The sequence below is a fragment of the Salvelinus alpinus genome, chromosome 4 (assembly GCF_045679555.1).
Source record: "Salvelinus alpinus chromosome 4, SLU_Salpinus.1, whole genome shotgun sequence".
Lineage (NCBI taxonomy): Eukaryota > Metazoa > Chordata > Actinopteri > Salmoniformes > Salmonidae > Salvelinus > Salvelinus alpinus.
The window spans coordinates 78527100-78671278 of NC_092089.1; the positions used below are offsets into that span (position 1 = coordinate 78527100).

The 144179-nt window shown below is 44.8% G+C and overlaps 3 protein-coding genes, 3 long non-coding RNA genes and 1 pseudogene across 8 annotated transcripts in view; 4 read left to right on the forward strand and 3 right to left on the reverse strand.

The window, feature by feature from the left end:
• Nucleotides 1–40000: 40000 nt before the first annotated feature.
• Nucleotides 40001–60355, reverse strand: LOC139572653 (neurofilament medium polypeptide-like; annotated as a pseudogene).
• A 348-nt stretch (nucleotides 60356–60703) lies between these two features.
• On the reverse strand, nucleotides 60704–94661 carry LOC139574493 (inositol polyphosphate 5-phosphatase OCRL-like). Of its 3 annotated transcripts, XM_071399139.1 has the most exons (23): nucleotides 92459–94661; nucleotides 87451–87542; nucleotides 86982–87020; nucleotides 86222–86335; nucleotides 83880–84074; nucleotides 83300–83567; nucleotides 82773–82922; nucleotides 82200–82301; nucleotides 81697–81811; nucleotides 81407–81523; nucleotides 80882–81063; nucleotides 80407–80518; nucleotides 79989–80098; nucleotides 78853–78988; nucleotides 78486–78596; nucleotides 77907–78072; nucleotides 77031–77266; nucleotides 74231–74254; nucleotides 67783–67902; nucleotides 67356–67440; nucleotides 64891–65018; nucleotides 64549–64660; nucleotides 60704–64191 (listed from the first exon to the last, which is right to left on the reverse strand). In XM_071399139.1, coding segments are annotated over exons 1-23 (2841 nt in total). In that variant the 5' UTR covers nucleotides 92461–94661; the 3' UTR covers nucleotides 60704–64066. The 3 variants fall into 3 exon arrangements, with proteins under 3 accessions (XP_071255240.1, XP_071255238.1, XP_071255239.1); XM_071399137.1 differs by lacking the exon at nucleotides 92459–94661 and having other exon boundaries at nucleotides 87451–92437; XM_071399138.1 differs by lacking the exons at nucleotides 74231–74254; nucleotides 92459–94661 and having other exon boundaries at nucleotides 87451–92437.
• A 17794-nt stretch (nucleotides 94662–112455) lies between these two features.
• LOC139574495 (uncharacterized) lies at nucleotides 112456–112854 on the forward strand. The gene is made up of 2 exons (XR_011674786.1): nucleotides 112456–112580; nucleotides 112686–112854. It is a non-coding gene; the product is annotated as an uncharacterized lncRNA (long non-coding RNA).
• Nucleotides 112855–117367: 4513 nt separating this feature from the next.
• On the forward strand, nucleotides 117368–117766 carry LOC139574494 (uncharacterized). Its single transcript, XR_011674785.1, has 2 exons — nucleotides 117368–117492; nucleotides 117598–117766. It is a non-coding gene; the product is annotated as an uncharacterized lncRNA (long non-coding RNA).
• A 14340-nt stretch (nucleotides 117767–132106) lies between these two features.
• LOC139574497 (chloride intracellular channel protein 2-like) lies at nucleotides 132107–137412 on the forward strand. The gene is made up of 6 exons (XM_071399140.1): nucleotides 132107–132469; nucleotides 133784–133893; nucleotides 134445–134570; nucleotides 134657–134760; nucleotides 135028–135209; nucleotides 135715–137412. Exons 1-6 carry the CDS (start codon nucleotides 132416–132418, stop codon nucleotides 135874–135876), a joined length of 738 nt encoding a protein of 245 aa, XP_071255241.1. The 5' UTR covers nucleotides 132107–132415; the 3' UTR covers nucleotides 135877–137412.
• A 260-nt stretch (nucleotides 137413–137672) lies between these two features.
• LOC139574498 (uncharacterized) lies at nucleotides 137673–140942 on the reverse strand. Its single transcript, XR_011674787.1, has 3 exons — nucleotides 140832–140942; nucleotides 137903–137943; nucleotides 137673–137778 (listed from the first exon to the last, which is right to left on the reverse strand). It is a non-coding gene; the product is annotated as an uncharacterized lncRNA (long non-coding RNA).
• Nucleotides 140943–142900: 1958 nt separating this feature from the next.
• LOC139574499 (uncharacterized) overlaps nucleotides 142901–144179 on the forward strand; it is a 3721-nt gene continuing 2442 nt past the window's right edge. Inside the window, exons 1-5 of the mRNA XM_071399141.1 lie at nucleotides 142901–143285; nucleotides 143569–143639; nucleotides 143727–143903; nucleotides 143994–144055; nucleotides 144138–144179. The exon at nucleotides 144138–144179 is cut by the window's right edge and continues 45 nt beyond it. Coding sequence (XP_071255242.1) covers nucleotides 143128–143285; nucleotides 143569–143639; nucleotides 143727–143903; nucleotides 143994–144055; nucleotides 144138–144179 — 510 coding nt within the window. The 5' untranslated portion in view covers nucleotides 142901–143127. The remainder of the gene's footprint in view (nucleotides 143286–143568; nucleotides 143640–143726; nucleotides 143904–143993; nucleotides 144056–144137) is intronic.

The following is a 144179-nucleotide window of genomic DNA, read 5'->3' on the forward strand; positions in this document are numbered from 1 at the left end:
ACTGGTTTATATGACCACCTACATCAGCAAACCCTGCTTTGGTGCTGTCCTGTAATTGACCCTCATGAACCCATATGAATACTATTATCACAATAATAAAGGGTTTTACTTATAGGATTTTCTTTGGTCTCAATTAAAGTGACATCGCTGACTCCAGTGAAGTTGTATCAATTGACTTGTAACGTAAGAGACTACTTTAACCCTCAAAGTGAACTGTTGTACATAATGAGGAACAATATGTGAAATTCTTTTTTTTATGGCGTGCCCCTTTAAGTGTCTATCATGACCTCACCTATCATGAAAGGAGTCTTTGAGAAGACCTCTGATGGGAGTTTGTGGGTGAATAAGTGAAGGGAAACATCTAAAGTTCTGTGTGGGAGCAACTCTCCTTCCACTACGCCTAGTGGGACCACTCTGGGAAGTCTGGTTAGCATGCAGTGTTGACACGTCATGACAGACAGCAGATAGCCCCTCTGTGTTGTGACACCCCCCAAAAGCTGCCCAAGGTTATGTCATCAACCCCGGGTCAGCTGTATAATTGGACTCGGGGTCACTGGGGCGATATGGAGCATGACAATGAGGCTATAGAGTTACAGTGCAGTGCAGGGCAGAGAGCGTCGCCAGTGGAGCGTTACAGCCACCCCAGACGGCCCCTTTGAATGGGTCAAGGTTCAGTTCAAAGAGTGGCTCCAGTCTGTTCACTGTCATTGCTGGAATGTGTGTCACTGCTACTGCCTCCCAATCACAGAAGTGGTGAGGGGCTAAGAGAAGAAAGGCGCATCAGCTTCAATCGTGAGAGAAAAACGTCTGAGCCGTAGAACATGATGAGCAAGGCACCATGGGTAATGAGTGTCAGATGCTGGCTCCCTTATGGTTCTCTTAGTTATTGACAACATCCCGACAGCAAGAGAGGGAAGGCAGGGGAATCAACAGTGGAGTGCTCAGCTAGCTATGGAATAGAGAGGAGATAGGTTGCAGGAGGCGGAACATCTGAACTGCTCTTGGCAGTCCAGATGTACCAGGATCACTTCTTCTGCCACATAAAATCCCTTTACTGCAGTTGACTGGCCACCAACAAAGCCCTCAGAACCACTGACAGACCAAATCATGTATTCTATCCAGTCCAACGCTCTATTTCACTGGAACTAAGATCTCACTAATTTGTGATCAAGTGGATCTGGCCAGATTGCTCACTGATGGACAGGCTCCGGTTCAAAGCTAAAAAAATCAGGGGGAACTAAAGAGAAAACAACACCACGGGAAATGAATTACACAACGGCCTGTGAGAGGTGCCACTTGGATGTGGTGAGGGGTGGTGTGGGGGTTGTGTCTGCATCTTTTCCGAGGAGAAGAGAAAACACTGCAGATTACAAATAGAGAGCCCGGTGCCAGGTAAGAGGCAGGAACAACAGGCTGTCTAATGCACCTCAGCTGTGTTAACAGCAGCAGCCTCTGCAGCAGGCCACGGATCACTGGATTGGTCATAAAAACAAGGTCAGCTCAAACACTGGACAGCCAGGGAGGGGTAAGGGGAAGGGGGTGGGGTAGGGAGGAGGAGACTGGGAGAGGAGAGAGGGTGACTTTTGGCTCCTTCTGTTGTTAATGGTAGACTCAACGATATGACATAATATAAAGCAGGGCGACTTCCTTATTACAGACATCATCAACAAAAGAAGTCAAATCTGCCAAGACTGACACAATTTTGTCTTCATAAGGAGTCCTTCCTTTGAGAATAGCCAATAGTGGCTGTCTTGGCAGATTTGATGATTTATTTAAGCAGGAAGTCGCCTTGCAGTGCATGATGACTTTATACTGATGAGTCTACTTTTAAGGTGGAGTGTGTAGGAGATAGGAAGAGAGTTTTTGCACAATCTTTTTTGACTCATTACATATGCTGCTGCTACTGTTTATTAACTATGCTGTTGCCTAGCCACTTTATTCCTAGTTATATTTATATGTACTTATTGTCACGCCCTGGCCTTAGTTATCTTTGTTTTCTGTATTATTTTAGTTAGGTCAGGGTGTGACATGGGGGATGTTTGTGTGTATTTGTCTCGTCTTGGGTGGTTGTATTGTATTAGGGGGTTTTGGTAGAGTTTATGGGGTTGTGTTCAGTGTAGGTGTCTAGGTAGGTCTATGGTTGCCTGAGTGGTTCTCAATCAGAGACAGCTGTCTTTCATTGTCTCTGATTGGGAGCCATATTTAAGGCAGCCATTAGACAGGTTGTGGGTAATTGTCTATGTCTAAACGTTAGTAGCTTGTGTGTGCACTTTCGTTTTGTAGCTTCACGGTCGTTTTGTTAGTTTGTAAAGTGTTTCGTTTCGTGTTCATCTTCTTCGTAAATAAAAAGAGGATGTATTTATATCACGCTGCGCCTTGGTCCACTCATTCACCAGAAGACGATCGTGACACTTATCTACCTCAATTACCTCATACCCCTGCACATCGACTCAGTACTGGTGTCACGTTCTGACCTTAGTTCCTTTGTTTTGTCTTTTGTTTTAGTATGGTCAGGGCGTGAGTTGGGTGGGTTGTCTATGTTAGTTTTTCTATGATTTTCTATTTCTGTGTTTGGCCTGATATAGTTCTCAATCAGAGGCAGCTGTCAATCGTTGTCCCTGATTGGGAACCATATTTAGGTAGCCTGTTTTCTGTTGGGTTTTGTGGGTGGTTATTTTCAGTCTTTGTGTGTCTGCACCAGACAGAACTGTTTCGGTTATTTCTTTGTTGTTTTGTTATTCAGTGTTCAGTTTTGATTATTATTAAATATCATGAACACTTACCACGCTGCACCTTGGTCCTCACCTTCTTCCACCGACGACAGCCGTTACAACTGGTACCCTGTGTATATATCCAAGTTATCGTTACTCATTGTGTATTTATTATTACTTTTATTATTACGTGTTTTACTTTTCTATTATTTCTCTGCATTTTTGGGAAGGGCTCGTAAGTAAGCATTTCACTGTTAGTCTACACCTGTTGTTTACGAAGCATGTGAATACAATTTGATTTGATTTGACAAGTTCCTTTGAAGTCAGAGAGCACTTCTAAAACGGTAGGGTGAGAACGCCGTGGGGGTGTCGGGTGGTTTTGAACTCATTTCCCTCGTCACTGAGCCAGAACTGTCCTCCAGGATTAAACCGCACACTGTACAGCTCAGCAACATTAGCCCTACATCCCAGACTGGGAACAAAGCAAGTGCAGTGGCCCATAGGCTAATGTATTCAGGGTCATACCTTTCCCTTCATTATATTGTTACACATTTGTGATGCGAGGGGACAGAGAAAGTCACCTTCCCCAGGCCTTGTCTAAAAGCACATTTTGGGGGCATTCGGAGAAATGGACAATTCCTTCCCCCGACTGTTGGTGCCTGTCTCTTTCTGTTTGTCTGTCGGCTGTGGTCAGAATAGCGTGGAAGAGTGGTGTCCAGAGAGGCCCGAGGTTGTTGGGGGACGATGCACACAGTGCTGCAATCTTTACGCTTACATTTCTGGCAGTAAACACGAGTCCCCTAGGGGATCCAGTGACATTGGAAAATGGAGCAAGGCCCTTGGGCTGTGCTGTCACGTTTAAAATAACAAAATAACTTTTTATAGAGGTGTTTCCTGTTGTTGTTGTCTTGTAAGATTAAAACTTCTTGGTTTTCAAAACTTTGTTTTTAGCAGGATGACACAAACAACATTTGAGGTGAGACAAGATCAACATTTGAGGTGTCCGTTTGTCCTTGAGTTCCATGAAGCAGGCCTATTTATACACCCCAGAGGCAGCCCATGCACAAACCAACGAAGAAGATGGGAGGAAGTCAGATCGCTAGGGTGTCACTCGCAAAGCTAAGTTTATCAGTTGTGCGCAGGGTAGAGATTACCCGATAGAAAGACTGTTGATGAATAGCCTACACCAGTAAACCTATCTCCCCCACCCACCCAACTCCAAAACAACAATTAAAGAAACTACTTGCTTCTGATCAGGGGTAGCCTTGCTGTATTATCTTGTTAGGGCCAGTTAAGAGGCCACATCTGGAAGGCCCACTACGGGGATGTTAACTACCCGGACGCTACAGACAGACCGGAAACAAATAGGCAGGTAGAGAGAGAGACAGACAACACTAATCTCTCAAGTGGGAAATTCTTATCCTTTCTCCCCCTATAAAGGGTTTGAATGGGCATTTTTGTTCAAGCCCACTGGAGTTTGCAATATTTTGGGAGCTTGTTTGACCAAAATTAGGAAGCAAAGTTGTCAGGGCATGGCGAGGCAGTGAATTGTCTCTGTTCCCGCTTTTATGTTTTTTTGTCCTTTTTAACTGCCAACAGTGCAAATTCACTGCAAGGGCAGATCTAATGGAATTATATGTGCAGCTTCATGCTGAAATAGTGGAACAATGACAATCCATAAAAGAACAGGGAAAAAACAAAGCACAAGGGAGGGAGAGAGGCAAGGTAGTGGCCTAATAGATATCAGCACAGTGATCTTAAAACACAATCCCTGAATAGGCTTCTTGAGCCCAGGAGAGGAGATGTTGAGCTTTTAAATCTCAATAGTGCTCCCCCACAATGACAACATTACCTCAAGCTGCTGGAGTGCATTGGGTTACTTGGAAAGTTGTGTAGTAGTAGCTACTTGAACAATCTTGTCTCTGGAGCTTAATTCATTCGATGAGACAGAAACAGGTTGCCTTAGTGAATACTGTATGGATCATAAATGCATTAGCTTTTGGATGGAGACATTACTGAGTGAAGCAGCACGTATTTGGGCGATGTCCAGACAGCTCTAATCCGCCAGCATGGATTAGATGAACCCTATTAAAACTGTAATAGCAGATTTCCCTAAATCACTGCCAAAGCAGTCCTCTTTAACAATCTTTTGAAGATGTGCACTAAGACCCTGTTAACTGCCAGGCTGTTCCTGATGTCTTAATAATGCAGGTCAACTCTCAGGCTTCACAAACCAGCTGCAGAGAGAAGAGATAGAGGGAACAAGAACACAAGAAGGAGAGAGAGAGAGAGAGAGAGGGAGAGAGGGAGCTAAGAGCAGAGAGAGAAAGAGGGGGAGAGAAAGGGAGCTAAGAGCAGAGAGAGAGGGGAGAGAGATGGGGTGAGAGGGAGCTAAGAGCAGAGATAGAGAGGGTGAGCGAGAGGGTGAGCGTGAGGTGCAGAGAGAGGGGAAGTGAGAGGTGGAGAGAGAGGGGAAGCGAGAGGTGGAGAGAGAGGGGAAACGAGAGCGAGAGGTGGAGAGAGGGGAAGCGAGAGGTGGAGAGAGGGGGGGAGCGAGAGGTGGAGAGAGAGGGGAAACGAGAGCGAGAGGTGGAGAGAGAGGGGAAGTGAGAGGTGGAGAGAGGGGGGGAGCAAGAGGTGGAGAGAGAGGGGGAGCGAGAGGTGGAGAGAGGGGGAGCAAGAGTGAGCACGAGAGGGGGAGAGAGAGGGAGAGAGAGGGGGAGAGCTAAGAGCAAAGAGAGCGAGGGGAGGAGAGAATATCATGCCAATAAAGTAGTTTGAATTGAATTTGAATCTAACTGAGTGAGAATGAGAGAGAAGGAGCAAGTAAAAACATGGAGTGGGATTAGAAACCAGCCGGTTCCCTCCTCTTTCTATCGCTTTCTCTCTCTCTCACTCACTCACTCCCTCCCTCTCTTATCTGTTAGCACAGCCAGCTGAGCAGCACAAGGCAGACATAGAATTTTCATGCCCAGCCAAGCTTTCCTGGCAGCTTTCCCCCACTAAGGAGAAGACTGTAGACCCATCTACACCTCAGTATGAAGCCAATGCTGCAAGCATCAACATCAGTCAGGAAGCAGCAGTGGCAGGCGCATCGTTTATCGACCAGATGTCTCAGTGGTCTGGTCTGAGCCACTGATTGCCTTGGAAATGGCAAACAACCACTCTAATCAGGCCAAGCTGAACTGTACTGAGCTGGCTCTGATGTTTTCTCTTAATATTGTCCAGTTCCAGCAACTATGGTGCATGCGTAACCAGGCCAGAACAATACAATTTCGCTTGGCTCTCTAGTATGGAAACGGTATTAGACAGCCACTATGTGTGTACTGCATTACACTGTATACAAGAGTGCAAATATGAGCCATATGCAAATAAAGATAAGTGTCCTTTCCCCCACAATCCCACTGGAGAAAAATCTGCATTTTCTCATTTCTACCTTTAGGTCTTTAATTCATAAAAAAATATATATGGTATGGTAATATCAGGCAGGCTTCTAACTGTGACTGGTTTGGGAGGTGATGTATGAAGTTGGAGTCCCTGTGGTAAATCAAAGTGGTGTCTTACCTGTTAATTATTTTCTCTGAATTGTTTATCAAACCTAAACCCTGAATACCTTCCTTTCCTCCTCCACTCTAGGTGTGTGTGATGTGAGCGCAGGGTTAGTAAACACAGAAGGGAGGAATATACACAGCAGACTACACAGAAGACATGCTTGGCTTGCTAAGGGCTGGCTAGCTTAGGCAACTCGCTCGTTATCTCTCCCAGAACCATCTTCTTGACCCTAACCAGTCAGGCTTCAAGACAGGTCACTCAAACGACACTGCTCTTCTCTGTGTCACGAAGGCTCTCAGCACTGCAAAAGCTGACTCTCTCATCCTCCTAGAACTATCTGCTGCCTGCGACACAATGAACCATCAGATCCTCCTCTCCACCCTCTCAGGGCTGGGTGGCTCAGGCTCTGCACACTCTTGGATTGCATCCTACCTGGCAGGCCGCTCCTACCAAGTGATGTGGAGAGGATCTGTGTCTGCACCAAGTACTCTCACTACTGGTGTCCCCTTGGGCTCGGTTATAGGCCCTCTCCTCTTCACAAGCCAGTCAAAACTCACATCCACCACAAGACCATGGTGCTTGCTTTCAGGCTATGCTCAAACCCTACCCCCCAACCCGAGCACTCTGTTCTGCCACCTCTGGTCTCTTGGCCTTCCCACCCCTATGGGAGGGCAGCTCCTGCTCGGCCCAGTCCAAGCTCTTCCATGTCCTGGCACCCAAATGGTGGAACCAACTTCCCCCTAAAGCTAGGACAGCAGAGTCCCTGCCCATCTTCTGTAAGCACCTGAAACCCTACCTCTTCAAAGAGTATCTTAAATAATCCCCCTCCTCACCACGACCCCCCCACTCCCGAGAAAAACGTTCCTAAACCAATACTTGCACTTGACTCCCCACACACCGTGGAGGTACATCCTGGGATAATAGTCTCATTATCAGAGGCATGGTTTCAACACAACCAAGTTAGCCTGGCTGGTGAGCTGAGCCAAGCCCCTGAGTTCTCAGAGTTTGTAGGGTTCCTGGAGAATGGATCGGTCCACCGCGGGGCAGGCAGCTGCTGCCAAGGCCACAGAACAGGCGTGCTGTCGGGCAATGGACCCGCCCAAATCTAGCCAATCACAGCTCAGAATGACACAGAGGAATTATCAAAATGTACACACACAGAGATCAGGGTAGCACTGCAGAGGGGCTATTTGGCAGGTTAGCTGGACCTGTTCTCCAAAGGTCATGTGTGTGTTAACAATCACGTAAAAAGTGGAGAAAACCACAACATAATCTAGAATTGTATTGGAAATCGTTACAATGTCATTACCGTTACAATGTCATTAAATATTTTATGTATCTATCTGTTTATGTTCAGCATTGTCTACGACATTTTGGGAAGTCAATATTGACAAGCCTAATATTCTGGAGTTAACTATTCACAGCCGTAAACTTGGCTACAGTAATAGTCACACACTTACCAAGATATGAATAATGTTCATCACGCTGCAGTTGTATCCATTCAAAGCACTTCAACTCAATAGCCTCACAGTGTATGGTGAGAAAATTTCCAAGGTTTTGAAAATTAACAGCCAACTCACTTTTCTCTCTTTGCCCAGGAACGTTTATCCACATGGGGGCCATCTCCTCAACAGCTCTTCTAGTTGTGTAAACATAACGTCTGGTACATTAACAGCCTGAACTATTGTAAATGTAATCTCATTCCAAGGGGGACACACTGTAAAAACCAGGCCAGACACTTTAAAAATTCCCAAGCATGTTTGGCTCTGGCTCAAACCCTGACATAAACAAAACAGCTGATCAGAAAGCTCCAGAGACACATACAGTCCACAGCTTAGTGGATATATTCCCTTCACATTATTCCTGTATATAGTAGAAGGATTTGTTACATTTACTACCACAATGATTAAAATAGAGCTTCAAAAATGGTGTGTGTATGTTTTGTTAATGTGATTAACCTCCAGTAGCTATGTGGTCCCAGTAAGCTGTAAGCAGTAAGGACCTCACAACAGTGGCTCTAGTCTCGCTGGCTACTCTCCATGGACTTTGCCATGTGCCAACAACACAATTCAAAAGGCAACAAGGACAGAAACACAAACAAACCCAAATGCCCCGTGAATTAGTCTTGGTCAACATCTGCTGGACAACAATGCTGCTCTATGCCTGACTTGGGTATCTGACACGTTATTAACCCATTCGTTACACTTCATTTACAGTCGGGTAAACAGGCAAAAGCTTAAGGTGGCCACAACAGAAACCCTAAGATAGAGATCTGCTGCTGTTCATGACCACTATTAAGGGTCATTCCCAGACTAATTTTGTGGACCTCAGGAAGACTAAATCAAATCAAATTCATTTTTATTTGTCACCGAAAACATCAGAAGCAGACTTGACCGTGAAATGTTTACTTACGAGCCCGTTCCCAACAATGCAGTTAAAAAGTGCAAAAAAATTGGCAAAAAAAAAATATTTGGAATTAGTAATACAATAAAATAACAATAACGAGACTATATACAAGGAGTACCGGTACTGAGTCAATCTGCAGGGGTATGAGGTAGTTGAGGTAATTGAGGTAATATGTACATGTAGGTAGGGGTGAAAGTGACTAAGGAAACAGGATAGACAATAAACAGAGTAGCAGCAGCGTGTGTGAAAGAGTGTCTACATATGAGTGTGTGTGGCATCAACGTGCAGGTGTGTGTGTGTGTGTGTGTGTGTGTGTGTGTGTGTGTGTGTGTGTGTGTGTGTGTGTGTGTGTGTGTGTGTGTGTGTGTGTGTGTGTGTGTGTGTGTGTGTGTGTGTGTGTGTGTGTGTGTGTGTGTGTGTGAGCATATGTAGTGTGTGTGTGTGTGTGTGAGCATATGTAGTGTGTGTGTGTGTGTGAGCATATGTAGTGTGTGTGTCAGTGGAGGATCCTCAGAGGAGGAAGGGATGGAGCATCCTCCTCAGCAAATGTATTTGTATTTTTATGTGAAGCATCACAAAAGTTATCCTTTTTAGATAAAACTACAGTATACTAAATACATTTACGTCACCAAATAATTGATTAAAACACACTGTTTTGCACTCTGTAGGGTAGCACAATGGTGTAGCCGGGGAACAGTTAGTTTCCGTCCTTCTCTGGGTACATTGACTTCAATACAAAAGCTTGGAGACTCATGGTTCTCACACCCTTCCATAGACTTACACAGTAATTATGACAACTTCCAGAGGACGATAGCTAGCTGGCTATGGCTATCCAAAACTGGAACTCTTCCAAGTCAAGGGAAGCTTTTGGTTTTATGGAGCCTGCCAGTGTAACTGCTAAACTGCTTGATAACTATACACTTCACTGAATGATTGTTGCGGGTTTACTAACATGTTAGTTCTAGTAGCTATGTTGACTATGACATTAGCTAATATGGTGACAACAATGTAGGCTGTAGTGGTTTTAACAGTTATAATATGAAGGTTTCGCATCAAAGGGTTTTTTCGCCTGGTCACAGACAAGCGAAGGGAAAAGGTAAGAGGAGGAGAGCGCATAGATGTGAGAAGGAATTATACAATGTGCAAAGTGATTGTGCTGTTTTTATGTGGCTGCTATGAAAGTGAACTGTGTTTGTGTGTGATCAGGGGAGCATCCATTCTGCCAATTCTGTTGAAAAAACATTTCTTAAAACGGAAGCAAATGAAACAAACAGGGATAAACATACCTGAATTTGTCCAATAGAAACTCTTGTTTGCAACTGTTGGACTAATGATTACACCCTAGATCAGCTAGATGCAGGCAAAGGTGTACAAGTCGATATTGAATGTGTCACTGTCTGTCACCCTGTCTGTCACTCAAACCTTTCTCTAGACCTGCGTTGTATACTTTCATTCATAGGCTAGGTTGTCGCAAACTCATGATGGGTATAGGAAAAATTTGAGTATCATGTAGTAGCCTAAACCTATCTACAGTTGAAGTCGGAAGTTTACATGCACTTAGGTTGGAGACATTAAAACTAATTTGTCAACCACTCCACAAATGTCTTGTGAACAAATTATAGGTTTGGCAAGTCGGTTAGGACATCTACTTTGTGCATGACACAAGTAATTTTTCCATCAATTGTTTACAGACAGATTATTTCACTTATAACTCACTATATCACAATTACAGTGGATCAGATGATTGCATACGCTAAGTTGACTGTGCATTTAAAAGGCTTGCAAAATTCCAGAAAATTATGTCATGGCTTTAGAAGCTTCAGATAGGCCAATTGACATAATTTGAGTCAATTGGAGAAGAACCTGTGCATGTATTTAAAGGCCTACCTTCAAACTCAGTGCCTCTTTGCTTGACATCATGGGAAAATCAAAAGAAATCAGCCAAGACATCAGAAATTAATTGTACACCTCCACAAGTCTGGTTCATCATTGGGAGCAATTTCCAAATGCCTGAAGGTACCACGTTCATCTTTACAAACAATAGAACACAAGTATAAACACCATGGGACCATGAAGCCGTCATACCGCTCAGGAAGGAGACGGGTTCTGTCTCCTAGAGATGAACGTACTTTGGTGCGAAAAGTGCAAATCAATCCCAGAACAACAGCAAAGGACCTTGTGAAGCTGTTGGAGGAAACAGGTACAAAAGTATCTATATCCACAGTAAAACGAGTCCTATATCGACATAACCTGAAAGGCCGCTCAGCAAGGAAGAAGCCACTGCTCCAAAACTGCCATAAAAAATCCAGACTACGGATTGCAACTGCACATGGGGACAAAGATCGTACTTTTTGGAGAAATGTTCTCCGGTCTGATGAAACAAAAATAGAACTGTTCGGCCATAATGACCATCGTTATCGGGGGTGGCAGCATCGTGTTGTGGTTGTGCATTGCTGCAGGAGGGACTGGTGCAGTTCACAAATAGATGGCATCATGAGGGAGGAAAATGATGTAGATATATTGAAGCAACATCTCAAGACAGGAAGTTAAAGCTTGGTCGCAAATGGGTCTTCCAAATGGACAATGACCCCAAGCATACTTCCAAAGTTGTGGCAAAATGTCTTAAGGACAACAAAGTCAAGGTATTGGAGTGGCCATCACAAAGCCCTGACCTCAATCCCATAGAAGATTTCTGGGCAGAACTGAAAAGGCATGTGCGAGCAAGGAGGCCTATAAACCTGATTCAGTTCCACCAGCTCTGTCAGGAGGAATGGGCCAAAATTCACCCAACGTATTGTGGGAAGCTTGTAGAAGGCTACCCAAAACGTTTGACCCAAGTTAAACAATTTAAAGGCAATGCTACCAAACACTAATTGAGTGTATGTAAACTTCTGACCCACTGGGAATGTGATGAAATAAATACAAGCTCAAATAAATCATTCTCTCTTCTATTATTCTGATATTTCACATTCTTAAAATAAAGTGGTGATCCTAACTGACGTAAGACAGGGAATTTTTACTATGATTAAATGTCAGAAATTGTGAAATACTGAGTTTAAATGTATTTGGCCAAGGTGTATGTAAACTTTCGACTACAACTGTATGTTACGTTGAGCTGGTTGAATGGAATATGAATGACAGTCATCCAATATGCTGTAATAGAAATAAGGCCATGCCACTGGTGGGTGTGTGTGTATGTTTGTGATGGAGTGTCAGTGTAGTATGTGTGAGTGTGTGGCTAGAGTCTAGTAAGTGTGCATAGAGCCAGTGCAAGAGAGTAAGTGCAAAATAAGTATAAAACATTTTGAAATAAATAAAGCGGTTCAATGCAATAGTACGGGTAGCCACTTGATAAACTGTTCAGCAGTCTTTTGGCTTGAGGGTAGAAGCTGTTCAGGAGCCTTTTGGTCCCAGACTTGGCGCTCCTATACTGCTTGCCGTGCGGTAGCAGAGACAACAGTCTATGACTAGGTTGGCTGAAGTCTCTGACCATTTTTAGGGCATTCCTCTGACACCGCCTGGTGTCGTGGCCCTGGATGGCAGGGAGCTCGGCCACAGTGATATACTGGGCTGTACATTAGTGGCCAAACGTTTTGAGAATGACACAAATATTAATTTCCACAAAGTTTGCTGCTTCAGTGTCTTTAGATATTTTTGTCAGATGTTACTATGGAATACTGAAGTATAATTAAAAGCATTTCATAGGTGTCAAAGGCTTTTATTGACAATTACATGAAGTTGTTGCAAAGAGTCAATATTTGCAGTGTTGACCATTCTTTTTCAAGACCTTTGCAATCTGCCCTGGCATGCTGTCAATTAACTTATGGGCCACATCCTGACTGATGGCAGCCAATTCTTGCATAATCAATGCTTGGAGTATGTCAGAATTTGTGGGTTTTTGTTTGTCCACCCGCCTCTTGAGGATTGACCACAAGTTCTCAATGGGATTAAGGTCTAGGGAGTTTCCTGGCCATGGACCCAAAATATCGATGTTTTGTTCCCCGAGCCACTTAGTTATCACTTTTGCCTTATGGCAAGGTGCTCCATCATGCTGGAAAGGGCATTGTTCGTCACCAAACTGTTCCTGGATGGTTGGGAGAAGTTGCTCTCGGGGGATGTGTTGGTACCATTCTTTATTCATGGCTGTGTTCTTAGGCAAAATTGTGAGTGAGCCCACTCCCTTGGCTGAGAAGCAACCCCACACATGAATGGTCTCAGGATGCTTTACTGTTGGCATGACACAGAACTGATGGTAGCGCTCACCTTGTCTTCTCAGGACAAGCTTTTTTCCGGATTCACCAAACAATCGGAAAGGGGATTCATCAGAGAAAATGACTTTACCCCAGTCCTCAGCAGTCCAATCCCTGTACCTTTTGCAGAATATCAGTCTGTCCCTGATGTTTTTCCTGGAGAGAAGTGGCTTCTTTGCTGCCCTTCTTGACACCAGGCCATCCTCCAAAAGTCTTCGCCTCACTGTGCGTGCAGATGCACTCGCACCTGCCTGCTGCCATTACTGAGCAAGCTCTGTACTGGTGGTGCCCCAATCCCGCAGCTGAATCAACTATAGGAGACGGTACAGGCGCTTGCTGGACTTTCTTGGGCGCCCTGAAGCCTTCTTCACAACAATTGAACCGCTCTCCGTGAAGTTCTTGATGATCCGATAAATGGTTGATTTAGGTGCAATCTTACTGGCAGCAATATCCTTGCCTGCGAAGCCCTTTTTGTGCAAAGCAATAATGACGGCATGTGTTTCCTTGCAGGTAACCATGGATGACAGAGGAAGAACAATGATTCCAAGCACCACCCTCCTTTTGAAGCTTCCAGTCTGTTATTCAAACTCAATCAGCATGACAGAGTGATCTCCAGCCTTGTCCTCGTCAACACTCACACCTGTGTTAACAAGAGAATCACTGACATGATGTCAGCTTGTCCTTTTGTGGCAGGGCTTAAATGCAGGGAAAATGTTTTTTGGGGATTCAGTTAATTTGCATGGCAAAGAGGGAATTTGCATGGCAAAGAGGGATTCATCTGATCACTCTCCATAACATTCTGGAGTATATGCAAATTGCCATCATACAAACTGAGGCAGCAGACTTTGTGAAAATTAATATTTGTGTAATTCTCAAAACTTTTGGCCACGACTGTACACACTACTCTCTGTAGCACCTTACGGTCAGATGCAAAGCAGTTGCCATACCAAGCAGTGATGCAGCCAGTTAAGATGCTCTCAATGGTGCAGCTGTAGAACTTTTTGACGACCTGTGGGCCAATACCAAATCTTTTCAGCCTCCTGAGGGGGAAGAGGTGTTGTTGTACCTTCTTCACCACTGTGTTAGTGTGTGTGGACCATGATTGGTCCTTAGTGATGTGGACACAGGAACTTGAAGCTCTCGACACACTCCACTACAGCCCCGTCAATGTGAATGAGGGCGTGCTCGGCCATCCGTTTCCTGTAGTCTACGATCAGCTCCTTTGTCTTTCTGACGTTGAAGGAGAGGTTGTTGTTCTGGCACCAAATTGCCAGGTATATGACCTCCTCCCTGTAGGCTGTCTCAACATCGTGGGTGATCATAGTTGTGCACGGCCACGCAGTCGTGGGTGAACAGGCAGTACAGGAGTGGTCTAAGCACACACCCCTGAGGGGCCCCCGTGTTGAGGGTCAGCGTGACAAATGCGTTGTTGTCTACCCTCACCACATGGGGGTGGCCCGTCAGGAAGTCCAGGATTCAGTTGCAGAGGGAGGTGTTCAGTCCCAGGGTCCTTAGCTTAGTGACGAGCTTGGAGGGCACTATGGTGTTGGACACTGAGCTGTAGTCAATCAACAGCATTTTCACGTAGGTATTCCATTTGTCCATGTGGGAAAGGCAGTGTGGAATGCAATAGAGATTGCGCCATCTGTGGATCTGTTGGGGCGGTATGCGAATTGGAGTGGGTCTAGGGTATCAGGGAGAATGCTGTTGATGTGAGCCATGACCAGCTTTTGAAAGCACTTCATGGCTACCGACGTGAGTGCTACGGGGTGGTAATCATTTAGGCATGTTACCTTTGCTTCCTTGGGCACAGGAACTATGGTGGTCTGCTTGAAACCTGTAGGTATTACAGATTCAGTTAGGGAGAGGTTGAAAATGTCAGTGAAAACACTTGCCAGTTGGTCAGCGCTTGCTTTGAGTACACGTCCTTGTAATCCGTCTGGTCCCACAGCTTTGTGAATGTTGACCTGTTTAAAGGTCATGCTCACATCGACTACCGAGAGCGTTATCACACAGTCATCCAGAACAGCTGGTACTCTCGTGCATGTTTCAGTGTTGCTTGCCTCGAAGCGAGCATAAAAGGCGTTTTGCTCATCTGGTAGGCTTGCGTCACTGGGCAGCTCACGTCTGGGTTTCCCTTTTGTAGTCCATAGATAGCCTGCAGAGTTCTGTCTTACTATCCAGGTCTGTACCCAAACAATTCGAACCTCTACTTTTAAAAATACATCTTTCCACAAACAAGTCTCTCACTGTTGCCGCTTGCTATAGACCACCCTCTGCCCCCAGCTGTGCCCTGGAGACCATATGTGAATTGATTGCCCCCCATCTATCTTCAGAGCTCGTGCTGCTAGGTGACCTAAACTGGGACATGTTTAACACCCCGGCCATCCTACAATCTAAGATTGATGCCCTCAATCTCACAAAAATGATCAATGAACCCACAAGGTACAACCCCAAATCCGTAAACACGGGCACCCTCATAGATATCATCCTGACCAACTTGCCCTCCAAATACACCTCTACTGTTTTCAACCAAGATCTCAGCGATCACTGCCTCATTGCCTGCATTCATAATGGGTCTGCGGTCAAACGACCACCAATCCTCACTGTCAAACGCCCCCTAAAGATCTTCAGCAAGCAGGCCTTTCTAGTCGACCTGGCACGGGTATCCTGGAAGGATATTGACCTCATCCCGTCAGTAGAGGATGCCTGGTTATACTTTAAAAGTGCCTTCCTCACCATCTTAAATAAGCATGCCCCATTCAAAAAAAATTGCACCAGGAACAGATATAGCCCTTGGTTCTCTCGAGACCTGACTGCCCTTGACCAGCACAAAAACATACTGTGGCGTTCTGCATTACAATCGAACAGCCCCTGTGATATGCAACTTTTCAGGGAAGTTAGGAACAAATATACACAGGCAGTTAGGAAAGCTAAGGCTAGCTTTTTCAAGCAGAAATTTGCATCCTGTAGCACAAACTCAAAAAAGTTCTGGGACACTAAAGTCCATGGAGAACAAGAGCACCTCCTCCCAGCTGCCCACTGCACTGAGGCTAGGAAACACTGTCACCACCGATAAATTCACAATAATTGAGAATTTCAATAAGGATTTCTCTACAGCTGGCCATGCTTTCCACCTGGCTACCTCTACCCCGGTTAACAGCCCTGCGCTCCCCACAGCAACTCACCCAAACCTCCCCCACTTCTCCTTCACCCAAATCCAGATAGCTGATGTTCTGAAAGAGCTGAAAAATCTGGACCACTACAAATCAGCCGGGCTAGACAATCTGGACCCTCTCTTTCTAAAATGATCTGCCGAAATTGTTGCAACTCCTATTACTAGCCTGTTCAACCTCTCTTTCGTATCGTCTGAGATTCCCATAGATTGGAAAACTGCCGCGGTCATCCCTCTCTTCAAAGGGGTAGACACTCTAGAACCAAACTGCTACAGACCTATATCTATTCTACCCTGCCTTTCTAAGGTCTTCGAAAGCCAAGTTAACAAACAGATTACCGACCATTTCGAATCCCACCGTACCATCTCCGCTATGCAATCTGGTTTCAGAGCTGGTCATGGGTGCACCTCAGCCACGCTCAAGGTCCTAAACGATATCATAACCGCCATCGATAAAAGACATTACTGTGCAGCCGTATTCATCGACCTGGCTAAGGCTTTCGACTCTGTCAATCACAACATTCTTATTGGCAGACTCAACAGCCTTGGTTTCTCAAATGATTGCTTCGCCTGGTTCACCAACTACTTCTCTGATAGAGTTCAGTGTGTCAAATTGGAGGGCCTGTTGTCCGGACCTCTGGCAGTCTCTATGGGGGTGCCACAGGGTTCAATTCTCGGGCCGACTCTCTTCTCTGTATACATCAATGATGTCACTTTTGCTACTGGTGATTCTTTGATCCACCTCTACGCAGACAACACCATTCTGTATACCTCTGGCCCTTCTTTGGACACTGTGTTAACTAACCTCCAGATGAGCTTCAATGCCATACAACTCTCCTTCCGTGGCCTCCAACTGCTCTTAAATACAAGTAAAACTAAATGCATGCTCTTCAACCGACCGCTGCCTGCACCTGCCCACCCGTCGAGCATCACTACTCTGGACGGTTCTGACTTAGAATATGTGGACAACTACAAATACCTCGGTGTCTGGCTAGACTGTAAACTCTCCTTCCAGACTCACATTAAGCATCTCCAATCCAAAATTAAATCTAGAATTGGCTTCCTATTTCACAACAAAGCATCCTTCACTCATGCTGCCAAACATACCCTCGTAAAACTGACCATCCTACCGATCCTCTACTTCGGCGATGTCATTTACAAAATAGCCTCCAACACTCTTCTCAGCAAACTGGATGCAGTCTATCACAGGGCCATCCGTTTTTTCACCAAAGCCCCATATACTACCCACCACTGCGACCTGTACGCTCTCGTTGGCTGGCCTTCGCTTCATACTCATCGCCAAACCCACTGGCTCCAGGTCATCTACAACAAATCTCTGCTAGGTAAAGCACCGCCTTATCTCAGATCACTGGTCACCATAGCAGCACCCACCCGTAGCACGCGCTCCAGCAGGTATATCTCACTGGTCACCCCCAAAGCCAATTCTTCCTTTGGCCGCCTCTCCTTCCAGTTCTCTGCTGCCAATGACTGGAACGAACTGCAAAAATCACTAAAGCTGGAGACTCTTACCTCCGTCACTAGCTTTAAGCACCAGCTGTCAGAGCAGCTCACAGATCACTGCACCTGTACATACAGTGGGGCAAAAAAGTATTTAGTCAGCCACCAATTGTGCAAGTTCTCCCACTTAAAAAGATGAGAGAGGCCTGTAATTTTCATCATATGTACACTTCAACTATGACAGACTAAATGAGATAAAAAATCCAGAAAATCACATTGTAGGATTTTTAATGAATTTATTTGCAAATTATGGTGGAAAATAAGTATTTGGTCAATAACAAAAGTTTATCTCAATACTTTGTTATATACCCTTTGTTGGCAATTACAGAGGTCAAACGTTTTCTGTAAGTCTTCACAAGGTTTTCACACACTGTTGCTGGTACTTTGGCCCATTCCTCCATGCAGATCTCCTCTAGAGCAGAGGTGTTTTTTTATGGCTGTTGCTGGGCAACACGGACTTTCAACTCCCTCCAAAGATTTTCTATGGGGTTGAGATCTGGAGACTGGCTAGGCCACTCCAGGACCTTGAAATGCTTCTTACGAAGCCACTCCTTCGTTGCCCAGGCGGTGTGTTTGGGATCATTGTCATGCTGAAAGACCCAGCCACGTTTCATCTTCAATGCCCTTGCTGATGGAAGGAGGTTTTCACTCAAAATCTCACGATACATGGCCCCGTTCATTCTTTCCTTTACACGGATCAGTCGTCCTGGTCCCTTTGCAGAAAAACAGCCCCAAAACATGATGTTTCCACCCCCATGCTTCACAGTAGGTATGGTGTTCTTTGGATGCAACTCAGCATTCTTTGTCCTCCAAACACGACGAGTTGAGTTTTTACCAAAAAGTTATATTTTGGTTTCATCTGACCATATGACATTCTCCCAATCTTCTTCTGGGTCATCCAAATGCTCTCTAGCAAACTTCAGACGGGCCTGGACATGTACTGGCTTAAGCAGGGGGACGCGTCTGGCACTGCAGGATTTGAGTCCCTGGCGGCGTAGTGTGTTACTGATGGTAGGCTTTGTTAGTTTGGTCCCAGCTCTCTGCAGGTCAATCACTAGGTCCCCCCGTGTGGTTCTGGGATTTTTGCTCACCGTTCTTGTGATCATTTTGACCCCACGGGGTGAGATCTTGCGTGGAGCCCCAGATCGAGGGAGATTATCAGTGGTCTTGTATGTCTTCCATTTCCTAATAATTGCTCCCACAGTTGATTTCTTCAAACCAAGCTGCTTACCTATTGCAGATTCAATCTTCCCAGCCTGGTGCAGGTCTACAATTTTGTTTCTGGTGTCCTTTGACAGCTCTTTGGTCTTGGCCATAGTGGAGTTTGGAGTGTGACTGTTTGAGGTTGTGGACAGGTGTCTTTTATACTGATAACAAGTTCAAACAGGTGCCATTAATACAGGTAACGAGTGGAGGACAGAGGAGCCTCTTAAAGAAGAAGTTACAGGTCTGTGAGAGCCAGAAATCTTGCTTGTTTGTAGGTGACCAAATACTTATTTTCCACCATAATTTGCAAATAAATTCATAAAAAATCCTACAATGTGATTTTCTGGATTTTTTTTCCTCATTGTGTCTGTCATAGTTGAAGTGTACCTATGATGAAAATTACAGGCCTCTCTCATCTTTTTAAGTGGGAGAACTTGCACAATTGGTGGCTGACTAAATACTTTTTTGCTCCACTGTAACATCTAAACCAGGCCAGAACTTGTCCGTGTAGACCAATTTGGGTTTCCAATCTCTCCAAAAGAATGTGGTGATCGATGGTATCAAAGGCAGCACTAAGGTCTAGTAGCACGAGGACAGATGCAGAGCCTCGGTCTGACGCCATTAAAAGCTTTGAAAGCTCATTTACCACCTTCACAAGTGCAGTCTCAGTGCTATGATGGGCTCTAAAACCAGACTGAATTTATAGTACGACTTTTGATGCTCCTTGGTTGGGGTCTGAGCAGATTATTTGTTGTGATTGCAAACGTAATAAAATGGTGGTCCGATAGTCCAGGATTATGAGGAAAAACATTAAGATCTACCACATTTATTCCATGGGACAAAATTAGGTCCAGAGTACGACTGTGGCAGTGAGTAGGTCCAGAGACATGTTGGACAAAACCCACTCAGTCAATGATGGCTCCGAAAGCCTTTTGGAGTGGGTCTGTGGACTTTTCCATGTGAATATTAAAATATTATCTGCTATGACTACAAGGTCCGATAGGAATTCAGGGAACTCAGTGAGGAACGCTGTATATGGCCCATGAGGCCTGTAAACAGTAGTTATAAAAAGTGATTGAGTAGGCTGCATAGATTTCATGACTAGAAGCTCAAAAGACGAAAACTTCTTTTTTTTTGTTGTAAATTGACATTTGCTATCGTAAATGTTAGCAACACCTCCGCCTTTGCGGGATGCACGGGGGATACGGTCACTAGTGTAACCAGGAGGGGAGGCCTCATTTAACACAGTAAATTCATCAGGCTTAAGCCATGTTTCAGTCAGGCCAATCACATCAGGATTATGATCAGTGATTAGTTCATTGACTATAACTGCCTTTGAAGTGAGGGATCTAACATTAAGTAGCCCTATTTTGAGATGTGAGGTATCACGATCTCTTTCAATAATGGCAGGAATGGAGGAGGTCTTTATCCTAGTGAGATTGCTAAGGCGAACACCGCCATGTTTAGTTTTGCCCAACCTAGGTCGAGGCACAGACACGGTCTCAATGGGGATAGCTGAGCTGACTACACTGGGATAGCTGAGCTGACTACGCTAACACCAAACACTCCCCAAACATATGTAAGAAGGTACTCTGGTCAGATGAGACTAAAATTGAGCTTTTTGGCCATCAAGGAAAATGCTTTGTCTGGCGCAAGAAAAGAGTCACATCACCACTTCCAACTTGAAAGTCAAAGTGTCATGAGATCAAATCTGATAAAGGAATAATCTATGGTGGCAGCATCATGCTGTGGGGATGTTTTTCATCGGCAGGGACTGGGAAACTGGTCAGAATTGAAGGAATGATGGATGGCGCTAAATACAGGGAAATTCTTGAGGGAAACCTGTTTCAGTCTTCCAGAGATTTGAGACTGGGACGGAGGTTCACCTTCCAGCAGGACAATGACCCTAAGCATATTGCTAAAGCAACACTTGAGTGGTTTAAGGGGAAACATTTAAATGTCTTGGAATGGCCTAGTCAAAGCCCAGACCTCAATCCAATTGAGAATCTGTGGTATGACTTAAAGATTGCTGTACACCAACGGAACCCATCCAACTTGAAAGAGCTGGAGCAGTTTTGCCTTGAAGAATGGGCAAAAACTCCCAGTGGCTAGATGTGCCAAGCTTATAGAGACATACCCCAAGAGATTTGCAGCTGTAAAATAGGAAAATTGCCAAGGGGGGTGAATACTTTTGCAAGCCACTGTACCCCCCATATTGCCTTACATTATGTTCATGTCTTTTTGGTTGTGCAACAATGTGTAGCAACAATACATGTGTGGGTGCTCATGTGGCTACTTCAGCTCTCCATGCAGAACACTGGGTCTGCACACAGGCATGCAGGGTTTCTTCCTTCCTATCTATAATACACTGTGTTCTTGTATACTCCCTGTAGACCCAGACAGGATAGGGAGCCTGATGTTTATGCAGTTGCCATGGCAAGGGCTGTCCTTTGGAGAAGAGCAAGGGAGGTGTCGCACGATCCACATCATCCTTTCAGGGATATCAGACAAGCTTGGGTGTCAACCACAGAAATACCATCTCTCCTCTCTGTAGTTTACTGGGCGAGTGCGGTGGTGAGAGAGGAGCGAAGAGAAGTCACGCGTCACATCAATCCAGAGAGAATTCATTTTTTGCATTCATTATAGTGATAGCTGCTGAACTTACTGAAATACAAATATTCCCATTATTGTGGGACTGGTCCCACTGTAACAAATGTGATATGAAATCTGTATTTTTAGCTCCTTATTTGTTTGCATTTTGAAGGTCAAAGTCTTCCCTGCTTTCATTACAGATTGAATTCCCTGCAAGACAACATGAATATAATGTATGCCAAAGAATAAGCTTTCTCATACTGTACAGAGAGATCCTTGATGAAAACCTGCTCCAGAGCGCTCAGGACCTCACACTAGGGCGAAGGTTCACCTTCGAACAGGACAACGACCCTAAGCACACAGCCAAGACAATGCAGGAGTGGCTTCAGGACAAGTCTCTGAATGTCCTTGAGTGGCCCAGCCAGAGCCCAGACTTGAACCCGATCGAACATCTCTGGAGAGAGCTGAAAATAGCTGTGCAGCGACGCTCCCCATCCAACCTGACAGAGCTTGAGAGGATCTGCAGAGAAGAATGGGAGAAGCTCCCCAAATACAGGTGTGCCAAGTTTGTAGCGTCATATCCAAGAAGACTCAAGGCTGTAATCGCTGCCAAAGTTGCTTCAATTAAGTACTGAGTAAAGGGTCTGAATAGTTATGGAAATGTGATCGTTTTTTTATTTTTAATAAATTAGGGGGAAAAAATGTTTAAATCAATTTTAGAATAAGGCTATAACGTAACAAAATGTGGAAAAGTCAAGGGGTCTGAATACTTTCCGAAGGCACTGTCTATCCTTAGACATTCAACAGTACTTTACAAGGTCGCTTTTATTAAAGGCCATGCAATTGGACTAATTATCAATTAACAGATTTAATGCTCTCTGGCTTAAATTAATCAGTAATACATATGGCAAGTGTTTATGTACACATGGGATTTTGACTGTTGCCAATAAAGAAAGAATTGAGTCTCCCACACGCAAGTAATTTCCCTTAAAGGTCCAATGCATTAATCTTTACTGTCCTTTCAATGGTACAACAACATTTATTTTTGGATACGCACATGAAACCGATTAAAAACATTTTAAAAAGCTCTCAATAACATTCCCATTCCGCCAAAGGGGCTTGGCAAGAGTAGAATCAAATGTACACCTTGACATGTCGTGTTTGGTGTAGGCCCATAAAGTCAAGGAGTTGAAACTCTCCAAAATATGCTCCTTAATTCATGGTGCACATTTGGCACTGCCTCTCGGCTCTGTTTCTCTGCACATTTGTCTTCATCTCTGGCTGGCTGCTGAGTTGGGCCTGGCCGCCAGCTCCTCTCTTCTTGTTTGATGATTAAATACATTTTGATTTGACGAACTAGCTGTGTTGTAAACTTCCTGTGCGGTTGCAACTAGTCAGGTCTGTGTTCGTTCTCCACCTCCGCTCCCCAAAGGCCTTCTGGGAACGGCTATATTATCCCTGCAAATTAGCCAGGTTAACCCCGCCTCTGCTCTGGCTCCACTCTTTTTTAACCCCTCATTTTTCACTGTGTCTAGACTCTGAAACTGGGGATCTGGTTGTCTCGGACACCCTGCTCCCCACCCCCCTGCCCAGGGAGATTCTTCTAGCTAGCCCCAGTGAATATTAAACAGCAGTGACTGCAGGAATGCTAGCCTGCTGAATTGGCAGCAGATGTTGTTGGAGTAGGTTAAAGGGCAATTCCGCCACTTTTCAACCTCATATTCATTATGTCCAGCACAATATCAGTGTCTACACGTATGAAAACTGTGCGTTTCTATTATCTGTGGTTAAAAAGATAAGAATAAATGTCCTAAAAATGCTTCTCTGTGATATCACAGGGTAGGATTACAAAACAAACAAAAAGTGATTTTCAAAACCTCCTGCTCCTCCCATCACTGTGAAGGAATGTCATAGTGTTTGAAAACCACTGTTTTTAAAATGTTTTAACTTTTGATGATGTCATCGGGTAGAACTTTATAACGTTGGCCTCCCGAGTGGCGCAGTGGTCTAAGGCAATGCATCACATGCAGTGCTAGAGGTGTTACTACAGACACGGGTTCATTTCCTGGGCTGTGCCACAACCGGCTGTGGCCGGGAGTCTCATAGGACGGTGCACAATTGGCCCAGCGTCATTCAGGTTAGGGGAGGGTTTGGCCGATGGGGCTTTACTCAGCTCATCGTGCTCTAACAACTCCTTGTGGCGGGCCAGGTGCCTGTGGGCTGACCCCGGCTGCCAGTGACACATTGGTGCTTCCGGGTTAATGTTAAGGAGCGCAGTTAGGTGGGTCATGTTTCAGAGGATGCATGACTCCACCTTTGCCTCTCCTGAGCCCATTAGAGAGTTGCAGTGATGAGACAAGATTGAAAAAGGGGGTAAAAAAAAAGTATTTTTACGCCGTTTTCACATACGTAGACCCTGGTATTGCGCTGGAGATAATGAAAATGAGGTTGAAGTGTTTTGTCTTCAAATTGAGCAAAACATGGCATAGCAGACTACTCTTCGGGTGGAATCTCCACGAAGTTGAGGGTGCGGCGATATGGCCCCGGTGACTTTTCTTCACTGGTGGCTAAACACTCCACCAGGCTTTAATGGTCACTGATGAGGGGTCTTCAGGAAACAAGTTCTGAAGGGAGAGACTCCTTAAAAGTCTGAATACAATGGGGATTGAGTCTACGTAGAGCACTTGCGCCTTGCCCTGCCCCCGTTGTAGGTGATGGAGGAAAAACAATTCAGAGTTGAATTGGTGGATAACCTTCTTACAGGCATGGAGTAGTATCAATGTGCTCCATATGTTAACCCCCTTTATGTAAGACCAAAGCTTTCATCCAGATAATCAAAGACAGGTCGGTTTTGTCTGCACGGTTTGCATATTTTCGGCTCAGATGTCTTACGTCAGGTAACTGGCAGTTCCATTTGGGACTAGATCGGCACCAACATGTATAATGTGATCACAAAACTACATGGGATTCAAGTCGAAACAAATGGAAAATACAAGTTACCTGCTTGGTCTGTCAATGCTGAGAGGAACCAGACCTAGGTGTCTGGGGCAAGATGAATGACTGGCGCTCCATGAAAATGATTTCGTAGTTTGTTCCAAATACTAAAAACCAGCCATACCTCCAGGCTACGGCTACCTAGCTACATAAACTGTGACGTGTTATTTTTTTAGTTCAAGCCTAAATGATGATAGTCTGGACTTCTGGTGTTCTGGCTCCATGTCTTATGAGGCGGATGAAGAGGAATTGACAAATAACTGAAATAAAAGTAAATGAGTGTAAATCAGAAAGATATGTTGAAACGCATTCTTAAAAACAATGAACCTCCTTCATTCCATCGGCATACAGGTAAACCACAGCAGCCTAAGCTTGGATATCCACTGCAAAGGCATCGTACAATGACATTTAGGTCGAAAGTAAGACGTAACATGGGGTACTCATTGTTCAACTCCAGTGAAGCCATGATTAGAGCTGGGCGATATGAACAAAAATCCATATCGCAATTAATTACCTGAATTGATGCACTAACAATAAATAGATCGACAAGTTTATAACAATGTGCACCAGTTTTTTGTATTATCCTTTAAACTAATAATACTACTTTGATTGTTGTAGCCATCAAATGTCCCATTAACAATCACCCATATTAGCAAACTTATTTCATTTCAAACTTCACATTTCTCTAGTATAGGCTACTTATCGTAATGAACGATATCAGCAAAATGCCTGCGATAGGTGATCGGTATGGTCGGTGTCGATCATTTTCGGATTATCATCCCAGCTCTAGTCATGATCCTTTCAGGCCATCTGCCAAGAGTCCAATAAGGATAATGGATAGATCTGTGTAAGCCCTGGACTGACAATAAAGTCCCTATGCTGAAAACGATGCAAACACGCTGTAATGCTAATGAAAGCCACAGCAAATCCTGCCCGTTTACAAGTGTTACCTTCTGAAGTTGATTAATTGAACACTTGAGGAAAAAAAGGGAAACCTTTTACCAGCTTTGATTAAGACTCTCTTTGCAGAGATGTTGGAAAATCAAGTGAAAAATGTAACTTTTTATCAATAGATCAGAGGCAACATTATCATCACTAGGATCATTTCCATAGAAAATAAAAGATGTGATCTATAAAAGGGCCTAATATTAATGGGAAAGTAACCAGGGTCTCAAAACAGCAAAATACATAAGATTCAAACACGGAACACTAATGAGTGGTAGTGTAACATTCTCTCAGTTATACACACCAAATGGGGACTGAAGATACGAGGGGCCAAAAAACACAAGGGGTTGGGGAAGGGGGGCACATTCCCTTATCGAGACAATGCTGGAGTTATGGTATTTTCTTAGGGACTTTGGGACTATGTGCTGTTAAGATGACCCCTATAAAGAGAGAGGGATGCCCACTTTGTTCACCCCTGAGGCCTGCCAGTCGTGCCCCCCAGCGGAAAGGGGCCCCATCATTTATTATTGGTTCCCCTCTTGTTAAGGAAATACTTTTTCAATAGCCCTCTGGGCTTTGTATATTTGTACGGCCTTTATTTTCTTCCTTGATTCAACCCACCTTTTCTTCTATGTATTTGCTGTATAAACACCAGCTCAGTCCTCAGCTTCCACCCAGGGTTGAAAAACATTTTAAAAATGACTTTTCTTCCCATTGAAGACAGTGTTTATTTGCCCTGGCGATCTGGTTGGGATAAGAGTATTTTGAGGGTACCTATGAGTAGGCGAGAGCTGAATTGAAGCATACAAACTGACCTGGTTACCATTATATAACAGGCAGTACAACATAACAGCCAATACAACATCACAGGCAGTACAACAGAAAAGGCAGTACAACATGTTGTACTGCCTGTTACATTGTACTGTCCGTTATGTTTTGTTGTACTGCCTGTTCTGTTATACAGCCTGTTATGTTGTACTGCCTCGTATGTTGTGTTTTACTGCCTGTTACGTTGTACTGAATATTACGTTTTACCGCCTGTAATGTTGTACTGCCTGTTATATTATGTTGTCCTGCCTGTTATGTTATGTTGTCCTGCCTGTTATGTTATACTGCCTGTTATGTTATGTTGTACTGCCTGTTATGTTATGTTATGTTGTACTGCATTTTATGTTATGTTGTACTGCCTGTTATGTTATACTGCCTGTTATGTTATACTGCCTGTTATGTTATGTTGTACTGCCTGTTATGTTATGTTGTACTGCCTGTTATGTTGTGCTGCCTGTTATGTTGTACTGCCTGTTATGTTATGTTATGTTGTACTGCCTGTTATGTTGTACTGCCTGTTATGTTGTACTCCCTGGTCTATTTTACTGCCTGTTATGTTATACTGCCTATCCTGTTGTTCTGCCTGTTACGTTATGTTGTACTCCCTATTCTGTTTTACTGCATGCTCTGTTGTACTGGCTGTTATGTTGTACTGCCTGTTCTGTTATTTTGTTCTGCCTTTTATGCTCTGTTGTACTGCCTGTTATGTTATGTTGTACTGCCTGTTACATTGTACAGCCTGATATATATTCTGTTGTACTGCCTGTTATGTTGTGTTGTACTGCCTATAACTGAGAATATGAGCTGTGTCGTGTCTTTGGCTATGCCGGATTAAGTGATATGATATGCTATTCTATAAAATAATTTCTCTGTAATTAATATGACCTGATTATGCTAATCAGGTAAATGTAATTAACTAGAAAGTCGGGGCACGACGAAATAATGTTTATAGAGCTGTTATCTTCCGAATAAACTCTTAAAGACCTAGTAATCTTTTACATCAATAGCAGTCAATATTTAATCGTCATCTTATTTAGTCTCATCTGAAGGTTGTAAATTCTTGGTTATCTTCACAAACCCTGGCTAACAAGTTGAATCAGCAATACAAAATTTGGTTGAATTATTTATTTACTAAATACCTAAATAATCACACAGAATTACATCTACACAGAATGGATCATACATTGATTACAAATTATGTCATAAAGGAAAACATCCCTAGCGGACGGAACAGATATGACAGCTAGTTACACAAAGAAAGGGGGTTGGGTTTGAGTGAAAGAGCGGGAAGACTGATGAGCAAAAAGGTTTTGTGTCTCTATCGGGCCGTAGGCAGCTATGCTATCGTAAATACAGTATCTTATGCATTCTAAATAACCGCCCATTTGAAAAAGGAAAATGCAATAAATATTTACTCTGACCTGCGCTTCGGTAGATTGGTCGTAGATAGGAGCATGGATCTCTGGTCCTCTGAAGAATGTCTAGTGGTGAACTTGAGCATGGTAGAATGGATACTCTGTCCGTCCTCTCCTAGCCCACGTTTAGCGGGCGGAGAGGGTATCACTTCTTTACTGAATAAGAGTTCAAAGTTCATACCAAGTTGCCATACTTTTAAGCTCATGCTATATTCTGGCTGGTAGAGTTGAAATTCATCCTTTCGGCGTGTTGACCGCCATCTTCACGTTGAAATTCGATGCTAATTTTGTTAGGTTATTATCTGAGCCCTTTTAACGTAGGACCGTCGTCCTAAGGTCCTCGGAACAGGAAGTTACATTTTTGTCAACGGGTTTATATAGTGGTGAAAGAAGAGCTTGTTTCATAGTTTACAACCCATTTCTGTTCACTTGGGCGGGGCATCTGAGTGAGCAGTGGTGTTCTTCTGACAAACCGTTCTCTCATTAAGAAGCTAAAAATTACATTTAATCTTTTCACAAATAGTTTCATATTTCAACATTTAAATTGCATAACAATTCCATGTGAATCTGATAACTAGAATGTGTAGATTTTCCAAGATACAGTTTATGTCGTCCTATCATCAGTAATCATGTCTCAGACGCCAACTGAACTGACATCATATTCATTAAGTCCCAATGCATATTTTCAACTGGTTGGATTATCCTGAAATATTGTTCCGTTTCCCATCTTTTGATGTCACCAGACTCTCCATGTTAACGAAGAGAATTTCAATAGTCACATCGGTAGAGTAGAGAGAGGAAAAAGGGGAAAGGTATTTATGGGGGTCATAAACCTCCCCCATCAGGATAACTTCATGACAGCTGGGAACCCTGTGAGGTGAGATGGAAGGTGTGTATGGTGAGACTTTGGAATAGACTGTTGGATATGCCAACTGCCAGAATGGCAATGGGATCGATCCATAGGGGGAGCCTGGGCAACTGAAATGTCTGACCTTTTTCAACAGTCTGACTGTGAACATCTGTACAAAAACCAAAGTAACGGAGACATAGATATTATAAACAACTGTAAGTGCAATATGAAAAAAATGGGTGGAGGAGATTAATCATAAACCCAAATTGAGAACCTTTTGTTTGATTAAGGGTGAATTTGTGGGTGAGAGATATATTATGTATAACCTACCTAAAAGTAAGAGATCGCTATGTGCACAGGTAAGATCAGGGATATTGCCTCTGCATATTGCCTCTGCATATTGAAACATAAGATCAGGGATATGTCTCTGCATATTGAAACAGGTCGGTATTGTGGTGAAATGGAAGAGGAAAGACTATGTAACTATTATGACCTCGAAGAATGAAACTAATTTTATCCTCTATTGCCCTTTCTACCACAATATACGTTTGCTCTTATTCCAGAAAGCACACCAGTTGTACCCTGGCATTTTGTGGCTGAGCGATGAGGAGAAACTAAAATGTTTTTTTGTCCATTGTGTATTTCTGTTTGTGGAATATTTAGATAAAGCCTGGAATAAAAGAAAAAGGGCTACCTATAATTAAATTCTAAAAATATTTAGCTTCTATGTGATAAATGGTGTGTGTGTACAGTGGCTTGCGAAAGTATTCACCTCCCTTGGCATTTTTTCCTATGTTGTTGCCTTACAACCTGGAATTAAAATAGATTTTTGGTGGGTTTGTATCATTTGATTTACACATGCCAACCACTTTGAAGATGCAAAATATTTTTAATTGTGAAACAAACAAGAAATAAGACTAAGAAACTGAAAACTTGAGCATGCATAACTATTCACCCCCTCAAAGTCAATACTCAAAGTCAATACTTTGTAGAGCCACCTTTTGCAACAATTACAGCTGCAAGTCTCTTGGGGGTATGTCTCTATAAGCTTGGCACATCTAGCCACTGGGATTTTTGACCATTCTTCAAGGCAAAACTGCTCCAGCTCCTTGAAGTTGGATGGGTTCCTTGGTGTACAGCAATCTTTAAGTCATACCACAGATTCCCAATTGGATTGAGGTCTGGGCGGCTTTGACTAGGCCATTCCAAAATATTTAAATGTTTCCCCTTTAACCACTCACGTGTTGCTTTAGCAATATGCTAAAGCAGGTGAACCTCCGTCCCAATCTCAAATCTCTGGAAGACAAACAGGTTTCCCTCAAGAACTTCTCTCTATTTAGCGCCATCCATCATTCCTTCAATTCTGACCAGTTTCCCAGTCCCTGCCAATGAAAAACATCCCCACAGCATGATGCTGCCACCACCATGCTTCACTGTGGGGATGGTAATCTCGGGGTGATGAGAGGTGTTGGGTTTGCACCAGACATAGCGTTTTCCTTGATGGCCAAAAAGCTCAATTTTAGTCTCATCTGACCAGAGTCTTCCATATGTTTGGGGAGTCTCCCACATGCCTTTTGGCGAACACCAAACGTGTTTGGTGTTATTTTTTTCTTTAAGCAATGGCATTTTCTGGTCACTCTTCCATAAAGCCCAGCTCTGAGGAGTGTATGGCTTAAAGTGGTCCTATGGACAGATACTCCAATCTCCGCTGTGGAGGTTTGCGGCTCCTTCAGGGTTATCTTTGGTCTCTTTCTTCCCTCTCTGATTAATGCCCTCCTTGCCTGTTCCGTGAGTTTTGGTGGGCGGCCCTCTCCTGACAGGTTTGTTGTGGTGCCATATGCTTTCATTTTTTAAATAATGGATTTAATGGTGCTCCGTGGGATGTTCAAAGTTTCTGATATTTTTTTATAACCCAACCCTGATCTGTACTTCTCCACAACTTTGTCCCTGACCTGTTTGGAGAGCTCCTTGGTCTTCATGGTGCCACTTGCTTGTTGGTGCCCATTGCTTAGTGGTGTTGCAGACTCTGGGGCCTTTCAGAACAGGTGTATATATACTGAGATCATGTGAAAGATCATGTGACACTTAGATTGCACACAGGTGGACTTTATTTAACTAATTATGTGACTTCTGAAGGTAATTGGTTGCACCAGATCTTATTTAGGGGCTTCATAGCAAAGGGGGTGAATACATATGCACACACCACTTTTCAGATTTAAAAATTTTATTATTTTTTTAAACAAGTTATTTTTTTCATTTCACTTCACCAATTTGGACTATTTTGTGTATGTCCATTACATGAAATCAAAATTAAAATCCATTTAAATTACAGGTTGTAATGCAACAAAATAGGAAAAATGCCAAGGGGGATGAATACTTTTGCAAGGCACTGTATTGAATATAGGCTTGTCTCCCACATGAATCTTCTCATAGTGCCAGACTGGGTTCAAGTGCCTTCTGTTTCATTTATCTGTATATTTTATGTATGTACGTACTATTATGTATACATTTTTACCTTAATTTTTTTTCACTCTTTATACAATGGAACAGTGGAAGAAGAATTGTCACTGAATTACCACAGTGAATTATTGTAATGTTTGTTTATGTCAATTAATCCCATAAGGGATGGGTTGCCAATTGGCGATTTGACACAAATAAAATCATATTAATTACCATTGCAAAAAACATTTGATGTTTAGCACACAAAGTAACCAGTGACCTAAAGTTTAAAGTGGAACTGACAGCATTTTAATTACTTTTTAACTACTTTTTAATGATATAATATCAGTCAAAAATATCAAATTCCTTTATAAAATGTTTTAAAAATACATTCCATGACATACACTAAGGCATTGTTGGCAGACAGGATTGGGTAAGTTCATTTCTAATTGTAATCCGTTACAGTTACTACATAGTTACCGCTCCAAAATTGAAATCAGTAACGTAACTTTTGGATTACCCAAACTCAGTAACGTAATTTGATTACATTCCGTTACTTTTAAATTACTTTCCCCTTAAGAGGCATTAGAAGAAAACAAAAATGTATGTTACCAATTGAACGACATCTATTGCAGGTTAAATCAGTGTTAAAGTTTACATAACTGGCCATATATGAATGTTACATTTTACTTTATGGGTTGGTTATATAGGCTTCTTCTAACCCATCGCTTTCTACTACATATAATATGATTAAATTATATCTTTACATTAAAAACCAAAGTTTATCAGAATTCCAGTTATTCCAATAAATGTTATGCCCCTTGATCTTCAAGAATAGGACTTGGAAATATGGAAGTATAGATTAGCCAAATTGTTTAACCTGAGCATGACCCCAAAATTAAGGACTTATTAGCCAGCCCTACTGTTTATGATTTTGTTGTCATGGAGGACTGATTGGGCTCATTGATTTGAGTTGAAAAATAAATACTGTGCTCATGGAATGGCATGCTTTGAGCACTACTGAAATATGCTATTCAAATCAAATCAAATTACATTAGTCACATGCGCCGAATGCAACAGGTATTGAACCTTACAGTGAAATGCTTACTTACGAGCCCCAAACAAACAATACAGTTAGATTAACGGATAAGAATAAGTGTCACGATCGTCGTATGATTGAGACCAAGGCGCAGCGTGGTATGCGTACATTCTCTTTTAATGAATGAACACTTAACAAAAACAACAAAATCAATGGACGAAACGTGAAGCTATACAAATAGTGCAGACAGGTAACTAAACATAGACGAGATCCCACAAACACAAAAGGGAAATGGCTACCTAAATATGATCCCCAATCAGAGACAACGATAAACAGCTGCCTCTGATTGGGAACCATATCAGGCCAACATAGACATACAAAAAACCCTAGATGACCCACCCCAGACAATATCACGCCCCAACCAACACAGAGAAAAAACAGCTTACTATGGTCAGGGCGTGACAGTAAGAGATAAAAGTAGCAAGTAATTAAAGAGTAGCAGTAAAATAACAATAGTGAGACCATACATGGGGGTACCGATACAGAGTCAATGTGTGGGGGCACCGGTTAGTTGAGGTAGTATGTACATGTAGGTAAAGTTATTAAATTGACTATGCATAGCGGCCAGAGACCGAGCAGTTGCCATACCAGACAGTGATGCAACCAGTCAGGATGCTCTCGATGGTGCAGCTGTAGAACCTTTTGAGGATCTGAGGACCAATGCCAAATCTTTTCAGTCTCCTGAGGGGGAATAGGTTTTGTCGTGCCCTCTTCATGACTGTCTAGGTGTGCTTGGACCATGTTAGTTTGTTGGTGATGTGGACACCAAGCAACTTGAAGCTCTCAACCTGCTCCACTGCAGCCCCGTCGATGATAATTGGAGCGTGCTCTGTCCTATTTTTCCTGTAGTCCACAATCATCTCCTTCATCTTGATCACGTTGAGGGAGAGGTTGTTTTCCTGGCATCACACGGCCTGGTCTCAGAACGCCTCCCTATAGGCTGTCTTGTCATTGTCGGTGATCAGGCCTACCACTGTTGTGTCATCTGCAAATTGAATTATGGTGTTGGAGTCATGCCTGGCCGTGCAGTCATGAGTGAACAGGGAGTACAGGAGGGGACTGAGCATGCACCCCTGAGGGGCCCCTGTGTTGAGGATCAGCATGGCGGATGTGTTGTTACCTACCCTTACCACCTGGTGGCAGCCCGTCAGGAAGTCCAGGATCCAGTTGCAGAAGGTGGTGTTTAGTCCCAGGGTCCTTAGCTTATTGATGAGCTTTGAGGGCACTATGGTGTTGAACGCTGAGCTGTAGACCATGAATAGCATTCTCACATAGGTGTTCCTTTTGTCCAGGTGGGAAAGGGCAGTGTGGAGTGCAATAGAGATTGCATCATCTGTGGATCTGTTGGGGAAGTATACAAATTGGAGTGGGTCTAGGGTTTCAGGCATGATGGAGTTGATATGAGCCATGCCCAGCCTCTCAAAGCACTTCATGGCTACAGATGTGAGTGCTATGGGTCGGTAGTCATTTAGGCAGGTTACCTTAGTGACTTGGGAACAGGCACTATGGTGGTCTGATTAAAACATGTTGGTATTACAGACTCGGACAGGCAGGGGTTGAAAATGTCAGTGAAGACACTTGCCAGTTGGTCAGTGCATGCTCGCAGTACACGTCCTGGTAATCCATCTGGCCCTGCGGCCTTGTGAATGTTGACCTGTTTAAAGGTCTTACTCACATCAGCTACGGAGAGCGTGATCACACAGTCTTCCCAAACAGCTGGTGCTCTCATGCATGTTTCAGTGTTATTTGCCTCGAAGCGAGCATAGAAGTAGTTTAGCTCATCTGGTAGGCTCGTGTCACTGGGTAGCTCTCGGCTGTGCTTCCCTTTGTAGTCTGTAATGGTTTGCAAGCCCTGCCACATCTGACGAGCGTCAGAGCCGGTGTAGTATGATTCGATCTTAGTCCTGTATTGACGCTTTGCCTGTTTGATGGTTCATCGGAGAGTATAGCGGGATTCCTTATAAGCTTCCGGGTTAGAGTCCCGCTCCTTGAAAGCGGCAGCTCTAGCCTTTAGCTCAGTGTGGATGCTGCCTGTAATCCATGGCTTCTGGTTGGGGTATGTACGTACGGTCACTGTGGGGCCGACGTCATCGATGCACTTATTGATGAAGCCAATGACTGATGTGGTGTACTCCTCAATGCCATCGGAGGAATCCCGGAACATATTCCAGTCTGTGCTAGCAAAGCAGTCCTGTAGCTTAGCATCTGCTTCATCTGACCATTTTGTTATTGATATAGTCACTGGTGCTTCCTGCTTTAATTTTTGCTTGTAAGCAGGAATCAGGAGGATAGAATTATGGTCAGATTTGCAAAATGGAGGGTGAGGGAGAGCTTTGTATGCGTCATGTGAAAAATGACTGCCATATTCTGCATTTGCTATAGGCCTATTGTTTACCTTTTTGTTGGTGACACTTTGATATCTTGATAATATGCAGCTGTTTAAAGGGCAAATCCGCAGGTGAAAAAAATAACAAAATGGTGCCCTGCCTCTGTTTTGGTAAAAAGCTGAGGGATGGGCCTGGAGAAATGTAACCACTCTCAGATAAATAGACAGAGCTATGGATGCAAGGATTGACCATCCATGATATTAAAAGTATTGTTTTAACCATGTTATGAGGATATACAGTGGTTGTTTACATTTACAATGTTTACAAACATTGGAGAAAAACAAGCTTATATTTTTTGCTTCTTATGGAGTGCGACAGTTGAACTAAGCTCATGAGGCTGAAGACATCAAAACTATTAAATAACACATATGAAATTATGTAGAAATCCAAAAAGTGTTAAACAAATCAAAACATATTTTATATTTTATATTCCTCAAATAGCCACCCTTTGCCTTGATGACAGCTTTGCACACTCTTGGCATTATCTCAACAAGATTCATGATTTAGTCACCGGGGATACATTTCAATTAACACATGTGCCTTCTTAAAAGTTCATTTGGGGAATTTCTTTCCTTCTTAATGCATTTGAGCCAATCAGTTGTGTTGTGACAAGGTAGGGATGGTATACAGAAGATAGCCCTATTTGGTAAAAGGCCAAGTCCATATTATGGCAAGAACAGCTGAAATAAGCAAAGAGAAATGACAGTCCAACATTACTTTAAGGTCAGTCAATCTGGAAAATTTCAAGAACATTGAAAGTTTCTTCAAGTGCAGTCGCAAAAACCATCAAGCGCTATGATGAAACTGGCTCTCATGAGGACCGCCACAGGTAAGGAAGACCCAGTGTTACCTCTCCTGCAGAGGACAAGTTCATTAGAGTTATCAGCCTCAGAAATTGCAGCCCAAATAAATGCTTCACAGAGTTCAAGTAACAGACACATCTCAACATCAACTGTTCAGAGGAGACTGCGTGAATCAGGCCTTCATGGTCGAATTGCTGCAAAGAAACCACTACTAAAGGACACCAATAAAAATAAACTTCCTTGGGCCAAGAAACACGAGCAATAGACATTAGACCGGTGGAAATCTGTCCTTTGGTTTGATGAATCCAAATTAGAGCTGTTTGGTTCCATCTGCCGTGTCTTTCTGAGATGCAGAGTAGGTGAACGGATGATCTCCACATGTGCGGTTCCCACCGTGAAGCATGGAGGAGGAATTGTGATGGTGCTTTGCTGGTGACACTGTTGGTAATTCATTTAGAATTCAAAGCACACTTAACCGGCATGGCTACCACAGCATTCTGCAGCAATACGCCACCCCATCTAGTGGGACGATCATTTGTTTTTCAACAGGACCATGCCCAACACACCTCCAGGCTGTGTAAGGGCTATTTGACCAAGAAGGAGAGTGATGGAATGCTGCATCAGATGACCTGGCTTCCACAATCACCTGACGTCAACCAAATTGAAATGGTTTGGGATGAGTTGGACCGCAGAGTGAAGGAAAAGCCACCAACATGTGCTCAGTGTGTGGGAACTCCTTCAAGACTGTTGGAAAAGCATTCCAGGTGAAGCTGGTTGAGAGAATGCCAAGAGTGTGCAAAGCTGTTAAGGCAAAGGGTGGCTACTTTGAAGAATTTAAAATATTTTTTGATTTGTTAACACCTTTTTGGTTACTACATGATTCCATGTGTTATTTCATAGTTTTGAAATAATGTAGAAAATAGTGAAACTAAAGAGAAACTATTGAATGAGTAGGTGTGTCCAAACTTTTGACTGGTACTGTAGCTAGCTAGCAAGCTAGCCAACTTTAGCCAGTTAGGTTGGGTGCTTGGTTGAGACAAGCAGGCATTGGCAGGCAAGCTGCAGAAGGACGAGGAGGCTACAATTCCACATCGTTTATCATTGCAATTTTGACGGTCAACTAGCTGAAAAAGTTTGAGGGTTTATCTAATGTTCCTTCGTTAGATTTGAGCTCATCTTGCTCTGTCTGGCATTAGTTGTTGATCTTGTTGTTGATGTGCATAACTGAGTTAGAGAGAGCCTACCCTTTCATGGTTGTTTGATCAATAGGACTGTAAAGTTCTCAAAATGTAAGAGGACTCCAGTGGTGTTTACATATCTGCAGAAATCCATTCAGGTGTATTTTTGTGTTTTTTGGCAAATGCATTCTAATAATCTAAAGTCGCGCTGTTGCAACTGCCTGTAAACACACAGTAAAGTTCAAAGTGAATGATGGCAGGCCCGTGTGGCAAATGGCTTGTTTTGTATAAAGGCCTACTGTAGCTCTGATTGACTATAGCGCAGCGGTCTGTGTAGACTCCAGTCCTTGACAAGACAGGTGTTTTTATTTGGTTTTATTTCTGCAGTGTCTATTAATTGTCCAAATGCACAGCTGCTATATTGCTATAGAATTTTCACAAAAGCCTTAGTATACATAATTCCCAAACTTTCTAAGAATTTATGAAAATGTGAAAATGAACATATGTGGTCGCTTGTCAGAAAATGCCACTTTTAAAAGTGGCATATTCTTCCTGGGGATGTATATGAACAGATTTTAATAAGACTTCATGATGCCAAAATGCTGTCAGTTCCTCATTAAATGCAACAATGGTTCACACACAAGTTATTTTCAAAGAGATGGCTAACAACAACAAGCATGCTGCAATAAAAAACACAGTTCCACTAACCAGATTATCTTAATTTGAAATTTCTTGTTGAAAGTTATTATTGAAAAAGGCAGAAGCTAACAGGTTAGCAACAACATCCTCTTCGATAACACCTGCTGCAAACTAGCCAACAACAAAAGCTAGGTAGCTAGAATGTGGGAATACTACTGCTTGCTATTGAGCAGTGACCTGTTGGTTTTCAAGAAGGCAGAAGTTTCCATAAACAGCAGGCAGTACAACATAACAGGCAGTACATGACCAGTGAGATACAATGAACTCTGTTTACCAAAGAAAATAGCATTGCTAAAACACTAACATGCTAAGCTGCATAGCTAATGAATGCTAAAAACAACAACATAGGGTTTGCAGCTCAACATGAATGAACATTAAATTGAGTTTGTGTACAAAAATAACATTCTAAACCAACAGAATTCCAACTCAATTCAAGAATAAAAATGACAAGGATTTTTTTCAAAAAATTTGTGTGAACAGAAAAAGCTGAAAAATCCATGTCCATGCTATCTGGGATCATTGGGACATCCCTACCCCATTGAAATTAACATTTTAAGTGGTTAAGGGTTCATGTAGGGATAGGTAAGGTTAGGGTAGGGGAAGGTTAGCGTTTAGGGTAGGGACATCGCAAGGATTCGTAATAGCACTGAAATGTTAACAAGGCGACACTCCATATTAACTCCTCCTACACATTTACTGGATTGGTTGAACAATGCAGAAGAGATTCTCCCCCGACAGTTTTTCTTCTTCTTGTCAAGACCAGTATGTAGGGGAATCTAGTTTCAGACCAGTATGTAGAGGATCTAGTTTCAGACCAGTATGTAGGGGATTTAGTTTCAGACCAGTATGTGGGGAATCTAGTTTCAGACCAGTATGTAGAGGATCTAGTTTCAGACCAGTATGTAGGGGATCTAGTTTCAGACCAGTATGTAGAGGATCTAGTTTCAGACCAGTATGTAGGGGATTTAGTTTCAGACCAGTATGTAGGGGATCTAGTTTCAGACCAGTATGTAGGGGATCTAGTTTCAGACCAGTATGTAGGGGATCTAGTTTCAGACCAGTATGTAGGGGATCTAGTTTCAGACTAGTATGTAGAGGATCTAGTTTCAGACCAGTATGTAGGGGATCTAGTTTCAGACCAGTATGTAGAGGATCTAGTTTCAGACCAGTATGTAGGGGATTTAGTTTCAGACCAGTATGTAGGGGATCTAGTTTCAGACCAGTATGTAGGGGATCTAGTTTCAGACCAGTATGTAGGGGATCTAGTTTCAGACCAGTTTGTAGGGGATCTAGTTTCAGACCAGTATGTAGGGGATCTAGTTTCAGACCAGTTTGTAGGGGGATCTAGTTTCAGACCAGTATGTAGGGGATCTAGTTTCAAGAGTTTCTTTTACTCCTGCTACGTTGTGTTATATTATTTATACAAGCTCTGCTAAATTCAAAAGACAGATACCGATTTGCATTGAAGTTAGAAATAATACACCAGCATAGTGATAATTTATCATACAATTGGTACTACAGTAATTAAATCATTGAGACAGAAAATAACCCCTAAAGTGACCGGATTGACCCAGTCCACTAAAGAGAATTTCTGCTGAATCAAAATAATATTGTCCCCTGTGAAAGTCATCAGTGACTCGGTGTCATACCTCTGGTCTGGTAGAGCAAATAAAAGCTTGTTCTTAGTGTACCTTGCTGAAGCCAATTTGATTGGAATAAGAATGGAATGAATAAAAATCTTGCCAAGCTGTCTTGTAATTGGAAAATATTAAACATTTGTGTGTGCGTGTATTATATTCCTATTGTCTAAGAATACTTCCCAACATTTTCCCTCAAAATACAGAATTTGTGCGAAGAATAAAGGGAGAGAGGCCCTACAGTCCATCTCTTGTAGCACATATTCTGACATCTGAGTTTCTCTTCTCTCACTCCTTTTCAACACATATACAGAAAGAAGGTTCAGACATCGACCATCAGGCCCTAGCATTCCCATGTGGTAGAGGAGATGGGTGGTTGGCTGTCACACGGGGATGGTAGGGGGCTTGGGGGGAGGGTATAAGTCTTATAGGTCCAGTCCTTGCAGGCAGAGGACATGATTGAGCGCTGCAGTCTTGAGAAAATAAAGGCCCCTCAGACCCTGGGGCCGGCTTCCTCCCTGCTCGCCATGTTTCACGTCCACACAATTAAACACAATTAATCCTGGCCGCTGCAGCCTTCTCCTAACACCTTCTCCTACACCTTCTCCTAACACCTTCTCCTACACCTTCTCCTTGTGTGTGTGTGAGTGTCATGCAGAGAACCATCCCATTTGTTTATCCATACCAGAGGTAGAGCAGCGTTGGTGGGTCAGTAATCCGACTCTGTTGTCATATCATGTGCAATAGGTGGGCACTGAGGAGAGTGGATGTCAATTTCTGTTAGCTTCCTCCCCAACTCAATGCCTGCTTTTCCTCTCAAGTAGCAGTTCCTAAATAACCCAGCCAGCCCCAACACTACAAGTGTGTGTATTTGTGTTTTTGGTCATGAGATTAACATGAATTGCATGATAGGGCAGGAGATCAGGACTTAGTGTAATGGATAACATGGACAATGTCAACATCAACCATTGGGATTTGGAAAGGGCTCCCTATCTTATGTGTGACCATGTGTGTGTTGAAATTCAACAGAAGATCACTGGCTGTGGCTAATCTTATCCATTATTAGCTGCGTTTTTCATCTTTATGGCCGAGCTAACAAGCCTCTGATACCATTAATAGCAAAGAACGTTCACATTTGAGGTTAAGCATGAAGACAAATGGGACAAGGATCACAGGGCATAACTCTTGCTCTGTTAAATGTAGTTATGATGGTGAGGAGAGGCACTTAAGAGGGGGAAATGACACACACCGAACACACTCACATTCCACAGACACTGTTGACACTGTGTTCATGGAGAGGGAAAAAGAAAGGAAGGTGATGTCAAGCAACGTTTATTTTTATTGTTATGGTTTAAACTTGACCAAGTTCCTCCAGGTTATGGGCAGAGAATGAGCAAACAAGTCAGGGACTGCACACAAGCTCCCTGCTGTAGTCGACCAGGTACATAGGAGCTGCAGAATGTCAACTTCACCAACCATTTGCAAAGCTAATATGACTTGACTGCCAGTTCTGTGTAAAACCCACAACCGTAAAGCAAATGAAAGGTGACCTGCCATGACCAGTTAAGGCTATCTTATTGGATATTGAGAGCTGTCCAACGGCTTGTGAACAGTGGATAGGTCAGGGGTTAACAGCGTGTAATGAGCTCGTGTTGGAGTGAGGGGTGATGGCTATTGGGAGGTAAATGATTCTACAGAGCAGCCACATACTGAGGTGGTCTAGAGAGAGAGTGTGTGTGTGTGTGTGTGTCTCATATCAGTGAGTTACCTCCAGACACTGTAGCCACAACAGATAGAGACCACTTAGGGACATTTCAGAGTCTCTTCACAGACACTGAAGAGACTCCCCCAATGTTAGACAATTCCATCTTTCTAATAGGACAGGGGTCACCTGCCAGTGACCTGTTATCATTGGCTTGGCTCGCCCTCCAGAAGTTGTTAATCTGTCACGATACGTTTACATCTGCTCAAATGGTTGTGTGGCGGTTAGCTTCATGGGCTCTCTAATGGATGATTTGGGTCTGTTGTGTTTTGGCGTCATGTCAAATCCGTATGGGGGATATCCATCGCCGAAAGCCGGTTGTTTGGCATAGTCTGGATCGGTTCCTCTCACAGGTAGCACATCCTCCTCTTCCACCAAACCCCTGGGAATAGAAGAGAGGAAAGGGAAGAGGAAAAGGAAGATTGTCTGCTGAATACATACACAGTACAGTGTTCTACACTTCAGACCTGACATGGCTAGCCTCCATAGAAACCAGTGGCGGTCAGTGCTGTTTATGATGAGAGAAGATTTATTTATTTTTTCTTCATGAGCATGGCCTTATTTCTATTACAGCATATTGGATGACTGTCATTCCTATTCCATTCACCCAGTTCGAAGTAACATCGATAGGTTTAGGCTACTACATGATACTCAAATTTCCCTATATCAATCATGGGGTTGCTACAATCTAGCCTATGAATGAAAGTTTACAACATAGGTGCATATCAATCAATCAATCAAATTTATTTAGAAAGCCCTTCTTACATCAGCTGATGTAAAAAAAAAAAAACAGCAAGCAATGCAGGTGTAGAAGCATGGTGGCTAGGAAAAACGGGTAGCACATCCGGTGAACAGGTCAGGGTTCCATAGCCGCTGGCAGAACAGTTGAAACTGGAGCAGCAGCACGGCCAGGTGGACTGGGGACAGCAAGGAGTCATCAGGCCCGGTAGTCCTGAGGCATGGTCCTAGGGCTCAGGTCCTCCGAGAGAGAGAAAGAAAGAAAGACAGAAAGAAAGAAAGAAAGAAAGAAAGACAGAAAGAGAGAGAAAAAGAGAGAGCATACTTAAACTCACACAGGACACCAGATAAGACAGGAGAAATACTCCAGATATAACAGAATGACCCTAGCCCCCCGACACATAAACTACTGCAGCATAAATACTGGAGAGTGAGACAGGAGGGGTCGGGAGACACTGTGGCCCCGTCCGACGATACCCCCGGACAGGGCCAAACAGGCAGGATATAACCCCACCCACTTTGCCAAGCACAGCCCCCACACCACTAGAGGGATACCTTCAACCACCAACTTACCATGCTGAGACAAGGCCGAGTATATTCCACAAAGATCTCCGCCACGGCACAACCCAAGGGGGGGCGCCAACCAAGACAGGAAGATCCCGTCAGTGACTCAACCCACTCAAGTGACACACCCCTCCCAGGGACAGCATGGAAGAGCACCAGTAAGCCAGTGACTCAGCCCCTGTAATAGGGTTAGAGGCAGAGAATCCCAGTGGAGAAAGGGGAACCGGCCAGGCAGAGACAGCAAGGGTGGTTCATTGCTCCAGTGCCTTTTCGTTCACCTTCACACTCCTGGGCCAGACTACACTCAATCATAGGACCTACTGAAGAGATGAGTCTTCAATGAAAACTTAAAAATTGAGACCGAGTCTTTGTCACTCACATGTATAGACAGACCATTCCATAAAAATGGAGCTCTATAGGACAAAGCCCTTCCTCCAGCTGTTTACTTAGAAATTCTAAGGACAGTAAGGAGGCCTGCTTCTTGTGATCGTAGCGTACATGTAGGTATGTACAGCAGGACCAAATCGGAAAGATGGGTAGGAGCAAGCCCATGTAATGCTTTGTAGGTTAGCAGTAAAACCTTGAAATCAGCCCTAGCCTTAACAGGAAGCCAGTGTAGAGAGGCTAGCACTGGAGTAATATGATCACATCACTAGTCAAGATTCTAGCAGCCGTGTTTAGCACTAACTGAAGTTTATTTAGTGCTTTATCCAGGTAGCCGGAAAGTAGAGCATTGCAGTAGTCTAAGCTAGAAGTGACAAAAGCATGGATTAATCTTTCTGCATCATTGTTGGACAGAAAGTTTCTGATTTTTGCAATGTTACGTAGATGGAAAAAAGCTGTCCTTGAAACAGTCTTGATATGTTCATCAAAAGAGAGATCAGGGTCCAGAGTAACGCAGAGTTCCTTCATGGTTTTATTTGAGATGACTGTATAACCATCAAGATTAATTGTCAGATCCAACAGAAGATCTCTCTGTTTCTTGGGACCTAGAACAAGCATCTCTGTTTTGTCCGAGTTTAAAAGTAGAACATTTGCCGCCATCCACTTCCTTATGTCTGAAACACAGGCTTCCAAGTTAGGGCAATTTTGGGGCTTCACCATGTTTCATCGAAATGTACAGCTGTGTGTCATCCACATAGCAGTGAAAGTTAACATTATGTTTCCGAATGACATCACCAAGAGGTAAAATATATAGTGAAAACAATAGTGGTCCTGAAATGGAGCCTTGTGGAACACCGAAGTTTACAGTTGATTTGTCAGAGGACAAACCATCCACAGAGACAAACTGATATCTTTCCGACAGATAAGATCTAAACCAGGCCAGAACTTGTCCGTGTAGACCAATTTGGGTTTCCAATCTCTCCAAAAGAATGTGGTGATCGATGGTATCAAAAGCAGCACTAAGGTCTAGGAGCACGAGGACAGATGCAGAGCCTCGGTCTGACGCCATTAAAAGGTCATTTACCACCTTCACAAGTGCAGTCTCAGTGCTATGAGGGGTCTAAAACCAGACTGAAGCGTTGAGATAAAAAATTGAGGTGACACATGGACAGACAGTGACACATTCAATACTGCCTTGCACACTCTTGCCTGCATCTAGCTTATCATTAGTCCAACAGTTCCAAACGATAGCTTCTATTGGACAAATGCAGGTATTTTTATCCCTGTTTCGGTTGCTTCCATTTAAGAAAAGTTTTTCAACAGAATCTGCGGAATTAATACACTCCTGATCACACATAAACACCATGTTGTATTCCTTCTCGCCTTTATCCACTCTCCTCCTCTCAACTTTCCCCTTCGTTTGTGGACTTCAATCCACAGCACATCAGTTGTATGTGACCGGGCAAAAAAAGAAATCCAAGCCAAACCATGTCATAAACGCTACACACAGCCTACATCGTTGTCACCATATTAGCTAAAGTAACGTCCTAGTCAACATAGCTAATAGAACTAATATGTTAGTAAACCTGCTACAATCATGCAGTAACATTACAGTGTTAAGTCAGTAAGAAGTTACACCGGTGGCAATAAATTAATAAAACCAGAAGATTACCTTGACTTGGAAGAGTTCCGGTGTTGTGTTGGTCAAAAGTCATAGCCAGCTAGCTAACATAGCATCCATCTGTTTGAGCAGGGTGTTTCAGTAGGCTAAACTAGCCAGCTGCATTTGCAAGCTAAGTAAGTGAAATGGAGAAAAAAAATACGAAATCTCTCTCTCATTTTTGAAGAAATTAATTTGTTGAAAACTTTTCAACTGTCTTTCTCTTTGAGTCAATTACTCACCACATTTTATGTACTGCAGTGCTAGCTAGCTGTAGCTTATGCTTTCAGTACTAGATTAATTCTCTAATCCTTTGATTAGGTGGACAACATGTTAGTTCATGCTGCAAGAGCTCTGATAGGTTGGAGAACGTCCAACGGAAGTTGTCATAATTACTGTGTAAGTCTATGGAAGGAGGTGAGAACCAAGAGCCTCCTAGGTTTTGTGTTGAAGTCAATGTACCAAGAGGAGGACGGAAGCTAGCTGTCCTCCAGCTACACCATGGTGCTACCTGACAGAGTGCTGTTGAGGCTACTGTAGACCTTCATTGCAAAACAGTGTGTTTTAATCAATAAGGCTGAAAGTGACGGTGAGCATCTGGTCCAAATGGCTCGGTGTACATTTAACAGGTGACACTAGTGTCATTAGACTCTATACATTTTACAGGTGGCATTAGTGTCATTAGACTCTGTTCTGTAGCACGGAGAGAAGAAAACATCTCAGATGTTCATTTCTTATTCATGGTTTTAATCACGGATGACAAAACAGCGCTGTAAAAAAGTTAGGCAACTTGGCCCCCAGACTGTCTGCCTGCGCCTTGACTACATTTTTGTGCGTGTGTGTGTGTGTGTTAATAAAAATGTGTGTGTGTGTGTGTCTTGAGTCTGTGTGTGTGTATGTCTTTGGAACAGTCTGTTGGGGGACCAGTATTTAAAGAAGGCTACAAGGCTGACTGTGTTGCGGGGCTGCTGACATTAACAGGCTGGATGATAAAGTGGCTTAACAATTGTCCCAACAGTGTGAGGTCCCCCTGTCCATTCTAATGAGGCATTGTGTGAGGCTGCCTCTTCCTGAGCCACGAGGATGTGTTCAGAGCAGCAGAGGGGTGAGCGAAGGGTTGTCCAAAGGTAGGGGGTCAGGAAGGGCAAAGTGCATCCTTCTTACATACCAGGATGCCAGATGGTTGAGCACACACACACACACACACACACACACACACACACACAGAGACGGACACACAAAACAGGAGGGCGGTAAGACAGAAACATAAAAACTTCTTCATGGACATCGGACAGGAAATTGCATCATGTTTTCTGTGACTGTCGTAGGGCCTGTTTTCTGTGACCCCGGATGACCTCGGATGTCAGGCCTTTGTCCTCAGGAATGTCTTAATATGGATATTATGGATATGGGGATGCCCAGGTGACATTCTGTCACCCATACTACTCACACGTTCACAATGTAGGGCTACACAAATATTGTGAAGAAAATTTCAAATATTAGGTCAACATCACGTCATCTGAAGATGCTATTGTCATTGTAAAACTACAGAGAATATTATATTAAGGTTAGTCATGGTCTTTCTAAGTGTGCTTTTTCATGGGTTTTGGGTACTTAATTTTCTGTCCTGAACAAGCCCATAAGTAAACAATGCAGGACCTCTCCATCTTTTTCACTACTACAGAGGCCTTGATGATCACACTGTATGTTATCTGTTGTTGTGCATGTGGCCCTGTCGGTGAAACACATCAGTGAAAGGTCTCACCTGTAGGCAGGAATTTCGATGTCCCGGGCTATCTTGTGACCCAGCAGCCCCTCGTAGTCCCCACACTGCTCCCTCATCTGGACCTGCAGGCCATGCTGCTGCTTCTGCCTCTCCTCAATACGACACTGAGAAGAAACAGACAGATAAAGGGCCATGTTCTAATAACCACACTACCACTTATTATAAAGCCATGTACACTATCTATGTATTGGACGCATTCTAAGTGGTATGATAGTGTGGTTATTGGAATACAGCCATTGGGTATATGGGATGGGTGGATGGAGGTAGAAGTTTTTGGAATAGAGCCATTGGGTTTCAGGGATGGATGGATGGAAGCTGACCCTAACCACTAGTCTAGGGTCTGATATTTTGAGGATAGGGAAGGGTAAACTGTTCCTAGATCTGTGGTTAGGCTTGAGGGTAGTGTAAACTGTTCCTAGATCTGTGGTAAGGATTGAGGGTAGGGTAAACTGTTCCTAGATCTCTCTTACCTCCAGGTCAGCGATCTCCTCCACATTTGCTTCTCTCTTCATCTCAATCTCACCTCTCCAGCTCTGTAACCTCCTTATCAAGCTCTACAATCTACACACACAGGTACAAACACACAGACACACAGGTACAAACACACAGACACACAGGTACAAACACACAGACACAGGTACAAACACACAGACACACAAAACCAGGGATTCAGGTTCATGGTTGGAGGTAACATCGTAACAGCGTGCATCGGTATAAATGTAATTGATCCACATTCCACACTCATCGAGATGTGTGACTTGGCACAATCATTGTAGTTCATCTCATGAGAAAATGGATCTGCCAATTTCATTCTAAACTGCACATTAAAAGCTCAAACGGAATACTCTCTTCTCTTCCAAACAAGCCACGCACGGACACACGCACACACACAAGCACAATCCCAGCACACACCCGCCGCACGGCTGTGAGTAATTACAGCAATCAGAGAAGTTCAACAATTAGCTGTCAGAGACGGATGATGAGGGTCCAGGCCGTCTGCTTCTCTTTCAGGTAGATCACAGGAGCTCCCGGTTGCGTCCAGAATGGCACCCTATTTCCTATTATAGTGCACTACATCTGGGCTCTGGTCAATAGTAGTGCACTATATAGGGAATAGGGTGCTATTTGCGAGGAAGACCCAGTCAGTCCCAGAACTAACATAGGGCTGATGAGATCCCAACCTGGCCATCTTTCTTTTCTCTCTTTCTCTCCCTCTGCTCTCTCTCTCTTTCTGGCATGATAAGTGAGCCCTGGCCGAATGCCCTGCATGTGCGGGCAGGGGTGTGTCTGTCATCCCTATCAATGCCTGTTCTACACTATTATACACATCTCTAGGCCGAGCCTGACGGACTGAGCCTGACGGACTTCACCGCAAGCTGGTTTGTTTGGCCAAGTTGTGTCTGGGTGAGAAACCAGACCTGGGACATTCATCACAGCCGGTGAGAGAGAGATGAAGGGAGGGAGGGAGTAAAAGAGGGATGGAGGGACCTGTCCATCAGACTAGGCCCAGGCTGGGCAGAGTGTGGGCTCGCGTGCTGCACATTAGGGAAGAGGAGACGGTGTTATGAGAGTGCGACTGAGGTTACTGAGGGGGACTGTTTATTTAAAGAGCTGGGGCTAGGGCCACAACCACAGTAATGGGAACCAAACCGCCATGTTTGTCATCCCTGGCTTCCAATTGGCTCATTCATCCCCCCTACTCTCCCCTGTCACTATTCCCCAGGTTGTTGCTGTAAATGAGAATGTGTTCTCAGTCAACTTAACTGGTAAAATAAGGGTTAAATAAATCAAATCAAATAAATGGGCCGGTGTCGGTTACTGAAGACTTAAGTCATTGACTGATTATATTAAGTAGTTTGGGGAGGGTTTAATTCTTGATAGATGGACTATAATGGAAAATTCCACAATTTCCTTGAATACTGTAAACTTAGTCAATTACTGAGTGAGTCGTTGAGTTTTAGGGTGGTTCGAGACTAATTGTTGAATGACTGTACTGAGATTTTCTCAATGAAGCCTCTCTGTTGTGTGTTTCTGTATCTCTATGAGAAGGGGGTGGATGTGCTAGATGTGACAGATGAGGGTCTATTTCTATTCTTCAGTTTGGGGTTGAAGTCTCCGGAGACACAGAGGAGAAATGTGAGAAGGTTCAGAAGTTGATGAAGAAGAAAGAGACAGGGAGAAAGAGAGAGTATTGTGAAACGTATGTTAAATAATGAAAGGGGGAGAGAGAGAGAGAGAGAGAGAGAGAGAGAGAGAGAGAGAGAGAGAGAGAGGGAGAGAGAGGGAGAGAGACAGAGAGAAATCCGCCTTGAGACAGTGCATAATTCCTCTCATCTCCCAGTTGAAGTCTCGAAAAGTAAACACTTTTGTCGGCAGGGAACTCGCTCGCTTCATTCATTCGCTGTCACTCACGGAGAACTCATAAGGAGTGAACTGCCTTTTCCTCCCTAAACTTTACTGTCTGTGGGAAGAAGCCATTCACTTTCTACCATTCCTCTTGATTTAGTGGCTGATGTTTGGTTCTGAACTCACTGTGGGCTTTTCTGATTAGACGTCTAAGAAGTGTGAATTTACTGGAGAAAAAGAAGCTTGAGAGAGAGAGAGACAGACACACAGAGAGAGAGAGACACACAGAGAGAGAGAGACACACAGAGAGAGAGAGACAGACACACAGAGAGAGAGAGACAGACACACAGAGAGAGACACACAGAGAGAGAGAGACACACAGAGAGAGAGAGACACACAGAGAGAGAGAGACACACAGAGAGAGAGAGACACACAGAGAGAGAGCGAGACAAAGACAGAGAGAGAAAGAGAGACAAAGAGACAGAGACAGAGACAGAGAGAGAGAGAGAGAGAGAGAGTAAAATCAACAGGTAGTGATTGCAGGGTGAACAATCAAGGAGAAAGAAAGGAGTAAAATCTGCAGGTTATGATTGTCTAAAAAGTAGGTGAATGCCAGAGAGAGAGAGGGAGGTTACTCACCAGTTTCTTCAGTTCGTTGACGTCTGTTATTTGGGCAACGGCTTTGACCCCCGCAGCTCTAGCCACCACCAGCTCCTGTCCAGCTCCAACCACACCAGTTTCCCTGAACTCAGCAAGCTGTCCAGGTTGCAACGAACGAGGAAAGGAGGGGACAGGAGAGTGTAATTGTTACCGTAAAAGCTGCTGTCAATTTGGGCCAAAGCCTACACACACACACACATCACACCACCTAGGAAGCACCCCAGCGGTTTGATTACGGACGTGACCTCACCAGGAGGACCAACATCCCCGACCAGGGACCCTGAGGTGGGCCAGACACACCGGAGAGCCAGGTTGACCCCAGCAGAGCGCCTCTAGCTTGTAACACACACACTCTTTTTGACAGACACACACACACACACACAGACACACCGACACACACACACAGTGGGACAAAGTGGGTCTGTTCTGGTGCAGCAGCTCTGATTCTCAGGTTTGTCTCCAGTGTTACGTCAGGAGGAACATCTGAAGGTTCAGAGTTATGCCTGGACTGGCCAGGCGGTTACGTTGAAGGGTGTTGTGTGGGTGTTCTGTGTGCGTGCAGGTATGTTCACATAATGTACACCGCATGTGCACGCATGCTAAGCGCGTGTGTTCTCCAGAATCCTTACCTGAAGGGTCTCAGCCAGCTGGCTGTAGTACTCCTTGATATCCTGGATGTCAGGGTTGTAAAACTCCAGGACTTCTCTCCCTGCTGCAGCTGGACCTTCTACAGGGACCACCATGTTCTGAACCGTCTGCAGACACACACACACACACACACACACACACAACATTAAGACACAGACATTAGGCTGTGAGGTGTGTGTTGTATGCTCAGCAGGATAGACTCTCAACCCTTTGCAGACAGACACACCATTAAGACTCCGTCATGTACATCTTCAGGTAGCAATAAAACGCCATGATCAACCTCCAGGCATCCATCACAGCAGAATGAAACACCCCAGCAGCCTGAACCTTGAGTAATGATGAGGCAGTCCATTCATCAGGGGAATATGTCTGATAATAATAGCAGTTAATAAAACAAAGGGGCACTGAGTCATCCGGTGCAGGGAGTTAGCAAGCGTGTACCTGAGGGAGTGTTAGCCAGCAGCCGAGTGGCCGGTCTTCACAGAGGAAAAAACTGTGATGGAAAGATGGAACTGCCTCTTGCCTCTCCTTTTCCCTTTCTTAATGCCCTCTCTCAGCTCTCTCTTTGCTCCTTTTCAGTCTCCCTCTACCTCTCTTTCTCTCTCTCCTCGCCTCTCATGCTCGCCGTCCCGCCTCTCTCGCCCGCTCTTCCGCCTCTCTCCCACTCTCCCGCCGCATCGCCTTTCTCGCTCTCCCTCCCTCCCTCCCCTCTCTCGCTCACTCTCCCTCCCTCTCTCGTTCGATCTCCCGCCCCCTCGCTCTCCTCCCGCCTCCCACCCCCTCGCTCGCTCTCCCTCCCTCCCCCTCGCTCGCTCTCCTTGCCTATCCCTCGCTCGCTCTCCCTCCCTCCCCATCTCTCGCTCACTCGCTCTCGCCGCGGCTCGATCTCCTCCCCCGCTCTCGCTCGCTCTCCCTCCCTCCCCCTCGCTCTCCCTCCCTCCCTCGCTTTCCCGCTCGCTCTCCCTCCCTCCCTCCCCGTCCTCTCTCCCTCTGTCCTCTATCCCTTTCTCTCTCGCTCTCCCTCCCTCACCCTCCCTCCACCTCGCTCGCTCTCCCTCTGCTGCGCCTCGCTCTCGCTCGCTCTGCTCCCCCTCGCACTCCCTCCCCCTCGCTCGCTCGCCCTGTCTCTCTCACTCCCTCGCTCTCCCTCCCTCCCACCCCCCCCTCGCTCGCTGTCCCTCCACCCCCTCGCTCTCCCTCCCTCCCCCTCGCTCGCTCTCCCTCCCCCTCCTCAGCACTCCGTCACTCCCCTCGCTCTCCCTCCCTCCCTGCCCTCGCTCACTCTCCCTCCCTCCCCCACGCTCGCTCTCCCTCCCTCCCCCTTCCCAGCTCACCCACCCTCCCTCCGCCTCGCTCGCTCTCCCTCCCTCCCTCCCTCGCTCTCCCTCCCTCCCTCCGCCTCTCTCGCTCGCTCTCCCTCCCCTTCGATCGCCCTCCCTCCCCCTCCCCCTGCCTCACCCTTCCTCTGCCTCGCTCGCCCTCCTTCCCTCCCCCTCGCTCTCCCTCCCTCCCCAGCTCTCCCTCCATCCGCCTCGCTCGCTCTCCCTCCGCCTCCCCAGCTCTCCCTCCCTCCGCCTCTCGCTCACTCTCCCTCCTCCTCCCTGCTCCACCCCCTCACTCGCTCTCCCTCCACCCCCTAGCTCTCCCTCCACCCCCTCGCTCTCCCTCCCTCCGCCTCGCTCACCCTCCCGCTCGCTCTCCCATGCCCTCCCTCCGCCTCGCTCTCCCTCCCTCGCACTCCTTCCCCCTCTCTCCCTCCGCCTCTCTCACCCGCCCTCCCTCCCTCCGCCACTCTCGCTCGCTCTCCCTCCCTCCGCCTCCCTCGCTCTCCCTCCCTCCGCCACTCTCGCTCACCCGCCCTCCCTCCCTCCCTCCATCCGCCACTCTCGCTCGCTCTCCCTCCCTCCGCCTCTCTCGCTCACTCTCCCTCCCTCCGCCTCTCTCGCTCGCTCTCCCTCCCTCCGCCTCTCTCTCTCTCACTCCCTCGCTCTCCCTCCCTCCGCCTCTCGCTCGCTCTCCCTCCCTGCTCACCCCCCTCGCTCGCTCTCCCTCCACCCCCTCGCTCTCCCTCCGCCTCGCTCGCCCTCCCTCTGCCACTCTCGCTCGCTCTCCCTCCCTCCGCCTCTCGCTCGCTCTCCCTCCCGCTCTCCCTCCCTCCTCCTCCCTGCTCCACCCCCTCACTCTCCCTCCACCCCCTCGCCCTCCCTTCACCCCCTCGCTCTCCCTCCGCCTCGCTTTCCCTCCCTCGCTCGCTCACCCTCCCGCTCGCTCTCCCTTGCCCTCCCTCCGCCTCGCTCTCCCTCCCTCGCACTCACTCCCCCTCTCTCACTCCGCCACTCTCGCTCGCTCTCCCTCCCTCCGCCTCTCTCGCTCGCTCTGCCTCCCTCCGTCCTCCCTCGCGCTCCCTCCCTCCCGCTCTCCCTCCCCCTCCCTCCGTCCTCCCTCGTGCTCCCTCCCTCCCGCTCTCCCTCCCTCCTCTTGCTCTCCCTCCATCCGCCTCGCTCACTTGCCCGCCCTCCCTCCCTCCCTCCGCCACTCTCGCTCGCTCTCCCTCCCTCCCTCCGCCTCGCTCGCTCTCCCTCCCTCCCTCGCTCTCCCTTTCTCTCACTCCCTCGCTCTCCCTCCCTCCGCCTCTCGCTCGCTCTCCCTCCCGCTCTCCCTCCCTCCTCCTCCCTGCTCACCCCCCTCGCTCTCCCTCCCTCCACCCCCTCGCTCTCCCTCCCGCTCTCCCTCCCTCCTCCTCCCTGCTCCACCCCCTCGCTCGCTCTCCCTCCACCCCCTCGCTCTCCCTCCCCATCTCTCCCTCACTCCGCCTCGCTCGCCCTCCCTCTGCCTCGCTCTCCCTCCCTCGCTCGCTCACCCTCCCGCTCACTCCCCCTTGCCCTCCCTCCGCCTCGCTCTCCCTCCCTCACTCGCACTCCCTCCCCCTCTCTCCCACCGCCTCTCTCACCCGCCCTCCCACCCTCGCTCCATCCGCCTCGCTCGCCCTCCCGCACTCCCTCCCTCCACCTCTCTCGCTCTCCCTCCCTCCGCCTCTCTCGCTCTCCCTCCCTCCGTCCGTCCTCTCTCTCCCTCCCTCGCTCTCCCTCTCTCCTCCTCTCGATCGCCCTCCCTCCCCTCCCTCCTCCTCCCTCCCTCCCACCATCCACCTCGCTCGCCCTCCCTCCCTCCCTCCGCTACTCTCGCTCACTCTCCCTCCCTCCGCCTCTCTCGCTCACCCTCCCTCCGTCCTCTCTCGCTCTCCCTACCTCCGTCCTCTCTCTCTCTCCCTCGCTCTCCCTCCCTCCTCCTCCTCTCGATCGCTCTCCCTCCTCCTCCCTCCCTCCCACCATCCACCTCGCTCGCTCGCCCTCCCTCCCTCCGCCACTCTCGCTCACTCTCCCTCCCTCCGCCTCTCTCGCTCACTCTCCCTCCCTCCGCCTCTCGCTCGCTCTCCCTCCCGCTCTCCCTCCCTCCTCCTCCCTGCTCCCCCCCTCGCTCGCTCTCCCTCCACACCCTCGCTCTCCCTCCCTCCCGCTCGCCCTCCCTCTGCCTCGCCCTTCTTCTGCCTCGCTCGCCCTCCTTCCCTCCCCCTCTCTCCCGCCGCCTCTCTCACCCGCCCTCCCTCCCTCCATCCGCCTCGCTCGCTCGCCCTCCCTCCCTCCGCCTCGCTCGCCCTCCCTCCCTCCCTCCGCCACTCTCGCTCTCCCTCCCTCCCTCCACCTCTCTCTCACTCCCTCCGTCCTCTCTTTGTCTCACTCCCTCCGTCCTCTCTCTCCCTCCCTCCGCCTCTCGCTCGCTCTCCCTCCCGCTCTCCCTCCCTCCTCCTCCCTGCTCCACCCCCTCGCTTGCTCTCCCTCCACCCCCTCGCTCCCCCTCGCTCGCTCTCCCTCCCTCTGCCTCGCTCGCCCTCCCCCTCACTCGCCCTTCTTCCCTCCCCCTCGCTCGCACTCCCTCCCCCTCTTTCCCTCCACCTCTCTCACCCGCTCTCCCTCCCTCCCTCCCTCCGCCACTCTCGCTCGCTCTCCCTCCCTCCGTCCTCTCTCGCTCTCCCTCCCTCCGTCCTCTCTCGCTCCCTCCGTACTCTCTCGCTCTCCCTCCCTCCGTACTCTCTCGCTCTCCCTCCACCCCCTCGCTCTCCCTCCCTCCCCCTCGCTCGCTCGCTCTCCCTCGCTCCCCTCCTCAGCTCTCCCTCCCTCCCTCCCCCGCTCTCCCTCCCTCCCCTCCTCAGCTCTCCCTCCCTCCCCTCCTCAGCTCTCCCTCCCTCCCCTTCACTTCACTTGCACTCCCTCTGCCTCGCCCTTCCTCTCCCTCCCTCCCTCCCTCCCCCTCCGCCACTCTCGCTCGCTCTTCCTCCCTCCGCCTCTCTCGCTCTCCCTCCCTCCGTCCGTCCTCTCTCGCTCTCCCTCCCTCCGTACTCTCTCGCTCTCCCTCCCGCTCTCCCTCTCCCGCTCTCCCTTCCGCTCTCCCTCGCTCTCCCTCCCCAGCTCTCCCTCCCTCCCCCTCGCTCGCTCTCCCTCCCCTCCTCAGCTCTCCCTCCCCTCCCCCTCGCTTGCACTCCCTCCCCCTCGCTCGCACTCCCTCCCCCCTCTCCCTCTGCCTCTCACCCGCCCTCCCTCCCTTGCTCTCCCTCCCTCCCTCCATCCATCCGCCTCGCTCACCCTCCCTCCCTCTGCCTCGCTCGCCCTCCCCCTCACTCGCCCTTCTTCCCTCCCCCTCGCTCGCACTCCCTCCCCCTCTTTCCCTCCACCTCTCTCACCCGCTCTCCCTCCCTCCCTCCCTCCCTCCCTCCGCCACTCTCGCTCGCTCTCCTTCCCTCCGTCCTCTCTCGCTCTCCCTCCCTCCGTCCTCTCTCGCTCCCTCCGTACTCTCTCGCTCTCCCTCCCTCCGTACTCTCTCGCTCTCCCTCCACCCCCTCGCTCTCCCTCCCCCTCCCCCTCGCTCGCTCGCTCTCCCTCGCTCCCCTCCTCAGCTCTCCCTCCCTCCCTCCCCCGCTCTCCCTCCCTCCCCTCCTCAGCTCTCCCTCCCTCCCCTCCTCAGCTCTCCCTCCCTCCCCTTCACTTCACTTGCACTCCCTCTGCCTCGCCCTTCCTCTCCCTCCCTCCCTCCCTCCGCCACTCTCGCTCGCTCTTCCTCCCTCCGCCTCTCTCGCTCTCCCTCCCTCCGTCCGTCCTCTCTCGCTCTCCCTCCCTCCGGACTCTCTCGCTCTCCCTCCCGCTCTCCCTCTCCCGCTCTCCCTTCCGCTCTCCCTCGCTCTCCCTCCCCAGCTCTCCCTCCCTCCCCCTCGCTCGCTCTCCCTCCCCTCCTCAGCTCTCCCTCCCCTCCCCCTCGCTTGCACTCCCTCCCCCTCGCTCGCACTCCCTCCCCCCTCTCCCTCTCACCCGCCCTCCCTCCCCCTCGCTCGCTCTCCCTCCCCTCCTCAGCTCTCCCTCCCCTCCCCCTCGCTTGCACTCCCTCCCCCTCGCTCGCACTCCCTCCCCCCTCTCCCTCTCACCCGCCCTCCCTCCCTTGCTCTCCCTCCCTCCCTCCATCCATCCGCCTCGCTCACCCTCCCTCCCTCCCTCCGCCTCTCTCTCTCGCTCGCTCTCCCTCCTTCCCTCCGCCTCTCTCCCTCTGCTCCGCCTCTCTCTTCCTCTGCTCCGCCTCTCTCGCTCGCTCTCCCTCCCTCTGCTCCGCCTCTCTCGCTCGCTCTCCCTCTGCTGCGCTTCGCTCTCGCTCGCCCTCCCTCCGCTCCGCCTCTCTCGCTCGCTCTCCCTCTGCTGCGCTTCGCTCTCTTTCGCCCTCCCTCCGCCTCGCTCTTCCTCCCTCGCTCGCTCCCTCCCTCTGCTCCGCCTCTCTCGCTCGCTCTCCCTCCCTCTGCTCCGCCTCTCTCGCTCGCTCTCCCTCCCTCTGCTCCGCCTCTCTCGCTCGCTCTCCCTCCCTCTGCTGCGCTTCGCTCTCGCTCGCCCTCGCCCTCCCTCCGCCTCGCTCTTCCTCCCTCGCTCTCCCTCCCTCCCTCCGCCTCTCTCGCTTGCTCTCCCTCCCTCCGCCTCTCTCGCTCGCTCTCCCTCCCTCCCTCCCTCCGTCCGTCCGTCCTCTCTCTCTCTCTCTCTCACTCCCTCGCTCTCCCTCCCTCCCGCTCGCTCGCACTCCCTGCCCCTCCCTCCCTCCGCCTCTCTCGCTCTCCCTCCCTCCTTCCCTCCGCCTCTCTCGCTCATTCTCCCTCTGCTCCGCCTCTCTCGCTCGTTCTCCCTCTGCTCCGCCTCTCTCTCCCTCTGCTCTTCCAGGATCTGATAGCAGGATGTGTCTGTCAGCCGCTGATGAGATGGAGAACAGAGGGAGGGTTGGGTGTGTGTGTGTGTCTGTGTGTGTGTTGTTTAGCAAATGTGTGTGAATTATTTAGCAAATGTGTGTGATTTGATTTGTGGATTTGTTTTTGTGTGAGGGAATGACCGGGTTAAAGGCTTAGGTAAGGCAGTGTTGAGAAACAGGGCTCTGTTCTATGACATAGTAACTGGTTATATCATCTGTGAGATCTCTCTTTGGAAAGCCTCATCTTATTCTTACCCTGCCTTGTTGTGCTCTAATCCTGCCTCACTACCACCTTTGTTCCTGGTAAAATAACTACTGTTCATAATAAAACCTGGTCAACAAGATGGCCGAGGTCATTTAAACCCTGTTGCCCCCGGCAACACCTACTGGGCATCTCTCCAACACTTGTCCTCTGAAGTTTGAGTAGCTTGGCTTAACAGAAAGGCTTGTTGCTTATGTAAAGGAGGTGGTTCGGCAAACCAAATGCCTAGGCTTTAGCTCAGTGGGATAACAGTCTTTTGGTATGGATGAAACCCAGGTTCAAATTCAGTCCCAATTGTAAGTAATGACCCAGAGAGCCATTGAGTAGTAAACTGTTCCTACTTTGTGTAATTGATGTTGGCCATCCGGCCAGACCTTTCTCTGAGATGTCCCTTCTCTCTTCATGCTGTGCCTCCATGTGAGCCAGTTGTTCCTGGTAGATTTCCACCTGCTCCCTCAGTGCCAGACAGTCTGCAGTCTTTACATCCACTTCCTACAGGAGGCAGCAGAGAGCTAGATCAATAGAAAACCAACAGCGCTCATCAGAAAACCACAAACACTATTAGTTGTTCCAAATAAACCCGTAGTCCCTACCCGCTATGCACTTGTTTAGATCTCATGAGATCGGATAGGTGTTAACAATATGTTGAAAGCTCCAGCTTTTCTTCTGATACGCTAGATAGCATTTTCACAATATTGCTTACACTAGTATTTACCAATCCTGGTTCTGGGGACCCAAAGGGGAGCTCATGTTTGTTTTTGCCCCAGCAATAAGACACTTAATTCAACTAATCAACTCGTCATAAAGTCTTTAGTTTAATCAGGTGTATTGGTGCTAGGCAAAAACAAAAATATGTACCCCTTTGGGTCCCCTTGACCAGGAGTGGAAAACACTGGCTTACACCAATCCAATCCTTTAGTATCTACATGAGTGCCTAGGGGGTAAGAGATATGAAGAAGGGGCTAGGGTCTTTCAGCACATAAGTACCATGACACACTCTATTCCTTCAGACAGCAGGTAGCTAGCTAGACACCGCAATGCAGAGAAGAGGGGGGATGGAAAGAGCTAATTAGCTTTTAGCTCATCCAGGTCTTTTTAAGTGCCTGATTAATTGGTGATGAATTCAATTACTCCTGGTGCTAGCATTTACATCTGAATGAAAAATGGGTAAGGTCCAGGGGTGGGAACCTTTCTGCTGTGGCTGCTGGAACACATGGTGCCCTGATGGATGTCACACAAGAGCCAGGCGGTCGGTTGCTGTTATCTCTAGGCAAACATGAGCCTGTAAATTGGAGAGAGTTTTGCGCTCACAGACTGTGGACTGTAAAGACTAAAGAAATCCCCCCTACATCACCCTTCTCCTCTCCTCTCATCGCTTAAGGCTAGCTGTGCTTTATAGCACTGTCTACTGCTTTGAATTTGGATTAGAATCAGCTAGCTCCTCCAGCCTTCTTCCACTGTGGGAAGCCTTGGTGGGAGCCTTCAACACATTGTTGCTGCTGAACCAAACATTGTATCCATACACTAAAACATCCTTAGCCCCAGATACAAGCTCAAAAGAACACTCAGAGAATTGGCTGGCTGGCTGGCTGGCAGACAGACAGGCAGACAGGCAGACAGGCAGACAGACAGACCATGGAAGCTGTCCAAAATGTAGCTTAATCAATAGCCAATGGCAAGGCTGGACTTCAAATAGCCAGCCATGCCTTGTTGACCTCTTCCAATGCCTGCCTGTCGGCCTGAGCCAGCCAGCCAGCAGCATTACTGCACCGACTATATTACCGTCTGTATTACATCTGTATGGGATAAATGAAAGCCTGAATGACTCCATAAGGAGACATGAAAACAGCTTCTCCCACATCTGGGCTGACATTGGAGAGGGGTGTGATGTGGCAGGTAGGGAGGGAATGAGAGGAAATGGGATAGTAGGGTTTGTTAAGACTGGGGTTCTCGGGTTGCGTTGTGGCTGCCGGCCCAGACTGTAGGAGTGATGATCAGTTCAACAAAGTGGGTAGAGATCTATAGAGCTATAGAGGAGCTGCTGGGCTATGATGAGACACACAGCTGATATGTGTTTAATAGGATAAAACTGTGTTGGCAAGTTGTGGAAATAGTGCCATCTAGTGGTTACTATAGTTTAGTACAGTTGCATTAATGCTCCCAAAGAGATATTGGCTCTCTTTGAATATTCAGATGAATTATCTTTCTTTCCACCCTTCTTTGCCTATTTGCATTTCTAAATATTTTCTTTTTGAAGATGATTGTCCTTCATTGCAGGTGAAAATTGGGTACAAATTTGAGCTACCACAAGTTAGATCTATGTCTTTATGCATGTTCTATATCAACAGTAGCACACATTAAAAGTCTAATCATTGTTAGAGAATATATGAAGACACCAAATCAACACAATTACTAAACAATAACACCAAAATGGCCGCCAGAGGTGCAGGAGTGAGGTCATTACCAGGCCAACGTCCTCCCACTCCAGTCGGATGAGTGTCCTCTGCTGGACGGTCTGCTCATACTGCTCCTACAGACAGTCCAGCTCTCTCCTCAGCTCCTCCACGTCACACGGGCTCTGATCCTGGACACACAGTGGCTTATCAGTCTGGCACTGGTAGGTAGTGTTAACGGTCTGAGACAGCGGCTATCCATCCATTTACACCAGTGGCTATACATACAGCACACATGCACACACTGATACAACATACAGGTTTCCTAGCTCCTAGTGTGATATGAATGCCTCCATTCCACTGTATTGTTAACATGTACCCTCTCCTTAAGCAGTCTCTCCACCACGGCATCCAGGCTGCATTCAGGGACAGCTAGGACAGTGGAGGTGGTCTGTTGGCCAGCCAGCCTCTCCGGCAGCTCACAGATCTGGGCCTCCAGAGAGTCATTGTACTCCTCAAAGCAGCACACGTAAAGGGCACAAACAGCACGTACAATGATATAGCATGTTTTTTTACACAGGAAATTACATGCATGGTTAGGGTTGCAAAATTCTGATAATTGTCCAGAAAATTGCCTGGTTTTCCAAACATCCCGGTTGGAGGATTCAGATTATATGCTTATTTCCATCTGATTTCAGGTATATTCTAACCACGATATCTGCGAAAGATGGGAATTTGGGGAAAGTTACTGGAATTTTAGAACCCTGTGTATGTTACATTTAATGGGTTGCTTCCTTGGAGCATCTGACAGCAGACTGACTACAACATACAGTATAAGAAACACAAAAGAAACACTTTTGATTTTGCACTGGTTATATGGTGATATGGTGTTGGTCCATCTCAAAACAATGTTTGCACAACCTTAGGACAATGTTTCTACAACCTTAGGACAATGTTTCTAGAGTTGAACCCATCCCGGGCTCACCATGTTGATGAGGGCCACAAAACGATCAGGGCGAGAATAACGCTGTAGTCTTCAGTGAATTGGACCAGACTCTCCTTGTTGAGCGCCTTGGCAGCCACGAAGTCCAGCTTCTCACACGTACACTCCTCAGCAGCCACACCCCTGTGGGAGGGGTGCACACCACACACACACACACACACACACAAACTCTGATACACTCATACAAATACCCACACAAACATCTATAGGCTAAATATCACAAAAGTATTGGTTCGTTTTGTGCATGTACATTGAAAATACATTGAAAATCAAGGGCCACAAGATCGCAATCTCTGAAAAGTCTTGAATGAATAGCATTGCTGCCCCTCCCAAATCAGCTCTGTGTAAATTAACACCGCCCGGGGTAACATGATTTCATTGTTTGATGCAAGCACAAAAGGCATTTGTCATCACCCTTCAAACTTTTCCCTTGGGGCGAACAAGGCGTAACTAACACTGAACACTATGTCCAACTGAGTGACATTTTATACTGTATATAGAAATCGTGCAAAGCTACCGCACATTTGCTTCTGATTAAATAAGCTTACTCAGACATACTTGAGTGAAAGAAAACAAACATCTAGTCATAACTCAAACTTTGTTGAATTCTTAAATGGACAAATTATCATAAGGCATTGACCTTACAAGTACTGTATATCTCAACCCATCTCCAGTTTGCACAATACAAACAATCATATTCTTTCCCTTCGCCTCCTTCTAGTAAACCAGTGTCACTCAAACTCTGGTGACTGGACCAGCAACGGTCCCTAGGATGTTGCTGCCCGGTCCTTCAGAGGGTTGTCTGATACATTCTAGTTTAATGGAAGAAGTCCCCCAAGAGGCTTCCCAGCCTCTGTTACAAAAAAGGTTGAGACACCCTGTAGTAAGCCATCCTCGGTGCAGTGTTCTCCATACTGCCCATCTCCTGTAGTAAACCATCCTCGGTGCACAGTGTTCTCCATACAGCCCATCTCCTGTAGTAAACCATCCTCGGTGCACAGTGTTCTCCATACAGCCCATCTCCTGTAGTAAACCATCCTCGGTGCACAGTGTTCTCCATACAGCCCATCTCCTGTAGTAAACCATCCTCGGTGCACAGTGTTCTCCATACTGCCCCACAATCTCTGTTGGACCCTCCATTCTGACTCCACTGCTCCTCCTCAAACTGCCGGCGGTAGGAAGACACTCTCACCATGGCCTCACCATGGCCATGGTTGGTTTACTGGGACTGGTACTGCAGGCGGGGGGCTACAGTAACTAACACAGGCAAACGGACGATAGTGAGTCCAGGTTGAGGACTTTATACATGGAGATGAGGAGGAATGTTTCATCCAGGCGATGGATCTCTCCCAGCCCGCTGACTGGTCTAACTACAGGGGTTAGCGTCAGCAGCTGGACATTTGATATGGAGCAGACAAGTCAGCCATAGTAAGTATGTCACTTCTTTTTTTTCATGTTTTACAGGATAGAAAGGATTCCCAAAGGGCTGTTGAGTGTTTCACCTGTGAACAACTGGGTACACCAATAAAGAGGTAAGATAAAGTGTTTTTTTCATACATTATTTTATTTCAGTTAAATAAATAAAAAATACCAAAAACAGCTGTGCACATGTAGCATTATTACTAAACAGACCATTACAAAAGCCACAGTATGAAGGGGAGCAGAGCAGGAAAAGACAACACATGAAAACACAGACAGACCACAGATGAAGGGACAGCTAGGACAACATGAGTGTGGGCTGATCTCCCAATTTGAATATTAAATTCTGACAATATCTCTGCAGCTGGGGTTGACCTTGTCTCTGATGTAAAAGCTTTGTGTTGTGAATGAGATGACAATCTCAGAGATTCACTGTTCCTCCTCGGTTAGAGTCCGAGACAACAGGTAGTACCAATCCATCCAGGGCCAATCATGGTTTGGCAAAGCTAAGCGCTTAAGTCTATGACAACTCTGAAGAACGCTACAAGCGCATCTGGCCCATTTTAGAATGTACTGTACGGATGATTGCAGTCAGGAAGTTACATAAGACTTGGGCCTACTCCACTCAAAATCCTCTCTGGGTGAGAGCTGACAGAGACAACCAAACTGTTAAGTGCTTTGATTAACAGCCAGTCATTGTGTTAGCTACGAGATTATGCAATATTAAAACACTTTAAAACGTTGAATGCCTTTTCTGTAGTAGCCTGGACCTGTAGTAGCCTGGACCTGTAGTAGCCTAGACCTATAGTAGCCTGGACCTATAGTAGCCTGGACCTATAGTAGCCTGGACCTATAGTAGCCTGGACCTATAGTAGCCTGGACCTATAGTAGCCTGGACCTATAGTAGCCTGGACCTATAGTGTGTTTGGTGTTGGCAAATCTTCAATGCTGTCACACCTTACATGTGGCATGACAACCATAGAGGGGTTTGCTACAGCACATAAAGTATATGGAACCAGGCTCGTCCTTACAGTGCATGTCTGTTGACTAAGTAACAGGCTTTTTTGGCTAGATTACAGTACATGTCTGTTGACTAAGTAACAGGCTTTTCAGGCTAGATTAGTTGACTGGAGACATAAAAAAGGGAAACGTTTCCAGTGGAAACAAGTGTCATAGACCAACCGTGCCACACAACAGGCCAGCCAGGAGCTGTTTTGACACCTTATTACTAACGTTACTAGACGACAGTGTGGAAAACAAAGGGAAGAAACACTGTAGAAATGTCACAGCATTAGAGTTCCTCGTTTCACAACCATAACACGTTCCACGACAGCATTAGGGAAAAAACTGTTTTGTCTCAGCGGGGAGTAATGAACATCTAAATCCTGTTCAACCTGCACTGTAAAAAATGCTTTGCCACTGAAAAAAGTATTAGGGTGCGTCCGGAATGGCACCCTTTTCCCTATATAGCGCACTACTTTTGACCAGCGCTCTCTGGTCAAAAGTAGTGCATTATATAGGGTATAGGGTGCTACTTTAGATGAAACTCAGACAGTAAAACAGGGCATTATATTGTCTGAATCGACTGTGACAAGAAAGGCCCTTGCCTGAGCACACAGGCCCAATACAATGAGGCTCTAACCAGTATGAAGGCAGACAGCGAGGCAGACAACGAGGCTGAAGCGAGGAAAGAAAATATAAACAAGCATGAGGAAAAGTTAAACGATGGTACCTGCATGACCAACAAACAATACATACATATTGAACACACAGTTTGCACCACCATATTAAGAGGTGACAGCAGAGTAAAAAAAAACACAAGAGGTCAATGCGGACAGGAGAGGGACTGTTTGCAACAGTTAAGACATCGATGCCGTAGTGGGTTTGTCTTTGTTATGTTCTGTAGCACACTGTAGGGAGGGTTTTTCCCGGACTCAGATTAAAAGCCGACTCATTTTAGTCATGTAGCAGACACTCTTATCCAGAGCGACTTACAATTAGTGCATTCATCTTAAGATAGCTGGGTGAGACAACCACATTGAACCACTCTTGAACTAAAAAAAAGCATGCTCAATCGAGAATGTTACTCTCCAATAAGATGAATCTGGGTCTGAGAAACTGGCCCGTAGAATAGCATATACTGTACAAGCAGGAGGGATGACTGATCACTCTACTGTGAAGTTAGTGTGACTTGGGTTCAGAGTTGTAATGTACTTGAATGGAGAAATCAGCCTAACTCACGATAACACTCAAGATTAAAGTTACACACAATCCCCAACACACCTTCACTGATTTTGAACAGCACGTGTTTCAGTATGCCAGAAGCAAAAGGTAGGCTTGAACAACCATGGGCGGTCAAACAATATCCAAAATCTGGTCTCTTAAAACAAGTATGAAGTTGAAATAAACTCTAAAAGATGGTACAAAGTTATGTAAGGAAAAAATATAAATCATAAATAACATTTGTTTAAACCACAGCCCACTGACAGTTCTAACACATCTCCCAATATGTCTCCCAGATCCCAGAAAGGACTGCTCCGGATTGTCATCATTATCTTGTAGAAGAACGTCAAACTTCCTTGGTCGGTATTTCGGACAAGCAAGGATTCATTTAGTCTCTCGGTGTTCACCAGAAGTCTCTTGCGTCCAATATCACTACGTACCCATGGGTTGAATCGTTCACTCTGAGGTGTATCCACCAGGTAGAATGCGATCCAAATCTTCTGCACGACCCTCTATGTGTATCTTTAGTGTAACGTACTAACGGATCATCATTATCTTAGTATCTGTGGGTTCATACATACATATTGTACTTCCATTCAGAGTTCACATTCAAATCAGGTAAAAGGAGTCGTTTTGGCACGGAACAGTCCTCAGTGGGGGTTGAATGGGGCACGGAACAGTCCTCAGTGGGGGTTGAATGGGGCACGGAACAGTCCTCAGTGGGGGTTGAATGGGGCACGGTACAGTCCTCAGTGGGGGTTGAATGGGGCACGGAACAGTCCTCAGTGGGGGTTGAATGGGGCACGGTACAGTCCTCAGTGGGGGTTGAATGGGGCACGGAACAGTCCTCAGTGGGGGTTGAATGGGGCACGGAACAGTCCTCAGTGGGGGTTGAATGGGGCATGGGGGAGGGGTTGCCTGGAGAGTGGAGCGTCAGTTAGTTGACTGTTCACGGTCACTCCAAGCTGCCAACACCTAAACTCCTGGTCCTGCAGCCACACAATGAGCAAAGGTGAAAACTATGGGATTTGGTTAATGGTGATGGTTGTGAGTGACTGAAGTACAGCACTACAAAGGCTGGGGGCTGGGGCATTGATAAGAGTATGATAAGAGAGGGTCCCATATAATTGCACTGTTTGTTCTCCCACAACACAATCCACCATGGTCCCTTACACACATACATACACCTTGTGTCCACCAAAACCCCATTCCTCAGTCTGTCATCAAAAGGTCCAGGCTGTCTGATTCCCTGACCCCTGACCCCTCACTCCTCGTCCCCTCCCATGAGGAAGCCCAGAATGAAGTCGATGGCTCTCTGTCGGTCCTGCGCTGTCTGTCGGCCCACCATGTTGGGCGGGGGCCGGATGAGCAAGCTGGCAAAGAGGGTAGCTGGCATGGGGCACAGTGGAGGAGGTAGAGGAAGATGTGAGAAAGAGGCATTTCTAAAGCAACATGGGTTTAGAGCCGTTTCATTTCAATTCAGTCAGGATTCACTGAATTGAAACTAGACTTGAGAATTTCATTTCCTGAATTTATTGAATTGAAGTAGTATTGACTCTAAATCTGGGTCGTGTTCAGTATGGAAGATACGTTTTGAATTGGAGAGAAGCAGGGACATACTACTATATCTGAACATGTCCAATAAGAACACAGATATTTGCATTCCGTGGCATAACGCTTTGCTACAGTGTACCCTACTAAAAAAGCACATGTAGGTTATAGAAAATGTGGCCATGGGGAACTGACCTATGAGGTTGGCAGTGAGGTTGTTGTTGTGGGCATATTTCAGCAGCTCCTTGAGGAAGGCCATCAGGTAGCGGAAGACGTTGCGGTGAGCCCGGGGCAGCTGGGAGATCAACTGACAAAACAGCCCAGAGAAAAGACAGATGAGAACTACAACCAGCCCCTGTAGAGCCGAGAGGACAAACTATGTCTTGTGTTTTACAATGATTATACATATTAACTTTTTTGATTCAACAGAAGTCAATGACTCCTACTCATATCCATTTCCAGATTCATATAAATTGACTTTTATGTGGAAATATTTCATGTTAGGCCACCCTAAAATCGTAATTCAGTTCACTGCACCTGTTTGCAGAGGCGGCTGTCATGGGAGCAGTCCAGGCTGCGCTGGTAGAGCTCGTAACAGACCACTGGCTCAGGCAAAGCTTCCAGAAATATCAACAGGGCCTCGGCCACCGAGTGGTTACAACCAGCTGACACACACAGTCAGGGAACAGTCGGGCAGACAAAGTTGGGGGGACACAGATTTGTGGCCGAGGGTGGGTGTACAGTGTTTGAACTTGACTACATTGCTGTCATACTGTGCAGAATCCCTGATCTACAAATCCCCTTGAATCCTAAACAGCTACTCATTACGTGATGAAAATTAGCAATCAGTTCAAAGTGATCCCCTCAAACAAGCTGGTTGTGTGTGTGTTGGTGCATGAGCATACGTATGGACAAGAAGATTGCACACCGTACACCCCAACTAACACAGATATCATACTTCCTCCACACTGCTAATCTATGTGCCTTGGCACCAGTCTGTGTATAGCAGCCGCTTTATCGCAGTGACCCAACTAACTGTGTGGCATCTCAGTCACAGTGTCCTGTTACAGGGCTGGGCTTACTAGCGGATCAGGGCCAGGGGGGTTGGAATGACTGGGCTCATACGAGTAAGAATTACAGATGGAGTCAGGAATGACTGGGGACATATGAGTGAGGATACGGATGGAGTCAGGAATGACTGGGGACATACGAGTGAGGATACGGATGGAGTCAGGAATGACTGGGGACATATGAGTAAGAATTACGGATGGAGTCAGGAATGACTGGGGACATATGAGTAAGAATTACGGATGGAGTCAGGAATGACTGGGGACATACGAGTAAGGATACGGATGGAGTCAGGAATGACTGGGGACATATGAGTAAGAATTACAGATGGAGTCAGGAATGACTGGGGACATATGAGTAAGAATTACGGATGGAGTCAGGAATGACTGGGGACATACGAGTGAGGATACGGATGGAGTCAGGAATGACTGGGGACATATGAGTAAGAATTACGGATGGAGTCAGGAATGACTGGGGACATATGAGTAAGAATTACGGATGGAGTCAGGAATGACTGGGGACATACGAGTAAGGATACGGATGGAGTCAGGAATGACTGGGGACATATGAGTAAGAATTACAGATGGAGTCAGGAATGACTGGGGACATATGAGTGAGGATACGGATGGAGTCAGGAATGACTGGGGACATATGAGTGAGGATACGGATGGAGTCAGGAATGACTGGGGACATATGAGTGAGGATACGGATGGAGTCAGGAATGACTGGGGACATATGAGTGAGGATACGGATGGAGTCAGGAATGACTGGGGACATATGAGTGAGGATACGGATGGAGTCAGGAATGACTGGGGACATATGAGTGAGGATACGGATGGAGTCAGGAATGACTGGGGACATATGGGTGAGGATACGGATGGAGTCAGGAATGACTGGGGACATACGAGTAAGAATTACAGATGGAGTCAGGAATGACTGGGGACATACGAGTAAGAATTACAGATGGAGTCAGGAATGACTGGGGACATACGAGTGAGGATACGGATGGAGTCAGGAATGACTGGGGACATATGAGTAAGAATTACGGATGGAGTCAGGAATGACTGGGGACATATGAGTAAGAATTACGGATGGAGTCAGGAATGACTGGGGACATACGAGTAAGGATACGGATGGAGTCAGGAATGACTGGGGACATATGAGTAAGAATTACGGATGGAGTCAGGAATGACTGGGGACATACGAGTGAGGATTACAGATGGAGTCAGGAATGACTGGGGACATATGAGTAAGAATTACGGATGGAGTCAGGAATGACTGGGGACATATGAGTAAGAATTACGGATGGAGTCAGGAATGACTGGGGACATATGAGTAAGAATTACGGATGGAGTCAGGAATGACTGGGGACATACGAGTAAGGATACGGATGGAGTCAGGAATGACTGGGGACATACGAGTGAGGATACGGATGGAGTCAGGAATGACTGGGGACATATGAGTGAGGATACGGATGGAGTCAGGAATGACTGGGGACATATGAGTGAGGATACGGATGGAGTCAGGAATGACTGGGGACATATGAGTGAGGATACGGATGGAGTCAGGAATGACTGGGGACATATGAGTGAGGATACGGATGGAGTCAGGAATGACTGGGGACATATGAGTGAGGATACGGATGGAGTCAGGAATGACTGGGGACATATGAGTGAGGATACGGATGGAGTCAGGAATGACTGGGGACATATGAGTGAGGATACGGATGGAGTCAGGAATGACTGGGGACATATGAGTGAGGATACGGATGGAGTCAGGAATGACTGGGGACATATGAGTGAGGATACGGATGGAGTCAGGAATGACTGGGGACATATGAGTGAGGATACGGATGGAGTCAGGAATGACTGGGGACATATGAGTGAGGATACGGATGGAGTCAGGAATGACTGGGGACATATGAGTGAGGATACGGATGGAGTCAGGAATGCTGGTGTCCAGGCAGTCGATGACACTCTGCAGCTCCTCCTGCAGGCCCGGTGTCTGGAACAGGTCCTCCTGGAAGAACGGCAAGGAGTTTACAGGAGAATGTCGTTTTGAAATTACGTTGAAATAAGGGTAGGGTAGAATACTATTTACAGGTCTAGAATAGTGCCTAGAAGAGTTAGCCTGGAATACACTTCTTCAAACAGAAGTGACAATAGTGAAATGGAGTGGTATTCTGTTTGGATTCCTTGTTAACCACGGTTACCCCTCTAAGGAATATCTCATTCTGAAATTCATCCAAATTCATTGCAACAGCATTTCAGAATCTTCATAATTGGGATTAAAAACATACTCTGATGCCGTACGACCTAGAAATAAAAGTGCTTTGAACATTTCCTTTAACTATCCTCTCACCTGCTGGCAGGACATAGTAAAGAGGTGGTTCACCAGCAGCCACACCTCCTTGGGAATCTTTAAGGGCTTGTCCTCTGTGCCGGCACTGTCCACCATCAGGAAGCTCACCCTGGACTTCTCCTGAAGTAACACACAACATGTTAGAAACATAAGATACTATATTGAGAGAACCATCACAACATGTTAGAAACACAAGATACTATACTGAGAGAACCATCACAACATGTTAGAAACACAAGATACTATACTGAGAGAACCATCACAACATGTTAGAAACACAAGATACTATACTGAGAGAACCATCACAACATGTTAGAAACACAAGATACTATACTGAGAGAACCATCACAACATGTTAGAAACATAAGATACTATACTGAGAGAACCATCACAACATGTTAGAAACATAAGATACTATACTGAGAGAACCATCACAACATGTTAGAAACACAAGATACTATACTGAGAGAACCATCACAACATGTTAGAAACACAAGATACTATACTGAGAGAACCATCACAACATGTTAGAAACATAAGATACTGAGAGAACCATCACAACATGTTAGAAACATAAGATACTATACTGAGAGAACCATCACAACATGTTAGAAACATAAGATACTATACTGAGAGAACCATCACAACATGTTAGAAACATAAGATACTATACTGAGAGAACCATCACAACATGTTAGAAACATGAAGATACTATACTGAGAGAACCATCACAACATGTTAGAAACACAAGATACTATACTGAGAGAACCATCACAACATGTTAGAAACACAAGATACTATACTGAGAGAACCATCACAACATGTTAGAAACACAAGATACTATACTGAGAGAACCATCACAACATGTTAGAAACACAAGATACTATACTGAGAGAACCATCACAACATGTTAGAAACACAAGATACTATACTGAGAGAACCATCACAACATGTTAGAAACACAAGATACTATACTGAGAGAACCATCACAACATGTTAGAAACATAAGATACTATACTGAGAGAACCATCACAACATGTTAGAAACATAAGATACTATACTGAGAGAACCATCACAACATGTTAGAAACACAAGATACTATACTGAGAGAACCATCACAACATGTTAGAAACACAAGATACTATACTGAGAGAACCATCACAACATGTTAGAAACATAAGATACTATACTGAGAGAACCATCACAACATGTTAGAAACATAAGATACTATACTGAGAGAACCATCACAACATGTTAGAAACATAAGATACTATACTGAGAGAACCATCACAACATGTTAGAAACACAAGATACTATACTGAGAGAACCATCACAACATGTTAGAAACATAAGATACTATACTGAGAGAACCATCACAACATGTTAGAAACATAAGATACTATACTGAGAGAACCATCACAACATGTTAGAAACATAAGATACTATACTGAGAGAACCATCACAACATGTTAGAAACATAAGATACTATACTGAGAGAACCATCACAACATGTTAGAAACATAAGATACTATACTGAGAGAACCATCACAACATGTTAGAAACACAAGATACTATACTGAGAGAACCATCACAACATGTTAGAAACATAAGATACTATACTGAGAGAACCATCACAACATGTTAGAAACACAAGATACTATACTGAGAGAACCATCACAACATGTTAGAAACATAAGATACTGAGAGAACCATCACAACATGTTAGAAACATAAGATACTATACCACAGTACACTGAAGAAATGATGTGTCAGAGCACAGGCCTGATTCTGACACATAATCTCTATGGTTAGTAACATGACTGGAACCAGCTTCACCCAACTTTACCCGGTCGATTCATAAACTTACGAGCTGCTTAATTCCTAAGGAGGATTTGATTCATCCTGTGCCATCACCTTCAATACGATTTAAAGGTATCGCATTGATCAGAACGTTGATTCCATTCCTAAAATGATTACATAATATGGCACATTGCGTGTCATTTCAGGTATAGGGAACATATTAGAGCGGATTATCTCGAGGGTTGGATGTCGGGTCGTCTTGGAGGACAGTCATTTAACTGGGAGTGGATCACATCGTTTTGTATCTAGCTGAGAACAAGCGAGAGTGGGTCCAAAAATAACCTCTGGCAGTGGGGGTCACACATACGGATACACAAACTCACAGGACTGGAGTGGGACACCATGATAGCCTGCAGAGCCAATTACAATATCAAGAGCTAGGCCGAAGTTATTGTAAGTTAGAGAGCCTCTCAAAGTGCTACTGTTGTTCCTTAAGGGTATTTGAGTGCAGCTTCTAAGAAAGATGTAGCCTAGACTATGGTTAGGTAACCAGAAATAAAGGCTTTTACAGAACTCTATTACATCAGGCCCTGGATGTTGATTTGGGAGGTCTTAGTTTGTGGCCCTGCCATGAAAACTACATACAGTAAGGTGAACACTGCATGTAGCAGAGTAAAAACTTTGGAGAGCCACCCTCCTGTAGGTTAACTCCAATCCTGTTCCTGGAGAGCTACCCTCCTGTAGGTTTTAACTCCAACCCTGTTCCTGGAGAGCTACCCTCCTGTAGGTTTTAACTCCAACCCTGTTCCTGGAGAGCTACCCTCCTGTAGGTTAACTCCAATCCTGTTCCTGGAGAGCTACCCTCCTGTAGGTTAACTCCAACCCTGTTCCTGGAGAGCTACCCTCCTGTAGGTTTTAACTCCAACCCTGTTCCTGGAGAGCTACCCTCCTGTAGGTTTTAACTCCAACCCTGTTCCTGGAGAGTTACCCTCCTGTAGGTTTTAACTCCAACCCTGTTCCTGGAGAGCCACCCTCCTGTAGGTTAACTCCAACCCTGTTCCTGGAGAGCTACCCTCCTGTAGGTTTTAACTCCAACCCTGTTCCTGGAGAGCTACCCTCCTGTAGGTTTTAACTCCAACCCTGTTCCTGGAGAGCTACCCCTCCTGTAGGTTTTAACTCTAACCCTGTTCCTGGGGAGCCACCCTCCTGTAGGTTAACTCCAACCCTGTTCCTGGAGAGCTACCCTCCTGTAGGTTTTAACTCCAACCCTGTTCCTGGAGAGCTACCCTCCTGTAGGTTTTAGCTCCAACCTTGTTCCTGGAGAGCTACCCTCCTGTAGGTTTAAACTCCAACCCTGTTCCTGAAGAGCCAGGGGTCTCTTTCCAACCAAGATGCATGAAATGAGGAGAGAGGAGATTCAGCAATACTTGGAGGACAATGGAATTAAATAAAAAAGCTTATTTCTTGCTAAAAGTATAACCAACGAGTTTGGGCTTCTGGCCTTCATAAGGGTTTTGAAATACAGAGCATATAATATGCACTCAAGCACATTTAATGACAGTCTTATGGGGATATCAGATTGAGGACTAGTACAGCTACTACTACTGTAACAGGGACAGACAGGACACCACTGGGTCTAGAGACCTGTACTATAACTACTACTACTGTAACAGGGACAGACAGGACACCACTGGGTCTAGAGACCTGTACTATAACTACTACTACTGTAACAGGGACAGACAGGACACCACTGGGTCTAGAGACCTGTACTATAACTACTACTACTGTAACAGGGACAGACAGGACACCACTGGGTCTAGAGACCTGTACTATAACTACTACTACTGTAACAGGGACAGATAGGACACCACTGGGTCTAGAGACCTGTACTATAACTACTACTACTGTAACAGGGACAGACAGGACACCACTGGGTCTAGAGACCTGTACTATAACTACTACTACTGTAACAGGGAGAGATAGGACACCACTGGGTCTAGAGACCTGTACTATAACTACTACTACTGTAACAGGGACAGATAGGACACCACTGGGTCTAGAGACCTGTACTATAACTACTACTACTGTAACAGGGACAGACAGGACACCACTGGGTCTAGAGACCTGTACTATAACTACTACTACTGTAACAGGGACAGACAGGACACCACTGGGTCTAGAGACCTGTACTATAACTACTACTACTGTAACAGGGACAGACAGGACACCACTGGGTCTAGAGACCTGTACTATAACTACTACTACTGTAACAGGGACAGACAGGACACCACTGGGTCTAGAGACCTGTACTATAACTACTACTACTGTAACAGGGACAGACAGGACACCACTGGGTCTAGAGACCTGTACTATAACTACTACTACTGTAACAGGGACAGACAGGACACCACTGGGTCTAGAGACCTGTACTATAACTACTACTACTGTAACAGGGACAGATAGGACACCACTGGGTCTAGAGACCTGTACTATAACTACTACTACTGTAACAGGGACAGACAGGACACCACTGGGTCTAGAGACCTGTACTATAACTACTACTACTGTAACAGGGACAGACAGGACACCACTGGGTCTAGAGACCTGTACTATAACTACTACTACTGTAACAGGGACAGACAGGACACCACTGGGTCTAGAGACCTGTACTATAACTACTACTACTGTAACAGGGACAGACAGGACACCACTGGGTCTAGAGACCTGTACTATAACTACTACTACTGTAACAGGGACAGACAGGACACCACTGGGTCTAGAGACCTGTACTATAACTACTACTACTGTAACAGGGACAGACAGGACACCACTGGGTCTGGAGACCTGTACTATAACTACTACTACTGTAACAGGGACAGACAGGACACCACTGGGTCTAGAGACCTGTACTATAACTACTACTACTGTAACAGGGACAGACAGGACACCACTGGGTCTAGAGACCTGTACTATAACTACTACTACTGTAACAGGGACAGACAGGACACCACTGGGTCTAGAGACCTGTACTATAACTACTACTACTGTAACAGGGACAGATAGGACACCACTGGGTCTAGAGACCTGTACTATAACTACTACTACTGTAACAGGGACAGACAGGACACCACTGGGTCTAGAGACCTGTACTATAACTACTACTACTGTAACAGGGACAGATAGGACACCACTGGGTCTAGAGACCTGTACTATAACTACTACTACTGTAACAGGGACAGATAGGACACCACTGGGTCTAGAGACCTGTACTATAACTACTACTACTGTAACAGGGACAGACAGGACACCACTGGGTCTAGAGACCTGTACTATAACTACTACTACTGTAACAGGGACAGACAGGACACCACTGGGTCTAGAGACCTGTACTATAACTACTACTACTGTAACAGGGACAGACAGGACACCACTGGGTCTAGAGACCTGTACTATAACTACTACTACTGTAACAGGGACAGACAGGACACCACTGGGTCTAGAGACCTGTACTATAACTACTACTACTGTAACAGGGACAGACAGGACACCACTGGGTCTAGAGACCTGTACTATAACTACTACTACTGTAACAGGGACAGACAGGACACCACTGGGTCTAGAGACCTGTACTATAACTACTACTACTGTAACAGGGACAGACAGGACACCACTGGGTCTAGAGACCTGTACTATAACTACTACTACTGTAACAGGGACAGACAGGACACCACTGGGTCTAGAGACCTGTACTATAACTACTACTACTGTAACAGGGACAGACAGGACACCACTGGGTCTAGAGACCTGTACTATAACTACTACTACTGTAACAGGGACAGACAGGACACCACTGGGTCTAGAGACCTGTACTATAACTACTACTACTGTAACAGGGACAGACAGGACACCACTGGGTCTAGAGACCTGTACTATAACTACTACTACTGTAACAGGGACAGACAGGACACCACTGGGTCTAGAGACCTGTACTATAACTACTACTACTGTAACAGGGACACAGGACACCACTGGGTCTAGAGACCTGTACTATAACTACTACTACTGTAACAGGGACAGACAGGACACCACTGGGTCTAGAGACCTGTACTATAACTACTACTACTGTAACAGGGACAGACAGGACACCACTGGGTCTAGAGACCTGTACTATAACTACTACTACTGTAACAGGGACAGATAGGACACCACTGGGTCTAGAGACCTGTACTATAACTACTACTACTGTAACAGGGACAGACAGGACACCACTGGGTCTAGAGACCTGTACTATAACTACTACTACTGTAACAGGGACAGACAGGACACCACTGGGTCTAGAGACCTGCAGTGACTGAAGCCCTTAGTTTATTTTTGGATCCCAAAACAGCATGTAAAATGGACCATTGTTTTGTCTGAACCAATGTGCTTCCCTAATCCAGAACACGAGGTCCTGTATATATTTGGTCAATTTCAGCTGTTTTTATGTCAAATCAGAAAAGCAAAATTACTTGACTAGAACCCGGGTTGCCTATATCGCTGAGCAACAGCAGGGCATCAGACTAGCCTCACAGTGGAGAGTGGGACACCATAGAAATAAAACAACTCTAACTATTCTATTTCTATGGTGGACACACCATGTAGAATGTACCTTTTCCATGTAGCTGTCCTCTCCCTTTGCCCCCAGCAGCCCCCAGCACAGCAGTGAAGAGTTGGAAAGGAATGATCAAGGCAATGAGAGGCAATGAGGGAAGAGACAGAAAGAAGAGAGAACAGAGGAGACACTGTAGACAGGAGATAATGCATAACCACCAAGGAGTCAGGAAGATAATGATAGGCTGTGTTAAAGGTGCAATCTGTAGGTCATTTCTGATTTCAAAAAAGTATTGTCCCGGGCTGCCAAGACTGGGAGAGGGTCTTTATGCGAGTGTATTACACACTGATTGTAGTGTGTTTTTGTTTCAGCATTGATTTCTTGAGCATTTCAGGGGGTCAAAAAGTTACAGATTGAACCTTTAAAATTGAATTTTCCACCCAAATGTACCCGTGCAGAGTCAAACAGAATGACATTAGAATAGTGACAGTGGAAGCAAGAGATCATTTGAAATGGATCATATAAACATAGAATACTAATCTAACTAAGGGCAAGGTGGATATAGATAGCCCATGTAAAATAACAATATGGAGAAATGCATGGACAGACTTTTTGTATTATAAAGTAGACCCGAGTATATGACTAGCCTAGACTTAGTCAATAATCCCAATGTTTCAGGAAAACCCTTCTGACATTTGTACACACTAATTGCCACTTCCTTATCCCCTTGGGGATTCTAAACACAGCCACAGGTTGAGACATTCTCTCTGCATCAATGGACAAATATCTAGACCAAATCTATGTACTCTTCAACACCAGTCTGAGGCCTGCTGCAGTGTTAGCTGCTTTTCATTTCTTACCTATTTAGAGGGTTTAGGGTTAGGGAAGCCAAGTTTAGCGGACTCTCATGCCAAAAGTGTCATGGAGAAACACAACTATCTGCCATTGCGGCCTTCAATGACTAAAGAAGTATATAAAAAAATTGACCTTGTATTGACTGTTCAACTTATCCTGCATGAACACTAAATGTATTGACTGTTCAACTAATCCTGCATGAACACTAAATGTATTGACTGTTCAACTAATCCTGCATGAACACTAAATGTATTGACTGTTCAACTAATCCTGCATGAACACTAAATGTATTGACTGTTCAACTAATCCTGCAATGAACACTATTTAAATGGCCCTTCAATATACACTGCTCAAAAAAATAAAGGGAACACTAAAATAACACATCCTAGATCTGAATGAATGAAATATTCTTATTAAATACTTTTTTCTTTACATAGTTGAATGTGCTGACAACAAAATCACACAAAAATTATCAATGGAAATCAAATTTATCAACCCATGGAGGTCTGGATTTGGAGTCACACTCAAAATTAAAGTGGAAAACCACACTACAGGCTGATCCAACTTTGATGTAATGTCCTTAAAACAAGTCAAAATGAGGCTCAGTAGTGTGTGTGGCCTCCACGTGCCTGTATGACCTCCCTACAACGCCTGGGCATGCTCCTGATGAGGTGGCGGATGGTCTCCTGAGGGATCTCCTGCCAGACCTGGACTAAAGCATCCTCCAACTCCTGGACAGTCTGTGGTGCAACGTGGCGTTGGTGGATGGATCGAGACATGATGTCCCAGATGTGCTCAATTGGATTCAGGTCTGGGGAACGGGCGGGCCAGTCCATAGCATCAATGCCTTCCTCTTGCAGGAACTGCTGACACACTCCAGCCACATGAGGTCTAGCATTGTCTTGCATTAGGAGGAACCCAGGGCCAACCGCACCAGCATATGGTCTCACAAGGGGTCTGAGGATCTCATCTCGGTTCCTAATGGCAGTCAGGCTACCTCTGGCGAGCACATGGAGGGCTGTGCGGCCCCCCAAAGAAATGCCACCCCACACCATGACTGACCCACCGCCAAACCGGTCATACTGGAGGATGTTGCAGGCAGCAGAACATTCTCCACGGCGTCTCCAGTCTCTGTCACGTCTGTCACATGTGCTCATGTGCTCAGTGTGAACCTGCTTTCATCTGTGAAGAGCACAGGGCGCCAGTGGCGAATTTGCCAATCTTGGTGTTCTCTGGCAAATGCCAAACGTCCTGCACAGTGTTGGGCTGTAAGCACAACCCCCACCAGTGGACGTCGGGCCCTCATACCACCCTCATGGAGTCTGTTTCTGACTGTTTGAGCAGACACATGCACATTTGTGGCCTGCTGGAGGTCATTTTGCACGGCTCTGGCAGTGCTCCTCCTGCTCAAAGGCGGAGGTAGCGGTCCTGCTGCTGGGTTGTTGCCCTCCTACGGCCTCCTCCACGTCTCCTGATGTACTGGCCTGTCTCCTGGTAGCGCCTCCATGCTCTGGACACTACGCTGACAGACACAGCAAACCTTCTTGCCACAGCTCGCATTGATGTGCCATCCTGGATGAGCTGCACTACCTGAGCCACTTGTGTGGGTTGTAGACTCCGTCTCATGCTACCACTAGAGTGAAAGCACCGCCAGCATTCAAAAGTGACCAAAACATCAGCCAGGAAACATAGGAACTGAGAAGTGGTCTGTGGTCACCACCTGCAGAACCACTCCTTTATTGGGGGTGTCTTGCTAATTGCCTATAATTTCCACCTGTTGTCTATTCCATTTGCACAACAGCATGTGAAATGTAATGTCAATCAGTGTTGCTTCCTAAGTGGACAGTTTGATTTCACAGAAGTGTGATTGACTTGGAGTTACATTGTGTTGTTTAAGTGTTCCCTTTATTTTTTTGAGCAGTGTATATATCACTCCTATCCTACCTTGAACGTATCCCTTCCTGTTTGCTACAGCAACTTCACATTAGCTAGTTCCACTCACCAGGTCGATGAGCTTGGTGATGGGGACCTCCCGGATGGGCTTCTTTATGTGGCACAGGGTCTCCAGCGAGGTACCGAAGCAGCTGGGCAGGTAGTTGCCTGAGATGGTGATGAAATAGTCCTTGCCTCGGTCCAGGTGCAGCACCAGGATGTCTTCGATGGCGTCCTCTCCCAAGTTGAGCAGCGTCACCGTGTCCTTGCTCACGTACACATCCAGGAAGATCTCTAAAGTTTCGTCTGGTGGGGAGAGACCGCGAAGGGAAGTGTTCATTAGGGTATGCCATTGACAACAATTTGTAATAAAAGTAGACATGAGCGTTTCTTATTGAACAAATCCAGGTAGGATTTGTTTCAGTCTGTTTTCTTGGGTTTTGGTGCCTCAACAACACAGCCCTGGTGGTATGATAAAAGATGAAGGATACTATTGAGAACAGTACATACATAGCTACAATGGGTTACAACAGAGTAGAGATGCTATACAAATGCATTTTTCAGTCCAGTTGTGAAACAATCCCTAGTCCCTAGGAACCTTATATAAATCTTAAAAGGAATGTATTTGATAGGTAGGCCTGTAAACAATATGGTAGCAGCTCCATGCCCTCTGACAGGCTTGGTAGGACTTCAAGCATATTACTGTATACCTAAAAAGAAAAACATTCAGATTCTCTACAAGTGTTTAAAGAGTAGGGGCTAGCGGTTGTTTCTGGACCGGGCCTTCCTTTTCCCTCTTCCAGGAGATTATTCAACTGAATGATCAGTGAATCTTTAGATCCTCAGATCAGTGAAATCCCACCAAGGAAGGAGCAAAGGATACACTGTGAAAGTATCCCAGCACGCAGGGCGTGTGACTGCCTGGCTGAAAGTGAAGGGGACTTACTGGGCTCTAGGAAGCCTTCGCTGGGCTCAGCGCGGAGCCAGTTCTTGCAGTACTGCAAGTCGTTGAGCTTGGGGATGAAGACAAAGTGGCAGGCGACCTGCCCGTCGTTAGAGATCACAAAACTCTCCCGCTGCAGCTGGCGGAACTTGACGTCCTTAAAGGTGAACTATGGGAGGCGAGGGAGAGATGGAGAGGAGGGGAGAGAAAGAGAGAGGTTGAGAGGAGGACAGACTCACAGACATTGTTATAGTAAGCCAGAGTGCAAGAATGTTTGTTTGATCTATGCAGTAGATTGTTTGAAATGCAAATAGATCCCCATACCATTCTACACCTGCAAAGTAACTCAAGCATCTTGGCAGACTTGTCCATTTTCTTAGGCTATCATTTTCCATCAGGATTTTAAATCACAAGTCCCTGACTCAATACTTGCTGTCTTGGTATCAACATGACTATGTACCTTACTTAATGACAATCACTGACAAAACAGACTTATTGATCTGACACAAAATATCAGGGGGGAGGAAATGCTGGACAGGAAATCAATAAGATGAGAATCATGTCTCTGTTCTGTCGACTCACCTCTCTGTGGGTCAGTGCCAGAGACGGGAGGAATTCGTTCTCCATCCTGTCCATCATGCGCACGATCTCCTCAAAGACTTTCTTGTGGCGCGCCTCGTTCACCACCTTCACCTGTGACACACACAAATAGAATTTCTCGATCCAACAACGATTCATTCAATATAGCATAAAGCACGCTACTCAAGAATAAACTTATATTTTATGATCCTCAATGAGCTGTATAGTATGTTAAAGGTATGTGTATTTTACTAAATGGACTCCTTGTGAATTGTGAATGTCAGGTTTCCCTTGACTGTCTCGACCTCAATCAGTCAGATGTGATTTCCAGATGCTGACAGGCAGTGTAGTGTGTTTACATGATCCTCACCCCGACACTGAAGAGGGAGCTGACAGGCTTGTGGTCGCTGGTCTTCAGTTCCATGTGACTCCTGTAGTGGAGCTGCTTCACATTACTGCCCCTCCACAGGATCCGATCGCACCACGCTGGGACACGACACTTCCCACTGCAGGAGAACCCCAGAGAAAAAGACAGGGGGTTTAGACACGGGGTCAGCTGTTCATTCGGCACCAAATGAAAGATAGCAGATTGAAACAGTGATTGACAACGTGGACTAGTCCAATAAGGCAGTGGTTCCCAAACTGTGTGGCACGCCGCCACTAGGGGTCGGCAGGGGGGCAAGGAGGCCAGTAATAGTAGAATGCACGAGGTGCAATTTCGAAATTGGGTAGTGCATCATCAATTCCTCTTGTCATGTCAGTCATTGCATACCATACAGAGCTTTTTATAACTTGGCAGAAATGTCTAGAACAACAAGAAGGTTTTTTAGCCCATAGATATTGTAATTTTTTTGTCACTCAAATATCACATGAATACACATTAGACATGCCAACATTTATAGAATTGCAAGAAAATGTGCTTTAAAACTGCAGTGTTCTTTGCACCATGACAAAATGTGTAGAATTGCAGGAAGTAAGCTTTAAAGCTGCTAAATCCTCTCCACCAATAAGAGGGGTTGAACAGTTTATATCATGAACAGTGCTTGTGCTGAAGGAGGAGTGAAAACATTTGGGAACCCTTGCAATAAGGAACAGTCATTTTAGTTTCCGTTACAAATGTTCAGTTAAATGCCACACAACCCAGTGTTTCCCTAAATACCCTAGATTTCCAGGTAAGTCACATACTCCCCCCAAAAAACTTCCTGGGTCTTTTCAAGTTATTTAGGCAGTGGGGAACAAAGCTGCTTAGGGGGCCCGGCCCACCTCGTCAATATTGGAGAGAATGGTTGGAAATCTGACTTTTCAGGTTTGATCTTACCAGGTATGTTAACATGAATAATCAAGGTGCTATGGCATATGAGGATTAGCCTACACAGGGTATATCCTTTGCACTCAGTTGGGTGGAGGGTGGGGGGATAATAGCAGACACATCAAACTACAAAACTCTATGGGTGTTCTAGAAGTATGTGATTGGTGGGAAAGGAATCAGGATCAGTGGTATTTTACCTAGAGTCCCAGCGGTCCGTCTTGGCGTCATACTTGTACGTGGGCATGAAATTGATCTCTCCCTCCATGAAGTCTGTGAAAGCTCGCTTGTTCTGTCTCTGGATATTTAGCTTCACACAGAGGCAGGAGGGGAAATATACCAACAACACATTATTCAGAGACAGACAGAGGAACTCCAGTATTTATAACCCTTTAAACAACCAGAAAAAAGAGGAAATGAGGAGCACACAAAAGTCCTAACTCCACTGTACAAATCCAGCTTTGTTATATTCAATGTCTTTCTTTTTGTTGTTGTGCAGAACTTTAAAATGCCAACATGACTTCAAGCAGTATTAGTTCATTCGTATTTTAATATAAAAAAAAATGTAAAAACATTGACAACGGACTAGATAACAGATGTGTGTGTGTGTATTCTCACCTGGTCATACTCCTGCAGTTTCCTCAGTTGGTTGTGGGAGATGAGCTGTTTGACCTCAGCTGCATCGTACACAAACAACCGGTAGTTCAGATCTCCTACCCAGATCACTACACTGGACCACAGAATGGATGAAGAGTTATGTATTGTAACACAACAGCAAGTAAACAGTCTTACAGTAATACCATACGTTTACACATTAGACTGTATGAAAAAAAACTGTGACATGGTTACACTATTTTACAGTTAAATGATATGTTGAAATGCCGAACTATTACCTGAGAATGTCTCTCTCTGGGATTTAATTACATTAGCACCAAAGAATTCCATCTATAATAGTAATGACTACTGTAAGCCCCTTGATCCTGAAATACATAGTATTACTGAGAATACATGGCTAATGCACTAAGTGGTATGCTAGTGTAGACATTGGAACAAGGCCTATGACTCTACAGTATGGGTCTTGGAGGGGACTGACTCGTGTTTGACGATATTGAGGGGAGGGTGGTCTAGCATGTGGAAGCTCATGCGGGCACAGATGTCTTTGTAGTCCTGGTTCCTCCTCTCAAAGTCCTCGACGTGGGCCGCCAGGTGGGAGTTGACAAAGCAGAAGCTGGTGTTGTGGAACACAAAGCGCACCGCCACACCTCCCTTGTTGCCCTGGAAGGAGAAAAGAAAACATTGTATGTTGACTGACTGATTGATTTGTTTGTTTAGTAAAGCATCTTGCAACAGATGCTCAGCCCGTATGGGTTTAAAGGACACGTGTTATATGAAAAACTATACCGTTTAGAGTATATGAGCATAATAATACAATACTTTGCAGTAGCAGTATATTATTGTGGTATTCAAATATCTCATTCACATTATGTCTATGTTCTGTGTACCAAACGTATCTATAAATGTCAAAGTTATAAAGTTATGATGTTATTAAGTCGTAAAGTTAATGGGAGCAAAAGGCAAACACAAGCACTTCCTCTTAGTTGACTTGACTCGTTCGTACCATTTTTCCCATGATACCAGTTCCCACGTGCTCCGCCGCAACCTCTTTAATGTGATTCTTGTGCACCTTGTTGACAAACACCACCAGCATCATGCCCACTAGTCGGATGGTACGCACCTGGGGAGACAGAAGCATCCACATCCAAATTCTATCAGTCTATTATGAACTAAAGATGTCCTTTTATCAACATCTACTGCTCTCAGTGTGTAATTACAATAACGTAATATTGTAGTTGATTAAACCATTTGTGTTTTCCACTGAAGATGAGAAGAGTGCGCTCATTGACTCACCATCTTGTACTTGGCTTTGGGGTGGAGACTTCTCTCCACAGCCTCCACCCACAGCTGCTCCTTAGAGGAGTCAAGATAGAAGAAGGCCTCCGTGCTCAGGTCCAGCTCCTGGAAACTACGGCACCCAGAATGCACAGGGAAATCAGCGCGGTAGTTCCAATGTTTGGGAAATTGCTCAAAATCACTCTTTATAGTATGTAATGAACTGTCTAGTTTACAACTAGCAACGTCCATCCATCATTAATGATGTGGAATTAAGAGGATCCAATTCAGAAAAGTATGTTAGATCCACAACTCTGGGTCGTATTTACTAGGCAACAAACAGAAGAAAACGGACTGAAGCAGAAGGGACTACCTGAAGTTGTCCAATAAGAAACGCTTGTCTTCATTTTCCGTTGCAAAACATTTTTGTAACGGTTTGCACTGATGAATACGACCCAGGTTCATTCCTTCATACATGCTGTGTAGAAGACATTGGGTACTCAGATAAACGTGTCACTGACCCCAGAGCGTAGACGTCAGGGGGTTCTAGCGAACAACACAGCCAGGGCTCTAGACTGCTGTCTGGAGACTGGCCATTCACATTCCATGTTCCAGAAAATAATCTGAAACACACAAAACACTCGTATATAGACATTCACATACTTATGTGGACAGAAACATGTGTGAGTTTAGTGCTAGAGTGTAGCCTGATAAGGGTTACAACTAAGAATAAGAACTTACAGCTCAGTGAGTAAAAGTTGGCTTAGACACTTTTAGTTCAACCCAGGACCCTGCACATTTTGAAAATGAACCACGGAAAAACTAGACTACAGAAAAATGTAGAATAACTGCTGCTATAACCCACTTTCAATGGATCTCCTCAAGTTTCTGGCCAGACTCACAAGTGGCTACTGCAGGGGAGCATATGTAATGGAGCTGGTTCAATGAACAACTCTTGTGATGTTACCTTGGCTGAGACCTGAAGACTTGCATCATCTCCACAAGCTAATGTGGTCACACAGGAGGCCCAGGTTCGAACCCAGTCGGTGACTCACTGCCCCACCCACCATCCACACAAACCCATGGACAGTCACCTGAAGTCCTTGATGTCTACGTACTCCTCCTCCTTCTTGGCCAGGCGGTGTTTGATGAGGTACTCTCTCTGGCTGGCCTGAGTGGAGAACATGGCGTTCCGCATGCTGTTGGGGCTGTCACTCCACGAGGTGGGCCGGTCAACACTAAGACTACAACATCAGGTGAGGATGAGTCATTCCCACAGTTATTCCATTACATAATTTTTCAGGTAGGGTGTGATGTAAAGGCTACAAATCAAGATCTAGGCCACCGAAATTATAAATAGAGGCCCTTTGACACCAAATGAGCCCCACAGTGAAGGTGTCATAATACCCATAAAACCTAGCGGTCAAACAAGGAAATGGTTCCATTAGTTTTTCTATTCATTTTTCCCATAGGGGATTTGATAAACACTTAAAATAAGGGCTATATTTCGTTTAGGCTTAACCTGGTGTGACGTTTTGATAACCATGTAAATCTCTCTAGGACAAGGTGACTTTTATCAAAATGCTAATTACTATGGGACGGTCCTACTGGTAACACTCACTCTGTTTTGGCAGGCGTGATGAAGGCGGCATCTTTAGCCTGTATGGACGAAACTCTGTCTTTGGAAGGGGGGATGGGCGTGGGTGGGAGAGGATTGGAGGGAGTGTAGGAGCCTTTACGGGGAGGCAGAGGGGGAACTGGAGGAGCTTCCCGGGGGGGCCCGATGCCATTCTGCTGGTTCTTCTTCTCCTCCACTTTGAGGGAATGATTGAAGTTGTCCTCGAAGCCAAAGTCTATGGCCAGAGAAAGAGCTGGGTCCTGTCTGTCAGCTGAGACAGAGGAGAGATTCATATGTGAGAAACCTTGTGACATTCACTGTATCATTCAACCGTCATATGCAACAAGTGTCTAGGATTCACACCTGACCTCTTGACTGTAATGTGTGCTGATGTCTGGTAACTATCTGGTGCAAAATGGCTGCAGTAGCATCACCCAGCTGGGTGTTGGACATTGGTTCTGGATAAGGTTAAGTTTCTCCATACAATGTCAAGAGCTTTGAGAATCTGGAAAAGCTCTCTATAAAATGCAATCAATTTTAATTTCTTCATTCAATTTGACCAATATTATCCATGTATCCATACCTGTGCCGGTCTGGTTGGCTGAAGAGCTGTTGTTGAGGTTGGGAGGCGGTGGCGGTATGCCGGTGGGCTTGGTGTGAGAGTTGACAGCTTTGTGGATCCCTCTCTGAGGAGGGATGGGTGGGACTGGGGCAGAGACTTTGCAGGGAGCCGGCATGATAGGATCCATCGCTTTGATTTGCGTGCTTTTGGACTCGACTGTGGAAAAGTTGGCAGCGCTGGATCACTCAATCAAGAGACAGAGCTACTCTGTGAGTTACATGAGACAGCATTTCTCTACACGTTGCAAACTGCAAATGTGTATAGCAACCTAATACGAGTGCCAAGAATGATCTCATAGATTACAGTAAATATAGGTTGTTTTTTGCAGAGCTAAAGAGAAATGCAATACAATGACAATAGCACTACAACACTCCCTTCGAAGGATCACACCCATTGTTCTATACACCTCCATCTTGTTTCTATTGACCTTTCACAATACAAATACTACTAGAGATAAAATGTTAGGGAAATGAGGCAACACCCAGCACAACAAGGCTGTTAGAGAGAAAGAGGTTGTGTCCCAAATGGCACCCTATTCCCTATAAAGTGCACTACTTTTGACCAGGGACATAGGAAATAGGGTGCCATTTGGGAAGCAGCCTCAGCCTGTGGTAATGGGGTTACACTGTCTCAATCATTAACCAGCGATGCCAAGGCAACGGTTCGACATTTCAAAAACTGTTACTGTCCCCAATCAAGCCAAACTGCTTGGGGACCTATATTTAAAATAGGTAGCCTATTCCTTTCAATATTCCAGGAGTGGGTGTTGTAAATGAGGTCATAATCATTAAGAAATGTAATGGATTTTCTATATTTTTAGCACTTTTGGGGGGGGGTGAAACATTAGTCTATATACAATGCATCTATAACAGAGTAGTGATGGGACACAGTCAGGGCTCTACAGTGAGACCATTTTACTCGCTTATGCGCCTAAATATTTTGTTGTTTAACCTGGAATGTTAATTTAGGAGCACCAGTGCGCTTAGAAGAATGAAGGATTCTATCTATAATACCGTTCATATTTTTAATTGTGCTCCTAAATGTCTTTGTGTGTGCCTACATTTTTCAACATACACGCACACATGCACCTTGTAAAAAAAGTCAGCGTAGAGCCCTGCCAGTCTTTTAACTGTGGCATATTATATGAAGACAGTGGACACCAATATTAATTTGATACGAGTAATCTCATTTAGATAAGCCACAATCCACATCAACCACAGTCAAAACTAAATCAAAAGACACAGCTACAGGAGATTATCACCTGTGGCTCTGGTAACTCAACGTCAGAGATAGGACGTACCAGTAGGTACTGTGGCACTGCCACCTTGAAAGGGGCATCTGACCGTAAACATAGCTGAGGAATGTAACAGGTAGACATAGGTGAAACGTGAGAGAAGAGGACGTAGGGGGAAACTACTAAGGAGTGGAAGTCAGTCACCCTGGGGAAATAAATACATGTTGGATGAGTTCATGAATAATACATGCACTAGTGAGTAAGGACGTCTGTAGGGTACAGTAGTGTTGAGCAGAGATAGTCAGAGAAAGAGAGAAGCAAGAGAGAGAGCGTGAGCCTACGAGAGACTGAGAGCGTGAGCCTACGAGAGACTGAGAGCGCGAGACAGCGAGAGACTGAGAGCGCGAGACAGCGAGAGACAGAGCGCGAGACAGCGAGAGACAGAGCGCGAGACAGCGAGAGACAGAGCGCGAGACAGCGAGAGACAGAGCGCGAGACAGCGAGAGACAGAGCGCGAGACAGCGAGAGACAGAGCGCGAGACAGCGAGAGACAGAGAGCGCGAGACAGCGAGAGACAGAGCGCGAGACAGCGAGAGACAGAGCGCGAGACAGCGAGAGACAGAGCGCGAGACAGCGAGAGACAGAGCGCGAGACAGCGAGAGACGGAGAGCGCGAGACAGCGAGAGACGGAGAGCGCGAGACAGCGAGAGACGGAGAGCGCGAGAGACAGAGAGCGCGAGAGACAGAGAGCGAGAGAGACAGAGAGCGCGAGACAGCGAGAGACTGAGAGCGCGAGACAGCGAGAGCGCGAGACAGCGAGAGACTGAAAGCGCGAGACAGCGAGAGACTGAGAGCGCGAGACAGCGAGAGACTGAGAGCGCGAGACAGCGAGAGACTGAGAGCGCGAGACAGCGAGAGACTGAGAGCGCGAGACAGCGAGAGACTGAGAGCGCGAGACAGCGAGAGACTGAGAGCGCGAGACAGCGAGAGACTGAGAGCGCGAAAGACAGAATGAAAAGAGAAAGAGAAAAAGAGAGAAAGAGCGAGGGCGAGAGAACGACTGGCTCACCTTGCTGCTTGGCTCTCTTCAACTGGGAGAAGAAGGACTGGCTGCGCTCATCATCCTGGAGCTCCAGAATCAGCTCCAGGGCTTTCTCCCCTCTGACCCGTATCCTAATGCAAGCTGGAGGGGCAGGGAGAAACACACATCCACCATTGACTCCCCTTATGGCTACCACAGACTCATTCAATTCAATACACAATTTATTCCTAAGGGGCAATTATTGCTGGGTATAGAGTGACAGGGCAGGAGGGGCAGGCAGACAACACATGACAGGATACGTTGTTACATTTACCACAACTTAGCCTATACAAATATACCATTTACTCGCTCACCACAACCATGGAGACACTACCCATGTCCACTTGCATTTCTACCAACTCCGCACAAAATGAGGTAGACAGTGATTTGCCAACAGTGAGCTATTTCAACAGAGTGCAGGTTGTCCCATCGCCACAGGCAACTCATGACCAACTTTTGCAACTAAATAAATCTGCAGAGACAACCAGGCATGGAGCTCAGGACATGAATGGCATGCACTAAAAATGTAACCAAATTGGATGAAGAGCTCTGTTACAACCGATTGTCATGTTTTTATTGTAGTACTGTTGCCACAACACTGATGTTGCACATAAGCTCCTATAATAAGGTAGAAACAACAACACAATGATGCTGAATTGCTTATAGCAAACCTCCACTAGAAATAATACCTATCAAGGTGGATGACCATTTAAAAAAACGGAAGGTTGAGGAGAAAAGTCTTACTTACCTTTTGATGGCAAGTCAATGAGCAGCGCTTCTTCGACCTCTGAAATAAAGCAGTTAAAAAGAGAAAGTTAAAGAGTTGTAAACGTGAGGCTCAAAGGTCTGTGGGGAAGAGGGAATATGTTATGACAACAGGTGTCAATAGGCTCTTGCTACTAGCTGTTGACTTTCAAATGTCTGGCCATCGTAAAGAACGCACCTTGGACTTGTTCCACTACGACAAGCAATAACCTTGAGTTAATACTGCTACCATGGTAGGGCGTTAAGGAATGTCAAGTTTAAATGCCTGCAGGCTTTAGAAGAGAGGGGCTCTGCATCACAATCAGCAGTTCAAAAACATTTCCTTAGCATGCACTGCAAACAATGGTACCATTCAATAACACTTCCCAAACATTTAGCCTAGTTACATCAAAAACTAAATGGTAGGCATACATGGAATTTAAAAGGTGAATTTAGACCTAGTGGTCACTTACCTCGCACAATCTGAAAATGACTGTTGATGGGTATGGACAACTGATGTACTGGACAGGACACAACAGTATCAGGGTTAGCCAAAACACCTAACCTGGAGGGAGAGGAGGAAATTATCTTTGAATACAGCACCCTACATGGTTGGTCTTCAGATAGGAAGTTTAATTTCATCTCATTTGCATAAAACCTCATGCAGTATAGTGAGCAAGAGAGGTGTTGTCATAGTGATTTTACAGACTTCCCTAAAACATTTAAGTGCAACAAAAATAAACGTAAACAGAACTTATGTAACTTAGCCCAAACAGTTGCCGTTTCATGATGCAAGATATTCAAAAGCAAGCGCAATGAAAAGTAAATGATGAGGTATTTATGTTAGAGCTTCAGAGCTGTGATGTGTGGGTTAATGTAGGGTCATATTTCTCTCCCTGATGATTGCAATGCAACAGCCAAAGCATCAGTGAACTGAAGTCGATTCCAACCGAAATCCATGCAAGACATTCAAATAAATGAGAGCCTCATATGAAATGATCACAAGGCCTAAGCTTTTATCCAAATCAAATGGAGCGTCTGTCTGAGCTGTGATGAGGGTTAATGTAGGTCAAGTCTCACTCCCTACCAATGACTGTACAGCAGCAGGCAGGGCGTCAGAACATGTCCTTTCAACTCTTAACAAGATATGTGATTACTGTGGAGAAGTGGAACATGATGCAACCCTGGCTGCTTGTCTGAATGTGTCAGGTCAGGACACTCTGTTCCAAATAGGCTAGCGTAAACTCACCCCATTCCGTACAAATGTGCGCAAAAGCAACAGTCAAATGAGGCTACAAAGAAAACTAATGGGACTGTAGCGACTGTGTTGACTTCAAAATCGGGGGTGTGAACTAGGTTTCTATTCAAGCGTTGATTGACATGGTAATGGCTCTATAGTATTGGAGAAAAGTTGAAAAAACGGACCCTCCGTTACATCGTGACGTGTCATGTCGTAACGTACAGCACGCATAAAGCAACTATTTCTGTCTTCCAATCTCTCTCCACCAGGTGTAGCACTTCTCTCATAGTTTAAAAACAAGAAATGGACAGTGACGGGGCTAAGGGGGATACCTAATCATTTTTTGCGTCATTATTGCATGCGATCATCATTCTCAAAGCCACTGTTTACTTCTAAGATCACTTTATCACCGCCCTAAAAACCCGATTCAAATTCGACACAAACCTTCAAATAGGTATGTTCTCACACATTATATAAACTCTTTATAGTGTTTTATTTACATTTTAGAGGCGATAAGGTGATAAGTTGGACAGATCGAGTGAAAAAAAGCAATTTTCCCACACAACATCTCTCCTTCTCACTATCACGCATTAGTTTCGCTTCCCCACCCGCCATTTTTAAAAAGACCCGACGGGGCTCATTGCCTGCTTGAATTATGTAGAAACGGGCAGCGTTTAGGTCATGTAATTGATTCTGTTGGAAAGGGGATAAATTGTGCTTTACAATGGTATTGACATTACAGTTGATCTGGAAGTATTACGTTTTTGGAGCGCTAAAATAAGGGCAATTGTACGGACCAAGGCGATGTACGAGTTTACGTTAGCTGTAGATGGCACCGTAAGTAGTATACCCAACTTCTCTTCCAAAACACCCCTAAAATGTCCCTTGTCATTATATATAGGCCTAATAGGCTCCATCTATCATCAACAAGTAGGCCTAGGCCTACTAATACCATGGCAAGCTCTGTCCCTCCATTTTCCCAGCAAAAAACGATCAATTCAATGTGTGACAGAACTGGGCGATATGAACAAAAATCCATATTGCGATAAATTCCATGAATTGATGCGATAACGATAAATAGAACGATACGATCATAACATGGATGTCTACCACAGTTTTTTATTATCCTTTAAGCTACTACTAGTTTGATGGTTGTAGCCATCAATTGTCCCATTAACGATCACCCATAACTTATTTAATTTCAAAACTTATAGGCTAGTATAGACTACTTAACGTTATCATAATGAACGATAAACAAAATGCCTGCAATAAGTGATCGTGTCGATAGTTTTCAGTTTATCGTCCCAGCTCTAGAGTGACATAACATAATTGAAAACTCATTTGCCATTGGAAGTACACATGCCTGACATCTTCCCCTCCTGGTACCTCTCCTGGTAATCACTAATTTATGAGCGGTCTAAGGCACTGCATCTCAGTCCAAGAGGCAACCCTACAGTCCCTGGTTCGAATCAAGGCTGTATCACATCCGGCCGTGATTGCGAGTCCCATAGGGCGGCGCACAATTGGCACAGCGTCGTCCGAGATTGACCGGGGTAGGCTGTCATTGTAAATAAGAATTTGTTCTTAACTGACCTGCCTAGATAAATAAATAATAAATCTCAGCCTATGAGAGCATAGCATAGGCCTACTACTCAGACTAGAGCAGGGCTTAGATTAAGTTCACTTTATTCACCAATTGTACACAATGTCCAACCGAAATGTGACTTCCTCTTCATCCCAACCTCCGAAAGACACACATACAGTGCATTCGGAAAGTATTCAGACCCCTTGACTTATTCCACATTTTGTTACATTACAGCCTTATTTTAAAATTGATTCAATATTTTTTCTCAATCTAAACACTATACCCCATAATGACACATCGAAAACCGTTTTTTCTCATTTAAAAAAAACAGAAATACATGATTTATTTACATAAGTATTCAGACCCTTTGCTATGAGATTCAAAATTGAGCTCAAGTGCATCCTGTTCCATTGATCATCCTAGAGATGTTTTTACAGCTTCATTAGAATCCCCCTGTGGTACATTCAATTGATTGGACATGATTTGGAAAGGCACACACCTGTCTATATAAGGTCCCACAGTTGCCAGTGCATATCAGAGCAAATACCATGCAATGAGGTCGAAGGATTGTCCGTGGAACTCTGAGACAGGATTGTGTCGAAGCACAGATCTGGGGAAGCGTACCAAAAAAATGTCTTCCGCATTGAATGTCCCCAAGAACACAGTGGACTACCTCATTCTTAAATGGAAGAAGTTTGGAACCACCAAAACTCTTCCAACAGCTGGCTCTGACAGAGCTCCGGAGTTCCTCTGTGGAGATGGGAGAACCATCCAGAAGGACAACCATCTCTGCAGCACCAATCAGGCCTTTATGGTAGAGTGGCCAGATGGAAGCCACTCCTCAAAAGGCACATGACAGCACGCTTGGAGTTTGCCAAAAGGCACCTAAAGGACTCTCAGACCATGAGAAACAACATTCTCTGGTCTGATGAAACCAAGATTAAACTCTTTGGCCTCAATGCCAAGCGTCACGTCTGGAGGAAACCTGGCCCCATCCCTATGGTGAAGCATGGTAGTGGCAGCATCATGATGTGAGGATGTTTTTCTGCAGCAGGGGCTAATAGACTAGTCAGGATCGAGGGAAAGATGAACGGAGCAAAGTACAGAGAGATCCTTAATGAAAACCTGCTCCAGAGCGCTCAGGACGTCAGACTGGGGCGAAGGTTCACCTTCCAACAGGACAACGACCCTAAGCACACAGCCAAGACAACGCAGGAGTGGCATCGGGACAAGTCTCTGAATGTCCGAGTGGCCCAGCCAGAGCCCGGACTTGAACCCAATCGAACATCTCTAGAGAGACCTGAAAATAGCTGTGCAGTGATGCTCCCCATCCAACCTGACAGAGCTTGAGAGGATCTGTAGAGAAGAATGGGAGAAACTTACCCAAATACAGGTGTTCCAAGCTTGTAGCATCATACCCAAGAAGACAAGGCTGTGATCACTGCCAAAGGTACTTCAACAAAGTACGGAGTAAAGGGTCTGAATACTTATATAAATGTGATAGTTATTCTTTTTTTATCAATTTGCAACAAAAAAGAAATGTTTTTGCTTTGTCATTATGGGATAGTGTGTGTAGATTGAGGGGAAAAGACATTTAATAGATTTTTGAATAAGGCTGTAACATAACAAAATGCTGAAAAAGTCAAGGGGTCTGAATATTTTCAGAATGCAACGTACATATACAGGTTGGAGCAGGGGGCTGTTAGATACAGAGGTTGGAGCAGGGGGCTGTTAGATACATAGAGGTTGGAGCAGGGGGCTGTTAGATACAGAGGTTGGAGCAGGGGGCTGTTAGATACATAGAGGTTGGAGCAGGGGGCTGCCACACTGTTTTTGTGGGGGGTTAAGTGCCTTGGCTCAGTGTGTACATAGTTCTAATGCATTTAGGTAGTCGACCACGGAGTTTGTGTGCGCTCTCATGTGAGTCTCATTAGAGTGGTGGTGGGATACAGACATAATAGGCAGCGTGATGGCTGGCACTGGGGCTAACCTCTGTCTCTATACTGCACACACACACCAGCTGAAATGGTCCTGAGTATTATCACGCACTAAACAAAAACATCAAACAAGCAACCATGTTCAGAGCTGATGACTGAGAATCTCCTCATCTGCTGGCTGTCAGATAAAGCCTAGAGTGGTGCTGTTAACCCGTGCTTCTCAAAGTGGGGAGGTACTGCAGGGGGTCCGTGCCCAGATATCAAAACAATATATAAAAACATCTGATTGCAGAAAAAGCCACTTTGGCAGCTGACTGCGTCAACATGAGATTCTGACATGAAAACCACTAGGCGATCTGAGGTTTGTAATAATTGGCCTGCATGCATTTGGCAGTGAAATCCCATCAGGACACAGCCAGGGCACTGCGGAACCTTGTAATTCAAGGTAGACTACAGAACACCATGGCAAACATTGGTATGGTCTTTCTGCATAGTCTTGTACAGATGGTCCACACAAGCAAAAATGTCTTGCAAGTAGCAGTCGGACAGGAAAAGGTTTTGCAATGCAATGTTTCATCTCAAATTGTACACCACTGCTTGACAGAAATAAACCTGACCACTTGAGTACAACTCATCATTATGACCCAGTATGGGTGAGAAAGGCAGATATGAATGAACATACATTTTCAGACACTGAGTTCTCTTATGTTAGTACTTACATAAACTCCCCAGAGAACTCAATCAGTGACAGTAGCCTGGGCTCCTTCTGACCGGAAAGCCTTACCTCCTGTCCTCTTACAGTTTGAGCATCACTATTAAGGAACCAGCAGCAATGATGAGAGGGCTGGGACACACACTAGGGCAGGCTAGAACTTGAAGATGAAACTACAAATAGGCTGAGTGACCAGAATATTTGCTATGATTTGGTCAACAAATATTTAACCACACTAGCTATTCCAGACTGTTGTCTATTCAAGGTTGTTGTGAAATACTTAAAATGGAGCTATACGTTAATAACAATGGAAGACGTGTATAAGGCTTATGTGGTATTATTGAGAGAAAAAATTGTTAAGCTCGTTAGTGCAGTTGCACAACCTACAAACAGTAAGTCATCATGACCATATACTGTATGGACCAAGTAACTGGTTATTTGGTTACATTGTTTTGGAAACTGAACCAAAAAGCAAGTAGAGTTTGTAGGCTGTTGCGATTCCAAGGCATGCACAGCTGGACAGAGCCATAGAGATCCTATTCAATTCTATTTTGTATTATAATTCTACGGACAGAATATTCCTAGCTAGCTAACTAGGCTTAGTGGGTTAACAAATCAAACTTTAATTATATAGCACATTTCAGACATGGATGCAACGCAATGCACTTCACAGGTAAATTAATAAAAACAAAAAGGCCACGAGACAAGCAATCTATCTATAACAACCATGGAAGTTCAAACAGTAAAAGCAGAGAACAAGGACTGTAGAGACTAATCCATGGTAAAAAATAAATTTAAAAAAGCTGAAATGTAATAAAATCATATATACAAAACATTAATTATCTAAAATAACTGAATGACTAAAAGACTAAGAGCACCCTGTTGAAAAACAAAGATAAAAATGGGTTAAAGATCTATTTTAAAAAATGACAACAATTTCACAGTTTAAAAGCTCAGGTTCTCTGGCAGGCTGTTCCAGAGGCTGAGGGCATAGTAACTAAAGTCTGCCTCTTGGTCCTAGGATTTGGGATAGTTAAAAGGCCAGTGCCAGAGGAACTGGGGGACCTACTGGGTACATTCCTTAAAAGCATGTCTGTCATGTATTGGGGTGCACGATCGTGAAGTGATTTAAAGACTAATAAAATAATAGTTTCTAAATAAATTCTAAAACTTTCCAAATCTATTCTAAAACACACAGAAAACAAACAGAGAATTAAAAACCGGTGTAATGTGTGCTCTCCGTATGGTCTTGGTCAGTTGACCAAAGGCTTTCTTGGAAAGACATTAGTATTAAATCAACCCTGCTAGTAAAGCATGGATCATTATTTCAGTGTCAGATTGAGAAAAACACTAATCAGCTGAAATATTCAGAGTAAACAACAAAATGTTTGACCTGCAAGACAATATTATTAAAAATATCAAATGCAACCAAACCTAAACAGTTAATTTAGCTGGATAACTTAGCGAACTAAAAACCTATAGCTATGTTAGCATGCTAACAGCTACCTAGTTTTAAAAAAGCAAAACAAAAAAATGGCAGACTTTCAAAAGGATATTGCCAAGCACTGCTCGTCACTCCCGAAGCTCGAGGAGGAATCCATTCTCACCAATATATATTTAGCTACGGGTGGTAACTATTGGTATATACACGGACCGTCCAGACGTTTTACCCAAGGAATGTTCCGGGTGACAGCTGTCTACCGGGACGTTTAACCGGCGGGGGAGTGCTAGGGCCTAGGCTAGTAGTAGTCATGCTATGTTGATATTGCTGTCATGAGAAAATGTTAGTTTGGTCCTGGAAGTTTGTTTTCAGACGCAACTCACGTTCGCGGTCACACAAAATATGCGTGGTAGTTAACTAACGGTAGCTGTGTTCATCAAAATGCCGGTAGCATAGCTAGCTTTGATAATAGTGTAATTAGATCGCTAGTAAATCCTCGATGTGGCACCTTTTCTTCAATGCTGTCTTCCCTCCTCTTCAATGTCACAGCTTCCAGATGCCAGGCTAGACAGCTAGCCATCCAGCTGCTACGAAAACCCCGGACTTGCGACGTGTGGTTACAGCCAGTGTCAGATTTCGCTAATGAGAACTTCTACGCTGCGCATCATTTGCGCATACATATTAAACGAGAAGGACGGGGTCATAATATGGGAAGGAAAAAAATATGAATTCCTATACACAGGCTACATCAGAACAGTCTGGACTTATATTATCAGAATCATAAGGCCTGCTCCAGCATCAAACTGTGTGTGTGTGTTAGCCCAAAGGCCGGCAGATGGAGATATTGATTGAGTCTTTTCCATCATACCGTCCAATGCATTGTATGCAGCCGAAAATACAATCATACCCCGTGGACCGGTTTGTACCTAAAACATTCTCCATTCAGGCTGCAAATGCATCGATTTCCTCCATAACTAGATTTAATGGCAAGAAGGGGGAAAATATGCGTACTTTATTTATGAAACACCATTTTCCACAACTAAATGTTGCATATTGCATCCAGGTGGTGGAAAATTGAGTTTCAGGAAGAAAGTATTCATATTTTCAGACATTAAATCTAGTTAAGGAGGAAATCGACGCTTTTACAGTCCGCGTGGAGAATGTTTTAGGTTGAATCGGTCCACGGGGATACGAGTGTTTGCCGGCTGCATTCAATGCGTTTGGACGGTAAAATGAAAGCATTAATACCAGCTCAATATAGCCATCTGCCGGCCTTTGGGCTATATGTGCGTGTGTGGGTACGATGAAAGGTATAGAATATAATTGGTTTCAAATTGATCATACTATAAGGAATGAGTCCATAAGAACCCTTTAGCTCCTGTTCACTTTATTAGGCTAATACAGTACCTAATTAGGGACTAGGTTGACAAAGCTCTCTGATCCATTTATAAAAAAATCTGTCTTCTAATCTCTTACCTGGACTAACATTATCAATAATGTGTTTGAGACAGTTGAACCTATGCGGCAGGAATCCTAGCGGTTAGAGTGTTGGGCCAGTTATCAAAAGGTTGCTAATTTAAATCCCAGAGCCGACAAGGTGAAAAAAACTGTTGATGTGCCCTTGAGCAAGACACTGAATGCTAATTGCTTCAGGGTCGCTGGCCGTGACCCCATTATCCAAGGGTGTTACAGGGGGAGTTGGGATATGCAAAAAAAAACATTTCTAATTGTGAAATAGGACAAATATAAGCACCCACCAAATTATTAATAAATGCTTGATGGACAGTTTAGTGTAGGCTACATTAAGATCAAATCAAATGTATTTATAAAGCCCTTTTTACGTTAGCAGTTGTCACAAAGTGGTTATACAGAATCCCATCCTAAAACCCCAAACAACAAGCAATGCAGATGTAGAAGCACAGTGGCTAGGAAAAACTCATTAGAAAGGCAGAAACCTAGGAATACACCTAGAGAGGAACCAGGCTCTGAGGGGTGGCCAGTCCTCTTCTGGCTGTGCCAAGTGGAGATAGAACATGGCCATTAAGGCCAGATTGTTCTTCAAAACATTCATAGATTACCAGCAGGGTCATTTAAAGTTCGAGACAGCAGGCGTGGTAGAGGGAGAGAGAGTCCTCTTTACAGTTTAAGTAATTTAATAGTCAAAATCAAACAAACATTTGATTTGACTCAGTGCAACTGAAATTGTTCTGTAATTTCCCAAAACAAAGCAATAAGTTGAAAGAACTCACCAACTAAAACCATGATGTCATGTTATTGTGCGTATGGTTCACTCCACTCATCTCAATATAATGATGTTAGGTCACCATATCATATACTACCAGGGTTGGGTAGGTTACTTTCTGAATGTTATCTGTTACAATTACTAGTTACCTATCAAATTGTAATCAATAACGTAACTTTTGGATTCCACAAACTCAGTAATGTAATGTGATTACTTTCAGTTACTTTTGAATTCCTTTCCCCTTCAGAAGCATTAGAAGAAGACAAGAAGGATTCATCAACAAACTTAAACGTGCTCATTTTTTCCATGCTGAATTGAATGTCATTGAGAAAACAGAAAGGTTTCATCATGAAAAAGTAAATATCGGAAAAATCCTTTCTGAATTTAAAAGTAATCCTCTAGTTTTTCAAAAGTATCTGTAATCTGATTACAATATTGTCACTGGTAACGTAACTGATTCGTTTTTTGTAAACAGATTATATGTAACTGATTACATGTAATCAGTTACTCCCCAACCCTGTATACTACGTATATTAAGGAAAGGTAGATCACATGAAATGACAAGAAAATAATTGGTACTAAATGTTCATTTTCAGTCCATGATTAATGTGTTGTTGCTGTCTATTCCCACCAGCTTCCCCGTGGATTCTCAGGTATTGCAGGCCTTTTAGAATATAATACCATACAATAAATCCCTGTAGATATTCAGACACTGCAGGCCTTTATCCCCCAGCTCTGTCACCAAGTCCTTGACGTCCCTCACCACGGTGGAGCGCAGGCCGAACAGACAGAGCAGGAAGACTAGACCGGGGCAGATCCCTGAGACAAAGTAGAGGAACACTAGTAGACAACACCCTGTCGTTCTCAACCAACATCAAGGCGGTGACCCGTTCCTGTAGGTTCATGCTCTACAACATTCGCAGAGTACGACCCTGCCTCACACAGGAAGCGGCGCAGGTCCTAATCCAGGCACTTGTCATCTCCCGTCTGGATTACTGCAACTCGCTGTTGGCTGGGCTCCCTGCCTGTGCGATTAAACCCCTACAACTCATCCAGAACGCCGCAGCCCGTCTGGTGTTCAACCTTCCCAAGTTCTCTCACGTCACCCCGCTCCTCCGCTCTCTCCACTGGCTTCCAGTTGAAGCTCGCATCCGCTACAAGACCATGGTGCTTGCCTACGGAGCTGTGAGGGGAACGGCACCTCCGTACCTTCAGGCTCTGATCAGGCCCTACACCCAAACAAGGGCACTGCGTTCATCCACCTCTGGCCTGCTCGCCTCCCTACCTCTGAGGAAGTACAGTTCCCGCTCAGCCCAGTCAAAACTGTTCGCTGCTCTGGCACCCCAATGGTGGAACAAACTCCCTCACGACGCCAGGTCAGCGGAGTCAATCACCACCTTCCGGAGACACCTGAAACACCACCTCTTTAAGGAATACCTAGGATAGGATAAAGTAATCCTTCTAACCCCCCCCCCCTCCCCCCTTAGAGTTAGATGCACTATTGTATAGTGGTTGTTCCACTGGACATCATAAGGTGAATGCACCAACTTGTAAGTCGCTCTGGATAAGAGCGTCTGCTAAATGACTTAAATGTAAATGTAAAATGTAAACACTCTCTCTGGAAGACCTGTGGATGGAGGGATGATACTAGTCTTGGGTGAAACTAGCATGACATTGTTCAATGAGGAATAGATAGAAGAACTAGCATGATATTGTTCAATGAGGAATAAATAGAAGAACTAGCATGATATTGTTCAATGAGGAATAAATAGAAGAACTATCATGATATTGTTCAATGAGGAATAAATAGAAGAACTATCATGATATTGTTCAATGGGGAATAAATAGAAGAACTATCATGATATTGTTCAATGAGGAATAGATAGAAGAACTAGAAGGATATTGTTCAATGAGAAATAGATAGAAGAAGTAACATGATATTATTCCATGAGGAATAAATGGAAGAACTAGCAGGATATTGTTCAATGAGGAATACATAGAAGACAAAGCCTATGTTGACAGCTATACAATCAAGAGAGTTACATTTGGTTAGCCTGGTCCCAGATCTGTTTATGCTGTCTTTCCATCTCCTACAGCTATACAGCACAAACAGATCTGGGACCAGGCTAACGATTGGTGCCTGCTGATCATTAAAGTAAAACAAGGCATACTATATACAGTACAAAAAGCCCTGCTTATGAGAAACCAGCCTACATGCACACAGCAAAAAATAGACATACCCAGTAAAGATTTCAAGAGAGTTGGTATGAAACACGTTTTGAGGCCTGATGATGCTGGGGCAGGTGTACCAGTAACAAAACACGGATACACTGATAGACAAGGACAGTCACACACATTTAAAATACAATGATATACAAACAATACAACTAAAATAATACAATTAAAAAATAATGTGTGTGTTAGAGTGTGTCTCTGTGTGTGTGGGTGTTTGTGTTTTAAAGTGTGTATGTGTTTGTGTGTTAAAGTGTGTGTGTTAAAGTGTGTCTGTGTGTGTGTGTGTCCTCACAGTCCCCGCTGTTTCATGATATGTTGTTGAATCTTTTTTTAAAGGTAATTTTGCTGTTTGCTTGAGTAATTGGAGATGGGAGTGGTGGCAACACGTCATTCAGGGCAGGTGGTGCTGAGCCCCACCTGTTTTTGAGTCCCACCTGTTTTTTGGGGGTTGTTGCTGGTTTTGCATGTTATTTTGGCATTAATATTTGTCAGATATCAGTTTGCAAACAATGTTTAAAAAAAATTGCCTCTTATCCGCTAGTCGTCCCCTTATGCCATAGTTTGTACATCTCAATTGTCAGTAAAAAACACATTTGTTTAAGCAAGTCACCATTTCAGCTTTGTTTTTTTTAAAGGCAGTAAATGAGGCTGAATGAACTGTTTCGCTGCCAGACGAAGCTCCGCTGATAGCCAGGTGTAGCAGTGGTAAGGATTGCTCAAAAGAAAGCTTTGCTTTTGGGACAGCTTTATGTAGGCCCTATCAGTTTGTGGGCACCGTTTGTCACCATTATAGTGCAATTAATGTATTGTTTAGTGTTGTGGTGTTGTGGTGGCATATTTCTGCTTTACCAAATGAGGAGAGTTACAAACTATACACCAGTCAGAGTTATACTTAAACTACATCTTTTTTAATAAGAGCTTTGCAATAGCATTTGACTTTCAACAATTCACTATTTCTAATGAACCTTTGAGAAGTGACTACAGAAAAGTACAAAGATATTTTATAGCCAAGATACACCCCTCTCAACTTACACTGACGAACCACAGATCTTAGGAACAGTTCATAAAGGTTAACCTCTACTTCATCACCATCCCTGATCCGGGAGCATCCTCATCAGTAAAAAAGCTGACTAGCATAGCCTAGCATAGCGCCACAAGTAAATACTAGCATATAAATATCATGAAATCACAAGTCCAATACAGCAAATGAAAGATACACATCTTGTGAATCCAGCCATCGTTTCCGATTTTTAAAATGTTTTACAGCGAAAACACAATATGTATTTCTATTAGCTAACCACAATAGCAAAAGACTCAACCGCATATTTTCACAATTCTTTTTACCGCATAGGTAGCTATCACAAAACCGACCAAATAGAGATATAATTAGTCACTAATCAAGAAACAACTTCATCAGATGACAGTCTTATAACATGTTATACAATAAATCTATGTTTTGTTCGAAAATGTGCATATTTGAGGTATAAATCATAGTTTTACATTGCAGCTACAATCACAAATAGCACCGAAGCAGCAAGAATAATTACAGAGAGCAACGTGAAATACCTAAATACTCATCATAAAACATTTATGAAAAATACATGGTGTACAGCAAATGAAAGATAAACATCTTGTGAATCCAGCCAATATTTCAGATTTTTTAAGTGTTTTACAGCGAAAACACAATATAGCATTATATTAGCTTACCACAATAGCCAAACACACAACCGCATTCATTCACCGCAAAGATAGCGATCGCAAAAAAAAATTAATCACTAACCTTGACCAACTTCATCAGATGACAGTCCTATAACATCAGGTTATACAATACACTTATGTTCTGTTCGAAAATGTGCATATTTTGAGCTGAAAACCGTGGTTATACATTGTGAAAATGTAGCAACTTTTTCCCAGAATCTCCGGATATATTTCTGACACTCACCTAATCTGACCAAATAACTCATCATAAACTTTACAAAAAAATACATGTTGTGTTATGCTGGTGAATGAGGACCCAAAAGCGACTTAATAGAAACAGAGTCTTTATTCCAGTCTTAAACAAAAACGATACTCCTGGATATTATCTTAGGTAAATCCAAAACAGGAAAACTGAAATCCTCTCGTCAGTAGAGAGGAACGACTGGAGACGCGACCACAGACTGCAGGTCGCTTCGGGAAGGCACAGGCCGTAGCTGACATAGACACCTGCTCACACGCAGCATCTGAAGAAGGCAAAAACACGACAGGGCGGAACAAGGACACAGAACAGCAAACATCAAACAAGGATCCGACAAGGACAGAAGCGGAAAACAGAGGGAGAAATAGGGACTCTAATCAGAGGGCAAAATAGGGGACAGGTGTGAAAGAGTAAATGAGGTAGTTAGAAGAATGAGGAACAGCTGGGAGCAGGAACGGAACGATAGAGAGAGAGAGCGAGAGAGGGAGAGAGGGAGGGGGAGAGAGAGGGATAGAAAGAGGGAAAGAACCTAATAAGACCAGCAGAGGGAAACGAATAGAAGGGAAGCACAGGGACAAGACATGATAATCAATGACAAAACATGACAGTACCCCCCCACTCACCGAGCGCCTCCTGGCGCACTCGAGGAGGAACCCTGGCGGCAACGGAGGAAATCATCAATCAACGAACGGTCCAGCACGTCCCGAGATGGAACCCAACTCCTCTCCTCAGGACCGTAACCCTCCCAATCCACTAAGTACTGGTGACCACGTCCCCGAGAACGCATGTCCATGATCTTCCGTACCTTGTAAATAGGTGCGCCCTCGACAAGGACGGGGGGGGGGGGAGGGAAGACGAACGGGGGCGCGAAGAAAAGGCTTGACACAGGAGACATGGAAGACAGGGTGGACGCGACGAAGATGTCGCGGAAGAAGCAGTCGCACAGCGACAGGATTGACGACCTGAGAGACACGGAACGGACCAATGAACCGCGGAGTCAACTTGCGAGAAGCTGTCGTAAGGGGAAGGTTACGAGTGGAAAGCCACACTCTCTGACCGCGACAATACCTAGGACTCTTAATCCTACGTTTATTGGCGGCTCTCACAGTCTGCGCCCTGTAACGGCAAAGTGCAGACCTGACCCTCCTCCAGGTGCGCTCACAACGTTGGACAAAAGCCTGAGCGGAGGGAACGCTGGACTCGGCGAGCTGGGACGAGAACAGAGGAGGCTGGTACCCAAGACTACTCTGAAACGGAGATAGCCCGGTAGCAGACGAAGGAAGCGAGTTGTGAGCGTATTCTGCCCAGGGGAGCTGTTCTGCCCAAGACGCAGGGTTTCGAAAGGAAAGGCTGCGTAATATGCGACCAATCGACTGATTGGCCCTTTCTGCTTGACCGTTAGACTGGGGATGAAACCCGGAAGAGAGACTGACGGAAGCACCAATCAAACGACAGAACTCCCTCCAAAACTGTGACGTGAATTGCGGGCCTCTGTCTGAAACGGCGTCTAACGGGAGGCCATGAATTCTGAACACATTCTCAATGATGATTTGTGCCGTCTCCTTAGCGGAAGGAAGCTTAGCGAGGGGAATGAAATGTGCCGCCTTAGAGAACCTATCGACAACCGTAAGAATCACAGTCTTCCCCGCAGACGAAGGCAGACCGGTAATAAAGTCTAAGGCGATGTGAGACCATGGTCGAGAAGGAATGGGAAGCGGTCTGAGACGACCGGCAGGAGGAGAGTTACCTGACTTAGTCTGCGCGCAGTCCGAACAAGCAGCCACGAAACGGCGCGTGTCACGCTCCTGAGTAGGCCACCAAAACCGCTGGCGAATAGAAGCAAGCGTACCCCGAACGCCGGGGTGGCCAGCTAACTTGGCAGAGTGAGCCCACTGAAGAACAGCCAGACGAGTAGAGACAGGAACGAACAGAAGGTTACTAGGACAAGCGCGCGGCGACGCAGTGTGAGTGAGTGCTTGCTTTACCTGTCTCTCAATTCCCCAGACAGTCAACCCGACAACACGCCCTTCAGGGAGAATCCCCTCGGGGTCGGTAGAAGCCACAGAAGAACTAAAGAGACGGGATAAGGCATCAGGCTTGGTGTTCTTATTTCCCGGGCGATAAGAAATCACGAACTCGAAACGAGCGAAAAACAACGCCCAACGAGCTTGACGTGCATTAAGTCGTTTGGCAGAACGGATGTACTCAAGGTTCTTATGGTCAGTCCAAACGACAAAAGGGACGGTCGCCCCCTCCAACCACTGTCGCCATTCGCCTATGGCTAAGCGGATGGCGAGCAGTTCGCGGTTACCCACATCATAGTTGCGTTCCGATGGCGACAGGCGATGAGAAAAATAAGCGCAAGGATGGACCTTATCGTCAGAATGGAAGCGCTGGGACAGAATGGCTCCCACGCCCACCTCTGAAGCGTCAACCTCGACAATGAATTGTTTAGTGACGTCAGGAGTAACAAGGATAGGAGCGGATGTAAAACGCTTCTTGAGGAGATCAAAAGCTCCCTGGGCGGAACCGGACCACTTAAAGCACGTCTTGACAGAAGTCAGAGCTGTGAGAGGGGCAGCCACTTGACCGAAATTACGAATGAAACGCCGATAGAAATTAGCGAAACCGAGAAAGCGCTGCAACTCGACACGTGACTTAGGAACGGGCCAATCGCTGACAGCCTGGACCTTAGCGGGATCCATCTGAATGCCTTCAGCGGAAATAACAGAACCGAGAAATGTGACAGAGGAGACATGAAAGGCGCACTTCTCAGCCTTCACGTAGAGACAATTCTCTAAAAGGCGCTGGAGTACACGTCGAACGTGCTGAACATGAATCTCGAGTGACGGTGAAAAAATCAGGATATCGTCAAGGTAAACGAAAACAAAGATGTTCAGCATGTCTCTCAGTACATCATTAACTAATGCCTGAAAGACAGCTGGAGCATTAGCGAGACCGAACGGCAGAACCCGGTATTCAAAATGCCCTAACGGAGTGTTAAACGCCGTTTTCCACTCGTCCCCCTCTCTGATGCGCACGAGATGGTAAGCGTTACGAAGGTCCAACTTAGTAAAGAACCTGGCTCCCTGCAGAATCTCGAAGGCTGACGACATAAGGGGAAGCGGATAACGATTCTTAACCGTTATGTCATTCAGCCCTCGATAATCCACGCAGGGGCGCAGAGTACCGTCCTTCTTCTTAACAAAAAAAAACCCCGCTCCGGCGGGAGAGGAAGAAGGCACCACGGTACCGGCGTCGAGAGAAACAGACAGATAATCCTCGAGAGCCTTACGTTCGGGAGCCGACAGAGAGTATAGTCTACCCCGAGGGGGAGTGGTCCCCGGAAGGAGATCAATACAACAATCATACGACCGGTGAGGAGGAAGAGAGTTGGCTCTGGACCGACTGAAGACCGTGCGCAGATCATGATATTCCTCCGGCACTCCTGTCAAATCACCAGGTTCCTCCTGAGAAGAGGGGACAGAAGAAACAGGAGGGATAGCAGACATTAAACACTTCACATGACAAGAAACGTTCCAGGATAGGATAGAATTACTAGACCAATTAATAGAAGGATTATGACATACTAGCCAGGGATGACCCAAAACAACAGGTGTAAAAGGTGAACGAAAAATCAAAAAGGAAATGGTCTCACTGTGGTTACCAGATACTGTGAGGGTTAAAGGTAGTGTCTCACATCTGATACTGGGGAGAAGACTACCATCTAAGGCGAACATGGGCGTGGGCTTTCCTAACTGTCTGAGAGGAATGTCATGTTTCCGAGCCCATGCTTCGTCCATAAAACAACCCTCAGCCCCAGAGTCTATCAAGGCACTGCAGGAAGCAGCCGAACCGGTCCAGCGTAGATGGACCGACAAGGTAGTACAGGATCTTGATGGAGAGACCTGAGTAGTAGCGCTCACCAGTAGCCCTCCGCTTACTGATGAGCTCTGGCTTTTACTGGACATGACATGACAAAATGTCCAGCAGAACCGCAATAGAGGCAAAGGCGGTTGGTGATTCTCCGTTCCCTCTCCTTAGTCGAGATGCGAATACCTCCCAGCTGCATGGGCTCAGTCTCTGAGCCGGTGGGAGGAGATGGTTGAGATGCGGAGAGGGGGAACACCGTTAACGCGAGCTCTCTTCCACGAGCTCGGTGACGAAGATCTACCCGTCGTTCTATGCGGATGGCGAGTGCAATCAAAGAGTCCACGCTGGAAGGAACCTCCCGGGAGAGAATCTCATCCTTAACCTCAGCGTGGAGTCCCTCCAGAAAACGAGCGAGCAACGCCGGCTCGTTCCAGTCACTGGAGGCAGCAAGAGTGCGAAACTCTATAGAGTAATCCGTTATGGATCGATCACCTTGACATAGGGAAGCCAGGGCCCTGGAAGCCTCCTTCCCAAAAACTGAACGATCAAAAACCCGTATCATCTCCTCTTTAAAGTTCTGATAATCGTTAGAACACTCAGCCCTTGCCTCCCAGATAGCTGTGCCCCACTCCCGAGCCCGACCAGTAAGGAGTGATATGACGTAAGCGATCCGAGCTCTCTCTCTTGAGTATGTGTTGGGCTGGAGAGAGAACACAATATCACACTGGGTGAGAAAGGAGCGACACTCAGTGGGCTGCCCAGAGTAACATGGTGGGTTATTAACCCTAGGTTCCGGAGACTCGGAAGACCAGGAAGTAGCTGGTGGCACGAGACGAAGACTCTGAAACTGTCCTGAGAGGTCGGAGACCTGAGCGGCCAGGGTCTCAACGGCATGACGAGCAGCAGACAATTCCTGCTCGTGTCTGCCGAGCATTGCTCCCTGGAACTCGACGGCAGTGTTGCGAGAATCCGTAGTCGCTGGGTCCATTCTTGGTCGGATCCTTCTGTTATGCTGGTGAATGAGGACCCAAAAGCGACTTAATAGAAACAGAGTCTTTATTCCAGTCTTAAACCAAAACGATACTCCTGGATATTATCTTAGGTAAATCCAAAACAGGAAAACTGAAATCCTCTCGTCAGTAGAGAGGAACGACTGGAGACGCGACCACAGACTGCAGGTCGCTTCGGGAAGGCACAGGCCGTAGCTGACATAGACACCTGCTCACACGCAGCATCTGAAGAAGGCAAAAACACGACAGGGCGGAACAAGGACACAGAACAGCAAACATCAAACAAGGATCCGACAAGGACAGAAGCGGAAAACAGAGGGAGAAATAGGGACTCTAATCAGAGGGCAAAATAGGGGACAGGTGTGAAAGAGTAAATGAGGTAGTTAGGAGAATGAGGAACAGCTGGGAGCAGGAACGGAACGATAGAGAGAGAGAGCGAGAGAGGGAGAGAGGGAGGGGGAGAGAGAGGGATAGAAAGAGGGAAAGAACCTAATAAGACCAGCAGAGGGAAACGAATAGAAGGGAAGCACAGGGACAAGACATGATAATCAATGACAAAACATGACATGTTGGACAGCAAATGAAAGATACACTAGTTCTTAATGCAATCGCCGTGTTAGATTTTTTAAAATAACTTTACCATAACAAACAGCTTACGTTATAGCGAGACAGCGCCCGCAAAAAGGAAGGAAAATACGACTAAATATTTTCCACAGAAATACGAAATAACATCATAAATGGTTCTTACTTTTGCTGAGCTTCCATCAGAATCTTGTACAAGGAGTCCTTTGTCCAGAATAAATCGTTATTTGGATTTAGAATGTCCTCTTCTCCTGTCGAATTAGCAACCTTAGCTAGCCAAGTGGCGCGAAGATGTCCATCTTCACCTAACGCAGAGAACGGAAAACTCCAAAACTCCCGATAAACGTTGAATAATCTGATAAAACTATATTGAAAAAACATACTTTACGATGATATTATCACATGTATCAAATAAAGTCAAAGCCGGAGATATTATCCGTCTATACCGAACGCTTTTCAGAAGCCAATGCTGATGTCCTTCCCGCGCCTTCGAAGAAAAAGGAAATAGTGGTCACGTCATTCCAAGAGCTCTTGTTCAACCTCAGATCAAGCTAGACACCCCATTCCACCTCCCACTGCCTGTTGACATCTAGTGGAAGGCGTATGAAGTGCATGTATATCCATAGATTTCAAGCAAATGAATAGGAAGGCCCTGGAACAGAGCCTCGATTTCAGATTTTTCACTTCCTGTCAGGAAGTTTGCTGCAAAATGAGTTCTGTTTTACTCACAGATATAATTCAAACGGTTTTAGAAACTTGAGAGTGTTTCCTATCCAATAGTAATAATAATATGCATATTGTACGATCTAGAATAGAGTACGAGGCAGTTTAATTTGGGCACGATTTTTTACAAAGTGAAAACAGCGCCCCCATATTGACAAAAAGTTTTTAAGATTTGTATGAAATATATCTATAAAACATAGCAGACAGTTACTGCTGTGTCAACAGTTTCCATTGTAAAGACCAGTGTCTGGCCCCCTTACTCCAAAAAGGAACAGTCTCTTCCTGGTACGACATAGAACAGAACCATTAGCTCATGTTCTCTGGAATGCTCTTTAGGTTTTATCGTAAATCTCCTCTGTCAGTGCTATCTCATAGAGGCCCATCCTTAGTGGAACACACACACAATACTCTATTCTGTCGAATAAAACAACCATTACAATGCAATACAAGCATTATAACATAATCTTGCAATTTTCCACGACAGTGTAAAGTACTTAAATAAAAATATTTTAAAGTACTACTTAAGTAGTTTTTTGGGGTATCTGTACTTTACTATTTCTATTTTTGACAACTTTTACATTTACTTCACTACATTCCTGAAGAAAATACTGTACTTTTTGCTCCATACATTTTCCCTGACACCCAAAAGTACTTGTTAAATGTTTTATGCTTCGCAGCAGAGGAAAATGGTTCAATTCACGCACTTATCAACAGAACATCCCTAGTCATCCCTACTGTCTCTGATCTGGCGGACTCATTAAACACACATGCTTCATTTGTAAATTATGTCTAAGTGTCGGAGTGTTCCCCTGGCTATCCGTAACTGTAAAAAACAAGACAATGGTGCGTCTGGTTTGCTAAATATAAGAAATTTGAAATCATTTATACTTTTACTTTTGATAATTAAGTACATTTTAGCGATAAAATTTACTTTGATACTAAAGTATACTTAAAACCAAATACTTTTAGATTTTAACTCAAGTAGTATTTTACTGGGTGTCTTTCACTTTTTCTATTGAGGTATCTTTACTTTTACTCAAGTATGACAATTGGGGACTTTTTCCACCGCTGGTGTTGTGTTATGTAGTGGCTTTGCTGGCATGCATCCAATATTTGCCCCACCAAGATTTACATGCTGAAATTGCCACTGTAAGGCAGTTCCATGCAATCATGGCTCTGTATACTGTGCTTTGCCGTGAATTCGTTTTGGACTTGAGAACTGTGAAGAGACTCCTGGTGGCATGTCTTGTGGGGTATGTATTGGTGTCTGAGAGGAATGTTATTTGATTATGCAGACAATCTGGAATTTTCATTACAGTAATACTTCTCATAAAAACTAGGAGAAGCAATTCATCTCTGGTCAACCCTCAACCCAGAAAGACTGGCATGCATGTTGTCGATGTTAGTTCTGTATGTGCAATTAAGGGCAAAGTGTACTGCTCCGTTTTAAGCCAACTGCAGCTTTGCTAGCATATTACAGGACAGTAATCAAGATGGGATGATACCAGAGACTGAATATCTAGATCTTTGTGTTAAAACGCAGATCATCTTTTTATAACAGCCATACCCCTCCCCATCTTCACAACTTTGTCAATATGACTTGACCATGATAATTGACCATCCAGTGTTGTACCTAGGAATTTAGCTTCCTCAGCTTGCTCAATGGTCACACCCTTTATATGCAACATTATCAATAACATCAAAGGCTGCACTGAAATCCATCTCTTTTAACCAATCATCAGTCATCTGAGTCAGTGCAGTACAAGTTGAGTGCCCTTCTCTATATGCATGCTGAAAGTCAGTAGTTAACTTGTTCTCTGAAAAATAGCATTGTATTTGGTCAAACACAATTCCCGCCATCAGTTTACTAAGAGCAGGCAGCAAACTGATTGGGCGGCTGTTAGAGCCAGCAAAGGGTGCTTTACAGTTTCACAATTGTTAACACACGTTTGCTGAAACTACATCTCAGGTACTCAAAACAGTTAGCCAATTTCCCCAAATCCCACAGACAACTTGCAAAATGAAACACAACAATCAAAACCATGTACTCCCTGCTCAAAATAAAACATACATCAAATTAATCTAACTTTGTGATAACGAAGATCACACTAATGGGACATTCAAAACACTACTATCAGAACCTATTTCAGTGTAAAGACTAAGATTTTGTTGTTATACTGTATGTTGTTTGTGTGTACTCAAACAAGAAAGTAACACAATTACAAAAATGTACGTTTTATATTTCAACATTTATCAATACATGTCAAACAGCATGCTGTAAGCACACATACAGTAAAAATGCAAACATACAGCAAATATATTTTGCATATGCAAAGGAATAAAAATAGGCCTATTTGTACTACTGTACTGTATGTTAGATCAATTGTACAGAATAGATAAAGAAACTGTCAAAATACAGTAAAATCATAAGTCGGGAAACAAATACTCCATTGCAAAAACAAAATCAGTCATATCTGTTGTTTTGGCCCAGCAACAGATTTTCATCAACATCACAGGCGATATTCTCCTTGGCCAGACAGCGGGGGAAATATCTTCTGGCATGATGCATCCACCCCTGAAAGGACCGGAATGTCACCACAGGCCTCCCCATTGCCTGGAGAACGGCCATACGTTCATGGGGTGTGCGATCATACACCTTCCACCCCCATGCGGAAAACAAATCAATGGGAATGAGAAATGGTGAATATGGTGTGAGATAGAGAATTGTAAACCTGGGATGGTCATGGAAGCAGTAGCGAAACTCACGTCCCAAATTAGAACATACATTTGCTGCTCAGGATCGCCTGGCCCTCTCTGCACTGGCTGAAAAAGATTGTCATGTAAAGTGTTCAGGAAATTAAGGAGATGGGCAGTGTGTATGGTCCAAGGGTGGCATGGCAGTGGAGGACCCCATTGTGGCTCATAGCTGCGCATATGGTGACTTTTCCCCCGCGCTGGCCAGATACCAGTCACGACCATCGTCTTGAAAATGACCGGACCAAGGTGCAGCGTGGTGAGTACCCCCCCCCCCCCCCCCAAAGGTGCGGACTCCGGCCGCAAACCTGACACTATAGGGGAGGGTCCGGGTGAGCATCTATCTTGGTGGCGGCTCCGGTGCGGGACGCAGACCCCGCTCCACCTCTGGCTCCCCCCACTTTGGTGGCGCCTCTGGTGCGGGGACCCTCGTCGCCGACCCCGGACTGGGGACCCTCGCTGCAGGCTCCAGATTGGGGACCGTCGCTGGAGGCTCCGGACTGGGGACTGTCGCTGGAGGCTCCGGACTGTAGACCGTTGTTGGAGGTTCCGGACTGTAGACCGTCATTGGAGATTCCGGAGTGTGGCCCGTCGTTGGAGGTTCCGGACTGTGGCCCGTCGTTGGAGGTTCCGGACTGTGGCCTGTCGTTGGAGGTTCCGGACTGTGGCCCGTCGTTGGAGGTTCCGGACTGTGAAACGTCGCCGGAAGCTCTGGACTGGACTGGGAACTGTCGCCGGAAGCTCTGGACTGGGAACTGTCGCCGGAAGCTCTGGACTGGGAACTGTCGCCGGAAGCTCTGGACTGGGAACTGTCGCTGCAGGCCCCGGACTGGCCCGTGGAGCAGGCCAAGGACTCACCAGGCTGGGGAGACATACTGGAGGCCTGGTCCGTGGAGCAAGCACAGGTCAAACCGGGCTGTGGGGGAGCACTGGAGATCTGGTGCTTAAAGCTGGCACCACTCGCCCTGGCTGAATGCCCACTTTGGCCCGGCACGTGCGGAGCGCAGGCACAGGACGCACTGGGCTGTGACGGCGCACCGGAGACACAGTGCGCAGAGCCGGCGCAGGATACCCTGGGCCGAAGAGGCGCACCGGAGACCAGGAGCGCTGTGCTGGCACAATCCGTCCTGACTGGATGCCCCCTCTAGCACGACACATGCGGAGAGCTGGCTCAGAGTGCACCGGGCTGTGAATGCGCACTGGAGAAACGGTGTGCTTCACCGCATAACACGGTGCCTGACCAGTACCACGCTCCCTACCGTGAGCACGGGGAGTTAGCTCCGCCAACCTACCCGTGTGCCACCCCCCCCCCCCCAAAAAAATAATTGGGATTGGCTTCCCGGTCTTCCTTGCCAGCCGTGACCCTGTGTAACGCTGGTCCCCTTTTCTCTCTGCTTCCGCCTTCCTCGCTGCCTCTGCCTGCTTCCACGGCAGGCTCTCGTGTCCTGACATCACCTCCTCACAGGTCCATGATGTCCTCCACTCTGTCTGCCCCTCCTGGCCACGCTGCTTGGTCCACTTGTGGTGGGATGTTCTGTCACGAGCGTCATCTTGAAAATGACCGGACCAAGGTGCAGCGTGGTAAGTGTACATTTTTCTTTATTTTTTAAATGTCGCCAACAAAACAATAAACAACAAAAACGAACGTGAAGCTCCGTAAGGCTATACATGCATTAAACGAAGACAACATCCCACAACTAAGGTGGCAAAACAGGCTGCCTAAGTATGATTCCCAATCAGAGACAACGATAGACAGCTGCCTCTGATTGGGAACCACACTCGGCCAAAAACAAAGAAATATAGAACATAGAATGCCCACCCAAATCACACCCTGACCTAACAAAATCGAGAAATTAAAAGGCTCTCTGCGGTCAGGGCGTGACAATACCTCAATGATGGCGCGTTGACCAATGATGCTTAATTGAATCCAGCCTCACTTATGAATATGAGTTCCTGGGGGACAGGACTTGCATCCAACTCCACGATTCTCTGAAATGACAGTAAATACTGTAATTGCTGTATAGTAAAGTTCACTGGCAACATCAATGAGTCTCTAATGTTTCAGGAGTGTAATACCACTACATTGCTTACTTGCACATATTCGTACAGTTTATCCTTCACTCTTTGGGAATTCCTTTCAAATGGGACTCTGTAGATTTGCTTCATCCGAAGATGGTGTTTCTTAAGGATGCACGCTATTGTTGATAAGCTCACTCTGATGTTTTCAGTGTTTTCAATAATCTGTTGTTGGATTTCCGCAGTGTTATGGCATTATTTTCAACTACCATTTGCACAATGGCAGCCTCCTGTTCATCTGTAAATAGACGTGTTCTACCACCACGTGATGGTCGTCTTTCAGTTCTACAAAAACAAAATAGCATACAATACAGTAAACACTACAGTAATACAGTATACAAAATAAACAAAGTAGTATATTTCCCAATTTCATACATACAGTAATACATGATACATTGACTTTGTTTCCCCTTACAGTATGTATTGGAATCTACAGTCTTTACTGAGCTTGATGTTGTACTACTGTCAGGTAGTAAAAGTAGTAGAGAGGTCCAATGTCTGCAGAACATACCAATTCTCATTTTGGAACGTCCGGATGATGGACGCTACGGTGAAGCGGCTCAGATTGGGCAGCACTCTTTGCCCAGCCTCTTGCATGGTCAAACCATGGTTGACAACATGGTCTACCATAGTCACCCAAATTTCATCAGCGATTACTCTCCTTGTTCTTTGTCCACCTCCACCTCTCTCTCTCTGCCAAGTTTGCTTCCTTTGTTCTCCAAACACAGGAGTACTCCCCGGTGGCCTTTTTATCCATACCAGCGGTCTGATTGCAAAGTGAACATTTAAGCAATTAGTGTTTGCACATGTGAAGAGAGAAAGTGATCAATTGGTATTTGATCTTAGCTTGTTGAACAGTGTTGCTTTTCATTTACACACAATATATTTTAGTTGTGAAGGTTGTGCCAAAGGTAGCGAATTGTGTGTTGTGTTTTGCCAAGTGTTTGTTATAGAATTGCAATCTGAGTGTAAAGCAAAACATGTGCCAGTAGTACTGCAGATGTCACGAATCCCGCTTCCTGAGTCTGGGTTTGCCTGTGTGTCTGTCCTGGAGTGTGTTTCAGGTGTCCTGGAACGCACCCTGTCTGGTTGCCGGGCGAATTAGCTCATTGGGAGATTGGTTTCACCCGCACCTGTTTCCCGTCAGTAATCTGCACACCTGTCCTGATCATCATCTCTACCCTTCAAAAGCTCTGACCTGACTTCCATTCCCTGCCGGATCGTTAGCCATGAATAGTATGTTGTGCCTGAGTACCAGACTCCAGTTGGATAGAATTTGTTTTGTTGTTTTCATTTACGTATTGCTTGCCTTGAACTTACCTCCGTTTGTTTTGTCTTCAGTTACTCACCTGGATCATTCACTCCATTCCCGCCTGGTTGACAGAGGATTCTGCTACTACATTGGATTCACCTATTTCCTCTCATCTACTCACCACCGCTGCCCGTTACGCCATCTGGATATATCTACCTTTTCACATTTCACTGTAAATAAATACTCACCTTCTTCCTACGCTCCTTGTCCTGGTCTGCTTCTGGGTTTGATCTTGAAAGATCGTGACAGAACGATCCGGCCAGTAATGAACCCAGCGGACCTGGACTCCGTTTGCCATGCCATTACCCTGCAGGAGAAGAAATTGGGACAACACAATACGGCGCTACAGGAGATAGCGAGTTCGATCCAGAATTTATCTGCTAGCTTGACACAAGTCCAGGATCAGCTCAGTTTGCAGGTGATTCATTCACTACCGGTTTCACCCATCTCACCTGCCGTGTCTGAAGCGGTTCCATTTCGTGAACCCAAGGTACCGACGCCTGATAAATATGAAGGGGATTTGGGAAAATGCCGTTCGTTTCTTATGCAGTGTGGGTTAGTGTTTGATCTACAGCCCCATTCTTACGCCACTGACAAGGCTAGGATAGCCTTTATTATTGAACTGTTGCGTGGAAGAGCTCTGGAATGGGCTTCAGCCGTTTGGGAACGACAGGGAACCTGCACGGCTTCATATCAGGAGTTCACGGGAGAGATGAGGAAGCTTTTTGATCATCCAGTCCGAGGTAAGGACGCAGCTAAACGTTTGTTCTCTCTTCGCCAAGGAGATCGCAGTGTGGCAGATTTTATGATTGAGTTCAGGACATTGGCTGTGGAGAGTGGTTGGAATGAGGAGTCACTACAAGCGGTTTTTTACAAGGGGTTGTCAGATGAACTTAAGGATGAGCTGATTTCTTATCCAGAGCCTAGTGACTTAGACAGCTTGGTCGCTTTATCTATTCGGGTTGATAATAGAGTCCGAGAGAGAAGGAGGGAGAAGCAGTGGGGTCTATCCAATCAATCTGTAACTCGGTTACCATTCGGTTCAGGAGGTGAACCAGGACGTATTGATCGTTATTATCCACAAGGGATTAGTGGAGGAGTCTTGCCACCAGATTCTGAACCAATGCAAGTGGGGCGACACGGGCTAACTAAGGAGGAGCGCCAAAGTAGACGTGAGACCAATAGCTCTTTCTACTGTGGTAGATCGGGACATTACAACTCCGCTTGTCCACAGCGCCCGTTAAACTGCCCGGCTCGCTAAATTTGGGAGGAATTTTAGCGAGCCAGTTTCAATCTCTCAAGGATCTTGTCAGACCCCGTTTTCCTGCGACCCTTATGAATAAGGATCAGAGTTTTGACCTGAACGCTTTTATCGATTCAGGTGCCGATGGCAACTGTATGGATGCCGACTTGGTGGAACAGCTGGGGCTTTCCAAGGAGCAATTGCCGGAAGCCATTGAAGCAACCACTCTGAACGGCAGTAGTCTGGCACGGATCACTATGAGGACTGAACCGGTTAAGATGTTGGTGTCGGGAAATCATTCAGAGTTTATCTCTTTCTTCATTTTGTCCTCGCCCCATGTTCCTCTGGTTCTTGGTTACCCCTGGCTGAAGGAACACAATCCCTCGTTTGATTGGGTGACAGGGAAGGTAACTAGTTGGAGCATTGAGTGTCATGCTAACTGCCTTAGGACTGCCTGTTCTCCTGCTGTTTCCAGTCAGGTCAGTGACTCTGCTCCTCCTGATTTGTCCCTGGTTCCAGAAACATATCACGAGTTGGGTGAGGTATTCAGTAAACAGAAGGCTCTGTCTCTTCCTCCCCACCGACCTTATGATTGTGCGATTAATCTGTTTCCTGGATCTGCCTTTCCCAAGGGACGGTTATACAGTATCTCTCGACCGGAACGTGAGGCCTTGGAGACCTACATCAAGGAGTCTCTAGCTACAGGTCTCATTCGGCCATCGTCATCACCTTTGGGAGCAGGATTTTTTTTTGTGAGCAAGAAGGATGGTTCTCTTCGACCGTGTATTGATTATCGGGGTTTGAATGAGATTACGGTTAAGAACAAGTATCCCCTGCCCTTGATGAGCTCGGCTTTCGATTCCTTACAGGGTGCTACGGTTTTTACGAAGCTTGATTTACGTAATGCTTATCATTTGGTTCGGATCAAGGAGGGGGACGAGTGGTTGACTGGGTTCAATACTCCGATGGGACATTTTGAGTACCAGGTGATGCCGTTTGGACTGACCAACGCTCCGGCGGTGTTCCAAAGTATGGTGAATGACGTTTTGAGAGATATGATTGGGATTTTTGTGTTCGTTTACCTGGATGATATCCTCATCTTCTCAAAGGAGCTTTCTAGCCACGTTCTGCATGTCAAGCAGGTCCTGCACCGGTTATTGGAGAACCGTCTGTTCGTGAAGGCGGAGAAGTGTGATTTTCACGCCCATACAACGTCCTTCCTCGGGTACATCATATCCAGGGGAGAGATCAAGATGGACCAAGAGAAGGTTCGGGCGGTTCGGGATTGGGTCCAGCCCGGTACAAGATTGCAGCTCCAGAGATTCCTGGGGTTTGCGAATTTTTATCGGAGGTTTATCCGTGACTACAGCCGGGTGGCTGCACCTTTAACTGCCCTGACGTCTTGCACCAGAAAGTTCTGTTGGACTCCTGAGGCAGACTGAGCATTTCTGGACTTGAAGAGCCGATTCACCAACGCCCCGATTCTCTCTCAACCTGACACTTCCCGTCAGTTCGTTGTGGAAGTGGATGCTTCTGATGTGGGTGTGGGCGCCATCCTGTCCCAGCGTAGCTCCACTGACGGTAAACTCCATCCCTGCGCTTTCTACTCTGGTCGTCTTTCTCCAGCTGAAAGAAACTACGATGTGGGTAACCGGGAGCTTCTCGCTGTGAAGCTTGCCTTGGAGGAGTGGCGGCACTGGTTGGAGGGAGCGGAGCAACCGTTTGTGGTCTGGACTGACCACAAGAATCTGGCTTACGTACAATCGGCTAAACGTCTCAACGCCCGTCAGGCTAGGTGGGCCTTGTTTTTTGGACGTTTCAATTTTTCCCTGACATTCCGACCTGGGTCTAAGAACGGGAAGGCGGACGCCCTGTCCCGGATGTTCTCTAAGACGGAGGAGAGTGGGGTCAAGACTGAGACGATTCTTCCCCAGAATGTTGTCGTGGGAGCCGTTACATGGAGGATAGAGGAGGATGTGATGGCGGCCCTTCGGACGCAGCCCGGCCCCGGTAACGGTCCACCCGGTCGGTTGTTCGTACCCGAGTCGGTCCGTTCTGCTGTCCTTCAGTGGTCCCACGCCAGCAAGATAGCTTGTCACCCTGGCGTTGCTCGGACTATGGCACTACTGCGCAGACGTTTTTGGTGGCCTGCCATGGGAGAAGATACCCGGAGGTTTGTTGCCGCATGTCCTGTTTGTGCCCAGAACAAGAGTACCAATCGGCCCAGCTCTGGGCTTCTTCATCCCCTACCTATTCCTCGGCGACCTTGGTCGCATCTGGCCCTGGATTTTGTCACGGGATTGCCCCCTTCTGTTGGGAACACGGTCATTCTGACCATTGTGGACAGATTCAGCAAGTTTGCTCATTTTGTTCCTCTCTCCAAGCTTCCATCGGCTACGGAGACGTCCGAGATCCTGGTCAGGGAGGTTTTCAGGGTTCACGGATTGCCCAGTGACATTGTGTCTGACCGTGGTCCTCAGTTTACCTCTGCTGTCTGGAAGTCCTTCTGTTTGGCCATTGGAGCTACAGTCAGTCTCACTTCTGGATTTCACCCACAATCTAATGGTCAAGCGGAGAGAGCCAACCAGAAGATGGAGTCCACGCTGCGTTGTCTTGTCTCCTCTGATCCCACCTCTTGGTCATCTCAATTACCCTGGGTTGAGTATGCCCATAATACCCTTCCTTCATCTGCCACTGGGATGTCCCCCTTCCAATGCCTTTACGGATACCAACCTCCTTTGTTTCCTTCTCAGGAGAGGGATCTCTCGGTTCCTTCTGTCCAGACCCATATTCGTCGTTGCCACCGGACCTGGCATCGGGCCAGGAAGGCTCTCCTTAGAGTTTCTGACCGGTATCAGATACAGGCGAACCGTCGCCGTATTCCTGCCCCAGCTTATACGGTTGGAGATAAGGTTTGGTTGGCTACACGGGATCTTCCTCTACGGACGGAGTCAAGGAAGTTGTCACCTAAGTTCATTGGTCCGTTTGTAGTGGAGAGAATCATAAATCCTGTGGTGGTTCGACTCAAGTTGCCTGCAACACTTAGAGTGCATCCCACTTTTCATGTCTCCTGTCTCAAGCCGGTTCACCTCAGTCCTCTGTTGCCTCCTCCTCCTCGTCCTCCTCCTCCTCGGATGATCGGAGGTGGTCCTGTCTACACGGTGCGCCGCATCATGGACTCCAGACGGCGGGGTCGAGGGTACCAGTTTCTAGTGGACTGGGAAGGATATGGTCCAGAGGAGAGGAGTTGGATTCCTCCGCGACAGATTCTGGATGACGACCTGATTCGTGACTTCTACCGCCTCCATCCTGGCGCTCCAGGTAGTCCGCCCGGTGGCGTTCGTCGGAGGGGGGGTACTGTCACGAATCCCGCTTCCTGAGTCTGGGTTTGCCTGTGTGTCTGTCCTGGAGTGTGTTTCAGGTGTCCTGGAACGCACCCTGTCTGGTTGCCGGGCGAATTAGCTCATTGGGAGATTGGTTTCACCCGCACCTGTTTCCCGTCAGTAATCTGCACACCTGTCCTGATCATCATCTCTACCCTTCAAAAGCTCTGACCTGACTTCCATTCCCTGCCGGATCGTTAGCCATGAATAGTATGTTGTGCCTGAGTACCAGACTCCAGTTGGATAGAATTTGTTTTGTTGTTTTCATTTACGTATTGCTTGCCTTGAACTTACCTCCGTTTGTTTTGTCTTCAGTTACTCACCTGGATCATTCACTCCATTCCCGCCTGGTTGACAGAGGATTCTGCTACTACATTGGATTCACCTATTTCCTCTCATCTACTCACCACCGCTGCCCGTTACGCCATCTGGATATATCTACCTTTTCACATTTCACTGTAAATAAATACTCACCTTCTTCCTACGCTCCTTGTCCTGGTCTGCTTCTGGGTTCGATCTTGAAAGATCGTGACAGCAGATTTGGTGTCTGGTTCTACTAAATTCTACAGGTTTGTGTCAGTGTGCCTCATGGGCCAGTTTTAGTGTGTAAACATTTGGGGAAAACTGTAATAATAATACTAATTTATTCAACTTATATAGTGCTATTCATTACATTAAAAAGTTGATCGACAGTCAAGAGACTGAAGGTTGAGAAAGTTCATAACTTGAGAGGTCAGCGGAGGGAGGAGGTGGTCAAGGGGAGAGCCGGGAGCAGCAGGCAGCACATTGTCATCACGGTGTCTCGCCATCCACGCCGTCTGTGGTTTCATAGTAGGACTCAGTCAGATGAGGTTAGAGTTCCATACTAGCCATTGGACTAGCTATCTAGCTACTCTTTACTACTATCAAAATGCAGCACCAACATGGATGATGCTACGGCATCATCTTTACTATTTTTAGGCAGTGGAATTACTTTAGCTTCCTTCCACGCCTGTGGACACACACACTCCTTTAGGCTTTGGTTAAAGATATAGCAAATAGGGATGGCATTCTCAATAGTTTCCCATCAAGGTTGTCTGTACCTGGTGGCTTATCATTATTGATGGATAACAATAGTTTTACCACCTCTACCACACTAACTTGACCAAATTCATAACAGCAATCCTTCTCCTTAATTATTAGATATTTTATACAAAAATATGATGGTTCACTATTCAATGTTGTCATTTCTCCTCTTAGTTTTTCCACTTTACTAGTGAAATAGTCATAAATGATTGCCAATATCAAAAGGTTTTGTTATAAATGACCCATCAACTTAAATGAACGATGGAGATGAATTGGGTTTTCTGCCTATGATATCATTTAAGGTATTCCAAAGTATTTTTCCATTGTGCTATATGTAATTTGTCTTGGTTTGGTAATATAGTTTCTTCTTCTTTTTGTTAAGTTTAGTAACAAAATATCTAAATTTACAGTATGTCAACCAATCAGCTGAGTAGCCTGACTTGTTTGCCACCTCTTTTGCATCATTTCATTGAACCATAAACATGAATAATCATCAACCCAGAGGGCTCTAATAGTTCTCACAGTTCATTTCTTAACAGGTGCATGCTTGTCAACAATTGGCATGAATCATTTTACAAATACTTCCAGTGATGCATCTAGATTTACTTCCTCATACACATCAGAACAGCATAAATGTTTTACATCTTCACCTTAAGAGTCCTAAGAAAACATTTTGTATGATCTCTTATGAATTACTTTAGGCCCAACCTTTGGCACTTTGGCTTTCCTTGTTATTGCCACAATGTTATGGTCACTACAGCTAATGGTAACTGATATTGCTTTGGGGCAGAACTCTGCAGCATTAGTGAAGATATGATCAATACAAGTGGATGTCACAGATCCAACATTATTGGAATGCACTCTAGTTGGTTGAGTGATAACCTGGGTCATATTACAGGCATTAGTCACATTTAGAAGCTTCCTCTTAAGAGGGCATGTAGTTGCTAACCAGTAAATGTTGAGGTCACCAGGAAAATATACACTGCTCAAAAAAATTAAGGGAACACTTAAACAACACAATGTAACTCCAAGTCAATCACACTTCTGTGAAATCAAACTGTCCACTTAGGAAGCAACACTGATTGACAATAAATTTCACATGCTGTTGTACAAATGGAATTGACAAAAGGTGGAAATTATAGGCAATTAGCAAGACACCCCCAATAAAGGAGTGGTTCTGCAGGTGGTGACCACAGACCACTTCTCAGTTCCTATGCTTCCTGGCTGATGTTTTGGTCACTTTTGAATGCTGGCGGTGCTTTCACTCTAGTGGTAGCATGAGACGGAGTCTACAACCCACACAAGTGGCTCAGGTAGTGCAGCTCATCCAGGATGGCACATCAATGCGAGCTGTGGCAAGAAGGTTTGCTGTGTCTGTCAGCGTAGTGTCCAGAGCATGGAGGCGCTACCAGGAGACAGGCCAGTACATCAGGAGACGTGGAGGAGGCCGTAGGAGGGCAACAACCCAGCAGCAGGACCGCTACCTCCGCCTTTGTGCAAGGAGGAGCACTGCCAGAGCCCTGCAAAATGAACTTTTACTCAAGTAGTATTTTACTGAGTGACTTTCACTTTTACTTGACTCATTTTCTATCAAGGTATCTTTACCTTTACTCAAGTATGACAGTTGGGTACTCTTTCCACCACTGACCAAAAGTACAAACTCCAAGCTTAATCAAGCAAAAATATATGAGATAGGTATTTGACCCTGGTTTGACTCTGATATACAGTAGGCTATAAAGGTTGAAAACATGCATAGGTTGAGGGTATATCCATATACTTCATGCCTACTTGTGTGTTAGCCATGTGTAGTAAGTGACATAGTATTAACACACTAACACACTATTGATATGCACATTATTTTCATCCTAGTATTTGACCACTAGATGACACTTTAGTTCCCTTTATCAGACCAATGACTGTCTGGTTTCAGACCCATGTCAGGCTGTGGTGCAGATTCCTGAGGACAGTTGAGACTCCCATGCAGCAGGTGGCCAAACGTAGCCGAATTGATAGCCAGGACAGTGTCGTTCTTACACACCAGCTTCAGTGTCTTGCTTTCACACACCAACTTAGTACGGTGGTGCTATGAAAGATTAAAACAGCAGTATCATCACTGACAAAGTGACTGTATAATATATTTCAATAGAATTTGATAATAATATTGTATTTTATTCAGTTAAATAGAAACAGACAAATGTCATTCTAAGTCTGATGATACATTTCCTGATATAGCTGATGTGTCCAGGAATACTTTCTTAGATATTTTGTCTCCTAAATTCACAACCACAGTTTATGACCGTTTATATTACCCTGTGGACTAGTCTCACCGAGGCTTGTAGGGCACAATGAGGTACTTGCTGGTGAGGTTCCCGACCAAACACTGGACTGATGACAGATATCTGACAAGAACGCTGGTCCTGACACTCTGACACCACTTTCAGCAGGGACAAGATAACATAACATTCAAGTCATTACGTCTCAGGAGTAACCTTGCCTGAGACCTAAGGACTTTCATTAGCTCCCAGAGCAGACTAACACAGTCTTGAGGCATACCAGAGACCCAAGTTCAAACCCACAACTTATTAAATCACTGTTGGAGTTATTCTTGACAGTATGTGATTAATATTATTTAGGTGAAGAGCAACATTTTCATAGACTTGTCAACTTTTGGAGCCAACTGCTGATAACTGCTTCTGTTTTGCTTTCATTAATAGAGGACAACTCTGAGTGGTACATGTACGGTACTGTACTTTACCTGGATAGAGGACAACTCTGAGTGGTACATTACTGTACTTTACCTGGATAGAGGACAACTCTGAGTGGTACATTACTGTACTTTACCTGGATAGAGGACAACTCTGAGTGGTACATTACTGTACTTTACCTGGATAGAGGACAACTCTGAGTGGTACATGTACGGTACTGTACTTTACCTGGATAGAGGACAACTCTGAGTGGTACATGTACGGTACTGTACTTTACCTGGATAGAGGACAACTCTGAGTGGTACATGTACGGTACTATACTTTACCTGGATAGAGGACAACTCTGAGTGGTACATGTACGGTACTGTACTTTACCTGGATAGAGGACAACTTTGAGTGGTACATGTACGGTACTGTACTTTACCTGGATAGAGGACAACTCTGAGTGGTACAGTATTGTACTTTACCTGGATAGCAAAAGAGGAAGTGCATTCAGTGTTGTCCTTGGTTATGTTTGTGTTTGCGGGGGGACACAAGTTCTTGCTTGGGACACGGCGTCTGTAGAATGCTGACAGGACGGATACAGAGGACCTGGAGGGACACTTGATAGACAGGGTGTTCCCATCACAGGCATGAGCAGTGTGGTTTCTCAGGACTGAAAATGAACAGATGGTTTGCATAGAGAAGAGACTTAGACCTCACGCATCAACCTGGTGTCCTGCTGTTGATCAAAATGTCCTATCACCACCTCTAAAGAAATTTAGCATCAATTTCACATAAAAATTGTTCTAACAAATAGGCCCTATAAAGCGTGGATGGGGATTATTATGCAGAAATACTGTACTGTAATTTATTCTACATTTAACAGGCATGCAATCTCAGCCAAATGCCAACAGTACAATATGACGCTGGTCAAACACCATGTCAAATGTAATCTCCCAGGAGTGGTTTTAATCATCTTTTTATTACTTGACAAGCTGTTCAGAGTTTATGAAACATATGTCAGAAATAAAGGATGACGTCACAGCCAAGAAGCTGTATAGGACTTGATACACTTGAACCCAGACTAAATAGAGTTAGTAGAAAATAATTTGCCATACAAATCGAAGAACCGACCTAACACAGAATGAGTTTTCTGTTCCTAAGTCATCATCTTTTAACAATGAAATTACATGACCTCTCCTAAACCCTCTTGGCTGGTTTCCCAGAAACAGATTATGCCTATCCTGGACTAAAAAGCACTTTAAATTGAGAATCTCCTTTAATTGAACATGCTTCTTAACCATAGCTTAATCTGCAAGAGCAAACAAACAGTTTGACACATTACACAATGTGTGTCCTGTGTCATTGTCCTCATGGTCACCCAGCCATGGTTACAAGAGGGTTGTGTCCCAAACACTGGGAGTATCTCTCCTGAGCAGTGTTGTAGTATGCTACATAGACCTAGAAAAACACATAGGAGAACAGAGTTCATAATAGAGTTGGATCCATAGAAATAGAATCCCCTAGAAAGGACAAAACGTTGACTTAAATGGGTATTATTCGTTCTAGTCATTCTTATTCTATGGTTCGATCTGCCCTCATCCCATTGTCACGATATCCTGGGCCATAGAAATAGAATGACTAGATGGAATATAATTTCTAGTCATTCTATTTCTTCTTCCTGACCCCTCTATGACTCTTCCTGGCTGGATCTGTTTTGTGTTCCCCAGTGGCAGGCAGCTCCACAGAGCCCCAGTAGGGCAGTACCAGGCTCTCCCTCACAATAAGCTATTCTTAGGGCAGCTCATAGCTCACACCCGTACACAGATGTTGATCCCTGTAAGGATCAAATATAATGTAGCGGTAGAGTGACAACGGCAAGCCCCAGACAGAGGCAACACTGGTCAGTGGTGGTCACCCCTCGTGTGGACTGGCTGTCTATCTTGTCCAAACAAATCATCATGTAACATCTGTTTGTTGTCATGATGATGTGTCTTTCATTCGTCGATAAAGATGTAACCAGGACAACACAAATAAATCACTGCTATTATCTCAAATGGATGTCAATGTCATTCTTATTTAACAACAAAAAATGACTATTACTATCATTCTAGATTCCCTTTGACATGTGTGTTGAAACAGATCGTCGTGATGGCCATTCTCAGTGATATGTGTGTTGAAACAGATCATCGGGATGGCCATTCTCAGTGATATGTGTGTTGAAACAGATCGTCGGGATGGCCATTCTCAGTGATATGTGTGTTGAAACAGATCGTCATGATGGCCATTCTCAGTGATATGTGTGTTGAAACAGATCGTCATGATGGCCATTCTCAGTGATATGTGTGTTGAAACAGATCGTCGTGATGGCCATTCTCAGTGATATGTGTGTTGAAACAGATCGTCGTGATGGCCATTCTCAGTGATATGTGTGTTGAAACAGATCATCGGGATGGCCATTCTCAGTGATATGTGTGTTGAAACAGATCATCGGGGTGGCCATTCTCAGTGATATGTGTGTTGAAACAGATCGTCGTGATGGCCATTCTCAGTGATATGTGTGTTGAAACAGATCGTCGTGATGGCCATTCTCAGTGGTATGTGTGTTGAAACAGATCATCGGGATGGCCATTCTCAGTGATATGTGTGTTGAAACAGATCGTCGTGATGGCCATTCTCAGTGATGTGTGTGTTGAAACAGATCATCGGGATGGCCATTCTCAGTGATATGTGTGTTGAAACAGATCGTCGTGATGGCCATTCTCAGTGATGTGTGTGTTGAAACAGATCATCGTGATGGCCATTCTCAGTGATATGTGTGTTGAAACAGATCATCGTGATGGCCATTCTCAGGGATATGTGTGTTGAAACAGATTGTCGTGATTGCCATTCTCAGGGATATGTGTGTTGAAACAGATCGTCGTGATGGCCATTCTCAGTGATATGTGTGTTGAAACAGATCGTCGTGATGGCCATTCTCAGTGATATGTGTGCTAAAACAGATCGTCGTGATTGCCATTCTCAGGGATATGTGTGCTGAAACAGATCATCGGGATGGCCATTCTCAGTGATATATGGAGAATTTAACAAGAATTGTAATATTTTTTGAATTCTAATGACTATTCAAATGTATTTATGTTGTTTTTATTTAACCTTTATTTAACCAGGAAGGGCTCATTGAGATTTGAATTCTCTTTTTCAGGAGTGTCCTGGCCTAAATACATTTTTGTCATTTAGGAGGACAGGGTGCTCTAACCCTGACTCTTGTCTAACAACTGTTTTTTGCCAGGGATGTCCAGGAAATAAATCAAGGAATGCTGCGTCAGGTTGCGTCCCAAATGGCACCCGATTCCCTATAAAGTGCATCACTTTGGCTAAAGCCCTATTGGCCCTAGTCAAAAGTAAAGCATTACATTGCGAACAGGGTGCCATTTGGGATGCGGCCAGTGTCTTGTGGACGCTTCCTCTCTACAGAGCATGTAGTGCTGAGGGAGCCATATGAGTTATGTTGGGGGGTGTGGTGGGGATGTCCATAGGGGAAGCAGCAGGTAAGGTACGTTATCGTTGAGGGGGAGTGTCCATAGGGGGTGCAGTAGGTAAGGTGAGTTATGTTGGGGGGTGTGGTGGGGGTGTTCATAGGGGAAGCAGCAGGTTAGGTAAGTGATCGATGAGGGGGGGATGTCCATAGGTGTGTGTTCGCACGTGCGTTTATACGACTGTTTGTGTGTGTGTGTGTGCATGCATGTGCTTGTGTGTATGTGTGTGTGTGCATTAATTTTTGTCCATGCTCCCCTTTGTGTGTTTACCACCTACCATCCAAGGTGTTAGAACCATACTGTTTATAAGAACTCCCCACAGAGACAAAGTTATCGAGGTGAAGATAACTGAACTCAAGACACAGATATTGGGTTCACAGGAATACCTTGTTTGTTTAGTGTGATAACGTGTCTTGACCCTGTGTGGGTAGTGACCGAATCAAGACCCCCAGCAGAGGGGGGACCCCCCACTGGTCAACATGGAGGGTCTTGTTCAAAGAGATAAAGAGGTTAACTACATCCCAAATGGCACCCTAATCCCTTCATAGTGCACTACTTTTAATGGGTCCTGGTCAAAAGTAGTGCATTATATAGGTAATAGGGTGCTATTTGGAACGAACCCAAAGCGGTCGTTTTTATTTCCAGCTGCTGTGTGTTCACAGTTTTTCCCAATTGTTAACACGTTTGCTGAAACTACATCTCAGGTACTCAAAACTCTAAGCACAAAACACAAAACAGTTAGCCAATTTCCCCAACTCCAAAGACATCTTGTAAAATGAAACACAGCAATCAAAATCATGTTCTCCTTGCTCTAAACGTAACTCTGCGTACAAATGAGACACACATACACACGTCAAATGAATCTAACTTAGTGGCAACCGAGATCACACTAATGAGACATATTCAAAACACTACTATCAGAACCTATTTCAGTGTAAAGACTAAGATTTTGTTGTAATACTGTATATTGTTTGTCTGTACTCAAACAAGAAAGGAACACAAATGCAATAAATGTGGTTTTATATTTCAACATTTATCAATACATGTCAAACAGCATACTGTAAGCACACATACAGTAAAAATGCAAACATACAGTAAATATATTTTGCATATGCTACTGTATTTGTAGTACTGTACTTTATGTTAGATCAATTTTACGGAATGGGGTTTCTTAAGGAATCGGGCTATGGTTGATAAGATCACTCTGATGTTATGGAAGATTGCAGGGTTTTCAATAATCTGTTGTTGGATTTCACAATGGCAGCCTCCTGTTCATCTGTAAATAGACGTGTTCTACCACCACGTGATGGTCGTCTTTCAGTTCTACAAAAACAAAATAGCATACAGTACAATAAACACTACAGTAATACAGTACACAAGGTAAACATGTTACAAAATAGTATAGCTCCCAATTTCATACATGAAACATTGACTTTGATTCCCCTTACAGTATGTATTGGAATCTACAGTCTTTACTGTGCTTTGTTCTCCAAACACAGGAGTACTCCCCGGTGGCCTTTTTATCCATACCAAACGTCTGATTGCAAAGTGAACATTTAAGCAATTAGTGTTTGCACATGTGAAGAGAGAAAGTGATCAATCGGTATTTGAGCTTAGCTTGTTGAACAGTGTTGCTTTTCATTTGCACACATGAGATTTGAGTTTGTGTGTTGTGTTTTGCGAAGTGTTTGTTATAGAATTGCAATCTGAGGGTAAGGCAAAACATGTGCCAGTAGTACTGCAGATTTGGTGTCTGGTTCTGCTAAATGAGTTACAGGTTTGTGTCAGTGTGCCTCATGGGCCAGTTTTAGTGTGTAAACATTTGGGGAAAACTGTAATAGAGATATGGCTCATCTATCTTCCTGATATAGGCCTTTCCTTTTCCTTTGCTCTGAGGAAAGGGAAGAGGGAGGTCAATGGCAAGTAACACATTTCCAGCTAGCTCTGCATTTTCAGTAACACTTCAGATCTCACAGGTCATTCTTACAATGTTTTTGTTAATACTGATTTCATTGCTCCATATGTTTGTGACTTACCTGCTGTTTCCCCTTTTCTTTTGCTGGTGAAATAAAAAGATGAACTAGGAAAAGTACATTACCTGAAGAAAAGTTGCGTGTCAGCTGTCTAAAAGTAAAAAGGGATGAAAGTAAATAATAAGTAATATATTGAATAACAGTTGTGTTCCTGCAAAACTCATTAATAAATATTGTCTTTTAGTAGACAGGTCTATTCAAAGCGACTTAAATGCATACCTGTATGTTCAATAGATGTGACCCGCATGGTAACCAAACCTACCTTGTTTCAACTGAGCTATCAGCACCACTCAGCGCAGTTGTCATAGTAACCAAACATTGATGAATATAACTAGGAAACTCAGTATGTAGGTTCACCATTGCACCAAGTGGAGTGAGGAATGGCACAGTGTTATCAGTGAGAGTTGACTGTCTTGGATAAGAGCAGATAGCTAGTTGTTTATGGTGTAGGTCATCACATTTCTGAATGGCACTCAAGTGTTTAATTATCAACCCTCCCAAACACAAACTCCCTCCATGTCTCTAGAGGTCAAACAAGACCAAGAGGAGTCACACTCTTGGACATTCCTACTGTAATGGACTGATCCAGTAATTCAAATGGAATTCATAAGGGCTTGGGTAGATACACATCACTGCTGATCCTATTGAGAAACCCTACTCATCCCACATTTCCACCCTTTCCCTTACCACTTTATGATTGAGTTCTTTTAACATGACAAGTGATCCTGCATACATACCACTGAAATCCAGAACACCTCCCAAGGAGTGTCAATTCGATGATTAAGTCCTCTAGGGAACTCCCACTATGTCTACTACACACTTAGAAAAAAAGGTGCTATCTAGAACCTAAAAGGGTTCTTCGGAAACCCTTTTTTCTTTGATTGTATTGTGGAGCTGGGTAGACTGTAAAATACCGGACATCACTACTTAATGGGAGTACTGGGAGGGGTGAGAAGAGCGTGTGTAAGAGATGAGGGCCGTGATATCCAACTCCAACTACTTCAAACGTGAAAATGTGGGTAATTTCTGATTGAGACGTTGATGAGATTTCAATCTTTATTCACCCATTTAAAAAGACAGTCAAAAGTCAGTTGACATCCCAATGTGATATCACTATGCTTTCCACCATCCAAAAGAACAACCAAATTCCAATGGAAAAACCATGTAAGATTTTTGGTTTAGTTGTCACCTACTGTAAATGTATTATCACAACACTTTCAACCATTTAAAAGCACAACAAAGTTCAAATGGGAATACAATGTCAGATATTTTGTATTTATACAACAAGTTAATGTGTTATTACTGTGCTGAATCTAATAACACAACCAAATGACCTGGATTGTATTTGATATTACATTAACAGTACATTGCGCGATTGATCAATGCTGTTCAAGAGTCTGCACAGATATTTATATTGTGAAGATCCCCACAGACCTGCGACCTTTACATGCCATCTTGAACATACACGCTTTCTATGATTACATAAGAAAACATTTATAGTTACATTAACCTCAAAATGTGGTCATGGATGAGTTACTCATTTTCAGGTTGAATAAAGACTGTTACATTAGTTTGTAAGATAGTCTTAACTTTAGGCTATTTACTGTTTTAAAAAAGTCATATTGAATTGTGTTAGGTTTACAACACAAGCAAATATTAACATTTAAAGTAGATCTACTGCTTGGATAGATCCATCTGAGCCACTAGCTTAATCCTATGCATGAATGTTTATTTTTGGTTTAGTTGGAGATCCTTTGTTACTTTGTTGACAAGTTAATAGGCTATTTACTGTATTGCAAAAGTGATGTTGAATTGTGTTTGGTTGTCAACGCAACCAAATATCAACGTTGGAAGGAGATGTATATTTTGTGCCACTGACTTAGTCTGACTTTAATTTCAGTTTGTCTACAAATTAATAATTTATATGTTTGATTCACGTCTCCATCTCAACCAAAAATCGAAGTTAAACAATAGGACTAAATCAAATCAAACTTTAAATGCACTTTTAAAGAAAGGATGAATGAGAACGTTACAGAGGCATAAATATCATACCCTTCAAAAGGCTAACCTCCCCTGTTATTGTAATGGTGAGAGGTTACAACGTCTTGTGGGGTATGCTATTTGTGCGTCTGTAACTTTCTCACTCATAAATATTCACAATTCATTCAAATGCATCCAACAAATTTGTAGATTGTATGCTATGAATATGGGACCAAATACTTTGAACTACGTTAATAGCAGCCTGGTGTCATAGACTAGATGTAACATAGTAAATATAAACTCGGGACACTCAAATTAAATCAAATCAAAACCAATTTTATTGGTCACATACACATGGTTAGCAGTTCCTACATTGCAGTAATATCTCACAAGTAATCTTACAATTCCCCAACAACTACCTAATACACACAAATCTAAAGGGATGGAATAAGAATATGTAGATATAAATATATGGATGAGCGATGGCCGAGCAGCATAGGCAAGGTGCAACAGATGGTATAAGGTACACTACCGTTCAAAAGTTTGGGGTCACTTCAAAATGTCCTTGTTTTTGAAAGAAAAGGACGTTTTTTGTCCATTAAAATAACATCAAATTGATCAGAAATACAGTGTAGACATTGTTAATGTTGTAAATGACTATTGTAGCTGGAAACGGCAGATTTTTCATGGAATATCTACATAGGCGTACAGAGGCCCATTATCAGCAACCATCACTCCTGTGTTCCAATTGCACATTGTGTTAGCTAATCCAAGTTTATCATTTTGAAAGGCTAATTGATCAATAGAAAACCCTTTTGCAATTATGTTAGCACAGCTGGAAACTGTTGTTCTGATTAAAGAAGCAATAAAACTGGCCTTCTTTAGACTAGTTGAGTATCTGGAGAATCAGCATTTGTGGGTTCAATTACAGGCTCAAAATGGCCTGAAACAAAGACCTTTCTTCTGAAACTCGTCAGTCTATTCTTGTTCTGAGAAATGAAGGCTATTCCATGCGAGAAATTGCCAAGAAACTGAAGCTCGCCTTCCGGGTGGCGCAGTGATCTAAGGCACTGCATCGCAGTGCTAGCTGTGCCACCAGAGATTCTGGGTTCGAGCCCAGGCTCTGTCGCAGCCGGCCGCGACCGGGGAGGTCCATGGGGCGACGCACAATTGGCTCAGCGTCGTCCGGGTTAGGGAGGGTTTGGCCGGCAGGGATATCCTTGTCTCGTCGCACACTAGCGACTCCTGTGGCGGGCCGAGCGCAGTGCACGCTGACCAGGTCGCCAGGTGTACGGTGTTTCCTCGGACACATTTGTGCGGCTGGCTTCCGGATTGGATGTGCGTTGTGTCAAGAAGCAGTGCGGCAAGGTTGGGTTGTGTTTCGGAGGACGCATGGCTCCCGACCTTCGCCTCTCCCGAGTCTGTATGTAAGTTGCAGCGATGAGACAAGACTGTAACTACTACCAATTGGATACCATGAAATTGGGGAGAAAAAGGGGGTAAAAAAAACATTTTTAAAGAAAAGAAAAATGAAGATCTCGTACAAGGCTGTGTACTACTCCTGTCACAGAACAGAGCAAACTGGCTCTAACCAGAATAGAAAGAGGAGTGTGAGGCCCCGGTGTACAACTGAGCAAGAGGACAAGTACATTAGAGTGTTTAGTTTGAGAAACAGACGCCTCACAAGTCCTCAACTGGCAGCTTCATTAAGTAGTACCCGCAAAACACCAGTCTCAACGTCAACAGTGAAGAGGCTGCTTCGGGATGCTGGCCTTCTAGGCAGAGTTGCAAAGAAAAAGCCATATCTCAGACTAACCAATAAAAATAAAAGATTAAGATGGGCAAAAGAACACAGACACTGGACAGAGGAACTGCCTAGAAGGCAGCATCCCGGAGTCTCCTCTTCACTGTTGATGTTGAACTGTTTCTCAGTCTCTCGGTTCAAGCTTTGATGCACCTGTACTGAATTCACCTCTACAATATAATGTCGATATAAAGTCTGCAGTTTTAATGCTTTATTTGTTATAAACTTGTATGGGCCATTTTAAAGTATTTTCAATTGACTCGAAATGGCTGTCATTTCGTCATTATGATTGACTGTCACGCTCGTCGTCCTCCTCATCTGAGGAGGAGAAGTTTGAAGGATCGGAGGACCAATATGCAGCGTGGTAAGTGTTCCTCTTGATATTTATTAACACAGAGAACACTTAACGAAACTATACAAAAATAACAAACAACTAACGTGAAGCTAATGAATAATAGTGCTGACACAAAAACACTACACATAGACAATCACCCACAACCCACAATGAAAAAACAGGCTACCTAAATATGGTTCCCAATCAGAGACAACGACTAACACCTGCCTCTGATTGAGAACCATATCAGGCCAAACACAGAAACAGACAAACTAGACATACAACATAGAATGCCCACTCAGATCACACCCTGACCAAACAAAACATATAAACATACAAAGCAAACTATGGTCAGGGCGTGACACTGACAATCAGACATAAAGAAGTTTGTACATGTTTATAACTGCATTATAATGGATGATCGTTGATAAAGTGCTGACTGGCTCATTCAAATGTACCTATGTCCTCACAGATAATCAGTAGATCATTGCTTTATTCGATGGGCTAAGGACTCGACCAAATCATCTTCCTTAGATCATAAGCTTGTGGCTATTTACGGATTTTTGTTAAACCCTTTCCGTTTCCTTACAGTTCCTGCCACTCATCTGCTCCATGCCCTCACCCAGGGGATGTAGGCTGGGGGTTCTCCCATCATGACGCAATGACCCTGACCTGTGACTCACCAAGCACCAACATTTCCCACAAACACCCATGTGGTTTCACTAAAATCATGCTGGCCAGTATCTACTGCCTGGCCAGGTATCATGCATTCCTGACATATTCTAAATGTAATTGAATAAACGCTTTATCCCACATTTTTCCAGGGAGGGAATACAGCTGTGTTGATGTTGGTAGATGTTAGTTTTATATTTAGGCAACTAACCGTGTAAAGGTTATGGGACATTTTGGGCAATTTTATTTTTTTTCAGAAATCCTAACTCAGCATAAAAAATATGTCATGTTTATTTGTGTCTCATGCGTCTCGTCACAAAATATCCTCCTCAGAAAATCTATGTGAAAACAAAGAATCTAGTGAGAGTTAACTCATGAGCACAACACATTGTCTTTGTTGACATACAGTACCAGTTATCAAAACATTTCCAAATAAGGTGTTACTGGTTCCCAGTGTATTCCAACACAGTACATGCTTTGTATAGGGAGAGACAAAAACTTCAAAATGTACACTGTTATTAGTGTGACAGATCATGAAAACACTGTGTTCAATATGGTGCTACGGTTGGCATTATAGGGGGATATGATGGTTTTGTGTCACATGGTGAAACTATATTTCTACATTGTTTGATTAACCATTATTAACTGACAAGTACTAGGACCTATTTTAGGCTCTCCTCATAGAGAGAGCTTGGCACTGTGTTTATATGAGAGAGGACCACGCCCATCCTCAGGGCCCTCCCCCTCCTCCTACGTTTAAAGTGTGTTCAGAGTGATAGCCTCAAGGAGCCCACAAAACAAAACGTCCCAGCTACAAGGGTCTTACACTGCCTCCTAAGATCCATATATAAACCAGCACACTAGAGCACGGAGATATATAGAAGACTCAAGGGAAGAGTGACGTTTTACTTCCGTGGACTTGGAGTCTTCAGAGTTAACAGGTTTGTTTTGCTGAGACCTGAGGACACTTGTTGGAGAAGCATTTCTGAACTTTGCACAACACAGCACAGCTTTTGAAAAGAATGGCTCAGCGACAGAACTCCGACAAAGACCCGACTATTGAACTCTTCATAAAGGTCAGTATTGTGTTCGTCCTTTAGTTTAGAATAAGAAAATAATAATTTGTATTAATTCTAACATACAGTCTATGAATATAATTTCAACAATATGTGAAAAGATGTAAATGGTGTGATGATTGTAATACAGGAAAAACATACCGCAAAATTGTTTCATGTGAAAGCTAATGAAATGTACAAGATGTAATGTAAAGCTTCAGCCACTTCAGCCATAGCCTCTATTTCACAGAATGGCTCAATGCTTGTAGTGTTGTGTTCGGGATGGGTAAACACAAAGATTTCATGTTCACTTAACAGCACTCTGAGAGGGTAGTGTGTGTGTGTGTGTGTGTGTGTGTGTGTGTGTGTGTGTGTGTGTGTGTGTGTGTGTGTGTGTGTGTGTGTGTGTGTGTGTGTGTGTGTGTGTGTGTGTGTGTGTGTGTGTGTGTGTGTGTGTGTGTGTGGGTGTGTGTGTGTGTGTGTGGGTGTGGGTGTGGGTGTGGGTGGGTGTGTGTGTGGGTCAGTGAGAGTGAGGGTGGCCTTTATCACTGTGTAATGACACCAGACACTGGAGGCCACCTTATCACCACATGCCCTGGAGGAGCAGGCAGCACACTAGGAACGCCTGGCCCCCCGCTGAGGCAGGCACACACACACACACACACACACACACACACTGACACACACACATCCTCTAACACACATATGCACATTCTCAAAACTGAAATAAGACTGCAAATAAGTAGATATGGACTGTATCTACGTACAGTACATAATGGTACATATTTGAAGCACATGCACACACACACACACACACACACACACACACTACCCTATCAGACTCTGTGCAATAGGTGGGCACTGAGGAGAGCCCATGTCAATTTCTGTAAGCTTCATCTCCAACTCAATGCCTGCTTTTCCTCTCAAGTAGCAGTTCCTAAAATAACCCAGCCAGTCCCAACACTACAAGTGTGTGTATTTGTGTCTTTGGTCATGAGATTAATATGAATTGCATGATAAGGCAGGAGATCAGGACTTACTGTTGTGGATAACATGGACAATGTCAACATCAACCATTGGAATTTGAATAGGGCTCCCTATCTTATGTGTGACCATGAGTCTTCTGTGTTTGAGGAGTTATCGTATATTACTGTCTGTGAAATAAACTACCACTAAACTAGCCTCGTCCCAGATGTGTTAATATTGTTTTGCCAACTACTATGGTCATTGTTTGGTGTGACAATGACCCTAGGAGTTGGCAAGACAGCACAAACAGATTTGGCAACAGGCTATAACTAAACCTAAACTCAAAAAATAATGCTGCTTGTCTTTCAGGCTGGCCACGATGGAGAGAACATGGGCAACTGCCCCTTCTGCCAGAGGCTCTTCATGGTCCTGTGGCTAAAAGGAGTCAAGTTCACCGTGACAACCGTCGACATGAGGAAGTAAGCCCCCGCCTCCCTGGCCTCCCGCCCTTCCAATTCATGTTCATCTGTTTAAAGGTCCCCTCACACAGGGCTCTATACAGAGTTCAGCAAGAACAAGGATGTTTTTCAGAAACCAAACTGTTTAATGGGGTGTGATACAGAGAGGTGATAGAGGGCGCGGCTTGAAAGGCTAAAACATTTGCAGAAAGGAGAAAGAGCTCTGTGTAGAATTGAACAAACACCTTTTCTTAATCTATCCCCTTTCTTGTGTGAATTTCTCAGGCCCATTACCAGTGAGCAAATAGGATCAGGAAACGTTGAAAGGATGCTGATAATTGAGTGATTGAGTAGCCACTCCCATGCCAGAGTGTTTTACTTACTGAATCATAGATTGCTAGAATCATGGCTTGATAACCTTTGTGTTCGTTGTGACTGTGTCAATGAATGATTAAGCATGGTATCTATTGATATAAAGCTGGAATGAACCCATATATGACCATGTCTACTCCCTTTCTTTTTTCCTGCCCTTTGCCCACCTCTCCACCCAACCCTGCCCTGGTACACTCTAGAAAACCAGCAGAGCTGAAGGATTTGGCACCTGGGACCAACCCTCCGTTCCTCCTGTACAACGGCACCCTCAAGACGGACTTTATCAAGATCGAGGAGTTTCTGGAACAGACATTGGCCCCTCCCAGGTAAAGTATTATTATATTAAAGAAAAAGTGAATGGCACTAACCTTCTTCAAACAAACTCATACTCCTCTCGTCCCACTCCCTTCAGGTATCCACACCTTAGCCCACTCAGCAAAGAGTCCTTTGACGTGGGCGCTGACATTTTCGCCAAGTTTTCTGCTTTCATCAAGAATAGCCCAGCCAACAGTACTTGTAAGTAAAGTTTCAGTCAGTCCACATTCATGTTTTAGATTAGACCATGTCTTATGAGGCAATGGAAAATATGACAATTAAATATACTAATGGAATTCCAACAATGCCCATGATTCAGTTATTAAAGCACACTGGCAATGGCGTATGCCTTAATGAAATGCTGGTTTGATGTGAATTTTAGGGCCATAAGGAATTTTATCCATAAGGAATATCTCCAAAGCTCCAGACCTGTCTGACATATATGCCTGTGTCTCTCGAAATTCATAGTCCATGAGAAGGCGCTGCTGCGGGAGTTCAAGCGTCTGGATCTCTACCTGACCTCCCCCGTCCCTGAAGAGATTAACCAAAACTCCAGAGAAAACATCCTTGTCTCCAAGAGGAAGTTCCTGGATGGCAACCATCTCACCCTGGCAGACTGCAACCTGCTGCCCAAGCTGCATGTCATCAAGGTGAGACAAATAGGCATATGACATAAACGGTTTGAAATATTAATTTGATTATTTTCTGGTATTAGGCATATCTTATGACTATAGTACACAACATATGCAATGACAGGGCCCATCCTTACTTTCTAATCCTTACTTTCTAATAATTTTGGGGTGGCAGGTAGCCTAGTGGTTAGAGCGTTGGGCCAGTAACTGAAAGGTTGCTAGATCGAATCTCCGAGCTGACAGTGTAAAAATCTGAACAAGGCAGTTAACTCACTGTTCCCTGGTAGGCAGTCATTGTAAATAAGAATTTGTTCTTAACTGACTTGCTTAGTTAAATAAAGGTTCAATTTAAATAAACTTTTAAAAATCCTAGGCGAAGTATAACTCCATTTTGAACCATTGGGAACATTCTCCGCACATATTCTCCATTACTTTAATAGTGTAATATGACTATTATTGTTTATAGTGTCTCACAATTCAACTGTTTTGGTTTGGTTTTATTTGGTTTGGTTTTATTTGATAGATTGCTGCCAAGAAGTACTGTGACTTTGACATCCCGGTCCAGTTCACTGGTGTATGGAGGTACCTGAACAATGCCTACGAGAGGGAGGAGTTCAGTCAGACCTGCCCTGCCAACATTGAGATCGAGAAGGCTTACCTGGACGTAGCCAATAAGAGGCTGTAAACCTATAACCAATCTTTAGCCAACAATTACACAACCATTACACAACTATTACACAACATTTCCTCTTTTATTGTTACCATGGAAATGGTAACCCATTCATAAAACATGAAGGAATTTTGGGAGGGGCCAGCAATCATTATTGAAATATCTCATGTCAACTGTTTAAAAATCAACATTTATAAATTCCTGCATGAGGATGCAGATAGGCATTCTAGAAATCAAAGTTCACAAAGAGACCCCCTCCTGCTTAATGTGCATTATGTTAATTTAGCACTATAGGGCATGCACAAGATGAACGACAATGCCATATGTTTTACAGAGTGTGTAATAGTAGGCTGCTACAGTAACTAAGGTCTATGTATGAAGACAAGTACAGACTATTTATTTCATGTAATTATACTGGCAAATTTCATTATATGCCACACTAAATAGGCCAAGTGTACAATTTGACTGTTTATCTAATTTAGTGAGTTTCTTTGTCCATAGTGTAAATATATATTTCTTACATGTTGTTTATGACCTGTACACCCATACTATAAGAATATATGAGTGTATTCTAATTATGTTTATGTGTGATTGAAACTAGTGATACAAAACCTATTGTTGATGGTTACCATTACCACTCAGAATATTAAGCTCTCACCAACAAGACTACAGTCAATTAGCATGTAAATAAGTGTGTGTGTGTGTGTGTGTGTGTGTGTGTGTGTGTGTGTGTGTGTGTGTGTGTGTGTGTGTGTGTGTGTGTGTGTGTGTGTGTGTGTGTGTGTGTGTGTGTGTGTGTGTGTGTGTGTGTGTGTGTGTGTGTGTGTGTGAGTGTGTTTGCTGATCATTTCAAAGCATCCCATATACAGTATATGCAGTCAGTGATTTATGTGGTATGATTACACAAAATGTGTATTTACTGTGCATTTCTAAATTAGTCAACTGAAATATAGTTGACGTCTAATTTTAGTGTTTAATGTTGTTGACTTCATTCTGCTTCCAAGCATTGGTTCGAGGCATGTACGTTGTGTATTTGTATAGAAATTGATATGCAATCTTACACAGTGTTGGTCTCTCAAAAACAAAGTTGTTCCGTTCAATCCACACGATATATTTCATTTTATTGTCAGCCAGTCTCAACGCAAGGCCCTTTTCAACCGGATTAAAAAATATATTTTCATAAATAATTTAGTCTAGGGTTATAAGTATAAACATTGTGTTGGGGATGTACGTTTAATATGTAATAAGGGACACAGCTTGGGGCGAGGGTGGCAAGATAAGGTGTTATTGTCCAGGCATCGTCGAAACGTCTCTTATTCTCCTTCACCGCACAGCTTCTAGTTTGTCACACAGTATTTCCAGAAGCATGCTATCCAGGGAAGAAAGCGACAAAGATAGACACATGTCAAGATTCTGTGCATCAATTCTGCCTTCATGAGTCCTATCATGTTACATCATCTACTGTTTGTATCCTGCCAGGCTATACCCACCGGGCACAGACGTTATTTCAACGTCTATTCCACGTTAGTTCAATAAACAACATTGCTTCAACCAGTGTGTGCCCAATGGGTAGTTACTCCATCTCACCTTCGACGAGACAGTCCTTAGTTAAACATCCTTACCAAACACTTTATTCCATTGTAAATATGCCAGCATATATATGGTATTTTCTTAAGTTGTTGACGTGATACTGTGCTTTCAATTGTCCTCAGCAAACACCTGCTCTTACTATGAGCATAAGGAACACATAAGGAAAGGTGTTGCGACAGAGTCGGTCAGAGTCGGTCCAGGATAACGTTGTTTTTACTCACCTCTCTTGTTAGTTTTCGGCAAGGTCTGCTCAGATCGAAGGAAGCCCTGAGAGCGAAGCTTGTCGGCTGCAGCGAGCTTCAACACCACCACCTTCAGATCATCAACCTAAAAAAACACACAGAATATATTTTATTACACATTGATCCATATAGAATCTAATAGAATAGAACAGGTTCACCAGAGGGTTATTTTGTATCACACAGTCAATAGAAATGTCTAGCACACTTACCATGTTGACAAATGTATCCTTCTGCACAGAATCTTTAGCTCCTGAAGGAAAATTGAGAAAATAAACCCAGTAAAGATAGACCTCATCACGTTATATGGGTGACTAGCTTTTTGTTAATGGAAGCCTCTCATGCAAATTCAATTGAGTGTGGTGTACCGCAGGGCAGCCGGCTAGGGCTATTATTGTTTTCTGTTTTTACAAATGACCTTCCACTGACCTTGAATAAAGGCTGTGTGTCTATGTATGCTGACGACTCAACAGTATGCACATCGGCTGCAACCGTAAAATAAATGAGACACTTAACATAGAGCTCCAGTCAGTTTTAGAATGGGTAACTTGCAATAGGCTGGTGCTAAATATCTCAAAAACTAAAAGCATAATTTTTGGGACAAATCACTCGCTCAACGCTAAACCTCGTTTAGATCTATTATTGAATAATGTGGCTATTGAGCAAGTTGAGGAGACTAAACTGCTGTGTGTAACCCTAGATAGCAAGCTTTCATTGTCAAAACACTCAATGGTTGCTAAAATGGGAAAAGGTTTGTCCATGATTGGGCATTGCTCTGCCTTCTTGACATCCGTGTCGACCAGACTGGACTAATGCCCAGCTGTGTGGTCATGTGCTGCAAAGAAAGACATAGGACAATTGCAGTTGGTCCAGAACATATCGCACTTAGATGAACAGAGAAGGAAAGTGTCAGTAACATGCATGTCAGTCCCTCCTGGCTCAAAGTTGAGGAGAGATTGACTGCATCACTATTGGTCTTTGTGAGAGGTATTGATGTGTTGAAGGTACCGAGCTGTCTGTTCAAGCAGTTGGCACACAGTTCGGTCAGTCATCGGTACAACACAAGACATGTAACCAGAGGTCTCTTCACAGTCCCAAGTTCCAGAACAGAGGCTGGGAAATGCACAATATTAAATAGAGCCATGATTACATGGAACTCTGACACCCCAGGTAACTCAAGCTAGCAAAATAACCAGTTTAAAAAAACAGATAAAAGGACACCTTACTGCACAAAGAGACTGTGAAGAGACACGGCCATTTTATATATATCTTGTATTGCAATTCCGACTGATGTGTTAGACCTATACTACCGGTCAAAAGTTTTAGAACACCTACTCATTCAAGGGTTTTTCTTTATTGTAGAATAATAGTGAAGACATCAAAACTATGAAATAACACACATGAAATCATGTAGTAAACAAAAAAGTGTTAAACAAATCAAAATATATTTTATATTTGAAAGTCTTCTTATAGCCACCCTTTGCCTTTGTAACGAAAGTCGTCGGGAGAAGGAGAGGAGGACCAAAGTGCAGCGTGGTACGTATCCATAATACTTTTAATCAAAAATGACTACACAAACAAAAAAACGACCAACGAACAGTTCTGACAGGGGCAACAAACACTAACCAGAAAATAACCACCCACAAACACAAGTGGGAAAACAGGCTACCTAAGTATGGCTCTCAATCAGAGATAACGATAGACAGCTGCCTCTGATTGAGAACCATACCAGGCCAAACACATAGAAACAGAAAACCTAGACCTACAACATAGAATACCCACCCACATCACACCCTGACCAAACTAAAAATAGAAACATACAAAGCAATCTACGGTCAGTGCGTGACAGCCTTGATGACAGCTTTGCACACTCTTGGCATTCTCTCAACCAGCTTCATGAGGTAGTCACCTGGAATGCATTTCAATTAACAGGTGTGCCTTGTTAAAAGTTAATTTGTGGAATGTCTTTCCTTCTTAATGTGTTTGAGCCAATCAGTTGTGTTGTTACAAGGTAGGGGAGGTATACAGAAGATAGCCCTATTTGGTAAAAGACCAAGTCCATATTATGGCAAGAACAGCTCAAATAAGCAAAGAGAAACAACAGTCCATCATTACTTTAAGACATGAAGGTCAGTCAATCCAGAAAATTTCAAGAACTTTGAAAGTTTATTCAAGTGCAGTCGCAAAAACCATCAAGTGCTATGATGAAACTTGCTCTCATGAGGACCACCACAGGAAAGGAAGACCCGGAGTCACCTCTGCTGCAGAGGATAAGTTCATTAGAGTTACCAGCCTCAGAAATCGGCAATCAACTGCACCTCAGATTGCAGGCCAAATAAATGCTTCACAGAGTTCAAGTAACAGACACATCTCAACATCAACTGTTCAGAGGAGACTGCATGAATCAGGCCTTCATGGTCGAATTGCTGCATCTTGCCTATACCGTATTCATTTATCTTTATGTACATATTCTTTATCCCTTTACACTTGTGTGTATAAGGTAGTAGTTGTGGAATTGTTAGGTTAGATTACTTGTTGGTTATTACTGCATTGTCGGAACTAGAAGCACAAGCATTTCGCTACACTCGCATTAACATCTGCTAACCATGTGTATGTGACAAATAAAATTTGATTTGAATTGAGAAAAGCAGCTAACAAGTGTTCAGCATATGTGGGAACTCCTTCAAGACTGTTGGAAAAGCATTCTTGAAGAAGCTGGTTGAGAGAATGCCAAGAGTGTGCAAAGCTGTCATCAAGGCAAAAGGTGGCTACTTTGAAGAATCTCAAATAGAAAATATATTTTGATTTTTTGGTTACTACATGATTCTAGATGTGTTATTTCATAGTTTTGATCTAAAAATAAAGAAAAACCCTTGAATGAGTAACTGTGTCCAAACTTTTGACATGGTTGTCGATAATGAACTGAGACTTTCAGAGTTCAACATTGCCCTCACAACATTATGCATAGGGATCTAAGAATGAATACCAGAAATATAAACACTATAAATGACACCAAGAAAAGATGAGACATCTTACAGTATGTCTCATAAGGAAGGTTCAGCTAGACATGTCCTAAAATAGAACATCATAGACATGGTCAGATCAAAAGAATTCAAAGACACCACAGATTCTCTTGCCTACCTTCTTGGGGTTCCAAGCTTGTGTCTGGATACAGTGGTAGAGCAGTGCAAATAACAGCTAAAATGTAGAACAGTGCTAAGGACAGCATGATGACAATAGCTTAGGTGGCTCTGGACTGCAGTACTTTACCTTGACTGGGAACTTCACTTTTATATCTTACTCGACCATCCATCACTACGGGATCGATACATCGTCATGTCACCCAGTCTCAGTCTTAATGGTTTTGACGTGATGGGCCCATCGTCATAGACACAATTCAGGGGACTCTGTCAAAGCAACTGGGGCCTATCTCTGCTTGTTCAGAGGGCACTACAAATGTTTTTTCTCCAATAGCAATCAGTGGCCAGTCAGCATCCTCAAATGCTTTATATGTGACTGAAACCATTTTCTTGTTCTAATGGGTTGTTCATCCTATCCCAGACAACATGGTGGAATAACATGTATCACTGTTCTGATCAAGGCCCCTTTTAAGCACAGAGACTCTTTAGAAATATGTTGTGGTCTCTTTGTTTATTTTATTTGTCTTACCCTTTGTCTTACACTCTCAGAAAAAAGGGTATGGTTAGGGTGCAAAACCACACCCTTCATTAGCATATTTCCCAGCATGCTGTATTGCTAGTTGTTTTTTTTGTTTTTCAACATGTTTGTTTTTAGATGCACATTGTGTGTTTTTGCATGTACATTGATTGATAGATTGATCTTATGTTACACAAAGACAAAAAACATTATTTTTAAATTACTAACCTAATCTATTAGTAATTATTGCACCTGTTACTAAGATAGTTGTTCCTGTTTAAATGGTTTAGGTAGTCTCATTTAAAAATATTCCTACTGTGGCAGTCATGCTAAATGCAGGTTATGGGTGATTAAAAGTTCACATTTTGGGATTTCCTCACTTCAAACAGGAATGAATATCACTTTGCAAGCCAGCATAATGTAACTTACTGATTTCAGACCACTGTGTTGGGATAAAAGTAGACTGTCAAAGTATGGATTTATGATATATGTAATGTATTGTCATAAAAAGTTTAATTTCTATGATAAAATATTAACTTAGGCACTTGGTGAAGGCTACAGGACTGAAAGCCATTGAATGCAACAACCATGTTTCATCCCCTGAGGCAGTGGTTCCCAAACTTTTTTGGTTACTGTACCACCAAATGCATTTTACTCTGGCTGGAGTACTCCTGAAGTACCCTCTCATCTGCATTTTAGTACCCCAAGTTGAGAACCACTGCCCTAAAGTATACTATTGGCTCTTAATGGTATGAACTGCGAGGGTACAATTATGTACCTATAACTAAAGGTACAATGGGCATACCTTACAGGGTTCCACTAAAGAGACAAGCATTTGTACCCCTTTAAGTAACAGCTGTCTACATCATTTTGTGTTTAGAGACCATCATTAGGCAAGCGTCAGGGAAATCGCTCACTCGGTAGTCTTCAGCCATTTCTCATTATCCTAACATGAAGCAACACCCAATTACTGGCAAAGATAATTGTGTGCCCTGCTTTTCTAATGTCAGTTTATATGGGAAGTCATTTGAATGTTGTACATAAATAAATAAATATTGTTATATATGTATTTGCTAAACTATCCAATCATTTACATTTCACACATAACCTTGATCATACATAACCTTGTGATCCGTAGAAAATAGAACATTAAAGTTCAAAAGGGCACAAAGAATGACATAGGGTGGTGTGTCATTGCTCTGGGTTTTAACGGTCTCTTTGTCAAAATGAAAGGTTTCTAATATACAGGAAATAGGAGTATGATCAAAAGGCCCAGACTGTTGTAAGTGATTGATAAGGTTATCATAAGCGTGTCTGCACAGGTTTCTGAAATTGCTGTTGAAAACAATCTGGTGTCTCGCAAAACATCACAGGTGTCAATCTCCTTGGGGGCCGAGTGGCTGTGGGTTTTAGCTCCCCCCTTGTACTTCATTGATGAATTAAGGTCACTGATTAGTAAGGAACTCCCCACACCTGGTTGTCTAGGGCTTAATTGAAAGGAAAAAACAAAAACCTGCAGACACTAGGCCCTCCATGGAATGAGTTTGACACACCTGGGGCCTGTTGCACAAAAGTAGAATTAAGACATCCGGGATAAATGACTCAGCTGAGCTCAATGAAGCCAAAACATGTGCGTCCAGGCTTAATTGGTTGCACAAAGACCAAGCCAGGATGAGCAGACACGGATTCATTAAGCCAGGTGAAACCAATCCTGGATAGGTGCGCGCTCACGGCTCACTCAAATAGACCCCGCCACAGATCACAGATTAACTGATTTACCATGGCAACTAGAGCCGCGTACTTTTCCCCGTCGGAAGCACAAATCCTCATGGAGGCATACGAGGAGGTAAAAGATATAATTAAGAAGAAAGGCAACACCGCCACAGTGATAAAGCAAAGAGAAAAAGCGTGGCAAAGTATTGCAGACCGCCTGAATGCGTAAGTAGTGCACAATTACACACTCACCGCTCCGCTGAAACATCACAATTACAATTCAAATATTTAATTCACATCTCCAAAAATGCAGTTGTACTGTAATTATGAAACGGTTAAATTTTTAATTGAAATGCACTGCAGATATGAGTGAAATTGTGTAAAGTAACTCCATCACACTGTATAAAGCTATGATAAATTTTTTGATATTTTTACTGAAAACAAGACAAAAATACCAAGTAATTTTTTGCAGTGTGACTCCATTAAATGTGTGTGTGTGTGTGTGTAGATTAAACATGAACGGGCCAAAACGGACATGGCAGCAGGTCAAAATCAAATACAAGAACATTCTGCAGAATGGTATGGTCCCTGACTAATATTTAACAAAGCACAAGCATATATTGTACCCAGAAGGTGCCTGCTCACACATTGTCTGTACTGTTTTAGCAGTGAAAAAGAATACCCACAGACAAGGCACGGGTGGTGGGTCACCAAAGGCTGACCTTACCCCAGCAGAGGACATGGCCTTGGAGCTAAATAAAGGCAGGCCCGTCTTAGAGGGGATCCCTGGGGGGAAAGAGACGAGCATAGGTTCCTCCCAAGATGCCACCCGCTTCATTCAAGGTATGTCCTTCCATCTCTACATGGGATACAACCACATTCATATTGAATCAATTTGGACTGTCTGACTTTGGTTTACCTATTGCCTTGCAGTGTCTGGCAGCACTGTGTTCCTGTTAGAGCCACCAGCACAAGCACCAGACGATGCTGATCCAGTGAGTACTCCATCAAAGGCATACTGTAGGCCTGGCATGTCTTGTCTACTAGCTTCAATATGAATCCGATTAAATGTGATAGGGTGAAGGCCCCAGTGCAGCAGCAACAGCACATGATGGAGAC

Bases quoted from the DNA above. Each gene is read 5' to 3' on its own strand.
- LOC139574493 (XM_071399137.1), bottom strand. From the start codon at position 87,640: ATGAGGTTTTATGCAAATGAGATGAAATTAAACTTCCTATCTGAAGAC. The intron at 81,812-82,199 runs GTCAGTGACACG...TGGGTGCCGTAG, and splicing joins CCTGACGTCTACGCTCTGGG to TTTCCAGGAGCTGGACCTGA. The intron at 80,519-80,881 runs GTCAGTCCCCTC...TCTGTGGTCCAG, and splicing joins CTCAATATCGTCAAACACGA to TGTAGTGATCTGGGTAGGAG.
- LOC139574497 (XM_071399140.1), top strand. From the start codon at position 132,416: ATGGCTCAGCGACAGAACTCCGACAAAGACCCGACTATTGAACTCTTC. The intron at 132,470-133,783 runs GTCAGTATTGTG...CTTGTCTTTCAG, and splicing joins CTATTGAACTCTTCATAAAG to GCTGGCCACGATGGAGAGAA. The intron at 134,571-134,656 runs GTAAAGTATTAT...CACTCCCTTCAG, and splicing joins CAGACATTGGCCCCTCCCAG to GTATCCACACCTTAGCCCAC.